At 38.2% G+C, this 144,179-nt stretch overlaps 1 protein-coding gene across 1 annotated transcript; it reads right to left on the bottom strand.

Annotated features, from left to right (window-relative positions):
* Window positions 1-11,492: 11,492 nt before the first annotated feature.
* BCKDHB (branched chain keto acid dehydrogenase E1 subunit beta) lies at window positions 11,493-116,915 on the bottom strand (the record flags this gene model as incomplete). Its single annotated transcript, XM_079550595.1, has 10 exons — window positions 11,493-11,633; window positions 57,422-57,508; window positions 77,968-78,078; window positions 80,818-80,915; window positions 84,897-85,005; window positions 89,048-89,203; window positions 91,721-91,854; window positions 108,989-109,057; window positions 114,779-114,856; window positions 116,759-116,915. The coding sequence occupies 10 exons, from the start codon at window positions 116,913-116,915 to the stop codon at window positions 11,493-11,495; spliced, it is 1,140 nt and encodes a 379-aa protein (XP_079406721.1).
* Window positions 116,916-144,179: the final 27,264 nt, after the last annotated feature.

Raw genomic sequence — 144,179 nt, forward strand, 5'->3', positions numbered from 1 at the left:
AAACAACACTCATCACTTTGTCTCTTAGATTTGTAAGGTTTTTACAGTTTTCATTCTCCCTGGCAGTGTTTCAAGGCCATCCCCACCCCATTGCTCACCTCACCACAAGGGACTGCACAGAGGCTTGGCTGGCAAGCTGCTCAGCACAGCACCAGTTAGTGAAGGAACTGAAGAGCCCCATAAAGAAGCAGTAAGAGAACAATTTATCAGTTCCCACTGGTTGAAAAATAACCAGATAAATCCAAAGAACCTGCTTAGGAAATGGCTCAATTTTTCATACCTTGATGAACGATCATAAGGATTCGTCTATGGATACAGACAGATGTTACAAACACAGAGGAAGGAAATAATTAAAACCCAAGGACTGTTTGTCTTTAAAGATACAAATAATCAAATTCATTTGGGAAAGGACTTTGAACTTCAGTCTCGGGGAGCCAGATTGATTCAAGAGCAGTCTTACTCTGTTCAGTGAGTGTGTACAGACACACAGATACACACACACATGTAAATTCCAGTTTGCTTTTACAGCTATGCTTCACTGAGATTATTTTAACCATACCAACAACTTGAGCACCCCCTTCTCCAAAACAGCAGGCTGAGCACCGGCAGTTCTTGCAGTGATGCAATGAATTGTTTGGTTCAGTGGGGCTGGGACTGAGACCAGCAGACCCTCCATGGAGAAGCAAAGTTTCCCCCATGCTACAGAGAGCATTGGTTGGTTGTGGCAAGGAACAAAGCCAGCAAGGAAAGGACTAAGGGACAGTCAAAGGAAGTAATGGCTGCAGATCATCTCTGCTCTTCAAGTCTCTGATATTTCAACATTCACCATCCTTTGCTGCAGCTACCTTAAGTGAAGCAAACGCCAAATGAGGAACAGCTCGATAACCAAAATAGTGGTTTTTATACAAGAAAATGAGATAGAAATCACTTTAAAAGTATTAAAATGTTGTAGTAGATGAAGTAGCTAGGATGTAAGAAAAAAAGGGAGGGAAAAACCTAGCTGAAGAGGTGGATGGGGGACAAGAAAAGATGACTAAAAGGGAATAACAATTATGATTATTCTAGCCTTATCCTCGTTCCTTTTTACTCTGCAGGTATTAACACCTGCATGGCAGCCTGTTCACACTCTCCTGCCCAAGTTAAATCATGTAAACAAAGCACAGTGCTGGAGGGTTACAACAAGAAATGCATAGAGCCATTCAAAGTGCACTTGAGCAAGGTTGTGTTTTGTTCTTCCACTGCCTCACTGCTCATTGGAGAGGCATCTTTGGGCATCCCTGACGTCATGCCTGTAGACATTAGCGCTTTAGCATCACAGCAGGCACAAGCTTGGTGTTTATTATGGGATAAAAAAATTGAGCCAAACCTCACTAATATGTGACACATACCTCTCAAGTGTCCTGACTTGACTTGAGGCACTGCTCTGCACCAGGCAAGGAAAGCCTATGTTGCTGGCTTGCATTCACGGATCCTGCTGGAAGTACCTTTCCTGCATCTTCTGCACAAACCAGCCAAAATCAACCAAACAAATAAACAAGCAAAAACCATATTTAAGCTGACCCTCTATTACAATGCCCTGGGTTAGCAAATAGAGAGTTTGAGTTAGCTGAGCTATCTGAGCACACAGAAAGCTGTAGTAAAGCACTGTAAATGTGTGCAGGCGTTGAGTCATTCAGTGCCTGCCAAGTCCCAGGTTGCCAGTGAGCAGCAATCTTTCCCTTATGTTTCCTCTGTGCAATCGCATCTCACCTGTCATTGAGACTTACCACCTGGATATGCTGTTCAAGGCCAGCCAGGCCTCATCTCCAAGCTTGCAGAGATGAGCTGGCTCCTCCACCTGTCTCCATCACAGCTTATTCCTGCCTCCCATGTATCAGGCTGCTCTGACTCAGCTGGCTGGATGAAGGCACTGTTGGGCCACTGCCTGCATTGTCGTTATGCGAAGTGCTTCTGTCACCCAATGAAGGTCGCCATCCCTACATCACACATACAGTTTCACTGCCCAGCTCAGACAGAGGAACTGTTTGTGTGAGTGCTCCTTACCTGACCCAGGGTGAAGGAAAAAGGTTTTTAAGGGTTCTAGCGTCACTTCACAGGCTGACGTTATCTTCCATCAGTCATTTGTCAGTAAGGTCCTATGCATGAAGGGAAGAGGGCAATGGCTTTACCATTCATTTGATTTATGCCAGAGTCCTGGCAAGCCAAACTGCTTTTGTGCAGTGGAGGTTCTTGCTGACACCCAGGTGCATGGGTAGAAGCAGCAGTGTTGTCTCTGCTAGCTCCCCCCAAGAGCCGAAGGAAGATCCCAGCACCCCCCGCTGTGCTCCTCCACCGGCACCAGACTCTCTACTGGGACAAGCACAGCAGAGTCAACCCAAAAGTTCTGCCTGGAGAGTAACAGCCATGCTCATCTGCATGGGTGCTGGTAAGGGCCGTGGTGAAATGACTGGAAAGAAGCTGTCCATCTGCAGCCCAGGTCACTTAGCTAAAATCTGCTTGGGATGCACAAAACTGGAGCTAGCAGCAGCTCACACACTTCAGAGCTTGCAAACACTGTAAAAGCAGTGCAACCACAGTCATAACAAATTCAGACAATTTCTGTTTTCAGCAAGTACTCAGCTGCAAGCAAATGGAGAGAGAGTAAATGGTAATGATTTAATTATCATATAAAAGTAATTAACTAGACACGGGAATCAACAGGGAATCCTTTTCAAATACTGATGGCACATTACTGTCAGTTGTGGAATACTTATCCACTGACCTACATGAGCAAGAACAGATTCAAGTTTCTGCCCATAATGTACTATGACTCTTTTGGTGTTTTGTTTTTTTTTTTTTCTCCAAAAGAGAAAATTAGGTTAAAAAAGGCAATAAAAGAACTTACAAACATTTCAAAGCAAATAGCATAAACCCAAAGCTGGAAATGACTCACTGTTGCAGTTGTAATACCAATATATGAAATATATTCAAATGTGATAACCAAATTAATCAGTGTGGCTAATGAGATCATTTAGGCCCCTGGTACAGGAGTGGGGACAACTAGCACAACATTACATACCAGTGGAGCCAGTACCAGGAGGCTGAGGGACAGACCATCTTCTCCCAGCCTCTTGACCCAGCACCCACCTGCTCTCTTGCCCTTCTGCCAAGAGCATGGAATGGACAGTTTCAGCTGAAGCTAAACATCTGAACTCCACCATTCATTTCTGGGCTATGATCCTATTGCAGCCACTTAAGAATTAGATCTTGTCAAGTAGAGATGCTGGGAATGACCGGGATGCAAGACTTGAGCTAGAAGGTGTGACTGAGGAGCTATGGGAGATTCCCCAGAATCCCTCCAGACTTCCAAGTGGAGGCCAGACAGGATACATTACAGCCTCTCATTTGGCACTAGCATGAACAACATGAGGCGGTCAATACAATCAGTTCAGCTCACAGAATGAGTCAGATTACCCTAAAAACTCTTACTAGCAAGCTCAACTGCTCTGCTCAGCCAAAGACATATATTGTTTAGCACTTAAATATAGGTGGCTTAACCCTAAGCTGAATCCCACGCACAAGCTCCTAGAGGAAGCAGTGGGACTGCACCTTCCACATATCCCATTAACTCACCACTGTTCCTCACGGCTTTGCTGAACTTGAACCGGATCCTGCCCACATGCTGTCTTCCGAGATTCAGCAGAAACTTAAAGAGCTGCAGCCAGGGGATGTTTATAGGATTGGAATTTTGCTCTAAATTTTTTTCCTAAAGGAACCAACTCCCAAGCACAGTGTCAGCCCATCACCCAGATAACAACCCTTTCTTTCACATGCACAACATGTCCTGCATCCCATCTTATGCATTTACTGGGGTTTTCAGCAATTTATTTTGAAAATTCAGGCATACACTGATCTCAGCGCTAGCACTTTACATACACTCGCAGGAAAATAGCCAGGTATCAGCTATCCAAGCCCCAGCAAACAAAGGGCTCCATTTATATGCCTGAACAGAAGCACCTAGTGCCATCTGAGATGCCCTAAAGCACCCAAGATACACATGGGGTTGGCAGGTATCACATAGGATATGGAAGCGGTGGTCGGAGACCCTGCAGGATTCCCCAGGGTGTTTCAAATGGTACTTAATGCCAAAACATACGCAAATGAATTAAGTTCTAAAATTCTTGTTTATATTGCAGTCAGATGTATGTCTCCTGAATCTAACAAACACATACCTTGTGGAGCTGCTAGGCAGCAGAAGAGCTACAAAAGAACTGCATCCTTTTTTCGGGTCTACTGAAATCTGGCAGGACTCGCAGATTGTGTCAGCTTATTTTGTTATGAACATAAAATGCTCGCTGAACCCCATGAGTTGCTATGATAACAATCTCTGCCAGCTTGCTGAATGAATGCCTTTCAGTTGCTGCCTCCAAAGGTATGCTGCTAGAACAGAGGTTCAGCAATATACCCGAGCACTGTGAAAACTATTTTTTAGCCACGGAAGCAAGATAGCCGTCTGGAAAGATTCATGAGCACAGAATTGATTATCAGACCATAAGAGTGGAAGGTCATTGCGCCAAGACTCCTGGGTACCACGGTGAAAATATGCTACCATGTAATCCTCTTCTAAAAACACACAGTTACACCAAGAACACTTCAAGTGATTAAAATCATTTTCTTATTACTTGGTGCAATGCTTATTACTGCAAAGTTTTCACGGCACTGCAGTCTTAGCTGCATGAATGGAGACAAGTGTACATGTCTTTGTAGTTAGTAAATCTGTGGTCCTATGAAGGCTCTGTATGTCTTTCTTGAATTTCAGCCTGCTGTCTCAGGACCCAACACTGAACTACATACAGAAATTATTTATTTCTAGCAATTAATATTGAATGAGCAGGACTTGATAGATTTCTAAGGTTCTGTATAAAGAGAAAGGAGCAGCAACAAGGTTTTTCTTTAGAAGGAGACAGTCATAGCAAAACCACCAGTAGGGTATTCCAGGGTAAACTGGACAGTATTCCATCTCATATCTTTTGCATGATATAATTAATCTAATTAAGAAACCTTAGCAGCAAAGAAAAAGAAAAAAAAACAACAACCACGAATCGGCTTTGGTTTACTTTAGTGAGGAATTTAATGAGACAGTTATTTGTATGTATCAGCATACACCTTCCTTTCCAATTAGAGCCATAAATTATTTTTCCACAACACTCTTTCAACAGCAGCACCTGTGAGGTTACACGAGTGCACACTGCCATCTAGGCAGGTTTGTGGGAACAGCACAGTACCTTCGAATACGAACCGTCTTTGCCTGGAAAAAAGATTCTGTTATCAAAAGTGGTGGAAAGAGGAACAATTTTTATATGATTAAAAAATGACGCATCACAATTGGCCAAAAATACAAAAAATACTCTTCAAACACTGTAGTGTTCGGCACTGAGAAAATATTTTCTGCGTGTTTATTGAGAAATACATTGTTTCTGCATTTCCATATATGTAAGTTAATTTTAAACTCTGCAATACATTAGAAAATGCTTGTAGTGACAAAAATACAAATACAAGGCATATAGTATTAAGGCTATTACAGAGAGCACATTTTAATTTGGCAGTACTGTATCTATCTTATATGTTTTAAAATGCAGTAACAGCACATTTTAAAAAGACAGTTAATAAAATATCTATTCATTTTCTACAAAGAGAAATTTTAAAATTTGTTTTTCTTCATAAAAATGAAACATTTACCATCACATGGGACAAAATATGAAATGCATAATGCACCCATTGTATTTAAAACAACTAACAAATTCTATGCACAGCATTTACATAAGACTTACAGGCAGAAGACATTTAGAGAAGACTTGACTAATAATGTAATTTTGAGCAGAAATATTAATTAACCAATTACTTTTCGGCTGTGTTATGACAAAATGCCTTCCTCCTCCTTCCCCTCCTGTAAGATAATGTGGGCAACAAACTATGAATGCAGAATCTTAGACAACATGGCAGCAGGACCTGAAGCATTATAATTAAGCACCTTCCATTGGTAAATATCTTTTGAACCTGGATCTTTGAATTGAGTTCTACTGGAAAGCAAGCATCAGCCCATCTCAGAAACAACAAAGTAGACAACAAGGATTGCTCTTGAGGTTTGGGAGAGTGTTATGAAAGTTGCCTGGTAGCCCCATGAAGCTGCTTTGAGATGTGGACACAAGTATAACACTCCTGAGAGTGCTGGTCCAAAAGCCAAGTTTCTCCTGGATTTCAGTGGATCTGCTCCAATCCCCCAGATAATCAGAATGGATGATGGACAGGCAAGGGGAGAGAACATCCACTGACATTCAGAGTGAAGTTACTCTCTTGAGCTTCACCTTTGGTGTGTTTCAACCACCATCCTGGGGATTGCCCTGAACAAATACAAAAGATGTTCCTCTTTCTCCCCAGAGGAACTCCCCTAATTAGAGATGAGATGTTATTTGTGTTATTTGGCTACCGGCAAACTTCTTCCCACCTTCTCACCCCTCTACTCCTTCTCTCCAAAATTAAGAAGCAATATGTTATTACACATAGATTCTTGTGACAGAGAGAATAGATTAGAAAAGTGAGAAAATGTGTTACCAAAGGAATTCACTAACTGGCTGTGAAACTACTGTGCTAGATCTGCTGCCTTTTCAGCAGTCCTGGAATGTAGGACAAGAGAGGACAAGTCTCATAGCAAGCATCTTTGCTCTGTCCTTAGCATGTCATACAGAAAAAAAAGGATACTATCAAAAACTTGGCAAACCTCCACTGATCTCAGAAGCTCTCATCCGGGAAGGTTGGAATTCTTTTTGTACGTTGTGATGTTCAGTGCTGTTTATATTAGTAGGAAAAAAGCATTCTGGTTTAATTTTATTGTATAGTCTTTTTGGTAATTCTGCATTTCTATGCCCTCACCGACAGAAAATGTTACGTGCAGTGTCTCCTCTCCCACCACCAGCATGAATCTTGCAGTGTATCAGCACGTTTTTAAGAAAATCTCTCACATGCAAACACATTCCACTTCCAGAAGAAAAATATCAAAGACAGATATTGCACTGGGGTGAACCAATGGAGCTTCTCAACTAGAGCAATGATGCATCACAATCTCTCCTCCCTACTCAAGAAAAAATGGAGTTCTCATTTCCTTTGTAGGAAGGAAAACTGGTATCTGGGGCCGTTTTACATATGAAGCTGAAAGGCAGCTCACCAAACAGGTTAAAGGGGGTCTTAGTCACACCAGAGGCACCAGCTGGTCTGGCTGTCCAAGGTTTATTTTGTTGAAAATACAGTCAAAATTCCAATAGATTCTTTGAGATTTCCCAAAACAATAACAAAACCAAGAGACCACGTCTGTATAATATGTTTTATTGAATAAAATCCTGCTTCTAATATTTACACAATTAAGTTTAGAGATGTAACCCTGTGAACCACTGCAATGTGTAACATTCATTAAACATCTGGAATATCTTTAAATACATCTGACACTACTTATTATAGGAATCACCTGTCCATCACCAATTTCATAATTAACGAGGATTTGAACTTCCTGAATAACAGCCAAGATAAATACTAATAAGTTGAGTTCAGAGAAAACAGTCTGCTATGTGAATTCCAAAATCATTTTTAGTAAGTGCCAACAGTTTTGAAGACTTCTGTATTTTCCTGCTTTTCCTCTCAGCTCTGCAGAAGAAGATAACAAAATAAATTATTTATCTTAAGGCAGAAAGTAATATCCACAATTTAAACACCTACCATTCTTCAAGGTAATCTTCCTTTTTAAACTTATAATGCTCTCTGCCATATATTAAAAAAAAAATCCTTTATTAGGTGTACATTTGGATTAAATCCACTTCTAACCATTGGTGAAAAGGAAGGTAAAGGTAAGTGAATGGAGATGCTTTGCATCAAGGTGCCTAATTATGCAATGTGATGTAAATACCATCAGAACATCAAGGTGTCTAAACTCCAACAGTGCACTTACTTAATGTTTTAAAAGTTTCATGACATTCTTAATGCTGCCCAAGAAGAGAGCAAAAATTAGAAATGCTATAATTAAGTGCTGATGTCTAGTGAGAAGACAATACTAATTCCTGCCATTTATGCAATAAAGTATCTTCCATCCCACTCTAGTATGTGAATGTTAAGCAGGGAATCATGTGTGTTGTTTTTTGTTAGAGCTCTACTAGATATCCTATTAATCTGTTATTACACTGAAGAGAGGTGCTGTAAAAAACTGCAGTCAATACCTTTACTGTAGTAGATTACACAGATTCTCAGGAAGGCCTGAATGCAAGATTAAGATACGTAGGTACTATCTAGCAAAAAGCCAGCTTAACTCATAGCACTAGTAGACCCATGTTATCTTTTATTTGGATTGATAAATAAGACATGATTTACAGGCCATTTCCATGTGTTTTGTTTGTGGTTTTTTTTTTTTTGGTCATCCAGCATTATTTGGTCATCCAAACATAATCAGTCAGAAATGCTGTGATCTATTCAAGCCTGTGGAGGATGTTTATCCTATGGATTACAGACAGTGTAGTACGAGAGGCAGGCTGTCTAGCCTACAACATTTGGGATTCTGTGTTGAAAAAGAACTGGTTATTAGTCTCAAGTTAATTATGTATGTATGTATTGTCCAGTCTCTTCATTTTATTCAACAAATGGGGATAAGAGTGATATTTTTTCTGTGCTCCAACATTTACGAGGTACTGCCTAATAACGGGTAATAATAATTATCTGCAGAGAACAGGTACTAAACTATCTATCTCACAGGTCTCTTGCTGTTTCCCAGCATAAGTTAGTGGCTAAGGAAGGACAAGTATTGCTGCCACTTGCAAGCCTCTCCCAGCTGTAGCACTGGTTCTCAGCGAAAGACATTTGGTGCTGACAACACCTCAAACACGTGCTCGAAAAGCAAAATAAATGCAAAACACCTTCCTTCATTCATAGCATCTTTAAACCTTTAATAACCATGCTTAAACTTTGTAATACAACAAAACAACAATGAAAAAACCTCCATAATGAAGTTAACAGTGTGATAACTTGATCATTTTAGAGGCTAAATTTGTAATGGAAACATTATCACCTTACATAAGCACACAAACTCTTAGGAAGGTCATCTGTTAACGGCTATAGAATCCATTTAAAAATAAACCAGAACACACAAACATGGTAGATAAAGCTGCAAAGGTAAAAGAAAACCACTTGGCAATTTTCTACAGCTCCCCTCAATATATTTGTGTTCAAGAGTGTGTTTTATACACTTTGTTGTCTGCTTTCCTCTGTTTCTTCTTCTCTTTCTTCTCTTCTTTTTTGCTTTCCCAAATGAGTGGCAGACACCAGTACCCAGAAACAGTACAACCATCTTAATCTCACCGCCTCTTCTCTCTTTATCTTTTTTCCCAGCTACAAAGAGTTGTCTGGAACCTAGATGTCTACCTCGAAGCTATTTGTCTTATACCTAACCTAGCTATAAATCTTAATAACTAAGAGACTGCTGAAAGATACAGATTTTGCTCTTGCCTCTGTCACTGGCAGCTATACAGTATGCACTCTCAAACTCTATCTTTGAGCAAGAAAACAATATGTAATGTATGCAATGTCAACCTCAAGATAAGCAACTATCTGCAAGTGAGGCACTGTCAACACAGGTTAAATACATTAAACTCAGATAAAAGGCAAGAATAAGTGTTCTGAAAAAGACAGCATACTCTACAAAAGGGTTTACAACATTCTACTAAGAAATGCTATAGGATGTCAATAATGGGTGATTTTGGAGACACGTTGTACGGGGAACTATATTATTTTTTGGAGATGCTGCCTATGTAGTAGATTTCCCATTTTGCATACAGAAATTCAATTTTCAGCTACCGTGGGAAACAAAGATGGTGAAATGCAAAAAGTCATCCTGGAAGAAAGTAAATATGCAAACGAGATTAACATTAAGGTACTGACAATTTTCTCCCCTGGCCCTAAATCTAATTCACAGCTAAACTTTTGAGTAAAACTGACACAAGAGGGCGCTCCTAATATAGGGCCTACCTGAGACCCACGGCACTCAGCATCAACAGCAACAAATTCCTTTACCTATTAGAGGATCTCTTTGTTGTAAAAGAAAACCGGCCAGTTAAGGTGTCATCTGCATGCTTTTTTTCTTATTGAGGCTCAATCTCAAAAGCTATTGATTTACTTCACTAAAGAAAGATCAGAACACAACGGACGATTGAACTTTGATTATTAAATACCAAGAGTTCTACAGTAAGAACACCCAATAATTTCTGAAGTTGTGGTTGGCCACTGCACAGCCAACTACTGCTGGTACTGTATTAAAATGAAATCAAAGACAAAGACTATCACTTCTCTATTAAAATACTTCATAGGCCAGGGTGCCTGAAGGCTCTGCAAATAGAAATCTCTCTGTGATCACATTAATCACAGAAGGACAGAATCACAGAATTGTAGGGGTTGGAAGGGACCTCCTGAGATCATCGAGTCCAACCCCCCTGCCAAAGCAGGTTCCCTACAGCAGGTCGCACAGGTAGGCATCCAGGCAGGTCTTGAACATCTCCAGAGAAGGAGACTCCACCACCTCCCTGGGCAGCCTGTTCCAGTGCTCCGTCACCTCACTGTAAAGAAGTTCTTGCGCATGTTTGTGCGGAACTTCCTATGCTGCAGTTTCCAGCCGTTTCCCCTTGTCCTGTCTCCACTCACCACTGAAAACAGTCTGGCCTCGCCATTCTGCCCCCCACACCTTAGATATTTATAGACCTGGATCAGGTCCCCTCTCAGTCTTCTCTTCTCAAGGCTGAACAGACCCAGTTCACTCAGCCTTTCTTCATAGGGGAGATGCTCCAGGCCCTTCACCATCTTTGTGGCCCTCCGCTGGACTCTTTCCAAGAGATCCTTGTCTTTTTTGTACTGGGGAGCCCAGAACTGGACACAGTACTCCAGAGGAGGCCTTACCAGGGCAGAGTTATATAGAAGAATGGTTTTTTTAGAACAAATATTTTAGAACAAAGTATAAGCCTTATGGCCATATTTGGATAGAATAGTAGAACACTACAAATGCTTCCTACACTTTCACTTCCTACACTTTGTCATGCAGTGCCTGTGTCATGTTCAGTGCAAAGGACTTGTACAGGATTACAAGTCCACCCCAAATAGTGAAAAATGTAATTTAACAATATGATTTTCTTGTGAAATAATAGTCTTTAAATATAGGTGAAAATATATCTGATCTTACTTGACAGGATACAATAAATTTAATTTTCTGATTAAGGAAAGCAATTAATTTCAAACACTGACTTCAGTGGCACTACTAAAAAATATTCAGACACTTTTCAGACTAAAGGCCCAAAGCCATTACAAGCAATTCCTGTGAAAGAAAAAATAAATGAAGGAGTGATATTTTATCCTCAAACCTTGCTATCACCCCGTTAAAACAGTTTACAAGCAAACTACCATTGCAGAACAGTATTTCTCACCTGTGTTACTGCTCAGTAGTTAATCATTTTTCGAAGGGCATCATAGCATTTCCATTTGTCTGGGATGTAGAAAGGCTCAAAGATATGAGGGAAAGGAGTGTCATAGCCACAGACTCTTGAAATAGGAGCCTCTAAATTCAAAAAGCATTCCTCCTATTAACAGAAACAGAATAAAAGTTAGTGAGGCCATTATTTGCAGGAGTCTTGCAACACAAATTGAGGTCAAATGAACTTTGCCAGATGGACAGTCCTGGAAACTGAAACCTTCTATTTATATCACAGCATAAGTAGCCCAGACCAGAACATTGCTTCCTTTTGCCCAAAGGTCCATATTAAAATAACTACTTCTATTAATGTTATTTTCATTTGCTACATGTGTGCTGCATTATGTTATACTCAGGTTATACATAGTACATCTGCTATACATCCAGACAAATACTGCCAAAAAACAAATATTTTAGGAACAAAATAGTAAGAGTTTCTTTCCTGCACCACTTTTAAACATATAGAAAATCTATGTAATCTAACAGTACATATTATTTCTTTGACAACGAACTTCACATTTAAATTTCTTTGTACCTTTCTACAATTAAGACTCTGCCTGAGAAGTGCTAAGCACTCGTGGAAATTATGAATTTGAACTGGAATGCATTTCCACATCTCCAACCCCATGAGTAAAACCCATGTTTTAAACAAATAAACACAACTTTTATTCTATTCAGAGATCAGATTTGGCAATAACAGAGTTTCTTTACTCAACCGACCAGGGCACAAAATACTGCACTGCAATAATCCGAAAATAACCTGTGGGAATACATATAAACTGTTACAGTATTTAATAACTGAATATATAATAGGGTTTGAATATTGCTAGTCTCAAGTACAAGAGCAAAGGCATGTAGAAACAAGAGAATGTAGTTAGTCACATCAAACTAATGTTGATGTTAGTTATTATCTCATTTTTCACTATGCCTTAGCATATCAATTTGCTTTCCAGAGCACACAAATGAAGAAACTAAAGACATCCCTATTTCCAATGAATGTTGCCTTGCAATTCATGGTGGCCAAACTCTACTGTACAGTGCTTTATATACATCATGATATATGGCAGCACAGAAAGTATTTGTAAGACACCACGAATATAACAGTTTTTCTCCAGCTACTACTTCTGTGCATTTGAACTGGCATATTTCTTCGAAGGAAATAAAACATTCAGGTGGCTCTGAGAATTAGTTACACTTGTCATATGCTAAGTATCTGGCAAAAAAAGAAATCAGAACTCTTCAATGCGTGCAAACAAGATGATGTGCTTAATCAGTGGCATTACAATCAGAAAAATATATACAGCCAGCAAGTCCTATATGCTAATTCAAAAAATTTATAGTCTTTAGGCAAATTCCTAAACCACCTCCCCTCTTAAGATTGACAAACAAGTGACTGGCCCATCAAATAGCCTAACTTAAATTGATTTTTGTTCACAGCTGCTGCTAAAAGCCAGACTGTATGAGAAACAACTGTTCACCTGATCAAGAACAGGATGCTGCAACATCTGCTGCATAGATTTTTGTGCCAAAATCAAATTTGCACCTTTGCACCTGTGCAACCATATTGTAGAGAAACATAACTGAGAATATTAAATATATCTCACCCAGCTTTGTTTAAGGACAAAGTAGAAGACATCAACTGTACAAGCCTAAAAGCACAAGTATAGTGTAGCATTTAAAAGAGTGATGGAAGAGCACAATTACAAATTTAGTGGATTTACTCCATACCATTTGCACATCTAACAGTTAGTACTGCTCAAAGTGTTCTTGTACTACAGAGGAATGCAAACTGAAAGCCTTCAGTAAATCTCTGCTTATTTAAGAGAGACTACTTTAAAATCTCATGTCATCCAGGGAAAGGAGTTAGGAAAAATCTTAAAAAATTAAATGGTTTTGAAGCAAGATAGGTACGGGTTTTCTGATTCAGTACAAACTTTAAAGTTCAATTTTGAAAATAGCTATGAAAAAAATCACACTTGTTATATTAGTATATATTAGATTCCAAAATTCAAATGAAGCAAAAAATAACTTTCTGTTAGAGAAAAATGGTCAGAAGGAAACAGAATGGTTATTAGTGTAAAACATCCAAATTGTCCTAATTTTAAAGAGATCAGACAGAAGGAAATCATTGCTTCTGAACTGCAGAAGTAAAATTCTGGCCTCAGTTAATTGATACGACTTTTGCCAATTACCTTCATTTCCCTGAATTTCACTCAATGCCTCTGGTAACATACATGGTTATATTCCATAAAATCTTTTTAGTTAGAAACATTCTTTCCTTTTGACCTTCAATGCTTAACATGAATTTAGGAAGAGTTCAAAACTACTCAGGAGTACAGTTCCAACTTCTGAAATTCAGATCAGTCAAATGTATCACACATGACACCACAGAAAAATCTTGTGCCTTGATTTTTAGAATAAATGTTGAAAACAAGGATTTGCAGATGTTGCAGGATTCTACTTAAAACATAGTCTCTGTTACTAGGTACAGACCCACTATTTCTTTAAAGTATTGTATTCTAGCTCATGTGAAAAACTTCACCCAAGTTAATTTTAGCTTCACGCTATCATTCAATAAGGTCCTGAAGTGTGTGCTTTACTCTCATCAGAGAAACAGGCTCTCAGGTTTGACTCTAGTGTTGCTAAATCAGTGCAAAACCATTGAAAACATGTAGAACTTGGAACGGCGGGTATTTATAGAGATATGGAATGGTACAAAAGCGATGAAAAAACAAACTCATTTGGGACATTATTGAAAGAAAGTATTACTCATCTTTCTGCATCTTATAGAGAAATGAAGCAATCTGGAATAGTTCAGAAAAAGAACTTGTAGGCATCTGGCCAGTAAGAAAACACTTAAGAGTTCACTGCTCCAGTTCTTTCTTCTGTAAAAGGGAATCTGCATCATCCTTTACATAAAGCAAACAAAGTTCCATATGCAAACACTCCTATAAGTAACAGTAAATGACGCTATTTAATGTGTAACTAAGTAAGACCGATGATTTGGAAATAATAATAATAATTATATATCTACTTCAGTCTTTTCATTTCCATATGTTTTGGATCTAGTTCATTTTTCCCTGATCATTGACACTGCTTAGGAAACCTTTTTTATTCTTCTCTGTAGACTATTCCTGAAGCTGAGAAAAGTTCTGTTAAAAAATCAGTTATTTCTGCAACATTTTATGTTCCTCTCCCATGCTACTCTTATTTAGCAACACTGCGGATACCCAAAAGAGATGGAGAGCTTAAACAATATCACATGACTACAGAGCTGCTATCTGACAACAGTGAACTCTTTTTTCACGGAATTTAGATGCTGTGACAAATCAAAAGTCAACTTTAGAGACTAACATGATCGGATGCAGTTTCAGTATTCTCTTGGAGTTTAGCTGCTGTGATAGAAATAAGATTACAAATAAAGTTAAGGCCCATTTCGTAAGACAAACGGTAGGAAAACTTCACGAAGGACTGCTTTTCTGCAGAAAGTAATTGCAGAACTTACACCCAAGAACTCAGTGACTGCTTGCAAAGGTTTAATCCAGTTGTGAAATTTCTGTCAACTAGAATTCTGAATTTTGCATCATATCTACAGACTGTACTATAAGAAATACATACATATATAGATGATAAGATGGCAAAATTCAGAATATATACATTCAAAGAACGCTTCAGAGAAAACACTTATTACCTTAGAGATTCACTTTCTTTTCTGTTATTTTTATTTCAGATATGCCATTGTCCTGAACTTAAGTGTGGGTTCAAACAGTTAAGAAAACTTATTCTGTATCATGTTGTAGAGGAATGTTACATTTACATTAGCTATTATTCCCCCTTGCAAATTTTCAACTGTATATTATCTACTACTGTAAGAATGAAATGAATCCTATTCTAGATAAATAATAAGCTCATTTTAATATATATTTATATGTAACAAAATGTAGAGATTTTCAAAAGAAGTAGTCAATAAAATATCTGTTCTTTATGGAGGAAATAAATCCTCCATAGAGGAGGATTTATGGATACAAACTCCAAGTACGGATGAAGCCTTCCTTTGGTTTCTGATTCTAAAAATTCCCTCATTTGCACAGTTTACTTTCAAGAAGGGAAACGTCAAGCAGTGCCAGTTGTTATATGTCTCCATTGTAGCACCAGTAATCGACAGCTGCAAGCACTGAACGCTGCAAATTTTAAACAGAATTTGCTTTGACAAAATATATGTTACATCCTTTTGAACAGCCACTTCCATGAGCTGCGTAAGTGCGGTACATCCAAGGGATATTTTGAAGCTATGTTTTTGTTTCAATTTTTGGAGGACGTTTTTTTTTTCCACTCGTTTAGCCTGACTCGACTTAAAATAATGCTTTTAAGTTATATATAACTTAATAACTCTTCCCGATAGCTTTAATAGTGATAGTTTTTTTTTTCCTCAAAGAGCACTGAGGTTATCCTTTTTATATTTAATTCCACCACAGAGCTTTCTGCTTTTTACGAGAGCACGTCGCAATGATTCTTTTATAACACAGTACAGCTTGCAATGCTTGTTTTTATTTGTTACCAGCTCTTTGAGTTTACATAATTAATATCTTGAAAAACACAGATAAACAGTTCCCTGCTAAAATTATTTATTTTTGGATTTCCAAATAGAAAACATCTTAATTGGAAAACAGATTGGCAATTAGAAATAAAGAAGTCCTTGAGGGAGGGGGATTTGTTTTGTATAATTTATTGGCCTGTTACCATAAAAAAGCAATAAAGCAATTAATGGCAAATACTGCCTTTAGAGGACCGAATCACATAAAACAATATTTATAGATGAAGCCCAATTTTTACTACACAAAAGATAAAGCATTATAATATGAAATGCTTAATTCCAATTAATTCCAATCCCTTATAGCCATCATCATCATACTAACATAAGAATTTACTCCAGCTATTTTTAACGAGAGTGGATCTAATTACAGTGAATATTTACTTATTTCAGAATGTTTAGAATCCAGACATACACCGTAATGAAGCATTTTAACAATCTTGCTTAATCATACTTATCTCAAACTTGGAAAAAAAGGAAATAAAAAAATAGAAAGGAAGCTTTGTAAAAGACTTATTTATATTAAGAACTTTACCGGAAAAGAAAGGGACAGAGCATGTCCATTTTAAATATTGTCTCCATCAAATTATAGGTATGTAATACATCAAATTATATGTATGTAATACATACAATCCAAAAGCAAGAGAAGGGAAGGGGACACAAGAGAGAGGGAAGTGGTTACTGGTAACATATATTTATTTTATATACATAACACACAAACATAAAGTAAATGTATTTCTACGTTTCCCAATAAATGCTGAAGGAATTTGAACAAAAAGTAAAATGAGGTTAATACACGTGGTAGTGACCCAGACATATTAAATGTGAGAATAAAAACATCTGCAGGTAGTAAATACAGTATTTGCAAAACTGCTCCCCTCAGACAGGATGCAAACTGCTGGTGCTACAGACATAACTGCAATACCATAAAATGATATTAGGTCTCTTATAGCAACTATTGGGTTGCGACATGCCAACAGCTATCTTGCAAGTCAATGCTGGGTTCTATAAGTTAAAAAAAAAGAAAAAAAGATTGAAATATTAAACGAATATTTTCTGGAAAGTCACTGTCTAGAGATTCCAATACATTAATTTTCTGTTATCCTTGATACACTGCAGATACATGTTTCCATGCTTTGTTTCTGGCATACTATTAGCTGATGAAACTAATGACACTGAAAGGATGTTTTTTATTCTTTATGTCCCTGAAAAATGTTTCTGTTGCATATTTTTCCAGACCATTTGCAATTTCTTTATATTAAAAAATAACCAATTTACTCTGCTAAGCTCATTACTTCCATTTCACAGAAAAGAATGTGCATAATTAGCCAAGTAAAACAAATAAGGAGAATGTCGTATTCGTTGTCACTTGTACCTTTGGGAACTGTAAATATCCAGAAAGAGGAATTGATCAGAGATACAGGACATACTCCTTATTACGGGCTGAATTTCATCTTTTGAAATAAATCCATGTGCATTTATTTTTGTGGAGTCACACCTTTTGTAGCTCATGTACTGAAATCACAGAATCACTGAGCTCCTTACAGTAAGAAAACAACGCTGCTCATGAAATATTAACTGTGAGTTTTTCAAGTTCTGCAATTTCATCAAGAAAATGTAAACTAATTTCTCCAGCTTCAATAGTTTATGGATGATGGGAGTCACCAATGACACATTTCTTTACCTTTGTTCATTTCCATCACATAGCCCTGTTACACATGGAGGACTTTCATATGGACTCAAGAATATTTCATTTCTTGTTTATCATACCACTTTTTTGACTTTCATTAGCTGCAACATCAGTTATAGAAGAGACGTCTGAAGCAGGTACATTCTCTTGCACACACAATGGTTTGAAGACTGCCTCCAAACTCCAAATTACAGCTGGTTTCACAACTGCACAGCAATAATCCTAACAAACTGTATCAGTCTTGCACTGGGTTGTTAAAGTTCTATTGGTCAAATTTACAACACAGTCACTCCAGGAAATGTTCGTGACAACAGCAGTAACTGGAAGCTGTCGTAACCAAAGACTCAGTCAGTGAATTAGTAGTCCTGGTAGTACAAAACAAAAATCACCATCATAATTCTAAGGTATTTAAAAAACAAAACAACAAAAAATCTGTTTGTATCAATTTATCCTTCCCATAAGTGGAGAGAAAAACTAAAAAGTAATTTTAACTCCTCTCCATCCTATCATGCTTTATCCAAAAAGATTTTCCTTTAAAAATTTTACACAATTTATATCTACTGTGATAGACTCCAAGGCCAGAATTTAAATACATTCAACTCAGAATGACAAATTGACAGAACTGAAGTTTTTCATTGAAAATTCATAACTTTATTGCTAAACAATTTTATTTTTATTTATGAGATGCAGCAACAGACGCGACTCTACGAAATACACAGCACACAACAGAAAAGCTCAGGAGGATGTAACAGTACTTGAAGATTGCTAGAATATGCTCTTGTCTCAAATGAACCCTACTAATGCCTTTTGGCAAGTAGGGGTTTCTATATTTAACTGTACTCCACCAAATGATCACTTCCTGCCTTTTCTCTACAAGTTCTAGAAATACAATTTTTTCCTATTTCTATATTTTTTCATCCTATCTGAAACAATCTACAGTCCTTCCTACAAATTACAGATGCTATTTATACTGCAGAGTAACAAACAACCTTATAGCATGGTTACCACAAATTGTATTTTCTATAATAATTTTCAAGTTTACTATTCAGAGTCTTAAAACTAGTAGTAAATGTGAATATTTTGCAGTGGGACCACATACTTTCTAAGCTTGTCTTTTAGTCCCACAGTTATAACGGTTTTCTAGGCTCAAGGGTATCAGAAGATAATTGCTTTATTTAATTAGTTGACATTACCAACTCATCTGTTCAGTCAATGATCCTGCAAACTGTCATACTGTTAATAATGGAGAAAAATCCAAGTGAAATCAATGGAGTTAAATTATCTACATTAAATTATTTGCACATAAAAATGTTTGCAGATCACAAGTTGTTTCTCTTCATCAACAAGCAACACACTTAACATTTAATATTTTTAAGTAAGGATCATCTGACTTCTAATTGTAACAAATACCTTTTAATCACAAAGCTTGTAATACTTATCAATATAATCCCATTCTGTACTTCTGAATCACTGTCTATCACCTACCATTGTAATCACTTATTTAAATATTTTGAAAAATCTCTTAGCTCAGTGTGCCAGAAGTGACTGAAAGGATTTACTACTTTGAGTTTTAACAGCTAGTGAGTGGTTTTTACAGCTGTTTTACAGCTGTTTAGACAGCACAGACTTACTTGCAAAAAACAGCCTTGTCAATCTACACATTCAGCCCAGCAAAACAGTAAAACAGAAGTACTTCACTCAACGCATTAATTAAATTCTAAGGAAATGTAATTTTATCTGCTGGTATTAAATAATTTAAGACATTTTATATCAAAGCATTTTCATTTTTGTGACAGCATAATTTTAAGCATTGCTGTCATTCTGACTGCCCATCATTGAACACTTCTGTATTGCAAACCAGTGGAGAGGCAAGTAAAGGAAATGATCTCTTCCACTCATGAAGAAGTGGGTTCTAGTGTTTTCCTACAGCATTTTCTAACATACCATCTCTGTAAAATGAGAGAAGGGGGGAGTATTAGATTACTCGAAACAGCTGTATAAGAAATTTTATAGCATATTCCTTAAAACAAACTGCCATTTTACTGGTGTATTTAATTTAATTTATAGGAACCTGCTTGACGACTCAAACCCACAGACAGAAGTATTCTTGTGCAAAGTTTAAACTCATATATTAAATATCCTCCCATATAATGGCTGTAACTGACTGGTACATATATAGAGAAAAACCTCTCAATAGTGAGGTGATTTTTACTTTATATACATATATTTTATTCTATAGAAAAAAAAAGAAAAGGAGAAAAAAATTGTCTGGAGAGAAATGCAACAAGGTTTTACAAAAAGTAAGGATTGCCATAGAAAAGTACTGAGAAACAATGAATGAATCCTACTGAAGATTTAAAAATCATACAACAATGATGTGAACTTTACTTTTACATTAAATCAACTATAAAACACTACATTTCCCTCCACTATTGAACTTTCTGCTGCAGAGAAAACTATAAATGTTTAGGCAACCTAACCTCTCTCTCCTACCAACATTATCTACTGCACAAAGAATGAAGACATAGAGCAAAAAGTGAACTATCTATAATGTTGTCTCAGTTAATATCAAGCACCCGGCAGACTTTTCTTCTTTTCAGCTCCACAAAGCATCACTTCAACTAGAGCTGCCATGAAAGGAAAGTAAAAATAAGCTACCGGTGATATTGCAAAAAGCAAATTGCAACACAGTGAAAGCTCAGGTTTTCTTTTCCCCAAAATGACTGCTAAATGGTAAAAATCAAAACAGTTCCCTCATCTAAGTAATTCAGAAAGTTATTTTTCAATTTCTAAAGTAAGTACAAATTTTGCTGAAATGAATTTATCAACACAAACTGCATGCTAGAGGAACAGGATAACAGAAGGAAGTATAAATCAGAACTGTGATATGAATGAGGATTGTTTTAATGTTCAGAAGGTCTGATTCAGCAAAGGTAATCAGCAAAACAGCAGTCAATCTCTCTCCTCTGAAACAAAATCCACAGTTGTTACATTAAAGCAGGACCACTTAAGAATCAAGGGTCTGTCTCTATGTAACTGATTTCTTCAATATATAACATATTTTTGGAAAAACACTGGGCTTAAACCCAGTAATTTGTAATTACACAGTAGCTGAACCTCCAGCCATTTTCAGTCATAGAGGCTGGGATATATGACATATAATAAGAAGCAACATTAGAGAAACCAAAAAGCAGAATTCTGTGGAAATCAGAGCTTTTCTTTAGGTTCATTTCTTTTGCTGGTGGCCAAACCCGCCATTGCCCTAATCAGAATTCCTGACCCATCACATCATCTCTGATGGCAGAAGTCAGGGATGAAGTACGCTGATATTGATGTTTTCTTCCAGCTGTGCAACCACAAAACCAAAACACATTTTTAAACAGTGACCAACCATTCAGGGAAATTCCTGCTTCTACCACCCTACGTGTCTTAATTCTACTCAATAAATCAGGCCACTGTGGCATGTCTACCTGAACAGCTTTTCTTTTAGGAGTTTCCGAGAAAGCACGAGGTTCCAAGACTTGATGAGGTCACAGAATGGAAGTCAAATCTCTGCCAACACAGACGGCCATGGCTTCTATCATAAACAGATTGTATTATACTGTACTTACCAGATTTTAAAGCCTGCTCTTTCTTTCTAACAGGAAATTTTACAATTCTTCTTCAAATTTTAAACCCAAATTCATTTAGTTGCCCAGTGTTAGTAAAACACTGTCTTTCTGATGGTTATCTAGCCTTTATTTTGAGCTGGGCACTGCAAAGGAGCTCACAAAGCAAGCTCTCCACATTGCCCATCTACCCTCACAGCTCCTCACTCAGACAGTCTGGTTCCAATACTTTTTCTTAAAATTAGACAACCGTGATTCTTACACTGCTCCACAGAAGATCCTACCAATATCTTCTGCAACTAAATAAATACTATTTCTACTGTAAAACTCTCTGGAAAAGCACTTGTCCTTTTATCCAGCTGCCTGGAGTTGGTGGTACGTAACTGAGCAGAGTATAACTGATCCAAGTTCAATCACCTCTTCCTCTTTCGCCCAACTAATAAGCTACATGATTATGTAAAAAATAATAATAATAACTAAATTTTAAAAGTTCATCGTATACCCTGCAGTTCTTTTACCATCAAGATTTTATTATACCAGGATCCTTTAGGTTGATTTTGGCACAATACAGACTTTCTATTTAAGACCTCACAAACTCAGTAACAAATTTAGTTTAAGAAAACATTAGTCTGACAAAAAATTGTATCAGAATACAATAACTGAATAAAACCAGTATTTTATCCCTCTGCAAAGCCATGAAGATGGGAAACCAGTGCAGAAAAAAAAACAAAAAAACAAAACAAACAAACAAAAAAAAACAATAAAAAAAAACCGGTATGCACAAAAATTGTTCTCCTTGCATTTGGTTACTGTATTAATTCTCGGTTTTGTTTCTGTTTGCTTGTTTTTTTTCACATGTCAGCTGTTAGAAATACAGCCCACCAGTTCTGCTAACAACTGTTAGGAAGAATCCTTCAGATACTGCAGATACAAGTTTATATTACTGAAGATCCAGCTTTAAGAGCTTAACATTGTCCTTTGTGTCTTGATCAAGTCAGGAAATGTGTTTCAAATGTCTTCTTTAGTGGTTAGGTTAAAAAAAAAAAAAAAAAAAAAAAAAAAAAACAGGCAAATAAAACTCACATGTAACACATTATTTTCATGGTTTGTATCCCATAGGAATTCAGGGATATTCCAGAAATTATGGGTTTCATTGGTTGCATAGTTTCCTATCCATAGTAAAAAAATTAATATTATCTTGAATGCGCTACAAAAATAAGAGGTTTAAGCAGCTTTCTCTGAACAGCAGATAATTTCTCAAGATGTTTCTACTTATTTTACTGGTCACCACAAATTATAGAGAAAGAAAAGCTTAACTTTTAGTGGTTAATAAACAACTTCAGTCTAGAAGACCCTCTGACCAAGCAAAGCAATGGCTGAGGTTTACTGTAGTGTGGTGAACAAAGCATCCCGAAACTTAAGCTGCTGCTTTGCAGTTTTCTTATGTTATTTCTTAGTATAATAGTTTCCAATAACCAATTATCTTTTAAAAGATTTCATCCTTATTCGCTGTAACTTTTCTAAAGGACTACTGTTTGCTGTCTTAAAACAGATGTTTTCAAGACTTCTTTATTCCTGTTTTGTTTCCCCTCAAAAAATGGGAATATGAAAAATATATCAGAATTTCCCAGCTCTAATCAACTAGTGTTCAGTCTTTTCACTCTGGGCTGTTGCATGTCATGTTAAGTTTGTCAGCATCTTTGGAAACAAACAGTGATTAAGGCTGAGTAATTTTCCTTTATTATAACATTTTGCTTTGTAATGGGTCACTTCAGATAGTGTGAGTGTTTCTAATTATGTAAATTGCAGAACATTACTAAAGTCATAGCTAATAAATCTGAATAACAGTGTAAGAAAAATATAGGCTATTTAGAATGTAAAAGAAATACTTTGGGGAAAAAACATTTATTTTGCTTTAAAACTTTCAAGTTTCTTGACTATGTGCTGGAATTTAAGTTAGTGTAATATTCAGTTTTAAAGGTGATTGATTGCAAGTGATCAAATGCATCACAGAGAAAACATGGCATTTGTGAGGTGATTTGACAAATTCTGAAGATGTTCCTATAAATTCATGTCAGCAGGTTTAAGAGTAACTCGCTTCTCAGATGAAGTGGCTGATGGAAATTATCATTTCCTCACAATAGAATCCAATTAGAATTTCTTAACCTTCTCTAAGTAATGAAATTGAATGAATTGATAAGGCAAATGTTTAACAATATACTGTACCACCATTATAAAACTGCGCTCTTGTAGGTAATATTATATGTATTATTCAAAATCAGATGGTTACTAGCTCAAAAAAACATGAAAATGGGAGAAGTTCAGCTCTCCCTCCTCAGTGCTAAATCAGAGAACTTCTATCATTCTTTATAACTTTTGGAAAGATAAAAACATCCACATTTTAGTCACTTAATCCTGTCATCCTTATTAATACGAGAAAGCCTTTTCTCAGCATTCTAAATACAGACAGTGATTAAATACGTAGAATTAGAGGATTTTGCCTCAAAGGAAATTAGGTTTCTCAATTTTAGTTTAATCAAACAGAATTCCTCTAAAGTAAAGTTGTTAAAACGGACTTTGAAATGCAATGTTGATAAAGTAATCTTATAATAAAATTGGATTGCTTATTCTGTATCAGTTACTAAGCTATTTGCTCATCTGAAGCATTCCCAAAACATGTTCAAGATAAATTGCTTCTCTGAATCATACTGAATAAATAAGGACATTTTGCTTCCTCAGCACAGCAATATATAGTGTTACAATTGACATTTTCAGAGGCATTTTCTGTTCTTTCATTTCTGCCCGTTGGGATTAAATACAGCATAACTCCATCAATGTATTTATCATGAATAATTGCATTAATTCTATCAAAAGATATATATATATATATATATATATATATATAGGTTGATTCAGACACGTGCACATTGCAGGCTTGATCTTGACACCTATAGTGTACACAAGAAAATTCAGTGCTAGATTTTTTTAAAACATTTGGTATTTCTTAGCAAACAGTGATAAATGTAAATTTCATCTGGATGATCACCATAAAACAGAGGATGAAACAAGTTCATAACAAGATATAGCAGCAGCACACAACATATCCAGGCATATATTTCAGGATTCTTGCTATTATTATGGAACTAGAATCCTGCATCGCTATGCAACATTTTTAACTTCTCATTGGTAGTAACTTCACATATAGACTTGGAGACTGAAATTACTGAATGTACAAAATTTTAAACATGGTTAGAAGTTAGAAAGGTATGACAGACATGAAAGCTATTTGTTATTAGAGACTTTTTATCAGATACATTTGCAGCCTTCATTTTCTTGAGGATCATTTTTATTACCAGATATGAGGAAGACATGCTGTAGCTAAGAACTAGTGAACTTTGCAAGCACGAACACCCAAAGCGAGACTCAGCTTTGATCAGCTTAAGAACTGCTTAATGTTTTGGGAAGTCAAATTGAAATAAGTCTTGGGGCAGCTCTCATTGAGTTTTTCATATAATTGTTACTGGAGGTAATCTTGTCCCTCATACACATGGCTGCAGCTAAGCTTCTGGCTTCACACCTGTTTCATCACAGTTATATCTCCATTTCAGTGCAGCTTCCAAACCAGTAAGTAATGTAATCTCATCAGAAGTGAGTTTTGACTACTTTAAAATAAGAATTATAGTTGTGTTATAAACATTCAAAACCCAGTTTGCAAAGCTTAATGGCCAGCTTCTCCAAGCCATGCAGGAGAAAACAGGATGCTCACTTTCGGCGGGGAGGGAGAGAGTAAAGGGCTTTGAATGAATTAACCAGGCTCTAAAAAAGGGCACCCTGAAACCAATGTAAATTGTAGGGGTCAAGAAATGGTTTGCCCCTATCCAATCTCATTCTTTTCTTGTCAGTCAAAAAATTTCACTCCCTTTCACATAACTTTTTTTTTTTAATCTCTGAGGAAACAAATAAACAAAAAAACATATCCATTTTTCCATCTAGAAAAATTAACTGCAATTCTGTTACAATAGAACAACAGATATGCTGTAAATTCAACTTAGAGCTGAAGAAATGACGTAGTTGGTCCTGATGATCTGAATATCAAAGAGAACTCTCTGAAGCAAAAACTGCTCTTCAGACAAAAAGTAGACTAGGAAACAAGGCAACATCCTATGCAGTATACAAAAACAGTGCTTAATTTCTCACCCCAGAAGCAGTGTCACTGAACAGCAAGCAAACAAGCATGAATACAGCACTTTTGCTCCATGGCCAAGGTGCTCACCTTGGGGACTGGAGCTCCTGTGTTCCTTTGTATTCCTCCTCGTACATATATTTTATCCAATGGTCATGAATGCAAAAATGTGGAAACAGACCAGGGAAATGATTCAGATTTTCAATCAAGCATGTCAGAAGAAGTTCCATCTGGAAAGACAAAACTGCTGCCTGACAAAACAGTCTGGCAAAAAGATGGCAAAAATGGCAAAAAGATCTAACGATGGCATTTTCTGACAGAAAGGCATTTTGTCAAAAAATCCACACTAGTCAAAATACAAGGGAGCTTTGCCTTTTTCTTGTTTAAAGGATGAAAAAGATGTATGTAGTTACCTACCTTCCTGACTGCAATAATAGGTTTACAGGGACTAAGTACTAGGGTGATTCCGAAAGTAACGCCTCCTATTTTGTTGGCCCACAACGTAAGAGGTAGTATGGCAGTGGAACCATCCCACAAATATTCCATGACATTCTACTGCCATGCAACAAGTAGCAGCAGAGAAGCACTCTGACATGGAAGGGCATATGAAGCAAAGGTATGGAATAGAATTCCACCATGCAGAAAAAATGCCAGCCATTGACATTCATCAATGTTATGGAATCTTTATGGAGACCAAACAGTGGCTATGAGCACAGTGAGGCAGTGAGTGGTGTATTCCAGCAGTGGTGAGAGTGAGTCACCTCCACTGTTGCAGATTTTTATGAGCTTGGTGTGCCTACCCCTATTCATTGCTGGTGACAATGCAGAACTACTCTAAGTGACTATGTTGAAAAAAAAAAAAAAAAAAGTTTCATAGCTAAGACTTTGCTCTATAAAACAGTGTTACTGTGCTCTTTGTATCTGTTGCAGTTTCTATGGAAATAAATAGAATGCATTACTTTTGGAACAACGAATGTACAGGCAGCCCTGGTGGTACTAGGTGACCATTTATTCTCCAAGTCTTCACTGATATTCACTTCTCTGCTTTCCCTACAACTTCCTTGGACCTATCCATGCCTTACAAACGCATTCAAACACAAGAATCTGCACATCTTCCTCACTTCATCTTAGAGAAAAACACTGAAACTATATTAGGTAAAGAGGCAGATGCATTATTTTTCTATTTGAGTATTTCGTAAATGAAATGCAATGCTTCTTTCTCTTGAATAACACCAGTCAATGCTAGCCACCCAAGGGGCCTTCCAGGATTTAATTACAGAAACTTGGGCTTGCAGATAACTTATTTTCTGTGACAATGTTGCACAGTATAAGTTTAACTGTACTCAGAGCAGCAGCCAATCTTAAAATACTTTAGGATTCATCCATTTCAGCTGTCCAACAAAAGCACGGAGCTTTCACATTATGATGTGGGATTTAAGCAGTGGGTTTTCGTTGTTTTTTTTTTTCTCCTTAAGTTTTTGCAGGAACACCACGTGAGTTGTCTTTGGACTCATAAACCCAAAAGCTGTTTCTTGTACGCTTTTTGGATTTCACTGTTACTAGCATTTCTGCCTCCCTGATGGAATATCTTTGGTCTGAGGTTTCACGATTCAAGGCATTTATATTATGAGAATTGAAAGTTAAAACAATTCATTTACACAAACATTTATATTGCTCCAAAGATTTTATATGCTGGGATCAGATTATAAAGCATGTGGAGCTAGACCTGTGTTTCAGCGTCAACTGACAGATGATTCACGTTCAGTAAACTGTTTAAAAATACGATGACTGCAGTTTGCATATTTTAATTATTGTAAGGTTAGCCTCTGAGGTATTTTTTTTTACACTTAATTAATTACATTTGGCAAGAGTACAAATGTAGCCCTTGAAATTTCCGCCGTATTACTCAAAACTGTTCTTGACTGTGAAACCTATGAACAGCTGTAAAAAGGAAATTTTTCACCTTGATTAAAAAAAAAGCTTGAACATACTGAGTTTCAGATACAATACCATAATTAATACCATGATTTCTACACGTGGAAAACTGAAGTTTCAGATTTACAGTGTGCTGTTTTTCAGATTTCTCAGATTTTTCTTAATTTAAAAAAAAAATTCTCAACAGATAACATGGTTTCTAATAACACATTTTTTTTTTTATCTTTAGAACGTTGATAATCTGCAGAGAATGGCAAAAGATAAATAGATCATTTTAGTGAAGAAAGACTGTTTTAAGTTACTGTTCTGTATTTCAGTTCTGTATTTATACTCTGCAATGTACTGTAAAAAAAGATCTCATGCTATGAAATAGGCAGAATAGCTTTTAAATATCAAAGCTGTAGACCTACTACAAACTAGAGCACATGCAAGCAATTAACTCAAACTGCAATCAACTTAGGCTGTGTTTAGAGAAAATAAAGATTTTTAAAAACTGATTTGAAATGGTGATACTTTGTAAATACGCTGGTTTACTTAAAGAGAATTAGGGATAATTTGTTATCTTTTAGTATCAAGCTATGTATAAAGAAAGATAGAAAGAAAGAAAGAATATACTACAAGGTAATACCAAAAATATGCTTTTTTTTCTCTGAAAGATTGATTTGGAAATGGGATTAATATTTAAATAGAAAGACATGCTAAATTCGTTCATTCTAATATTCATTAGTTACCATTCCTCTCTATTATGCAAACAAAGAGGGTGGTTTAAATTGTCAGAAGAGCTTAAAGTTACATTGAGATTAAAAACACCAGTACTGTAAGCTGCAAAATGCTTTCAGTTTTACTTAAAACTCTTATACTTCAGTGGGAGATGACAGAAGCAAACTGCACAAGGAATGCTATCTCCAAAGGTTAGAGTAACTGAAAACTGCACAAAGTAAATCAGAGATTGGTATTCATAGTTTCATAAGGAAATGATCTCACTGTGCTACAGCATTGACAGTACTATTGGGTACAAGTATTGTAGCAATCTGAAACTGTAAACATAGGTAATGTTTGGGTTGGTTTTGTTGTTGGCTTGGGTTTTTTTGTATTTTTTTTTTGTTTTTGTTTTTGTTTTTTTGTGAAAGAAACAATGCTGAACAAGCTAAAAAACACTAAATTTCCTTGGTTGTATTTACTTTACTGAGCAAACTACTTGCAGCCCACTGAACTGTGGACTTAAACCAAAACAGTTCCCCACTCTGTTTTTCATCGGTTCAGCCCTACTGTACTCAGGCCACACAGAATGACAGGCATATGCATTATCAAATATTACTATTTCAAAATTCGTAAAAGACAAACTGATTTTCCTTTATACTTATAGCAACTCAACTGGATTGAATCATAGAATCATAGAATTACTCATGTTGGAAGGGACCTCAAGGATCATCCAGTCCAACCGCAGCCTAACCATAGTACCCTAACTCTGACAACCCTCTGCTAAATCATATCTCCGAGCACCACATCCAAAAGGCTCTTAAACACACCCAGGGACGGGGACTCAACCACCTCCCTGGGGAGCCTATTCCAATGTTTAACCACCCTTTCTGTAAAGAAGTGTTTCTTAATGTCCATTCTAAACTTACCTGCTTGTGTGGAAGTGAGCACCTGAGAAAGCGATGAGAACTTGCTCTATTCACTACAAGTCTGTTTTGATAAAATCAATTCAGTGTGCACTCTTCCATATGTACTTTTAACTTCAAGTGGCAGACACGTTCTACAAACTCTTGACACAAGCAGCACTACCAACTGCACTGTGGTCAGAATAAATGGCAATAACGAAGTGCACTGTGGTGGTGGCAAAACTCCCCAGTTTGGCTTCTAGATTTGTTTATGCTTTATTTCTGCTTGTACTTCTGTACAAACTAGGAAGGAAAATGTCCAGCTAGCAAAAAGTGACACACGGTAGTGTCTGCACGCAACACCGTGCTCCCTTTTCTGAAAAGTGAGGCCTTACCACTTTACAGGCACATGGACCCAACTTAAGTTCAAGTTTTGGTGTTCAGGAGGGCCTGTTCAGCATCTGGGGGCTGCACAGCTACCATGCTCCAATTTTTGGCAGCGCAGGTGAGCCCCTCAGGTGATGAAATGATAATGGCAGCCCCCAGTCTGGTCGTTTTACAAAGCTAAAGGCAGCTTCTGTTACTCAGAAGCCACTGTATAAATATGGACTGTGTATTAATTTGCTGTGAACATTACCCAATGGGAAACGACAGCAGCTGCAGCTGAATGTTACCTCAAAGAACTTAAAAATGCACTTTGGACGGTGAAATATTTAATGTAAAACTCTTCTCCCAACAAAGTATTCAAGACCAGGCCACTCCAGTGGGCTATTTCTACTCTCATCTGGCTGTTGGAGAGTCAGGAGCTGGCTTAAGCTGTTTGTCTGAGATCTCCATACAACATGATAGAGTGGGAGCCCACCTGCACACATTCCTCAAGCCCTGGGACATTGCTGCTGCCAAGATTTCTGCCTTTCAATCAGAGGCAGAGCTTAAAGCAGCAAAACTTCTTGGCCCCTTCACTTAACTTGACCGAGGCAACTATCAAAAGAAGAAATAATTGCATCAAAAATCAACTGCTATTAAAAAAAAAAAAAAAATCAACTGAAAATTTCAGCTATTAAAGCCATAAAGAACTGTAGGAAGCTGGAAAATTAGAAGTGTTGTTTGGTTTCTTTTTCCTATGCTCAGACTCAGTTATCCCAATGGCTCCATACCTAATGAAGTGATATCTTTATTTTTCATTCAGTGCAATAAATCAATACATGCTGGTAGATGTCACTGAAAAGCATGTCTTAAATCAAAAGAGCCACTTTGGAATAGAAAAAAAAAAAAAGGATCCAGCCAAAAGACTGTGAAACATCAATACTAAAAACTACCATATGCCAAAAAAGCTCACTAGTGTAAACAAAAGTAAAAAAATACTTACATGGTATTGCAACGTCCAAGCGTTTATTTCTCTGTCACATACTTACTACAGCATACTTATCTGCAGAGCTGTGTCTTTAATAAATTTGTTTTCTATTAAAGATCACATCTTCCCCTGCTTCACTAGTGCCAGGCTCTGGCTCCAGCACTTCCCCATTTCATGACCTTGCCCTGTGCCTAAATAAGGTGAGCATATCTTGGATTAAGAGCATCAATTAATTTAAAATACAAATACCCAACTTTTACAGCTGCAAACCTTAGTTTTTCAACTCTCTTACCATAAATATGTAACAGCTCTGAGCTGACATGAAATTTCCTTTCCTTAATATTCCAGGGTGAAGACTCACACGAGATATATGAGTAATTGGTAGCTCAACATTTCCCAGCTACATAATCGAAACTGTCAGTGGTTCCAACGAGCTCGAGCATATTGCTCTGCAAAGTCTGCAATAGCATTTCCAACAAGTGGAGCATTTATTTACGGTGCATGAACAAATCAAATCACCAAACCCACATGCAGTGCATGTATTTCACATACACTGATTTTCAAAATTTCACATACAAAAGCTCACTCTCAAAAACCTGCAGAACGCTGCCCACTTGAAAATCAAGCACACACTTCGCAATTTGGAACTTATGAGTAATGATTCCAGAGGAAAAAAAATTATTAACAGCCTTTATACCTAATCTTATCTTCTGGAATAATATGTTTCAATGTATGTTTTCCCCAGACATGAAAATATTGTTAAAAATTCCAATTTCTAATGAAGAAAAAGGAATTGAAAGTCCAGAAAAGCGTCCACTTAATTCAGTAATTGTAAGCCTATTAAAAAACTCTCCGTACCAAAATATTTCTGTGAAAAAGCTTGGCTGATGTGAAAGAATATCTAACAACAGCATAGATTTTGTCAATATAGTCCTGCTCGAATTTTTATTATGATCTGTGAATATTTTTGTGCACATAATACACACAAAGTCTAGGGTATTCCCAAAGCTAGTAAGCCAAGGGCAAAGCCAGTTTTATATCATAGTTTCAACTGCATTTATTTATTCATTCAGCACCATTTTTGTTGTTCTTCATATGCTTGTCATCCAGAATTAATTTTATTTGACCTTTACAAGGCTAGCATTTTGATACTGCACCCTCCCCACTTTTTCTTATGAGCTCTCAATTTCGCAAGCACTACTGGGTTCCTCTTAAGCCAGTTTTGTTTGACTCCCTTCTCAATTCCAGTAGTATTTTTTTCCAATAATATTAGCAAATTTTAAGTATTGAACTAATACTAATTTTCTCTTTTTTTTTTCTTTTCACTGAAGCTGACACTACTTAGAAGTAATTGCATTGCACAAAAAAAAAAAAATATATATATATATATATATAATAGTCAGATTTCTGTGTTAGTTTCAGGATTTTCGTGATATCTGAAAACCAGGGAATCTGCTGAACGTAGCAGGCTGATCAAGCTCACGTTCTTTAGCATATTCTTAACTGGTGACTAAAGAATTCAAGCAGAAGCTTAATTTCATTTAGTAACGTGTCATTTCGGTTATAGCATTACATTAAACCGGTCCGATTCCTGACAGATCCATTTCAGTTCTCAGAAACTTAAACACAAGAAATTATCTTTTAACTCATTTCCAAAAACATTTAATCCCCACATTTCCCTGCTGCACACTGCTAAAAACTACAGCTCATTCTTCATGAATGATTTCAAAGTCTGCCGTTCATTAAGAGAGTAATGATTGAAAAGGTACAGTATTGCTTCTGTGAGAATAATTTAAGGATGGGAAATGTGGTTTGGTTTAGTTTATAAACTTTGAAAGCATTTTTACCCAAGATTTATAACTGCAAATGATTGTTTTATACAAATCTGGATGTATATAGATATATTCAAAGGTACATATATGTTGCAAAGGGTAGCTGCTCCCATCTGATTGCATTTTATTAATGTTTCTCATGTTGTAGCTCACTTCACGCTAGACACTAGATAGCACTTTCAATGTAAAATTCTTAATTCCCTCTGCAGTTCAAAGCGGATCTCCATATCATCATACATAAATACGTGTTAATCTCACTTATAAATGCCTTCCTCACCTTATTCAAAATATTGAGAGTATTCAAAGTACAAAAATGCCCTTTGAAATAGCCCAATATTTGTCAACAAATGCCTGCTCCGAAGATAGTTTGACTCTAAACTGACATATCTGGCAAAACAACAGCTAATTGCAAGGAATTTACTACTTCCATGTTTCCTATCACCAATAAAACTGACAAAAATATTTTTGAACACAACGTGCTGCCTTTTAAAAGTTTATTAATTGTCTGAGCAGATGACATTATCACCTCTCACTCAAAATGAGAACAGTTTCAGAATTTAATTGTTGTCAGCTATAGAATTTATAAGTCCTCATTTGTGAGTAATGTGATCTGGGTTGTGCTGTTTATTTAGCTGCCTGTTATTTTTTGTCTCTGAGATGGAACTTCTCTCCTAACTTTAGCCTAAATTGGACATCTTCACAAACCAGAGTATATTCTATGCTAGAAAATAAGAGACAACAGAGATCATATGCCCCCTCAATGTGCCAATTTTTTTTTTTAATAATAAAAAAATAAAAAAATAATAATAAAAAAATAATAAAAATTAATAAAAAGATAAGAAGAAATAAAGATAGCTTTTATGTTAATTGATTAAATCTCTGACAAAGCAAATTGTATTAAGAAACTGGCAGCCTGCAGTACAACTTTAAACTACAATTTGCCTTTGGAGAACATTCACTTACAAGCACTGATATTGTTGCTTTTGAATATAAAATGTTCCCAGATGTAATCAATTCAATGTTGTTTTGAATGTTTCTTAAGCAATTTAATTTTCTAAGTAATGCATAATGAGCAAATACACCAATCACATCCACACATCTCTGATCTGAATTATAATGGTCACACGCTGTTATAATTTGTAAGTGAAGTTAGCAAGTTTCGTACAAATTTGAAGATTTAAAGATTTCATTTCCAACTGTTAACACTGTATTGATCACATTGATGCAGTCAGTAGCATGGAGCAGTTATACAGTAATTCAATACAATAACACAGTAATTGTTGATGAGCACCACCTCAAAGCAGCAGTCTCAGCAAGATCAGTTAGCTACTTGCCAATACTACCTTAGTTTGCAGACCTAAACCACTGCACTTCTGTAACTTAGACATATATTTTATGCTTCATTCTGCAAAATCCCTCACAGAGCACACTTGCTTGCTCTGCAATTCATCTTAAAATAATAACAGGTTTATTTGCAAATTCGTAACAGTTCTCTCATTGTTTTTATGGTCCAAATTAAAAACAAGTCAGTTTACCACAAAAAGTTTTCATTAGATCAATTTAAATATTTCCTCTGAAACAGGACCATATGATTGCACTCCTTCAAAACATGTTTTAGAAAACTGCTCAAGTTTGTGCATAAATAGTACAATAATAAAAATAAGCAAGGTACGTTCAAAACCGGGAAAAAAAAATTAAAATGTTTAATTAAATAATGTGACAGTTTAACTTGATAATGTGGAGATCTGAAGGGCTCTTCAGAACACTGTCCCATAAATGATAAGCAATTAGGCTTCACTCAGATATCTTCCAGCAATCCCAAATATAAATGGATTCAAGCACTAAAACCCTACAGAAACGATTCAACTCAGAAAAGTAAGAGTAGAAGTCAGCTAAGGCTCATCCAGCAGCAGGGAACTGGTCTGGAGAGATATGCACCAGATAATGGATGAACACCCAGGCTGCAACACTGCACTTCTGATGTTAATTGTTCCCACACAAACACAGCACGGGCTTCCAAACTTTCCAAACCGAAGTTTAGCTTTCTCTAAATCAGCCAACAGTATGCAAAACAGGAACCTAGGAGATAAAGTTTTCCAAATTTTTCTCAGATAACTGTTCCATTTGTCCATTTTCTCAGGCCAATTCCAGATGCTGAGAAGGAATACATTGCCAAAAACCTGCAGAGAAATCTGATGCTGAGGACCATGCATCCCTTTGGGATATGAAGCTTACCAGATTTCCAAAATAAATATCTTTCTTCTCTCAAAAACAATAAATTATTCACTTAGCTTATGTTTTGCAAATATCTCAAACCATCATTGCTTAAATTTTAAAGACAAGTACATCAGGTGAATGTTTAAACAAAAATCTAATTGACCTGTCTGATTGCAACTGAACTTGACAGACCAGATGAGAGGTAATTTAGGTAGTGAGATATGTTAACACAATATGGAGCAAAACATCCAGGTCTCATACGGGCACTGCAGCTTTGCAAATTTACATAATAACTGGCAGGCACTTGCTTTTTGCAGAATGTTACAATTAGTTTCACTTTCTCCTGTAAAATTCTAAATTAATTAGAAAAATTAGTTATATAAGAACAGACCGAAGCCACTACACTCGTGCCAATCCATTCCATTCAAGCCACTGGGTGCAGCAGTTAAATCAGATGGCTGATACAGGATTGATTTACTTATTTTGCTTAGAAGGAATCTCTGGCATCAGAGGATGATTTATAGTAGCTGATTTCTTCCTCATAGCTAGTATGACTGAAAGAACAAGAAGGAGTATGAGCTGCACAGCAACATATTTGTGTTTTCAGGAAGGGTGAGGAAAGAACATCTACTAAACCATAAGTCAGTCAGCATAATCCCAAGTTCCTAGAAAGATAATGGAGCGAGGCACCCGAGATGTTGTGCCTAAGAACATCAAGGACCATAAGCTATTTGGGAATGGCCAACACAAATTTAACAAGGGCAAAGCTTGCCTGACTAACCTGAATGCTGGGAAGCACTGGGCTGTATCAGCAAGGCCAAAATCAGTCTGGTTTCAAGGACCTTGCTTTTAATGCTTGTCTTTCATAGTTTCACAAATTATATCCATTACATGGCTTGAATGTAATCCTTGGGGGTCAATGTATAACTTCCCTGCCCTGAAGAACCCTTCAGTTTTCAGCTAATGACATTTTCCTCAGGTCTCACAGTCATTTCTGACATATATCTAAACTTCTTATGGATTTTCCTTACAAAACAAAAAAGATAGCAAAAAGTTACATTTCCGTGCATTGCAGAGTTTTTGTTGTTGGTTTGTTTTTTTTTGCTTTCAATGAACACTCTTGTGCTAGAAGAATCATAGCACATTACCTTCATTCATACTATATTAGTTCAAAAGAATAAAAGCCAAAAATAATTAGCATCAATGATTTCAGATTTAAAAAGAGTGAGCACAGTGCATTCCTTGTGTTATTCCTCTGTACTGTACTAGGAACTCTGTAATATTCCATCATTACAAAATGTGCTTGTGAAAGAATATAAAAATAGGCAAACAAAATAAAGACCAAAACACTCAAGCTCAGAACACACAGTGCACAAAGTACATTCCCATTGTATTTACCCAGTCATTAGCTATCTGTTTGCATTGTATACGGGGAAGTGCAAAGTAAACTAGAAAGCTTGCTTGCGTAGTCACTGACATCAGTATTGTATGCTTATTAGGCACTGGACAGCCTTTTGCAAAAAGCTTTTATGATTTGAAACCTTTCTAAAATAACAGGCATGGATTAACTGTGAGAACTGAGACAGTTCCAGCCCCTGTTGTCCTGCTTTCCCTAATTAATGCTGCTTGGTGTGGCAGGCACAGGTACAGGTGTCGAGTGACAGAGATAACAAATGCTCACATCTTCTGCTAAAATAATATTCTTGAATTTCAGTGCGTGACAATTTGATACCAAAAAACACAGAGCACAACATGACGCATTTTTTTCTTAGTAAAGAGCTACTATTTGCCTCCCATATCCATTCCCAAGGTATGCAGAAATGGAAGAAAAAGTGGCTATGGCTGTAAAGCCTAGATAAGTTTGTGATCTCATGATCATGCAGTTCACGCTGCGTGGTGCAGATGAGAAAGTGGGGAAAAGGATTCAACCAGGCCAGAAGAAACAGTAGCATGAACACAACTCATTTGGCCCTCAAAGAAACCATATAGGAATGATTCAATATTATCTTTAGCACAGAACGCAGACACGACACTGCAGCAGAACAGTTACACCAAACATTTTTGCAAGCCCTAGAAAACAGTATGAAGGGAGCATGCTTGCACACATCTTCCGAAAATTCGTTTTCCTGCTATTTCTTATCTAAAAAATGTTCAGTCAATAAAAATCACCTACATGTGAAGCTAATGACTGTCATCATCTTCTGTGATCAAACGATACCAGCGGTTCAGCACCACTCACATAATTAATTCCAGCTTGAAATCTTGGGAAGAACAAGACTCTTCCATCCCCTTTCCTCACCCCACCCCAAAGGAAAAAGTAATCTTTACACAGTCAAAAAAATAAATCTTATTCCATCTTGGAAGCGCATTAAAACCATATTTATTCACTGCTTATTTTCAAACTTCAAAACTGCAGCCGTGTTTCTCCATTGTTTTTCCTTCCGATTTATGTATCCCTAAGGTTCCAGAATGCACACGTGTTGCCACTTCATTCAGGAGAGAAAAAAGGCATGTTGCAATAGGATTGCTTTTAGTCACAACAGCTGTAAAGGCAAAATTCTAACAACTTCGAAAACTCTTTACATAACCCACATTTCTCAACTGCTTTGCCTTTTTAATATGCTAAGAATTTTGGCAAAATAAAAAGTGAACACAGATTAGAAAATTTTGCAACTGTCTGGGGAAAGCAATGATGAATGTGTACAATGCTTCTAAGTGCTGGAGCTGCCCAGAATGTAGCAAGGAATTTGCCTGTATACCTTTGCATAATCTGTCAGTGTTATAAGGACTAAAGCTATTGCACAATATAGCCTTGTGCAAGCAAGTTTGTATGACTCCAGCACTTGAAGTGGATCTAAATGACAATTCTTAAAACAAGGGCCTTCCTTTATCCCTCAAAAGATATCAAAGCTAGGGGGAAGATGGTCTTTGTTTTTTTGTCCAAAACAATGCCCAATTACACTGTATTCAAGTTAAATATTTGTAAGCTTAATGTCCCCTGGGACTCCATTTTCATCAGTGGATTTATACCGGAGGTGACTTTACTTCTGATACACAAAGGATTTGGGTTGGGTTTTTGTTTTGGTTTGTTGTTCTTGTTTCTTTAGGGGTTAATACTTGGAATGACTTCTCTTGTTCTGTCATTGCTGCTGGTAAAGATAAACTTTCCTTCACAGGAAGTACATGCTTCATATCATTCTGTATGGACAGATTACGCTTTCACTACATAAATTTAGAACAATCTGAAAAGGCCTCCCTCCCTTTGCTTGTGCTGAGTGTGAATGTAATGGAAACATATGCCTGCTTAACTCAGCTACCGCAGCTCCATAGCTTGTCACCAGCAAGACAATATGCACAACCAATAAGCAATAAAGCAGCAGCCTTTCCTAATGCTATTCCTAAGCTTTTAGGGCTTTTCAGCTTTTCTTCCTGATTATTTCAGAGCTGCATTTTAAGTGCTTTCACTGTGCTGCTGCCTGAAATATGGTTCTCATTACTGTCCATGAGGAACAGAACAAACCTATACGTTGGCCCTTCTGTCTGAGAATTTATTTCAGCCTTGTTTTGAAATACTTCAATCACCGACAATATTTATATAGAGAGATACATATGTATATAAATTCATGCTCCACAAAATCTGTGCTATAAATACCCACCTGAGCCACTCAATAACTACTGCAGAACTAAGACCAGATTAAGACTTGCATTATGCAGACTGAAAATTAGCACTCATACCTCAGACTTTCTGAAGTGCCAAACAGCCATCAAGGCACATAGCACAGGAATACTAACCAAGGTCAGCACAAACCTATTAGCACATAAATAGACAGGAATAAATTTTCAATACCACAAATATTTTTCAGGTCTGATAAAACCAAATTACTTCCATGGGTATAAGTGACCCTTGTCATGTTTTCCAGCAGTGCTCCAGTCTGATGAATTAGAGTAGGAGTAACAGCATGCAGAACTAAAGCCCACAGTAAAGCAGTGGAACATTTGCAAGCTAGCAGACTTTCTTCTAGAACATGTTTTAAAATACCAGTGAAAAGGACTTACTTCTTTATGCTGAAAATGTTAATAATGATCCTTGTCTTTTTATGAGCAAATTAAAGCAGAGCTACCAATTATGACACTGTACAGCCTATAAATCTCAACAGGAAACCAAACCACCATTTTATGTAACACTGTAAAAATGTTTTATTTAAGACATTCTGAAATTTTAACTACTTGGCAGCAGTCAGATGAGTAAACAGATTTTCTTTGGCAACGCATACTTGTACAGTTAGAAATATGCTTCACTGTGATCTCAGCATCTCTTACAAACACTGATGTGCACATTTCAATAGCAGTTTTTTCTTCCTCCTGTCATTCAGACAGCAGTGTGTACTACCACCACACTCATCAGAAATTCACTTTTGCAGTATCAAGTTGCATGTCTGTAAATGTTTCAGCAGTTTTCACTGTACAGCTCTAGCATGCATCACTGCAATTCTCTACTGTATCTGCTCAAAAGCAGATGTGTATTATCTTCACAGAAATTTCTAGCAGTTGATATTACTATGCCATCTTGAGTTACCTAACTGTGGTGCTTGGAAGAAGCAATAATGAGGAATATCATCAACATGGGATTACAGTGGAGCTTTAATTATTCCTGCATTTGTTTTTGTTGGAATGTCTGAATATACTCAATACAAAATATTTGATCAGTTTAACAGAAAAAGCATTATTATATTGCTCAACTTCATGACTTTGTCATGGCAGTTATTCCACTGTCTAACCAACACTTTGTGCATGGTACAGAATATTACATCTGCATCTTTTAACTAAATCAATTCCTGAACAAGCTATGTTTTTAACCACAGGAGGCCAACATTATAAGCTTACACAATCACAGAAGCCAGACAACTTTCTGTGAGTTACAACTGTAAATCCCTGACATACGAAAACACTGAATTTAGTAAAAAGATGACTGAAGCGTGGTTTATGCTAATTCTGAGCTCTCTTTTCTAGCAAGCCATCCCATCCATTAACAATGCTTGTTCTTGGACAAGTTCAGCTCATGGAAGGGGAAAAAAAGAATCAAAGGAAAGGAAAAAAAATTTCATTCCAAATGTTAACTTGATTATATTTCAAAATAAATTAATTTTATTGTATTTCAAAATAAATTATCCACATATTAATAGATTTATATATATAAATAGTGTAATGTACGTGCAAGTCAAGTATCAATTTCTTTCTCTAAAAAGTTGAATTTGACCATTTAATGTTGAAACAATGAAACATATCACTGCTAACCATGAAAGCACTGCAATCTTGGAAAAAATAAAATAATCCCAAAGTTACAGCCCATATTAACAAAATCTTTTAAACACCAGCTTTAATTTCTCATTTCCATAGCAACTCACTTTAAAGATGTTCTCAAATCAACACATGGATAGATGAGCATAAAACCTTTTCAGTTACATGGTTACGCAGTGCTGCTAAAGAACTTCTGCATAAAAACCTGATCTCTCTTGCCTTCAAAAGTAGCTTGCTGATTATTTTAGTTAGTCTAGAACAGCTTCTTTGAGGAATTTTAAAATGCCTGCCCTTCCAAAGTGAACTAAATAGCTTGATGATCTCAATGGTTCAATTACTCTTCACCCAGGAAATTTCAGAACAGATTAATACCAGTTACTAATGTCACTGGCACTATGATGATTCTTTTTCTTTCAGCACTTTACTTTACTTTTGAAAAAGTATCACTGTGATTATGTACTTTCCCTCACTTCTTAAGCAGACAATCTATCAAGTATGAATGTTAGAAGGAAAATCTGGAAGATATTTCAATTACCTTTTACAATTAGCTTATAATCCTTCTTTCTCACTAATGAAACATTTGAAAGAGAAAGAAGCCTGCATTACTGTTAGAATAAGTCTTATGAAACATGAACATTTTTGTAACTCAGGACATATATTGAAGTGATCAAATACAGACTTCTTGGAATGATAAAATATACACAACAGATATAGAATACTTTTTTTATAAAAAAAAAAAAGATCCTTTTTAAGGAAAGCTATCTAGGAGAATGAATGAAAAAAGATAAATACATATAACTACATAGTCATACAAATGACATTTAAGATTTAAGGTTAAAAAAAAATAAAATGACCTTTTTTGATCCTCTGTAACAGACCCACCACAACTGTGGCTTATTTTCCTGAGAGTTGTACAATGCATTTTCCTGAGGCCTGTAAATGCATTGCCTTGTACAACTTACAGTAAGGCAAGACACATAATAATTTGCATTTCTGAAGTACTAATGGACAGTGAATATCTCACTTTCTGCTTATAATTCAAAAATGAGATTCCTTCTTTACTGTAGCTTTTACCTTTTGATGTGACGTGGGTACAATTTTGAAATGAATCACTGTGCCCTAAAACGTAGCAATATGTTAAGACACAATTATCTTAAGCTGCATTAGTCAAAGTTACAACTTTAATAGCTGAATGCTAAATGACTTCGGTTACCTCTCATATGCAATAAGCTCTGATTATTCTTATTATATAAAGTACAAAGCCATACAAGATTCTGAAAACCATGCTGAAAAAAACAAAAACAATGAAACCAGAGGAAGAGCACAAAATTGGATAAGTCTCCTTTCTAGAAGACCTTGAAACATTTGTTTTTTAAAGTATATTGGTTTTATTCACAATACTGTAATTAGAGTACATTCTTGGCATTTTCTTTGCCCAAAGCCATTGTACTTTTCAGGGATTTATTTATTGTGGGTTATTCATTGGCATGCAGCACAACTGGTGAACCAAGGAAGGTGCAGAAAAGCAAACCACCGTAGTTTCTGCTGTAAAGACCTCTAGCTTTCCATGCCATACATGTGCAGTCATTTAAAGAAAGAAATTAACAGAGGTGACAACTGCGGCCAACCATCCCGAGGCACTAACTTATAAAATATTTAATACAAAAGAAAAGTATTCAAATTGAAATCATAGTTCCACTGACTTCACCAGCAGGGCTTAGGCTTTCACCCTTGGTGAATTTGAGCCAAGTCTGTAGTGCCAGAGGCACAGAGAGGAGGAAGAGGATGCAGTGTCCATGTAATGGCTCTGAAAGCTCAGCAATTTGCATTTCCTACCACCTCACTGCCTAGGAGTGTTTCTGAATGTTTTGAATGTCTAGTAAAGGGCTATATTTTATCCAAATTCCTTTATCTTCAGCAATTCCCTTAATATAGGATTGTCATTTCTTTTAAAAGAAAGGAGAAATTGTAGTTTTTCACCAAATGGTGGGAGAGAGGGAAATGCCCCCTGCTTCTGACTCCTGTTCAAGTCAATACGTACACTTGGACACCAAAGGGACTGCACAGTCATCTGTTCATACTTAGTGCTTCCTCAAAAAGCAGTCACTGATCAGAACTCCACAAAAGGCTCTCCACTCAGTGAGTGTGCTCATTCACAGTGAGCACAGTATTATTTGCAAGCTCACATACCTCAGGAACAATTCCAGATGCGTGCATCCACTTTTCCAAACTCAGATCTTCCATACAGAAGGAAAATACGTGTTTGGCTCTTTACAGAGCAACTTTTCCAGTTTCAAACTATTTCACACTGTGCGTTTTATAAAATATGCATTTAAATATTTGGTACCTACTTTCCTTCCTGACTCAGTCGTGTCTAACACCCATCAATTTTTGTTCCTTGTGAGAAATGTGCAAGCAGAACAATCCATGCTGTATGTGCCTGCAACCTTATTTTGTGCTTATATGTCCCCTATTAAGCACTGTAACAGTAACAAACACTGTTTACAATAAAGCTGCCTTACAAGATCCTACTTCCATAGCAAACAGCACAACTACAAAAAGCATCACAGGCACCACCTAGACATAGCACGTGAATCATGCTTACCTCTGGGATAGTAACTCACATTCATTTGTTCATGCTGGTATTACACTGAGTATATAATGGATATCTTTCAAGCCGTCTACAGGATTGCTACAAATAAGGTGACAGGAACAGAGGGGTATGCAGGTCTATTTCCCAGTGATGTTATTCTCATGCAACTGAAATTGGTTAATTTGTTTCTCTCGGGAACTAATTGTTGGCTTACATTTGCTATTCAGGAATTTTTAATTGCTTTTATTGCTTTTTAATTGCTACATCCCTACACAATGGTGAAGAATGCATGCCTGCACTCAGAAACCCTACTGGACTAAAAAGACATTCCATATGTTCTTTCTTATTTAAGCTTCTATATGAAAATTAAGCCCTACCATCACTTACCCTACAATCATACGTCCCTACTTGAGACTTGAAGCTGGGGGAACATCTGCGCACTAACTTGAGCAGTGGCTGGATAGTGTTACACAAGGATGAAGCTGAAGCTGCCAGTCTAGGTTTTAAAGATAGTATTGCAGCTTCTGTTTTTCCCTCTACATTAAAGACATTAAACCTAGCAAGAGTATAATATTGACAGCACTTTAGAAAGGTACCAAAGTGCCAAAAAGCTCAAGAGGATCTTTTTACACCCTTTCCTATTAATATATTCAGTACAGAACTGAAATTTACATGGTGGAAGGAACGGATGCCATTCAGAGGGACCTCAACAGGCTGGAAAGGTGGGACCGGTGAGGTTCAACCTGATGAGGTTCAACACGCAAAGTGCAGAGTTTTGCACTTGGGCCGGAGGAATCCCAGGCATCCATACTGACTGGAAAGAGCGGTCCTTGAGAGCAGCCCTGCAGAGAACAACCTGGGGGTCTTGACAGATGAAAAGCTTAACGTGAGCCAGCAGTGTGCCCTTGTAGCTCAGAAAGCAAATGGTATCCTGGGCTCCATCAGAAGAGGGATGGACTCTTTTGATGAGTAGAGGGAGGTGATTGTCCTCCTCTAATCTGCTCTTGTGAGGCATCATCTGGAACACTGTGTCCAGGTCTGGAGCCCCTAGTACAAGAAAGACAAGGAGCTGTTGGAGAGGGTCCAGAGGAGAGCCACGAAGATGATCAGGGGACTGGAGCACCTCCCCTATGAAGACAGGCTGAGGGAGTTGGGCTTGTTCAGCCTGGAGAAAAGAAGGTTGCGGAGTGACCTCACTGCAGCATTTCAGTACCTAAAGGGAGCCTACAAACAGGAGGGGAGTCAACTCTTTGAAAGGGTAGATAACTGCAGGACAAGGGGAAATGGTTTTAAGTTGAGGGGGGGGAGATTTAGGTTGGATGTCAGGGGGAAATTCTTTACTATGAGAGTGGTGAGGTGCTGGAACAGGCTGCCCAGAGAGCTTGTGGATGCCCCATCCCTGAAGGTGTTCAAGGCCAGGTTGGATGGAGCTCTGGGCAGCCTGATCTGGTATTAAATGTGGAGGTTGGTGGCCCTGCATGTGGCAGGGGAGTTGGAGATTCATGATGCTTGAGGTCCCTTCCAACTTTGGCCACTCTGTGATCCTGTGATTCTGTGAAATAATTTGATCTTGTGAGCATACATAAAACGCCAATAATTACATGCTGTTTTAAAGGCCTTTTGTGTATTAATTACAGTAAACCCCTACGATCAGGAAAAATATATATATATATATTGCTTATATATAGTATTTTTAAACCTTTCATGAGTCATTAACATGGAAGTACAGATTTTTCTTCATTTTGTTGAACATTTTTCCTCTCAATCCTGCACGGATTTTTGTATGCCACAGACCACTCTATTTCAGTTGTGCTACCCTGAGCTATGACCATTGCTGTAAACTCATCACTATCTAGTTAGGTCATTTCTAATGACCATATGAATGGTCAATGAATGGAAAGTACAAAAGAGTGCACTTATGAATCAACCCTCAATAACCCCAAACCTACCCATTACAATCCCATACACACTCATTAAAGTATATAAACGCAGAATATCCCACACTGGAAGAGAACCACAAAGATCACCAAGGTTCCACAAATGACCATCCAAAAATCAGAATCTATTCCTGAGAGCATTATGCAAACACTCTTTGAACTCCAGCAGCATGGGGCTGTGTCCACTGCCCTGGGGAGCCTGTTCCAGGGCCTGACCATCCTCTGGTCAAGAACCTTTTCCTAATGCCCAACCTGACTCACCCTGACACAGCTCTATGCTGTTCCCTGAGGTCCTGCTGTTGCCCCGAGAGAGCAGAAATCAGTACCTGCCCCTCTGTTCACCTCACGAGGAGTTGTAGGCCAAAATGAGGTCTCCTCTCAAACACTAAAATGACCGAACTCCACATTATTCTCCACCATGTCTTACCAGGGTGCCTTAGTACTGATGCTGCAATAACCTGTGGCTGATAAAGAATTTTAGCATCCACAGAAGTGTTTTGAGAGCTGATGACGAAGGGAAGAGACTTCAAGCACCCAAGAAGACTCTTATAGCTATCAACACACTGGCAAATGGAAGAATATACATTATTGTGCTGTTTCTGCGGACTGCTAGGTATGGCATTATAAACTGCTGTTAAGAGCAATTCATAACTCATTCTTAAGAAAAGATAATGCCAAACACAATAATACAAGTTATACATAGCACTGTTAGCTTTTTAAGCAGAGAAGTTAAATATCCTCTAAGTTATTAATTACTTTGCAAATCTGCCTTAATCATACAATTGTTTTGGTTGGAAGGGACCTTAAAGATCATCTTCTTTCACCTCCCCTGTTGTGGGCAGGACTGCCACCCACCAAATCAGGTTGCCCAGGGCAACATCCAACCTGGCCTTGAACGCATCCAAGCATAGGACATCCACAGCTTCTCTGGGTGGCCTGCTCCAGTACCTCACCACTCCCTGAGTACAGAACTTCAGCCCAACAACTTACCTAAATTTCTCCTCTTTTAGTTCGAAGTCATTCCCCTTTCCTATCGCTATTAGACTATGCAAACAGTCCTTCCCCTTCCTGCTTATAAGCTCCCTTAAAGTACTGGAAGGCTGCAAAGAGGTCTCTCTGGAGACTTCTCCAAGCTAACCAAGCCCAACTCACTCAACCTGGACACCCTCAATTCCCTCCATTAAGAATCTTGCCACAGATTGTCTTTATCAGTCTAGAGTCACAGTTTCAAAGCACTGTGAAGTCCATTAAATGACAGAGATTTTCTTTTTATTAATTTGAATTAAACAATGAATCAGCAGTTTGACATAGTATAATACAAAGGTCTGCTCAGTAATAGCTTTAACATTTATCTAAAAATACTATAGAAGGTCTCATGGCTTTGATGTGCTCCTAAAACACCATTAGTTATGTTTACATACTAGTTAAAAAGGCTGATGTAACTGAACTCTAATACACTATTAGAGGGAAAAAAATGGAAAAAGTACCACCACATCACAGAAGAGAAAACACAAGATATGCAGTCATGGAAGGTTTTTTGCCCTCCTCGCTGCTTGGAGGGAAACCCCCTCATTATAATCACTCTGTGGGTTATCTGAAGTGTATGGTTAGTATCACAACATGGTTCTAATCAAAGCAGTTTGAATTAAATTTGTATTTTTGCAAGTGCAAACTGTACCTTAGAGTTAGCATAAAAACAAAATATTTCCTTTCCCCTGAGTGGCAGTGTCTAACAGCTAGAGAGTGACATGCAAACTGGGGTTAGTGCACAGCAAAGAGAATTTCAATTCTGCCTCGGTGGCCAGATTTGGGGCTCTTTTCAATGTTAGCATATGGAAGGCCAAACACATTGTTCAAATATATAAATCACAATGGGTGAACACAGATCCATCAGCAAGACAATCCTGGAGTTCAGCCTCAGGCATATGAATGATTGCATGCCAAATTAAATATCAGATCATGGGAAAAGTGCCCTCAATAAAAACACTAAGAGAATACTTAACATTATACATTCTACTGATTAAGGTGAATCCAACACTTGATCAGTAGCCAAAACCAAACCTTCCATTTGCCTGAACAACTACTACTCCTGATGTATTATAGCACTATATATCGTCCTGGGGTAAACGCCTTGTGCCTGTCCAATAATTTGTGTGAGGACTGAACAAGTATGCAGCTCCACTCTTGCATAGACATGCAATGCAGGAAAACCAGCTCATACAGAAGACTATCAAATAGGTTTCCGTTCCATCTGGAAGAAATGCTGCCCCCTGCCTAACAGACAGAACAGATGAAAGCAGGACAGCAGCAGTGATGTGACAGGAGGCTGTTGAGCATCAGTAACAAAAGCATCTATTTGAAAACAAATTTCATGCTATTCAAAAATAAATAAAAAATAAATAACTCTACAGCATGCATTCAAGATAAAACTAAATTGTAAAATCATTCTTCTCAGTTTAATGCTTTCCTAAAAACTAACAGGTCTTGTTGGGTAATGCACACCATGAGTGTTTGCCAGGAGAGACGGGCTGTCTAAATTAGCACATGTCTGTCATCCTCAGCCACTGTGTCATTCAGTGAACATTGATCACATATCAACAAAGCCATTTCCTCCCTGGAGAGTACCTTCATTTAAAAGTACAAGGATAGTAACAGTTTCTCCGGATTTCCTGCAAAATGCTATAAAGCTCAAACATCTTGAAAGCTTAGAAAATGATGTTACTACTGTTATTTGCAGAAAAGTAAAAGCATCAGTGAAAAAGATGAGATTTAAATAAGTTATTAAAACGGTCCCAATATGTTCAGCTATTTTAGTGCTAAGAACTGATTTAATAAGATTTTTCTATGATCTCTTCCACAATACAAATTCGAATGTAACTGCTAAGTCCAAACTTAGCCATTTTGTCTCTCTTCCAGAATTACAAGCTACTAACTGCATGACTTAATTGATATTTACTGCTGAATCCCATACTGCAGCACACTTTATTATACCGTGGCAATACTGAATCAAAACGGTTATAAGAGTTCATATGGCACACGGTGCTGGACTAGAGAAAAGAAAATGACAGAATTATCCTGACTTCTAAATTTGTATCTCACCTGGAAGCCATAGAACGTCAAGGATGTACACCTAATATCACTAACAGATCAATATTTACCTGAAATTACTTTCACCTGCAAAATACAATGGGCACATTAATACATTTGATTATTTTGTAAGAATTGGTTGCACTCATACAGCAATGTTTGATTTTGGAGTGGAAAGAAGAGCAGTAGAGCAGAACACTTATGGGAGAAATGTGAAGCCGGTGTGTGAGCTCCACAAAGGCAGATTTATTCACAAGCACTGGGAAAAATCATTCAAAGCTCTACTGGTAGCTTTGCTCCCTCACTTACTCAGTACTTGTAACGAGGCAGATCTTATTGCCTTTCAGTGCCTATGGAAACTGCCAAGCCTATTCTTGCCTCCATCTCTCTAGACAAAAAAAAAAAGGAACTGCTTTAACCTCCATCAGCAGTTAGGATATTCACAGTGTGTGGGAAAAGCTTGGTCCAAACCACAGCTTTTAGACAGCATGAACCCAAAACCACCTGGTTAGTAATGCACACTTTTACAGGATGGGAATCATTGTCCAAATGACTGTGAATGAGATTCAGGCTTGGGTTACTCATTTGCAGTAAGTGCGTGGGGAATGGTAGAGTCACTTTGTGCTGTCTCGTGCGGTAAATTAGGCTGTCCCCTAAAAACAAGAGGAATGCATACAAATAAGAATAAGAAAAACACCAACATCTCTTAAAACGTGTCCAGTCTTGCAGAGATATTTTCATGAAATGTTCTACGGAATTTTAAGGAGCTTCAAGTCAAATTGCAGATTAATAAGGTATTTGATTTTTACCGTGCTTAAAAACTGAACTACTTGGACATACCTACCCTGCATTTACAATTATAATGACCATGTTTGGAGGTGGATTTTATAAAAATGCACCCCACTATTTAAGTACTTTATTTTGCATGTTATTTGAGAATTTGGGATTTGTTTATGTTTAAGGATTTGGGCGTTTCACAAAATACAAATAGATTACTGTGTCTGCAGTTCACTATTTGGCTATATTCAATTCATTATACCACTGCTTTCTGTACTGAATTTATTCCTGCTTAGAAAAACAAAACACTCCCTTGTAGACTTAGCAGACAACAGATGTCATTAACACTTTTTCTGCTTGTGTTTGAGAAGAAAATCACTTATTTTCTATATTATCAAAATCTGCTGAAGACATACAAAACATTCCAAGAATTCAGTCTTGCATAACAACAATTGCTTCTAGTTCACAGTGCAACATAAGCAGGGGGCTCACTGAACTGCCTATATTCATAAACACAATGAGCAATGAGGTCGTACACCTGCCACATACACTTTTCACTCAAGACACTGAATAAGAACTTTAATATGGGAACTGTCATAAAAACAAGCTCAATGCCTTACTAAGAAAAAATATTAGTTTTCCAATATTATGGATCATTTCTATATGTTCTGATTTTCTTTTCCATGAAGTCACTGCTCTTCTTCTATTGCATTATAAAGTATTTTCTTCTTATCTTCAATTTACTTACATGTGTTTATTCCAGCTTTTCTTTATGTTTTATGCCAATATTTCCTAGATCACACTCCTCATGACAGAAATTGATGTTTTAACCTATAAAACCAGGCTTTTATAGCTTGTGATTTCTGATGCACAGACTAAAAGCATGGAAGTGGCAAATAAAATTTAATAGGATATAACTGAAATACTGACATAGTGTTTTATTTGCTTTCTTACTGCCTATTGTGACTATGGCAAAGCAAGGTTAAAAACATAAATTATTAAATCTGAATTTATATGTATGCAAGCTGAATGACCACATTCCTGTACCTACATGTTTCAGTGTGCTGTTTTCTTAAGCCTCCATGTTATATTTAGTCCAGGACCTCTTCATTTAGCTCACTCTGTCAAATGGCCCTCAACAGCAAAAAAGCCTGCACATTATGAAAGCTGTCCAGGCTGGCTTGTCCTGAGTCATCTTTGAAGTCTACTTGGAAAACAGAGTTTGAGTCATCTTCTATTATATCGCAGAATGAATAGAGAATTCTTCCAAATCCTTCACTTCCACAATTAAGTAGTGCTAACATTTTGTACCTCAAGCTTTTCCAAATTCTTAAGACTTACCCATTCCACTATATCCCAATGATCAGTTTGGTAGGTAATTTGTTTTAATACGTATTGTGAAAATGAAATAATTTAAATACAAATGAATTTCAATTACATCAGAAAAATCGCTTTCAACACAGACAGACTTTAAGAGAGGTTTACAACCTGTTCATTAAAACTAGATTTTAAGTGGCACCAGTTCAAGATTCAATGCTATTTATCACAATTACAAAATAAACCCCCACAGACCACCTCAAGTTATTAATTAGCTCCAACTGCAGTACGTAAATCCCTAATGCAGACATAAATGCGTGATTTGAAACTCGAATTTGGCCTCTCAAATATTTTTGGAGTACTGAATTGCAATCATTTATTCTAAGAACCAAAAAGAGCCATGGAAAGCTGTTATCGCTTCACCGAGAAAAACTAGTTTAGCTTCAGCTTATGAGAAGAATGAAGTAATGGAACTGTTTAGAATACGGATTTAGATATTCCAAAGACATACCATGCAATGGTATTCAGTTCAAAGAATCTGAAAGTATAATTTGGGATGGTGATTTTTTCTTTTGCTCTGAAGCTGCTACATCTTTGAAAGGCATTCCTGGACATATCAACTTCTCTTTTTTACTGAAGTATTTCTCACAAAAATAGCTCACCTAATAGTTTCTCCTAGTGTTACACAGTAGCGGGAAATTACCCCACTTACTACAGATTAAGCCTTATTTTGCAGAGGGAAAAGGAAATCAAAAGCACCACCAATCCAAACAGAGAAAGATTACTATATCCAATTTTACATACAGAACTGAACAACTGAAAAAATAAGATCATGTAATTCAATCCTCTGATACGTGTTATTTCATTGAATTTGCTGGGACCATGCCCCTGATTAATGTCAATCTTTGTAAGACAAACCATGGTACAACTTGGAGAAGCCTTGATGCCTTCTGGAAGAGCTCCAGAGGAGCGAGCTCTGTTCTCCTGTAATCAGATGCCCAAGGTCAGAGTGGCTGCCAGGCAAAAAGGAAAGAAGCCGCACTACTAAAACTGAAACCCACAATTAAACCAGAATCTCCTCTGTTCTTACAGGACTGAATACTTTCCCTTTCATATTTGTGCAAGTCTCCTACAAAATAAAACACATTGCGCCATCTTGTTATTCTATAGAGAGCAATGAGCCATCTTTGTTATCCACACGCACACCAAAAATGTAATTTTTTAATGTGATGTACACAACAATTTTCCTAAATGAAATTTCAAAAACCTTAAATCACTCAAAATGTAGTATTTTCCATTTTTTTCAGTAAATTAAATAATGTCTATAAAGAATGGGGGATAAACCACAAAGAATCACATGTCACAGACTTTCTGTGATTGCAAGATCAATGACAGATGGTTTCTGCTAATTTCCTATGTTTATTTTTAGTCCTAAAAGAAAACAGTAACTACCATTATTGTAACCATAACACAATCTTCCCACATCTAGTCCCACTGAAAGCAGGAATCAACTATGCATTGGACGAACAAGTCGTAAAAACAAGGAAATAAAAAAAATCAAGCCATTATTCAGCACTCATGCCATAACCTTACCCAGCCCAAACATTTCCTACACCACCTATAAATTTCTCTGGCAATTTTAACTCTGTTCTCCCCAACTTTCCAATTTCTAAATACATTCTCTGACAAATTGCTATCACTACTCAGAACAGTAGTAGTACAGCTCTTCTAAAAGAGTTTCAATAAAGAAGGACAAGAAGAAAGGTGACTTGAACAAAAAAAGAACATCACACACTGTATTATGTCAATTCAGTGCTGATTAAGTTCTGCGGTGAAGCAGCTTATATTTACCCAAGTGCATCAGAAATTAAGCAGAATAGTCTCCAGTGTTCAAAATAGTGTGCACATCCTATCGTACACAGAAGCTACATAAAAACAGCAAAATGCAACAACTGCAAGTTGTACCAGCGCCAAATCAGAATTCAATTCAAAACAAACGCTACTTTTTTTTTTTTAGATTTACATGACATCTTTCTCAAAACTGTATCATTCAAAAGGCTTTTAAGGAAATATTCTTCAGATTGTCATGACATTTTCAACCACATCCACATTTCAAACACTCTCTTCTAACACGTCATGAACAATTAGAAATAAATGCCTGAGATTTCATACTAAAATGGCACCTGTTGTTAGAGAAGGGAATTAAATGTAAGCATTCCCTAAAAACAGAATCCTTGCATTCTCTGACAATTCTGAAATGTTGCATAGAGCACAATAAGATTTAAGGCCTTCAGTGTTAACACTGCTCTGTAATATGTTACATCCCAAAGTGAAAGACAAATTTGGAGTAAAACAAAGAGATGATGCCAACATCTTAAAGAAAAGACCACTTTTGCATTAGTTTTAGATGAGCCTTTCAGTAACATCTTACAGTTGAAATCAAAACCTTTATTAACTTCATCCCTCTTTCAAGTGATGGTGATCAGTTACAGCAGGTTTACTACTTTGGGTTTGGATTTCTCCCCGATACACTGCATGCTCAGCAGAACTCTCCATTTGTAGGGACCTCAGCTTTTTACAAGAGATCAATACAGCTGCTCTCAAAAGCAATCTTGAATAATAAACCATTTTCAAGAAAAAGCAATTTAAATTGGAACACAGATGGCAGCTACAAATACAGAGATCTGACAACAGGATTATCAACTATTTTTGCAAGAATGAAAGCTTTCTAACATCAAGGATCAGTTTTTCCTGCAAGTGAGTTCAATTTCTCTTGTACAATTGTTTGTTTCATAGTCTTCTATTAAGCCTCCATTTCCTTCTGACAGTATATCCACTATCTTTATTTTGTCAGTAAGGCAGCAATTATGAGGAAAAAGTGGGACTGCAACCTGCCTCTGTAAGGCAGTTTCTATCACAGACACACTATACAAAGACAGCCGTGAATTAAGAGCATGGGTGTCCAGCCTTTTAGCTTGCCTGGGCCATACTGAGTAAAGAGGAATTGCCTTGGACTGACAAAGGTCGCTCCAAAAGTATTTATTTCCATGGAAACTACAAAGAGCACAACACCACAGAGCAAAGTCTCAGCTCCAAAACAAGATAGTCTCCAAGACAACACAGTCACCACCATTAGCTCTGCACTTTTGCCAGTGATGAACAAGAGTTGCATGCAACAGTAATAAAAATTTTGCACCTGCAGTGGTGACTTGCTGTCATTGTCACCACTACCGCAAGCACCACCCACAGCCTTACTGTGCTCCTATCCACTGCTTGGTCTCCATCAGTGCTCAGCAAGCATCAGTGAGTGTCAATGGGTGCCATTTATTTCTGAGTGGAGGAATTCAATTTGCTCCATACACACTTCTATGTAGGACAATATTGTGTCAGACTGCCCCACTGCTGCCATTTGTGACACAGCAACAAAATGTAACAGCATACTGGTGGGAAGCATCAACTTGTACTGCCATACCACCAATGTCTGCCTCTGACACTGTGGGCCAATATAATAAAACAGGAGACATTACTTTTGGAGTAGCCTTCATAAAATACATAATATAGTTCATTTATACAAATAACAAAACTTTTTTTTTTTTTTAAATTAAAAAAAGAAAGCAACAGAACTACAAAACTAGTGGGAGATGTGACTCTGTTTTTGCGAAACCAATGCATCAGTGTTTGCTCTGATGTCAGTGGCAGCAATTTTTACTGAGTTCTCAGTGTTCATCAGAGATTACTGATGAAATTTTGCTCTTCCTGTGCTTCATCCCCGAAAAGTTATTCACAAATGTGTGTATTGCCAAAAAGCGATGACATGAATAAGGTATGATTGAGAAGTGAGGAATGTTTTTCTCTGCAAAGATAGGACTTATAAAAGTGAAAAGACATGGTCAAATTTTTGAGTTGAATACCTGATTGCAACTCTATACACTCCATTTGAGAATTCTCAAGTATTTATGTTAAACGAAAATGGAGTTGCAAGTACACCAAAAAAAGGATGAATTCTTATTGCAATCTTGAAACCTGTACTCAAATTCCTTTATCAGAATGGAAAGCAGGGCTGCACATTTTTTGCTGTTCACAGGACTGCACTTAACCAATGAATTAAAACACATCCAATTATTTGCTATAGCTTGAGCTGGCACTGCACTGTGTTCTCCTTTTGCCCTGGTTTCAGCTCAGACTGCATTAATAGAGTACCAGTTGGCTGTTGGTGAGCAGTGTGTGCACTGCTGGGGCTGTGCTGAGCCATTCGGCCAGGCAGAGTCAGAGTGGCAGTGGGGCAGATGGTGTGGGGCAGGGGCTGGGCCAAAGTGCCAGCTGTGACAGGCTGCACGTGGGCCACAGGTTGGAGATGCCCGAATTAGAGCTTAACCCAATTTCAGAAACATTCAGAAGGCTTCCTGATTGTTTTAATTGGAGAAACACCGTTCATTGAGCTTGGTCAGCCTCACCTAAAGCTCTGGAATGGTAGACATTTAGAAACTGAAGCATTACAAGTTAATTAAAATAAAATGATTACAAGATTAGCAAAAATGAAAAGGCAAACTAACACAGCAGGTACTCGCATTACTCTGACATAAATCCCCTTCTGTCATTTTAACATGCCCAAAGGCTGCAAAGCCAGTAGCTGGCTTAGATCTCGCAGTTCCTCCAGCAGCCAACTCCTCCAGTTGACTCTCATCCAGAGGTGCAGACAAATATTCCTGGCTCCCAGGTCACTTAACCTAATCCCAGCTTGTCCAGCCCAATGTTGGTTGGTGAAAGTCACTGACATGCTACCACTGGGCACACTCAGCCCTTTTCACTCAGCCTTCCCCGATTCCTGATGCTGGCTTGTCCTCTCACAGCCCACAGAGACAGCCCGATCAGAGCTCCATCTCCAAGGATGGACTACAGTGGCTCCCTTGCCTGAGCTGTGACTGGGCTTCTTGGCATGTGTAAGTGGAAACCAGTGCTTTGTCATGCAACCTAACATAACCCACTTCTGCATCCACTCACAAGGGAGCCTTTCACTCTTCGAAAACAACCCATTTATCTCATTTTATTTTTTAATGGGGAAGCAAACATTACATTACTTTATAGTACAAGTTAATAATGTAATGATCATTTCTACACACAGTGTTGGAGCTGACATCTCAGTCGTCCTTTCTCCAAGGCTCCTCCAACAACACTCCAATTGTGTCCCTTAAGGAATTTTAGTGCCCTTACTGCTGAACTCTTCTGAAAGCTTTTACACAGAATATAATCAACAAGTAGTATTAACAGTACCTGTATTGAGTGTATCTTATTATCTTTTATTCATTTCAAAATATCCATAGAGCACACACAAAAACTTCAATACTGAGGGCAAAGTTACAGTACATGGAGTTTTAACTACAGTGATTTGTCCCATTCTTAGCTTTATGTGTTTAAGAAATCAGTGAATAACTATTTAATGCAATAATACACCCCCTTTAAATATTCTGCATTTGACAGAGAACTCGGTTAATATGCTCTCCAAACACTGATTTTAATCCCTCAAACACCAAAAATGAAACTATTCAATACAGTTTTGCCCGTAACTCATGAGTGAAAGCTATCATTGCCATTCATAATCATTTCCTTGAAGTCTACATCATCATGAAATGTTTATGACAGTTAACTGTTTTGAAACAATCTATGTACTTTTATTCACCTTATTTCAATGATGAGAGACCTCACAGCAAGGATGGAATAACAATATGGAAACTAACCATCCAATTCAACTGAACACAATTGATTGAAGTCTTATTACTTCCATATGCAAGAGGAAAGTAAAGCCAACTGCACTCCTCCATTTTTGGCATTCTCAGTATGCATCGCATCCAGAAAAAAATGAATTTCACTTTTCATTTTTATTTATACTGCAAACTGGTATCAGACACACAGACTTTATTTGACTATTTAGGAAATATGTTTAACTACATTTTAAAAAACAAGGTCTTTATTATGCCTAAAGTGATACTCCTCTTGAAAAATCTGTTGTGTTTTGCAAATTTTATTCTAGTCTCTTTTTCAAAATAGATTTTCTTAACAGTTATCAAAAATTGTGGCCAGGATATTAAAATCTTCAAGAATGGGTACAAAGAGTAATGATAACATAGTTGTATGACAGATTCAAGTCAGCCAATTTATATAAAAGAAACTCGCTACAGATAAACTCAATATAAAGTTATATTTCAACTTATTCTGCAGTAGTATGTGTGATAAATTAACTAATATTTCTCAAGAAGAAAATCTTCACTTTCTAGAAAACATGAATATAAGATTATTAGTTACTATCATTAAAATAATATACGCTTTCAGTATGGACCAAAAGAAACAGCAATGTATTAAGGATTTAGAACTTCATTTTCTAAGAAAGTCATAGTTGCCAAGATATGTCCGTTGCATGAAAAACAACCCTAGGTGGATCAATTAGGTGAGTACCGCTCTTAGTGGAGAACTGAGGAGATAAAATACTCATTTTGTAGTTCCAGCAGTACATTGACTATCCCAGGCAATTAATCTTCCAGTAGTATTTAGTTTTCATCTCAACTTCTTTTTCCTCTCCCACACACATGCTTTCCTCTTCTATTCTACTAAGTTATGAGATTTCTGCCTGAATTAAAATGATTTTCTCCAGAACTGTTGATAATAACACACAAGACACTAAAAGACATGCTCCATTGATTTTGTTTCACATTTTCATATCAATGTAAGAGAAATCACCACTTTCAAGACTCATGGTTGGCAGTGCTTTATGACTCTACTAGTCCTATTTTAACCAGCAAGGTCACCTATAAAAGGGAGATGGAACAGTGGTCAAATACTAACTATTTTGAAAGATTATAAATATTTAGTTGCTCATGGAAAGAAAATTTTCATAGAAGAAGAAAAGTGAATTACCTTCACAGTAATGTTAAAATTAATAAAATTACTCTTAAAAAAAAAAATTGTTTCACATATTGTAAGAAATTTAAATTTTCTGACACCTGTTACATTTTGAGACCAATTAACTCCAGTCTTTTCTGTGAAAGGGGAAAAGGGAAAGAAAAAAAAGCGAATTCCTAAGCTTCAACTACTGTCCATATGGATTATTATTTGTGTGAACTTTAGAATCACCTTTCTCTCTAATCACTGTGATTTTACTTCTTTGAGAACAGAGTAATCAGAAAATAGTAATCTGACAGCGATGGACACAATTCATTTAGGTTTTTCTAGAAACCTGTATCACTGATACACACAGGAAGGAAATTTAGTTAATGGGAAAACCTACATGCAATTTCAGATACATAACATGGTAGAAAACTCAAAAGGACTTCTGTTAAAGCCTGGTGCTCTAGACAGTTGATACTGATGCATGCCTCAAACTTTCAAAGGCATTCTGTGCAGACAAGCTCAACAGATGTATGGAAATCACCAAATCTCTACCAGAACCACTTTTGTAGACTGCATTCCCAATAAGGTCTCCAAACACTACATTTAACACCATACTGTACTTTACTGGATTTTGACACTTTTTCTGTTTCTAATTTCCACATTCCTAGAATGAATTTTAAGAAGTTATAAGGACAAGACATGAGAAAGGTGAGAAAAGCATCATAGAAAATATTTTTCCTTTGCATCCAACAGTACATATTCCCTGCTATTCACTGAAAGCTAAGTTTTCTAGTTTAGCAGCTGCAAAGCACAATGCATGGTAACTATATGGCTTATCATCTTCTAGATAAAGTAATGCAAGCAACCACAAAACTGAAATTAAAATATTACAGAAACTAATTTAAAAAATATGAAAACCTCAATTTTTAATATAGTAACAAATGTATAGGTGAACATATTCAGACACTTAATAAAGAAATTAATCTGTTTACCTGAACTGTGGAACTGATTTCAGACGCAAATCCTCCTGTCAAGGGAGCCTCATGGCTAATCAGCAACCGCCCGGTCTTCACTACTGACTGAAAAGGAAAAACAAACCCCAAAATGCAATCAAATTACAGCTCTAGTGATTTCTTTCATGTGTTGTGTGTTAAATATACGAATTGTGTGATATAATAAGCAGTATTTGGATGTAGCTACTTTTTCTCTCTTGAAATTTCAATAAAACAGTGAATCACCCCAGAGATCTAAACTAAATAACGAATAGACACATTTTTACATTTATTACAGTATTGTCATTCACTACAGAAGTGGTAATAGCATCTATTCTATTTAAAACAAATATGAAGAATAGTTTCCGTTGAATTTATCCTATCAATGTAAACTGTAACAGGAAAACAAGATTTCAGTTAGAGCTCGGATTCAGATAGAGCTCAGCTCGGATTCTGAAAACACTGAGAAGCTTACATGCAAAGAAATCCTTCAGTGATATATAAATCTGCCTCATCAGAGCCAATCTAAACCCATAAATCACAACTATTCAATAAGTACAGCTATTAAATATATATATAAATGTGTACGTTTAGCATGAAAACAATTGTGTGGTGCTTCTTATTCAAGTTTTACTCGGCAATTAAAAGCAACATTTTTTACTTTCAAATCTCAATGCTTGTGCAGTTTTTGTGTGTCTCATTTCAGAAACAGCTACATAGTACAATATATACAGAATGTGACATAAACTACTTTTAATCAAAAAGAAATTGTATTTATGCTGAAACATAACAATTAAAGCAGAACACTTTAATCTGATTAGAGTATAAAACTTCAATACACTCAAATACCTTGAAGTTTATTGCAACTACATAAATAGGTAAAATGCCTAGGGTTCAAAAAAAATATTAGAAATACAGCAGCAAGCCTCATTTTTCATAATAAACGCTTTACCATTTATAAGGTGCATAAAAAAAAATCTAAGAGATTCTGGAGAGGCAGATTAGGGAAAAAAGTCATCAGAAGAACGTGTATGTAATTATTTCAGTGTCAGTTACAGTGAGATTGTAAAGACGATTATCCAGCGTACTGTCGATGTATCATTAGTCATTAAGTGGGAAAGCCCAGAACAGTGCTAGCTATCAGGTCAATCTTTCTTAATGCTGTGATCTTCAGTCTACACCAGTACATTGTCCTGTGGGGTACCTCCATGCCCCACAAACAGAATATTCAGAATACATTCTATTCTATTAAATATTCCAGAATTTAATAGGATATTCAATAGAATACATAAATGCTGTATCTTAGTAACACAATTTTCATTCTAATGACAGTACTTTCCAAACCCTTTCACTTTCCTAAAATGTCAGACTGGCCCTCTGTAGCTCTTCCACAGAGCTGCCAGCAGGTGACAGGCCCATATGCAATCCAAAATGTATCATGCACTGTGTCTGAAACCTCCACTAGATTCAGATCGAAGCAAGACAGGAAAAGGCAGCTCAAAAGCTGGAAAGAAATCTATAGCTTGGTAAGCTGTTTTCTTGTATTTCTGAGACCTGCACTGGAAACTCATATCTAAAGACCAAAGATATTAACTGCACTACAAATCTGCCAATATACAAAAACAACAGCTCAACAAACAAAATTTACTCTCCAGATTAAATCTTACATGATAAAACTGATAGGATTAGTCAATTTAAGATAGTCTCTTTTTTGGAGAATCCTCTTATTTTAAACAGTGGTATTTATTCTTCTGCATATATTTTTTATGAGAAATACACAGCTTGAAACATTACAAGCTATTATTAAAATTACAGGTTTCATCTTTCAGAACATATTAATGTGAAACATAGACACTGTTGGAAAACATGTAAGAAAATCTGCATGGGACCAAACCAGTATTCCAGCAGTTTATTATCACGAGTCCAAAACTGAGATCATTGGATGTTTAGAAAAGGATAAGAATAGGGAATTTCTCAGCCTTCAACTATTTTTACATTCTGGGTTCAGTATCGTCTCTTTTATTAACAACTCTTCTCTCATGAAAGAGTCTGCTCTCAAATAGAACTTCTGAAAACAAACAACAGCACATTTTTTAAAATCCCCTTCTCCTTTGAAAAGAACTGTATTTTTACATATTTTCCCAAGGGCTTCAAACATTTGTTGCCTTTGTTAATTTGTTAACAGTGAACACACAGACATGATCACCAAGCTTCTCAGCCCAACTAAAAAGTACCCAGATGGCAACCAGGCTAGCAAGGCATGAGTGCACTTGGTACCCAACTCAGCTTGTTCCTGGCAGGCATGGATATCTGCACCATATTGTGCCATGCAGAAATACCTTAAAAATTCTTCTAAATATTAAAAAAGAAACAAAATGAGCACAGTATTGACCACAAATTAGCCCTGAATTTTAAAGAAGGATGCAAGTACTGCAATTCATGAATCTTACGGGCTCTACTGTATTAATTTTTGCAGGAAGTTTAGCACTTGTTCCGAAACTACAGTGTGTCTTTCAGAAAGACGTGCAATGTTAATTATGGCATTTTCAGTGTTTGCAAATGCATCACAGCTATTGCTAAGTTGTTCCAGCGGCTCTCATCGCTAAAATTTTGCACTATATTTCTAAACTAATTTGGCTGACTTAACTTAAAGCTGCAGGTTCTTATTTTTCTTCTGTTTCCTAGATTGAGAAGTTATCTGTTATCAGATCTCCGCTCCCCACATGAATATGTTCAGACTGGGATCAAATCATCTCCTGACCACCCTTTTGCTAAACTAAGCAGACAGAAATTTAAATCTTTCATCATGCAGCACATTTCCAATTCATCACTTCATCATTCTTACAATCCTTTCCTGAACCAGCTCCAGTTTACAGTGTCCTACACCCATCTAGAATCAGCATTCCATCCTTTTTCAGAACACTGCCAAATGCAGAGATAAATGTAACCTTGATCCTGTAGTTCTTGGATGCAGAAGGTCTTTGGGTCAAAGCACAACTGCACAAATCCAGATTCAACTGACTGTGATTCCCTGTTCCTGGGAAAGAGGTGGGTTTTTTGGGAGTTGTGCTATTTTTTGGTTGTTGGTTTTTTTTTTTTTGTTATGCTTTGATTTGTTTGTTTTTTGTTGGTGGTGGGATTTTTTTTGCTTGTTTCTCTTTAACAAATGATTGCTGGCTGCAAGAAGGATGGAATATAGTCTGCACTCATTATTTCAAGATGTAAAATAATATTGGAATATTTTGAAAAATACAATGTATGTCTGCATTCAGCTCTGTCAGTAAACACAACTCTTCACTGGTAACTGAGTTTCTATTCCTCTGACTGTTTCCTAGCTCTACATTCTTTTTTTTTTTTTTTTTTTTTTTTTTTTTTTTAAATCAGTAATAGTTTTAAAGTGTTTAAAATGTTTTGCATATCTTTGATAGAAATTTTAAACAGGTTACACAGTCCACTCTGCAAGTACTCAGTGACTTTGCTATTCTCTCTGATTAAACTGTATGGCAGGCAAAGGCAGCGTTCAGTCAGGGCACTACTAACGTCTTACTTCTCAACTAAATAAATTATTTTTGAGCACCTATTAAAGATCTCAACTTTTAACTGTTGATCATACATTTTTAAGCTAGTTTTCCCTACTTGCTTTATTCATAGCTAATTTATTCATAGTTTTATAGATCATTCCTTTTAATTGATTTAGTACATGATTTGTTTGTGAAGGGTGGGGTTTCTTTGTTTGTTTAGTTGGTTGGTTTTATTTTTTGTTCTGTCTTCTTACTTTGTTTTAAATGAAGAAGTTCCATAAGATATCAGTAATTAATAAACTACTGGTTGAAAGGTACAACAAACAATATGGGTTTCTGTATGCCTTCTTCATTTTTATTATGACATTGTTTTCTCTATCAAAGATGATAGTGCTACATAGTAATAATTGCAACAGGTGTAATTTTTTCTTACATTACCATATAAAAACTTTTTTCAACTATATAGTTTAGAAGAAAGCTGTAATCTATGATTTTTATTAAAAAAAATAAATAAATAAAAATAAAGCTTTTCCTTTTTCCTGCATTGATTATGTTCTGGAATGGCTAAGTTAAATAATTTCTACATTTTCTACATTTTCATACAGAATTTTAATCCTATTTCCTAGAAGCAAGGTAGCTAAGAAGTTAAAGGGAAAACTTTCAAACTAATAGCAAGCTACAGAACACAGAGGACATGAATTGTTAATATTGTTTGCAGATATCAATGTTCTTCTATAAAGTATTAATTTCATTTTAAAATTAAACTACAAAATGTTACTGCCTGTCACATCATGAGTCAAGCATTCAATCTCTAAGGTAACCAAAACCCAACATGTGCAGTCCAAATATTTTATCAGACTGCCACTAGCAGCTCTGTCTGCAGCACAGTAGACATGACTAATGGGGTCCTCACTCTTCAAACTGAATCCAAAATAACAATGGCATTAAAAACGATAAAAATCGCTGAAGAAAACAGTGGTTAAATTGGCACAATGTAATAAATTAACTACCATAGAATTTTGTCACCTTTTAAAGAGGCAGGCACTTGGAGTGCTGGTTTGTTTGTTTTTTTTTTTGTTTTTTTTTTTTTCATTTGGATTAGCTAGAGAAATAGATGATTTTTCTAGGAATGAAGTATTTTGTCCCCTTAAACCCAGACACTTTTTGTATTCACAGGAAGGCCTGACTCAATTTCCCCAGCAGATCTCTATCTTTCAAAAAACCCAGCCGTTACCCTCAGTCCTACCTCAGCAGGAGATCCAAATATTTTAATTGCAGCTCATGTAAAGGACATTAAAAAAACACATCTCCAAAGAATATGATGTGGCTTTGGAGACTGACACTGATACAAAATGCTTCTTCTTTACATCTATAACCATAAGTTGTTGCTGGCTGATCTCTAAAATAAAAAGACATACTTCTGAAGGTGCTAAGCGTATCTGTAGCCATTTCCTGTCTTAAATTAAATGGAACTGGGAGCTTTTGTTTATTAGCTTTAGTAGCAGTTCACTGAAGAAAGTGAGAAGCAGCATCTGGTTATTCAGAGAGCAGGGGCCTCAGCCATTCCACATTTTCACAGCCAAGCTGATGTAAGCCTGGCTGCACTCAGATGGGGGGGCTTCTACTCGGCGTTCTACCCTGGCATTTCCTGAAGCACCTATAGGGCCGTGAAGCAAGCCAGTTTCAGGAGATAATCTGCTTTACCCTGCAGCATTGTACAGTCAGCAGAAATAGCAAGCATTGGCACAGAGATAGGGCAGATCCAGGTCACCTCCTTCAGAAGCTTCCAGCACACTTCAGTAGCGCTTCCTCCACCGAGGCCGTCAGCAATAGCCATGCATGAGCTGCCACTCCACTGTTACCTGTGCTGTACTTGGACAATGGAGGATAGGGCTTTCAATGGAGAAGAGGGCTTTTAAGAGTTCAAGGCTTTCAACTACTAAATTAACTCCAAAACAACTAATATCGAATACAGTTTTTTCATCCCAATTTGCTTGTCAGATCTGTTTCACATTGGTGTAGGACACAGCAATGACAAGTGAGGTTTTGTCAGAGATGGCAGTGCGATTCCCCAACCACCCTCTGTGCCTTTGCCAGACTCGGACTTTTAGGTTGCAGCTGAAGCTTTACTGAACAGTTGCCCAATGTTTTTGCAGTGAAGCAGCTTTGTGAATTATTTTCAAGCTCCCTCACTGCACTCTTTATCCAAGAGTTTCCATAATCATTTTTCTGCTCAATTCCCAATTCGTCATTTTGATTACTTTCTCCTCTTTCACAGGTTCTTATAACAGAATAAAATAATACACATCTGGTGTTTCCAAATGCTTTGAAATCTAAGTGCTGACATTACCAGCAATGTTCTGGGCCCTTACTTATGGGAAAGCAGACTTAAATCAAAATGAGTTTGATAGCCAACACTATTACCCCTATACATGGTAACAGCACTATTTTCACTGTAGTCAGCTGCTTTCTTTACATGGCAACTGCCCTTAGAGAAATTATTAAAGCTAGAATTATGTTATAAATGTCTGTTATTGCAACACACTGGCATGTTGCCTATTCCTGTGAAAAGAAAATCTTCCATCTCTTAGAGAAATTATTTTGGAGGTCACCTTCCCCTTTGAAGTTCTGCATACTTTTGATCTTACTCCTCACAAACTATAAAGAATTCCTGCATAATTAGAAAATTAGCTTTCCAAAATAGTTTTCAATGAAGCTGGCAAAAGTATCAAAATATTCTATTGTTGATGAACATGTATGCAAACTACGATAAAACCAACATAAAAATCCCATTAATAGATATGCCTTTACTGAAAACTAGTCAGAACATGGAAGCTTAAAATAAATTAATAAATCTGTGAAAAAGTTTCCATAAATGCCTTGAAAAATATTTTTCCATTTTAGACCAGCTTTAATGAATATGTGTCTAGAAAACCTGAGGGAGGCCACATTCCCCAGATCCAATTAGTTCTACTTTCCTTTCTATGTTTCAATAACAAATGAAATTGCATAGCTTTATTTGTGGTGCTGAATATGGTAAGCATCATAGGCATAGAAATAAGATCTCAGATTTCTATTTAGCATTTCCCAGAGAGAAACGTGCCACATAACCTGCCAGATGAATCACTGTGGATTATATTTATTATGCATGTGCAGATTGGTAGCATGACACTAAGACCAGTGCATCCCTGATTCAAGGAACTGTCACTGCATGTGATATATTAACAATCTTAACAAATGCAGTAATTATGTTCCCAATTCCCAAAGCCATACCTAAAGAAGGAATGAAAGGGAATAGGAAATGCCCTAGAAAACCTGGACGTATAAGAGCCCTCTAACTTACTGATGGTCACGATTCAGTTTGTAAATCTGCACTGCTACAAGCTGCACTAATGAACTACCTGCTCCCAGAAGTATTTAAAGCTAAAAATTGTATACATTTTTTTAATAGCTCCAAAAATAACTATTATCATTAAATGACAGGAAATTCAGAGAATGACAGAATGCCTTGTGTTGGAAGGGACATTAAAGATCATTTAGTTACAACCCCATGAGATCAGGCTTTTCAGGGCCCTATCCAACCTGGTATTGAATGTCTCCAGGGCTGGGGCATCCACAGTTTCTCTGGGCAGCTGTGCCAGTGCTTCACTGCACTCTGAGTAAAGATTTTTCTTCCTAACATCTGATCTAAATTTCCCCTATTAATCTAAAAGAAAATAACAAATGGTCCAGTTTTGAATGGTACTAAATTTCCAGAGATCAAAATAAGATCTACTACATTATGATATTTATATTACATTACAAAGTTAATTGAAACTCATTTATCAGTAAACCTGAAGATGCAAAGACAAATAAATTATGTGAAAAAATACTATTTTGTCAAATACAGCAACCCAAAGTATGAATAAGATTTCTTAACTGTTGGTAATGAGACAGTTGAGCATACGTGCAAGTGGTTAAGATTTGTAAGGCTGGTGTAAGCATGTGGCAGAATAATAAAGCAGAGAATTCTAGCTGAGCACAGGTAGCAGTGCTGGTAGATCAAATGATAAAACTACTTGGAAAAGGAAAAATGAAATTCATATTTCATCATTAAGAAAGGTGATTGGAGAGAAATTTTTAAGTCTTTTCAAACAATAAAATGAAAAAAAGAAAAACCACAAAATTCTGTAATAGGTGAGTATGCAGATTAACAGCCAGTGAGCACAAAAGAAAATCCGATTCCTTTTTTTTTTTTTTTTTTTTAACTTCAAACAGATTGCTAAAACATTATCAGTCATTTTAAATGAGCCACAACAGCAGAGTAGAAATCCTTCTCTTCCTGCTAATACTTAAACAACACAGAGGCTTTTAATCCATTACCACCTGCTCGTGTGGTTCATTCAGCAGCTTTCCAACCCAGGGGGCTGGCAGCCACATGCTGCAGGTACCACAGCAACTGCTGCTGTCATCAGCCAGGACCAGGCAGAGCTCAGAGACACTGCCAGCCACCCCAGAATGGAAGGAAACGCAGTAAGAAATTTATGTGGCAAAGACACATTGCTCCAACAGGCAATTTATACGTTAAGGGGAAGCAGTCCATTAGCTTCCCAGACTGAAAAGAATGTGAAGATGAATGGATATGGATCCTGATTTGCAACAGGAAAAAAAAAAACCAAACAACAAAAAAAACAGAATATGGTCCTTAAAAGCATAGAATATTAGCAAGAAACAAGAGTGCAGGAGAGGAAGGAACTGAGAACAGCCCTGTGCCACTGTTAATCACTGAATGCAGCCTGATATTGCTTAGTGTCTTCTTTCAGGAGACAGGTAAGAAAAATGTAAAATCCACAATGTTCAAATAATTACTTTTAAAAATCCAAGCATCCTCAAACTGTTATATTGAGATGCTATGACCAATCACCACACCAACATATGAAGACAAAAAGGAAACAATGTCAGGTGATAAGATGGGCATGAATACCATCTGAAATATAATAAAGTGTATCTTTAAGTTAATCATGCCAGTTAGAACGTACTAATATATATAATCCAACTAATCAAGTGTGAAGATTCAGAACTAGGCAAAGGGAGGTCTTTTTTTTTTTTTCCAATCAAAAACCAGAACAAGAAACACTGCTTTGCTTTTCACCAGAAACTTGGCATCCCATGAAAATGACTCTTCTTCATCAAGGAAGCAGACTCTGTGCAAGTTCTTAAGTTGATTCCCACCCACACAATCTGTCTAACAAAGGCTCCTAAGGTTCTTGCAAACAACCCACACATCTTATCAATTACTCCTGTGATGGAATAAATAGCCGGAATAACTGGAATAAATAACTGAAAGTTGAAATGATGTTTCTCATCCCAAGACTAAAGACATTTTTAAAAGGTTGTTCTAGGTATTCGAACTTCCTTAGATCCAGAGTTTGGCTGAAATAATGAAGCCAGTCCTGAGTCAGAGTTCTGTAGTTGCCATACCTTCACAAAACATCTTTGATGCAGAAAAACAAAACAATGCATTTCTAGCCAGCAATAAACATCTGTGAAGATGTCTTCCAAGTGTTGTGAAAAAACAAAAAATAAACCAAAAAACAAAACAAAACAAAAAAATCACTGATATTCCTCAGACAGATCAGCAGCAGTGTCTTTCAAGTAATAAAAAAAGAATCACATAAGACTACAGCCTGTATACTAAGTCTGAAAGCTAGTGCATTTTACAATGTGAATAACTATTCTGGAAAGCTACGTTACAATTCTAAAGATGTAAAATTCCATGAGAAGCAGAAGCTCCAGCACCTGCCTCATCTCAATTCCTGAAATTAACCCAGTTCTGATTCACATAAATTCACACAACTCATCACAGGACAAACCAATCTGTTTCATGGCAGCTGCTGAACCCACTCACAGCTAGGAATCATTGGATTTAGCATCTGAATTACTAATATGGACTACATGGGAAGCATGAGGTAATAAAATGGAAAAATCTGAGCTAAGTAATTACTAAAAAATATACAAAATATGTTAAGTAGACCAAGATGGCAAGTAGATGTCTGAAAATTCACCTGCACTATCTTTGACCCCTTTCAAAAGTAATAATAGAGTCTAGTCTAATAGATGTGATTACTATTTGAAAGACACACCGTCTAAGAATGTTGTGCCAAATATCCTGCAAAACTGGTTTTAAAAATCACTATTACTGTTGATAATATTCTTCTCAATATTTTTTTCCTGTATTACCTCCTCTTTAAATTTATTTTTCTAAAGCAACAACACACTCCTTTTCCCTTTTTATTCTTGCAGTGCTCTTTTTTTTCCCCATTATCTTTTCTGTTCATTGTGCCCTCTCAATCAAAGCTGTCTAAGCAACCCTCATTTCATCAGTCTCCTTTCTTTATCAGTCACAAACTCTGACCTAGTTCAACTAATGGAAAAATGAATAGTCATTTTCAAAGTATAGTTATATTCATTTTCAGCCTGTTAGCCAAGGAAATGATGGTTCTGTGAGCTTCCAAGCAAGCAGGATTCCTTCTTGGAGAGTAATAATTAGCTGCATTGTAGATGTTCTCTCCATATTCCTGTTCCAAATGATTGCACTTTCTTACAGTGTCGATAAGCAAAGACTTTCTTAAAAATGGCACAAATGTTCCAAAATCCCAATGAGCTTCACAGAAGCTCATTTAACTTCTGCTCAATAGTAACATGTTTGTTCTTTGAAGCTCCAATATTGCAGAAAGTTTTTGACATGCAAGCATATCACGAGTTTCTATATTTCTCAGGTATAGTCTCTGTATACAATATCAATTTTAGATACAGCTGCTTAGCCTTTGTTGACACCTTTTTTTTTTTTCACAGAGGAATCAGTTAAGTAGATGTTAAACAGCTAGCATGCAGCATCCAGAAAAAGAGGTTTGAGGTACTAAGTGGTTATATTGTAATGTCTTGAAAAAGTTTTAAAGATCTAAATCTTTAAAAGCTACTTAAAGCACAAGGATAGGAATTTGCATTTGCATTAACGACACACAAAAAAGCACAGATGAATAGATATTTTATAAAAAGTAAAACCACAGCACAATTAAATGACTTGCCAAATATACTTAGTGTGTAGCATAAGGACTTCTCACTAAGGCACTTGACTGATGCAAATCCATCCCCTCTCCTCTATATCCCTTCATTTCTAACAATAATAATTTATAAAAGCTTTGAGTCTCTCAACATACATAAATTTAGATTGTTCAGAGTGTTTTCTTCATTTAAAGAATGTATATTGTGAAAGCTTCAACACTTCCCCACAACAGCAATTACCACACTTGGTGCTTTGTTGAGTAAATGGTTTGCTCAATCACGTTGCTTCTGGAATAAATTTAGGTAATGAAGTAAAGATGAAAGTAATAAAGAATATGGGAGGGAGAGGAAATGTGAGTCTTGCCTTCAACTTCTGCCTCACCGAAAAAAATATCTCTTGGTATTTTATTACAGTGCATTAAAAATACAAGTCAGTAAGCTACTTAACACTGATGCTTTAAAGAAAGAAAAGATATATTTTTAAACAAGGAACAATGATCAAACAAACAAAAATACAGCACACAGATAAATTTATCTTATGTAAAAAGTAAATTTCAACATGAAAATAAGTCGGTGTCTGAAACGAAAAAGATTCCATGTATTATCGTTGCAATTACTTTTCTGAGTTTAATTTCAGTTACCAAATAATTGCCCTGATAAAATCTCTAAATTTCAACATTTTAGTAGTGTAAACAAATGTAATTAGGTAAAGCAAACAAGATCTTTAAAGTTTAACTACAAAAAAAGCTTTATCAACCACAATGATCCATTTTAAATCTGGATTTCTATATCCCCTTCATATATATTAACAACTTCAATATATATTTTGATCTTTAAGGTTCCTTTCAACTCAAACCACTAAGACCTTTCAGAAGAAAGGACAGTTTACACTAGATGTATTACTCTGATGGATTTGTTTTCTTTTATAGAAAAACGAAACACTCTCAATGTCAACAAAACATTGAAGTAGGTAACTAGAAATTAATTGTTCTTAAAGACCAACATTTGTCGCCATCATATTGCAGACAATTCAACACTTACAAAAAGAAAGTTAAAAGTCAGGACTGCCCAACTGATTTCTTTATTTATTTACTAGACTTCTCAACTCTACCTCTATATTCCCTGCAGGGAGGAGCAGATGAGAATCTCACCTTCTACATTTATTGTTATTTATTAAAGAGGAATCTTTTTTAAAAAAAAAGAATTAAAAAAAAAAATAATATCCCAAACTTTGGCTTTCAGTGCTAAAATAATGAACCAGTTTATTGGCAAGTGGGAAATAGAAAGTCACTTACTCTTTAAATTCAAAGTAACTTCAAATTTTCAGTAAAGCCATTTATAAGCCCTTTTTCTGTAAATCTTCCAAACACAGCACTATGGGGAACTTTAGAATATAGGTAACATGTCAGTAAGTGCACCACAAATGTTGGAGATAATAATACAGTATAGACTGGTACTCTGTGGTAATCTTTGACCACACGTAAAAAGAGTGGTTTTACAGTTTTGTCATTTGCAGACCATGTAACTTTTACTAAAAATAGATGTGGCTTTTTTTTTTTCTTTTAGTTGGACGTAGAAATCATAATGCAAACAGCAAGAGCATTATTTATACTGTAATCAATTCATAATTATAACTTACTTATACTGTATTTATATTGGTTATAAATTGCCACTTACTGTTTTTCTCATCTGGAAAGTTTGATTAGCAGTCCCTGTAAACAATAACTTTTAAGGTAGGAGACATCAACCGAAGTATTGTTTTGACTGATGTCATGCTGCATTGCTGGTCTAAGTAATGTGACTATTATGTAGACAGTATATTGTTCCGACATTTGAGTACTCACATATGGTTCAAGTGGAAAAAAATAGACTGAATCACAAAATCTGAAAATGACATTATTGCAAGTATTCTGTAATGCTGGCACTCTTTCCTCTTGATGATTTTAGGCCAAATAAATGAAATCCCCGCATATCGCCTGTTTTTAAGAAGCAATAAGGATTACTGTATAACAGGTGAGTTACAGACCAATGTGCTGCATAGCAATGACACCTATCAATGCTATGCTGTCACACAGGCAAAATATTTCAAAAGTAAAAAGGGAGCGAGTTCATTGGTGTATTGTTAAACGTGCTACTATGTATGAAAATTTCAGTTAAATATTCTCCTTACTGTAGCTACTGAAATGTCCGCTAAACCATTTAAATAGTGCAATTATACATTTCTGAAACATATACTTCAGTTTACGGTTATTTAAATTTATGCTAGTAGAAACAGGTTTAAGTATCAAAAAGACTATGTTCCAAGCACAATGAGCTAGAAAAAAAAATCAGTCACAATTGTTTAAGAGAAGAAAAAAAGATTTCCAATGGCACCTTTTCCATTCATTAAATCACTGCATAAACACGTAGTGATTACAATTCACAAAATTCATTTTACAATATTTTTCATGACCAGCCAGTAACTTCTTTTGATTGTTTTCATAAGTTCACAGGCATAGTGAAGGTAATTTCTGTTCCACACCATCATATTAAGTGAAATAATTCCTAACAACATATTTGAGGACAATGTAAGTTACATGCAATGAAAAGCAAATCACATCTACATAAAAGATACAAAAAATAACTTATTAACATATTAAATTCTTACAGCGTGTCAGAGCCTTCCAGCCTTCCGAAGATCCATAACAAGACAATTTGATACAGTCAAGTACATAGGGCAACAATTGTTTTCTATCATCATGAGGAAGTTTGATAGTCAAACATTTGGGATTTGACGCATAAAGATTGATGCTTATGAGTTCTGCAAGAAAATAGTTAAGTAAGCTCAAAAAAGTCACAAAAAACTCCAGGGCTTTTAGTAGTAACAGGGATTTTTAGTTCTTCTTGAAGGCATATGACAACAAGTGCATTAAATGAGCATTTTTACGGAGATCTGAACTGGTTTTTGTTTTTGTTTTTGTTTTTTCTACTACAGACATGGTAACTTCCATGAAATACACCTTAAGTTATGAGACCTGGAATTTTTTAATTGTACTGGTAGTAATTTCTTAGAAGAACAAGTTACCATAAAATATACCGAATTTATTTAGAAGAAATCTTTTGATTTTGGTATGTGAAGTTGGGTAGCACACCAAAATTGAAAGCAGTCCAAAAATGCAGGCTCTTCAGCTCAAAACAAAGGCATAAGAGAAGGAAAAATGCTTCTCCAGCCCAACATTATCAGCAGTGGAAACTAACAGCATAATGACAAGTGTAATCAATACATCTCTCCAACCAGAGTTTAGCCTGTCATCCTACCAGCTAGAACTCTAAGAGCTTTAGTAAATCTTAACAGTTAACAGTTATCTTAATATAAAATCAAAGATATTTTCATTTGGAAATCTCTGCAGTCTATCTAGTACAATTATGATCAGTGCTGATTGCCTTCATAGAAAGCTAATCAATATTGACTGTCAAAAGAAAAATACTTACAGTAAACCAAATATAATGCATTATGCTATTACACTGTAATTTCTGTAAAAAGCAGACTGAATCATCAAATTACCTTAAAAGTTCCAGAAGTATTGCAGAAATACTTTATCCCAGATAGTTCAGCTTTATGTTTAATAATGCACAAATAGTAAGAATGTGTAATATCCGAATCCTCAAAAAGTAGTTTAGAAAAAGTAGCTGGCTCAACTGAGTGATAATAACAGGATAAATAGCTGCAGACATTTAAAGGAAGGCAATACTGTAGAGAAGTAATAATTATCTCCATGGAAGAATGATTCATATATGATTACTATTGTGGAACTTAATCCCAACATCCATTAGAATTCAATCAGCATCTATAGAAAAAACACACACACACAGGAGCTATAAAATACCTTCTAACTATACACTAAGCATCATTACTCATTTACTTGCTAAGCCCTTTTAAATTTGAAGCTTGTAATACAGAACGTGGGCAAAAGTGAAAAGGTCTCACAAGCAATTCATGGACCACATTATCAACGCAATGCTCAATGTTAACAGTCACAACATGCCTCAATCCTTTTCTCTATTTATTCAAGGGGGTTATGCAGTTTGTTTTTTTGCTTGTTTGTTTTTAAATAAGTTGATTCCTATTCTAGTACCATTTGTCAATACATATATGAAAGTTAGACATCAATTTTATATTGGAAGGGAGAAAAGAGTAGAGCTATACAAGTATCTCAACTTCGAGGCTCTTGAAACAGTAACTACAAGGTTTCCATATTAAGCTTTCCTGAAATACAGAAGAGCAAAAAATGTGAATAATTCATTTATAAATGGCTCTATATATTCTCACTATTCAGAAATGACTCCTTGAAGGCATGGTTCCAGAGTTCATCTTTTCTCAGCCAAACGATAGCCTACAATGTGCTCTCAATCAAAGTACAAGTCAACCAAAAGAAACAAGTTTCTCATGGAAACAGTGACAAAGTCAACCGTCATCACGTAAATAATACAATTTTAATCACACTTTATAGGCATGAGCATCCATTCAGTAAGAAATCTGAGGAGCAACAAGTAAAATGGTAAAATACCAAGAATAGATGGCCAAGAAATACAAATTCGATCCCAGGATACCTGCATTATAATTATGCAGTTCAGTGCCTGGAGCATGTAGTTTAAATAAATAACTAAATAAATAAATCAGGCTTGCTGATCCTGATTTTCCTTTATTCACAATCCAGTTTGATGAAGTAAACATAAAGGGATGTGAAGAACTAGCTAGAGGACCAGCAGATCATTAAATCGGCTGGGCCGATAAGATAAAAAGAACTGGGAATCCACTGTTAGCAATTATTCAATCACTTTGATGACAGTGACTGACAAAAATGCTACCTGAACACCAAGGTGAAAGCTTAAATGAATACTGTAGCAAGTCACTCCCATCAAATACTCCTGGTGGAAAGCATGCTCACAGTTTCCTCCAATCCACTCCATGGTGCTGGATTATCCCAAGCTCCCACTGCTGCTGCTTTCACTTTTGCTCAAATTTCTCTTTCCAGTGAGTACAGATGTCTTTTTTCAGACTGCTAAGCATTTATGTTGACCTGATGGGAGGTCGGCAAAAACTTTTCAATAAAATAGCAAAGCAACCCCAAGTGCCCAGAAGAACATAAAGCCCTTCTCTTTTCTGTAGAATTCTGTCCTATGAAAATCAATTTCACAGTTGCCATCCGTTGATAATGTCAATCCATAAACTAATTTTCTGCAAAGACAACATATTTTTTCTGCAAAATGCACAAAGTTGTATCGCTTTACACAAGCTCTCAACAACCACAAGTCTTTTAAACTGCAGTTCAGTCTACAGTGCCTTCATTACTAAGTCATAAAGGAATAACTCAGCATTTCCTCCCATTACAGTAGGAATGGTTCAGAGACCGTTAGGATATGACTAACTTGGAAATAAATGCAAATCTTCATTGCTATGCATAAGAAATGCTTGCCTTCTAAATAATACATAAGTACAAAAAAGTGCAGTTAAAAATTTGCACTTCAAAAGTGAAATTTACCGAACAATTCAGTTCTAATCTATTCAAAGTTTAAATAACATTCTCAGTTCAATACAGGGTGAATAAAATATAGAAACTCTTACAGTCCCTTAGGAGTATTTAACTCTGAGCTAGATTTCCTACTTCCAGTAACACAAGCATTCCAGTACCAAAAAAAAAACAACACTACCACCACAGAATTTTACCCCAAGTGTGACCAGTGAAGCAGTGGGAGGTGTGCCATTGCCTCTTTAATCAATACCACACCATCCAACAGTTCCAAGACAAAAATCCACACAGTCTAATTTCTCTAAAGCTTCAAAGCAAATCTGTTAAGCATAATGAAGAAAAAAAATGTCTGAAAGTACAATTTCTGCAAGGAAGCAAAGTATCTTTAAACAGTTTTGTAGGTTGTAAAGAAACAAATCTCATAGACATTTTATAGATATTTCATATACATTTCGTATTTTGGTTTCTGGAACAGCACTCTTCATGGCAGATTGCTCTTCCAAAAATAATAAGGCAGCTGCTCAGTCAAGCAGTAGTAAAGCATTACCAATCTGTAGAGCAACCAGCCTCTTTGTTTTAGCTTCGCTGAGTCTGGAAGCCTACATGCCATGCAACAGCTGGGGAGGCAGCAGAGCAGAGTCAAGGCAGAGTTGTGGTTAGCAGCAGCATGTGCTGAGAAGCACCCTGACTTCATGAGTTTGCATTTCCAGTTGAATGTATAAAGGGGAGAGATCACTGCTGACCCCAGCTCCTTCATACACAAGTTAAAGACACAAAAGTAGGACTCTGATGTTAGAATAAGCACAGGGAACACCCAGTACAGTAAGAAAGAAAGCAAAAAGAATGTGATCACTCCTGTAAGGACAACATTAAAAGGAATAGATCCCTCTCGTCTTCATTTCAGAACACTATTCATTATTAAAAGGGTGCAAAGGCATACAAATTTATCTGGCAGATTCAACTAGTGACATTTCCACTGTGATTTGAATTTTCTGAGAAGCTAAGTCTGTGTTTATGTGATCATGTCATCCAAGCATGCTAGCTCAAACCTATTTCTAAACCAGAAAATAAAAGTGACACATTAAGAAATACCACTGTCATCAAAGGCAAGTGAAAAGTCAAAGTCATTAAAAAAAAAATAATAATAATAATAATAATAATAAAAAAGTTTATCTGGAACTAAATTCAAAAAATTCAGAAAATATAGCACTTCAGGAATTAGTTTTCTAAGCACATGAGAACTTAGAAGTGAAGTTTAGAAAAGGCATCACACCAGCCTTTCATGGCACTGAACATCTCAAACAACAGAGCCACGGAAGTCATAACTTCAGCTGTTTGAAATTTGTTCAAAATGACAAATTCTGATTACACACAGACAACTATGGGACATACTGCATTTTATGCAGTTTGACTTTGTTTCACCTGTTTGCATTTCTGTGAAAAGCAATAGAGAAAGTATTTCCTGCATCTCTTTTAAGTTGCCAAAATGTAAAAATCAATTATTTCTCTTGATCTAGAGAGAGAATGTTACTCCTCAAGAATGCTATGGAATCTTGGAACAAGCTACATCAGTTTTCAAGGGCTAGGAACTCTATCCATTGCCTTTATGTAAAAAAGCACCATCACTTCTCAAGAATCTTTCCCAAGTTAAACAGCAATGAAGCCTTATATAAAGAAATTGTATTTATACACATGCACATAGATTCTTTATCTTAGCAAGGAGATCATTTTAAACCGGCCAAAAACCTGAATCCCTTCTGTCAGCAGTAAGTATCATCTCTCAGATTAATAATGAAGGTAGGATTTATCCTTCCTGACTTCAAACTTCATCGAGACCTCCTTGATTTTTTATTTTTTCTTAAACCCAAGACATTTCTAGAGGACACTATTTCACCCCACAATAGGCTGCTGAAATAGCTGAGATGAATGACTCTCAGGAGATATCTTTCTTGATTAACTCTATAAGCTATTGTCACTAGTTCAGATTTCAATATTCTCACCTCCTTCTCACACAGATGACAAATGTTAACCTATTTCAAAATTAAAAATAATATCAGAACCTTGAAAATGCAAAGAAAATATCAGCAAAAAAATTGGCTTAAATTCTTATTTATGTTTCCTTATACTTATCCATGTTGTATTTATGTTTCACTCAGGGCTATATGTTTATAAACATGCTCAGAGGAGCAGTGTAAAGTATAAACAGCAGTTTAACTTGGCTAAAAAGAGACCTCTGGTGGCAGTTGCAAAGTATAGCTACTCAAAGTTTCAAGAAATACGTATTTTGGTAACAAAACTTTCAGTTTTTTATATAGAAAGTATACAAAGCTGTTATATTCCCAGTAAAAATTTTGGTACATTCCTGCTCATCTCCAAAGCAGTAACCACCTCAGTCCATCCATGCTCATTCCAATGCTACGGTTGTCGAATCAGTCTTAAAAATGCATCTATTTTCAGTTAAGTAAAGCATTTCATTCCTGCTTATTCCCTGAGACACACCATGAAGGCTCCTTAATTTTGTTTAAGAAAATTACATAGATTAGGAAAATCCAGTAAAATATTTCAATATAAAAACATAACATTTCTTGGATATGCATAAGAATAAAATAAACCTGCAGATTAAAACATGTTAGACAAGCAAATGCATAACACTTATACAAAATTCAGTTCCTTTATTATAGCCTAGTGACTCTGACCCAGAGAAAACACTGGTCCCTTAGAAGTCTGTGCCAAAATTTTGGCTCATGATTAGTAATAAGAATATAGCCTACAAGAAGTTACATAAGCTTCCTGCCTTCTAGAAAGAGGCAGCAGAAAGGACAATATGGAAATGTTAAGGGCTGTATGAACAAAGTGCGAGTGGAAATATGCACATAGGAACTGGAAGCAGCAAACCAGGGACTGAATTAACAACCTGTATTGAGAACAAAGTACACCACTCCTCACAATAAAACAGAGATTTGTTTTTACACCAAAGCACAAAGTCTGATAAGCCCCCAGTGCAGACCACTCATCAGCAAAAGATTCTGCATGCCAGCATAGCAGAATGGCACCCAGGTTGCAGCTTATCACACACACCATCCTTTTCCTCAGCATCCACCATGAGAAAGATCATAAATAAATTTCAAACACATACATAATGTGAGAAAAAACAAAAACTATGATTTATAGAGGCTGACACAAGTCAGACTCAAACAAAAGACAGATGTGTAGCTACCAATTATTTGATTGTTGGTTGGACAGGAGCAAGACCAATTTTGTTATGAGTCCCCAAACAGGACTTAAGCAGTCCTATGAGCAGCTGAGGACTTACTCTAGCATCACCGAATTTTCTGCTGCTCTCTCATCCTTGGTGATGGCATCTCAGGAAGGGAATAACTGAAGTACAGCAAGTCCTGATCCTGGAAATGACCTTGAAAGCCACTGCCATTTACAACTGCACTAAGGGGTTTCTCTTGGAATGAAGCAACAGCAAGCAGCTACAGCTATCATTTCCATCTTTCTGCTTTATGTTAGATATTACCTACCTTAAAGGCTGCACAGGGTACAATTGAAGTTTAAAACTTACAGCATTGCATAGTTCCAAATACAAACTACTGATTATTTCCAGCTGAACAAGCAGACAAGACAGATAGAAAGAGATAATTTAACATTTCTCTCACTAGACAGGCCAGCCTGCACACATACTAACATAAAAGCAATGCTGAAAACATTTACTATTAGACATTTGTTATAATGTAGGAACTACCCAACCAACATGCACTATACCTCAAGAAAAAACTCACTTTAAATTCTTAACAGTAAACTTGTTAAAAAATCTAAAGCAACATTTGTCTGTTCCATCTTTTTTATTTATGCAACAATTACTTTAAAAGATCATTAGGATGGAAAACAAGCTGAAGATCTTCACAGGGTATCTATTTCTGAAACACAGATTTGCAAACAGTTGTAGAACTACAGCTCTGTGCTTCCTGTGCACAACCAGATTTCTTTTCTGACTGCATTTCAGCGCAGATCCAATCCAATGAAACAGAACTTAACTGCTCTTTCAGAGAGATGCTTTGATTTCACAGCATGACAACTCAAGTTTTTTAAAAAGGGAAAAAACACTAAACATTTTGGGTTTGATTTATCCACAAGGGCTTCCAAAGGATTTAGTAGAAATAACTGAAATAGTGGTAGAAGTTTCTCTTCATATTGGTCATGACAACTCATTTCATTTTTTACACATAGAAAGTACATCCAAGTAATATAAAGTACATTGGAAACAAACACTGGAAACACTTCAACTGAAAATCAAACTTTTAAGAAGCAAGATATAAATCCATGTTTAAATACGCAACAATTTAGACCTTTAAAAAAAAAACAAACCATAAAATACAAAGTCACTAATATTTAAATTGCTTTTACCAATAGGTTTTAGGGTTCTTTTTTGTTTTTTTCTTTTAATTAACATACATCATTGCCTTACCTTGCAAATAGTCTCTGTATCCCAGGGTAAGATGGTCCTCAGATCAATAACTTCACAGGACACTCCTAGCTTTTCCTGAGCCATCACTGCAACTTCTTTGATCACGTGTACCTGAAAAAGCAATGTATTATTACAAGTATTATTACAAGTAAACATTTCATTTCTGTTCAAAATGTTCTAAATTACACATACTAAATACATACAATGATTTAACGTTACCTGTTTTTTTTTACCAGAAAATGTTTTATTTAGTAACTTCATCAGTATTTATTTCTCACTTCATTCTTCTAATTTACTCCTTACACTATTCTTTGCATTTCAGCGTTATTTCAAGAAAGGAAAAACAAATTTCAGTGAAGGATCACTGAAAACAAAAACGCTACTTGCTAGAAAAGTATCATTCACTGAGCAGTATCAGGCCTCAATATTTTATAATTCCAGTCAGTTTGGGTTTTAGGATAAGATTTTTCTCAATGCTGTATCAAAACCAAGACCCAAATATCAGTGATGCATTTTAATACAGAATTTCCTGACATGATGTTGTCAATAAATTCTGGTGTAGCCCTCATTGTCAGAGGGTTGGAATGTTTCATAATGCAGGTTTGGACTGAGGTATCTCCCTTGAGCAACTGCTAGGCACAGTTCAGGAGATGGAAGCCAAGGACCACCCCCAACAAGAAGTTTTGATGAGGTCACCTCGGTCAGAGAGACAACAGCATTTAATAATATGGACACGGTGAGATGGCGTTAACTACCAGGGATCAAAGGGCCATAGTCAGTGTTACACAGAGCAAAAATCTACACTGAAACAAGATGATTAAAGATTTAACATGAATCTGCATTACACAAATAGGAATAGCTAAACATCAGAGGACTGCTTAAAAGACAAATCACAATACAACTATTGTAACAGTAAAAAGAAATAACTTGCAGTATTTTTGTTTAAACTTCTAATGCATCAGCAGCTGCAATGGTTAGAGATTTCATTGTAACACATGGGATGTTTTTGCCATTTCTATGATGCATAAGTGAAAATATTTGCCTAGTTCACAAGGCATAAAGATTAGTTAATGACCGTAAAACATTGAGTACAACTGGAGGGGAACTAAAAGCCATTACTGCCCTTCATTAGTATAACTCAGGAAAGCACACATCATGTAACCTCACTAGGGCAGCAGCTGCCAAGCAACTATCTAGCATACAAAATTCATGAGAAGAAACCTCTTAGTATGTGTGACCACTCTCTGCCTATTGAAATGGATTTGCTGGTTCCACTGTACATGTAGCTATCAAGTTCCAAGTTATGCACAAGCTCACAACAAAAACTCACTTGCAGAATTGATACAAAACATGCCGTACTTTCTGCTTACATGCTAAGTATGTACCTCTATCTCTACACAGAGATATACTCAACAGTTCTTGTATAAAGCAACACTGCACATCCTTCATGTGATGCACATGCCCAGAAATCCTGAAAGAGGGAGAAGTTCTATGTAACAGTCCCTCATTCTGCATTACACAGCCACACCCATGGTTAAGTCAGATCCTAAATCCACATTAGGGCTGTACATCAAAACAGCTGCCTGTCTCAACACTCGGCTTACATTTCGCAAGCTCTAAAGCACAGTTCTTTGAAAAGATGTCATTCCTAGTCCACTCCATGCAACTGTAGGATGTTATTTTAATTGCTTTTGACAGCTTTACCAATAGTCAATACTTTAGTGATCTTTAAAGTATAACATCTTTATGGTTATTTATCATCTCAGTTTTTGGAGAGCCTAATGAATATTAAGATTCCATCCAAATGGAGCAGGCATTATCTAGGAAAAATGTGCACTCACTTTCAAAAGGGAACAAGGATAAAAGTCTAAATTGCTTTCTGCTGGAGAAATAAACACAAGTAAAGATATCGAAGTAGTCTATAATAATAACTAGTAGGAATAAAGAAGTTTTCTTGTCCTCTGGCTGCTTGACCTATCACAGGAAAGCAAAGAGGACAACAGATTCCAAACAAAAAGCAAAAAATAACCAGCTCCACAGATCAACACTGTCGTGATGAAATTTACAACACTCCCTCCCTCTAACAGCTACCCGGATACGTAATTAAGCCAGGAAAATTGCAGTTTACTAAATTACAGGTTAAAGGCAATTTAAAGATTTTACTGCTAATTCCACTCTAGACTAAAATTTGTTTTCTATCATTCTTCAACATGAATGTGTTTGGGTTCTTTGTATGGTTTTGCTCTTACTACTTCTTTTTTTTAATAGTTGAACATCTTAACTGGAGACAGGGGGAGCTGAATCATATTCTTGATCAGCTTTGAAAATAAACCATCAGAAACAAATATCTTTCTTTGTATTAATGGTTTTAAATTACCTAAATTTTCTGTATATTTCAATTCTCTGCATAAAGGCAACCCCAGACTGCACTATTTTTAAATTGTGCAGTAAAGACCTATACTTCTCTTTCAACATACTTTCAACTGTCCTTCCCACTGCCTTCCTCAAGAGTCACATCCCACTGCCACATTCTTAAAAGTGTAACTTTCATAACCATACATAAATCATCAACCTCCAGCAGAGGTTCCACACTTCTTCCACATTTTCAGTGTCAGCTTCAACAAAAAATGAGTGAAATCTTACACATTAAAAAGCAGGTTTCATATAAACAGAAATAAAGAGAATCATTCATTCAACTATGTACTGATGGAAATACAAAGTTACATACATATATAAAAACAAACATACAAAGTTTATTGGATGGCACTCGAGACTGAGAACGAAGTTCAGCTCCTGGCCCTTAATCTGGGCTCTGTTGGACAACAACAAGTTTCAAAGAATCTTACTGACCTGTGTGCCCCAAGCAACCAGTGTCACATCACTGCCTTGCCGCAGCACCTCAGCTTGAGACAGAGGAATGTTGTAGGGCTCCACAGGAACTTGCTCCACTGAAAAAATAAAAAACTAAACACTGAAAAATAAGCATTAGATTCTTTTTGTAGTCAGTACTAACCCATAAAAACATACACTAAACTTTTTTCTTATCAGTAATGCTATTTAAAGCAATAGACCAAATCACGTTAAGAATTATCCTTTATTTCAGAGGTTTTGCTACAATTAAAAATATTTTAATTATAATGTATTGAATGCATTCACTGTAATGTTTCATTTATCTTGTGTAGCATACAAAAAGGTACACAAATACACCATTGTAGCAGTAGATCCTGCTGCTCACCAAGTCAGTGATATTAACATGAGATTTGGAAATGGACTTTGCCTTAATGGTTTAAATGGTTTAAAATCTCAAGTAAAGACTGCAGTTGATTTGAGTAAACACCAACATAGCCTTGAAACCATACTTCAATATTCAATGCACTCTCCTGCTATCTACCAAGAATGACACTTCACAATTTACCAGTGAAGTGGTGGTATGAAAACAGCTTTCAGAATCTGCACAGAAAATTGTCAAAGGAACTTCTGATGATAGCAGTTAAGTGACTCAAATATTCAATTCACCAAAAATACATTATCATTAAAGTAACTAGGGAAAAACAAACGAAAAACAAAAAACCCAATAGAATCATAGAATTGCTTAGGTTGGAAATGACCTTCAAGATCATCAAGTGCAACAGCAACCTAAACCCTACTACCCTAAATCTAACAACCCTCCACTAAATCATGTCCCTGAGCACCACATCTAAACAGTCTTTAAACACATCCATGGATGGTGACTCAACCACCTCCCTGGGGAAAAAAGCATTTTGCCTTCACTGTAACTCTGAAGATGGTTCCACTCAAATTAGTACCCAATTAACAATTTTTAGATGGAAACATCTTAGGAAAAATTAAGCATCTTCAGTTTTCTTTCATTCATACAGCAGATCTGATGCAAGCAGTTCTTTCCTGACTTGTACATTAGGAACATATCTATTTTTAATAAATCAAGTAGTGAACACCTGAATAGTTTTCTAAAATATACCTTTTTTTTTTTTTCCCAGACCAGAGATGGTATACAAACACCAAGTGCTACAGAATCTCATAAGGGCTGAGGTAGGAAGAAAGCTCCGAGGATCACTTAGTCCAAGCCCTGTGCTCACAGTCCTCTCTCAACACAAGTGTGTGGTTCAGGCTCAGTAGGGCTTCCAGCACCTCCACAACTTCTCTGGGCAACCTGTCCCAATCTGTTTGGCCACACTTGCAGTAAAGATGTTTTTTCTTAGTTTTATGTCACATATATCTCAGTGCGAACAGGGGCAGTGTAGAAATAGATTCAATACATCCAAATGTAAGCTCTGGCAACTGGCATGAATACAGTTTGGAAAACAGGTGGATGTACCAGCAGAAGACCTGGATAGCACGTATGATACATAGAGCTCCTCTGTGTAATGGTTTCAGCCATTTAGAAAAATTAAATGCGGCATACAATTACAAATTACAATCACCTAATTGCTTATTATGGCTAAACCATTCTTGATACTTAAATGCTTGTCAAAAAAAAACTATAATGGAAGTCTAGATTTGACAGGATTTTATTCAAATGCCTTTACAAATCTCCCTCCTCCACTAACAGTGATATAAAACAGCACATGAAATTATCCTGTGCATTTTCTTGCACAACAATTAACCAAACCAGGACAACAATGTTTATATGCAGAGCACTCCATTCATCTATTACTGAATTTATAAATATTTTAAATCAAGTATTTCAAAACCAGATTTCAAGTAAAGCAATTAACAAAAAGCAGTAATCAGACAAAAAGGACCATCACAGTCTTAAAAGGCTGCACCATCTGTTGCTTTTTTTTTTTAAAGAGCAGTCTGAAGCACAGAAAGAAAACATATGTTTTCTAATCTTACTGTCTTGTCTCTATAACAACCACTGATGCAAGTCGTATTTATTTCTACAGCACCAGTGTCATATATGGTACAATGAAATGAAACTGAAAAGGTCAAAAAACATCAGAGTAGGTTCTCCACAAGATGTCTAAACCTGATAATGTCAAGGTGACTCATCTCCTTTGATTCATAATCATTATGTGCTCTCGACACTACACACACAGTCTGATAACCACTTATTTATAAATCAGAGCCTCCTTTTTCTTTTTTTTTCTTTTTTTTTTTTTAATTCAGATATTTTCTCAGCATCTCTGACATTTAGGGGGACATCACCATGGCACTTGTAATAATGTTATAACTTCGTAAGTTAACCAGCAACAGAATTCTCTCTGCAGATGTTTATTTCTGTATTTAACTTTGGTCTTTTTCTCAGAAATGTTTGCATCTATTTGCTTCTAATTTTATAAAATGCACATGACTATACATAAATACTCCTGTTCCCATTAAGAATAGCTGGATAAAGACTTTTCCAATGCAAAAGGAAGTAAACCAAGACTAGGAGGAAAGCCATAAGAAGCAATATCCAAGGGCACAAATGTGATCAACAAGAAAATGAAAGAAGTTAATCACAACTGGTCTTGTCACATGGTGGCACTACAAATTTCAGCCTACATCACTAAACTGATGTTCTTAAAAATCTAAGGTAATTTCTCTGGAAATCAGCCCATGAGATAACACAGCAACATCATCAGTAAGTTCTTTCAGAAATTACTGAAGTCTTGTAACAACACTGCAGTTGGTTACAGACCAACTTACAAACCCAACTAACCACTATTTCAGCACATTTTCACTCAAGATTTCAATCACGTGACTCAACTGAACTCACCAAAAGATCCAGTGATTGTTTCATAGATCAATTCCTCATACATGAAAAGCCTTCAATAAGCCCTGTGCTCTCAATAGCTGTGTGACATTTTTAATGTGCAGTCATTCATTCCATTATGAAAGCAAATATTTTATTAAAGCTGTGGTCTGCAGCTGAGAATTTTAAATACTAAAAACAGTGAAAGAAATTGCTGTTTTGAAGACGTTTGTTTCACTATTCACAAATAGCTGGTAGACAAAATTATACAACATAGGAATGATGAATGACAATGCCTACTGCCATAAGTTGCTCACCCAGACACTCCACCTATCTCTCCATATGCAATTTTCTTTTCCTACACTCAGTCGTCCAATACAGCTTCACCTGTCCTCAGTAAATAACAACTGCATTGTTACAATTAACACTGATGATACAACATGCACTACCATCTTCAACTTACTGTGTTATTATGTCATGCATAATGATGTCTGCTAAAACTGAACAAAAAGGTCACTATGACCGAAGCAAAGAAAAATAGTAAAGGCAATCGCACTTCCTACCAAACAAAACCAGAATTTAAAGGAGCAGATTTTCTACACTTTTAGAAATGAAGCATTCAAAAGAAATTTAAAATTTGTAACAACTGTGACTGCAGAAAATCACCTCCTCTGGAAAAATAAAAACAATTCTAGCAATTAATTTTAATATTTAGAATTACCAAAAGAACAGCACTTTCACTTCTGTCAGACTTACACTGCCCTATCCCAATAAAGTCTGTGAGAAACTCCATAAATCAGCCTGCTAACTACAGTCAGTTTATCCTTAAATGATTTAAAGTTTTGTTATTCTAACTACCAAATTCTCACTGTTAACTATACAGTCTACACACCACTTAAACAGACTCAGTCTTGTTTGTATTTCACCATACAATTTCATGAGACAATGCCTTTTAGCTCTATTTCTTTTTTTTTTTTTCTAAACTCAAGACTATACAAAGCATTCCAACACTCACTGAACATGAATCTGACTGTAAATATTCATGTTTGTATGCAAATTTTGAAGTTTTACCTAGTTTTCAGATTTTCTCAACAAACACAAACCCAAACACAGCTGAAGACAAAATGAGTGCAAATCAAGATTTTTGCTACACTATCAATTTAGCTGTAACTAAGGAAGTACATGGGCAAAAATAAATATTGCTTTACTGGAAAATACAGTACATCCTTACCTGCAGCTCTATATAGTATTTTAGGTTCAAAGAATATGCATGGATTTTTATCCTCTATGCATGACAGCAGCAATCCTTTGGCCTGAAGAGGACTCCTTGGAATAACAATCTGTAAAAATATTTTTAAATAGTTTATTTTGAGTACAAAATTCCTCAACAATACACTGACTGCAAAAACTAAGCAATTATTTGCTTTAAATAAAACTCCATAGCTACTGAGTCGTTACAGAGTTCATTAATATCAGTGCTGCGTCACTAACACACACACCAAGTTTTGAATTTTATTTCATATTTTATTTAATTCATTCTTGAGACTTGAATAGTTTCCTCTTACATCATGTTACAAATACTAATTTATTCTCCTCAGGTAATACTAACCAAAGCTAACATTTTAAGAAGAGCATTTTCAGGTTGAAAGAATAGAAAAAAAAGTCCAATTCAACAAACTATCAAAATGCTACTTTTTTAAAATTAATGTAGATGGATGACAAAAAAAGCAGCTGATATCAAGTTGTGTAGTTGAACTCCTCATAGGAGGATGGAAGAACTTCAGACTTGGTGCAGTAAAGACTGGAAAAGGAACTTTACTTATGGCAGAAGTTTGAAATCTTGTCATTTTGGAGGCCTGAATAAAGTCTCTAGATGTAATCTGAGCACTCAGAAGGATAAAAAATATATAACTGCTTTGCCAACAGAAGAGTTAATTACAGATGGTCTAAGAGAATATTAATAACAAACATAAAGTCGCCAAAATGTCACAGCTTAAATGAAAACAGAAGCCAAGAGAGCTCAATTTCCTCAGAAATTGAGGAATCAGAACCAGATAAATTACATCCCATGGAATTCAAATCAGACATACACTGGGGGTCAAGAAAACTAGTAAACATTTTGTAGCTGTGAAGCTATTCAGAACTTCATTTTATAGCTGTGAAGATTCAAAACACAACCTAAATCATCTATCTCATCCAATTAACTCAGTAAGTGAATTTTCTAGGCAAGGGAGAAGCAATCTATTTAAATTTCAACAAAACATTTGAAAACAGACATGAGAAATTTTCAGACTGATGAATGCTGGCAGTGCAGCTCCTTCAGGACCACTTTTACGACAGACTTTTACCTTACTCATTTATGATGCAAACTCAGAATGCAGAAATGAAAGCTATTCAAAAGCTGAGTCACTACCAGTAGAGAGGACGATACAAAAAAGATCAGTTCACATTAAAGATGCGACAGACAAAATCAAAGGAAAACTGAATGATACACAGTGGTAAGTCAGCATTTAGAAAGTAAATTTTTGTTACAAATTTAGAACTCATCAGTAGACATTCAGAGAAAGATCTGAATGCATTATTTGCTCAACAGATAACTAGGACACTAGCTTTAAAAGACATCATCGTGTAGTGAAGGAAATATTAGTGTTAGTGAAAAAAATCACTGCTAGAAATTCAGTTGGAATACTTCATGAGTACATTGTTTTGACAGAAAATGAATCAAAACAGATGCCAAAAAATATCTCCTTGATAGTTTGTTTAGTCTAAGAAGAAACAATGACTAAAGGGAAAACAATTACTCTCTGTACATGAAAGGAAAGATGAATTGAAGATTCAAGTTAGAAAGAAATTTCGGCTGGAAATGGAAAGAAAATTTCTATCTGCAATGGCAAAGATCCTGGCACACTCTTGCAATTGAATAAAGAGAGTCAATACTTAAGACAGAGGAATGCACTAAGACATCTCCTCACAATGGTAGACGAAAGAAACAATAATCCAACAGTGTCCTCCTCACTTCAACAAACTTAAATCTTAAGCGTAACGATTACAGTTTCTCCCCTCAACAACCAAGGTTACACAAACCTTCTTCTGCCACTGAAATCTGAATCTCACCTTTCACTTACCAAAACCAGTGTTAAAACCTTCAGTCAGAAACCAACTACACAGCTTAGTAAGAGGGTAGTTCTGCAAACCATTCTCCCGTGGGACGTTTCCTGTCCTCGCCAACCTGTAAATCATGGCCTTACTTCCCATGCAAAATATGCACAGATGACAAAGCCTTCACTGAGTTACATTAAATATTCTACTACTAACATATTCATGAGAGTTTCAATTTCAGTAAAGCAGCAATAACTGCTTTAAACATTAACTGCGTTAACAGCTTTGCAGAAAAAAAATCAAAGATGCAACACTGTTTTCACAAAGATACAAAATTCAAACGAGCACTCCTCCGTGCATCCAAAATTAATATATGGTTCCACCAATTCCATAGAATTTCATGTGTTCTTTAACTGAGATGGCAGCAATTAACTGTAACAATGTATTTTAGCACATTATCCAAGGAATGTCTGCTTTGGGTTCCTTTAAGCTCTTCACCAACTTATAATTCCGTGCAGTCCCTAAGGCCTCTTCCAAACCCCATGCCCACCACCCACTTTTTCTCAGTAGTACCTGCAAGCCATAAACCAACATATCTGCCCCCATTAATGCATCCTTGTGTCTCATCCTTGGTATAGCTAAGATACACACTTTAAGATATTGACCTGGAATGGTATTTTCCATACACACATTTATACTGAAAAGAAAAAAAAAGAAAAAGGAAAAAACAAAAAGAAGAAGAAACAAAGACAAAAGAAAATGAAATCATCGGGCACAATAAAATAAAATTTTGACTAACTTATTCAGAAGACTAAACTCAGTAGTATTAGACTGCACTGAATTAGAATGGGTTTTAATCAACACAAAATCTCAGCACTTAGTTAGCTAGTTCAATATGAAGATTTGAGATTGACAAACAAGGCCAGCAGATAGACCTGGTGTCAATATCTTAATCATAAAACTATTTTATTCTTCTACATCATAATAAACTACTCACATTTTTTTCAAAAAGCTCAAGAAACCTTCAGAATCAATTACCTGGCAAGAGACTCTGTAGTTTACTTGTCTATATCTCTGAATATTTTCCAGTTTAGTATAAGAACACCTCACAGTCCATAAAGAATATCCAAAGATAAAAGATGTATTCCCCTTTTTCAAGGATCATGAAATACAATGCAAATAACATACAATAAAATGTGAATAAAGGAAGCTCCTATTTACAAGTAGGATAAATGCTTATGGCCTCCCTGTACAAGAGTAATATCTGACATTTCAGTACACCAATACCATATTAAGGAGTAGTTTAAACAAAAGATAAACAATGAACATGTGTCTTCCACATACAAATACTGTTTTTATTCAAGTCCATCCCATTAATCAAGCTATGATTCATTCCTTAATGGGTTGGATGTCAGTTAATCCAAATGTACAAGTCCATGGACATTAAGTTTACTCAGAAAGAATGGACTTTATTCAGAATTTACTCAGGAAGCTGGCAAAGAGTGTTTTCTTAATCTCAGTTGATCAGATCCCCCCACTCCATCTTCACTAAGAACCATATCCATCTAAATACTAAGAATCTTTACTTTCAAGAAATGCCACTTGCTTACACAGAAAGCTTTCCCCAAGGTCTCATTAACATAATCATAGAATAATCATAGAACAGTTGAGGTTAGAAGGGCCCTTTGGATCCACCTGGCACAGTCCCTGCTCAAACACCAAGTAGGTTGTCCAGGATCACTTTAATATGGCTTTCGAATATCCTCAAGGAAGGAGACTCTACAACCTTTCCAGGCAACCAGGGCTCAGTCTCCTGCACAGTTAAATAAGTACTTCCTGGTGTTTCAGACTGAACCTCCTGCGTTTGAGTGTGCAACTAACAGCTCTTGTTTATTCACTGTCATTTATATACGTGAATTTTATAAATCACTTAAGGACACATGTAGGGAAAAAAAAAAAAAAAAGGAAAGCACTATTCATTAGTTTTTAATTTCTGTAGTATGTTGGGGCATACTGAGCAAACATAAAACGTATGCTTTTAGTGCAAAAAGCAAACACAGTGCTATACCTGCTAAAAGTTGTTTCAATTATGACTATAAATTCTCCAACACAGTTTAAGCTTTATTAATGGAAAGCTTCTAACAGAGTTCTTAATTAGCACATTCAGATGTTCTGCTGTGTACACTGACTTCCATCCTCCCTTCCCTGCCTGCACTCAGATTTATTAGTCTGATTAGTCAGGTTCACTCACAATCAATCTTTGTAACATAAGAATTACTGTACCTTTATTCCTGGGCAATGAGCAAAAAAAGCTTCTGGACTTTGAGAGTGATACAGCGCACCATGTCCCACACAACCCCAGGGGGCTCTGATGGTGAGGTTTCCACAGTTAAACAGATCTCCAGAGCGGTAACGATACTTTGCTGCTTCATTAACGATCTGGGGAAAAAAGAGAAAGTAATATCCAGTCCAATACCTCTAGTTACATATCATTAAACCTCTACAGTACACAAGATGCATCTGTATCATCTACTCCATGCATAGAATTCAGAGGACTAAACTAGCTCCAAAAGACTCCTTTAAGTCTATTGAAAGGTAAACATTTTCCAAGGCAAGTGAGTTGGTAATTTAGTGGATTCAAGTTAAATACTCAGTTTCTATGAGCAGCTTGCAGAAGTCGTGCAAACGCCAGCACTCATTTTCATGGGAGACTTCAATTTTCCTCATATATGTTGGAAATACAACACAGCACAGAATAAGCAGTCTAAGAGGTTTCTAGAGTGTGTGGAAGATAGCTTCCTTAAGCAGCTAGCAGGAGAGCCCATCAGGGGTGACGTCCTGCTAGACCTCCTCTTCACTAACAGAGAAGGACTGGTGGGAGATGTGAAGGTTGGGGACTGTCTTGGGCAGAGCAACAATGAAATTGTTGAATTCTCTATTCTTGGAGATGTCAGAAGGGTGACTAGCAAAACTGCAATCCTGGACTTCAAGAGGGCAGACTTTGACCTGTTCAGGATGCTTGTAGCACGGGTCCCTTGGGAGTCACTCCTTAAGGGTAAAGGGGTCCAGGAAGCCTGGATGCTTCTCATGATGGAAATCTTAAAGGCACAAGAACAGGGAGCTGGTGGGGGTGATTGCCAAGCTGCTATTGACCATCTACCAGCGCTCCTGCTTATCTGGAGAGGTCCCAGAGGATTGGAGGCTTGGCGACGTGACTCTCATCTACAAGAAGGGCTATAAGGAGGATCCAGGGAACTACAGGCAGACCTGTACCTCAGTATTGGGGAAAGTTATGGAACAAATCATCTTGGGTGAGATCACACAACATGTGCGTGACATCCAGGGGATCAGGCCCAGCCAGCACGGGTTCATGAAAGGCAGGTCATGCTTAACCAACCTCATCTCCTTCTACAACTGGGTGACGAAACTGGTAGACGAGGGAAAAGCTGTTGATGTAGTCTACCTAGACTTCATCAAAGCCTTTGACACGGTCTCTCACAGTATTCTTCTGGGGAAACTGGCTGCCTGCGGCCTGCACCGGTATGTTCTCCTTTGGGTAAGGAACTGGCTAGAGGGCCGTGCCCAACAGGTAGTGATTAAGGGAGCTAAGTCCAGCTGGTGACCCATTACAAGTGGGTCGCTATCTTGTTTAATATCTTTATTGATGACCTAGATGAAGGGATTGAGTGTATCCTCAGTAAGTTTGCAGATGACACCAAGCTGGGAGGTGGTGTCAATCTGCCTGAGGGTAAGGAGGCCCTTAAGAGGCATCTAGATTTGCTGGATCACTGGACTGAGGTGAATGGGATGAGGTTCAACAAGGCCAATAGCCAGGTCCCGCACTTTGGCCACAACAACCTCATGCAGCGTTATAGGCTTAAGGATGAGTGGCTGGATGAGTGTGAAGAGGAAAGGGACCTGGAAGTGTTGGTTGATGCTCGGCTGAACATGAGCTGACAGTGTGCCCACATGGCCAGGAGGGCCAACGGCATCCTAGCCTGCATTAGAAATAGTGTGGCCAGCAGGAGCAGGGAGGTGATCATCCCCCCCTACTCAGCACTGGTGAGGCCACAGCTTGAGTACTGTGTTCAGTTTTGGGTTCCTCACTACAAGAAAGACATTGATGCCCTGGAATGTGTCCAGAGAAGGGCAACGAAACTGGTGAGGGGTCTGAAGCACAAGTTTTATGAGGAGCGGCTGAGGGAGCTGGGATTATTTAGTCTGGAGAAGAGGAGGCTCAGAGGAGACCTCACTGCACTCTACAACTTCCTGAAGGAAGGCTGTGATGAGGAGGGGCTTGGCCTCTTCTCCCAGGCAACAAACAGGACCTGAGGAAATGGCCGCAAGTTGTACCAGAGGAGGTTTAGGTTAGACATAAGGAAGAACTTTTTCCCTCATAGAGTGGTCAGGCACTGGAATGGCTGCCCAGGGAGATGGCAGAGTCGCCATCCCTGGCAGTGTTCAAGAAATGTCTGGATGAAGAGCTATGAGATATGGTTTAGAGGCTTGTGATAGCAGTGGTAATGGGAGGACAGTTGGTCTAGATGATCTTGCAGGTCGTTTGCAACCTCCTATGATTTTATGAACCTATGATTCTATCAAGAGTTGTCATATAGCCCAGTTGTTTCCCCATTCCCAGAAGACAGTCAGCTCAGTTCAAATTCACAGTTTATCCTGTTGACAAATGGTTGGCCTGCAATCACACAAAGAAGTAAGAGATGGTGTTGGAATAACACAGATGGGGATTTCAAGGCATTTTAAACTAATTTAAATTATTTAATCAGCATTCAACTTGGAACTGGTACCTTCCTGTTTACATAGTGCATGCATAAATATTAGTATTACAGCCGTGGCTATTTTTGCATAAAGTATTACCAAGCATTAATGCTAACAAAAAAATATTTAAAACAAATTCATAAAACTTTTTTTACTTCATTCAAAATTATTGGTACTAACCTGATCAAATGCAGGAAAAATGTAATCTGCAAACTGAATTTCTGCAATGGCTGTAGCACCTGCAACAGCAACTCCAATACCAAATCCAACAATTCCTTGCTCACACAAGGGGGTATTAAAAACTCTGTCTTTGCCTGTAAAAAAAGAACAATTCCTTTAATGCATCAGTTGTAAGTGGAAAACCTAGCACCAGAAATATTCAAGTTAAATTGTCTGCAATTAAGCATATTGCTCTTTAGATAGGCTTTTTATGTGTATCAATCATAAACATCCATTACAGATATGGGTATCTGCAGTCATTCAGAGGAAAATAAGGGTTAGGGTTAGATGTAAGATAAGAACAGTTTAAGTAATTTACAATATTCTTATTAGCACTTCAAGGAAAATAAGTTGTTTCGATGACATGCAAATGAACACATGTAGTCATGTTTACACAGGAGGAATAAATACTTGCAAATATTAATAAAGTTACAACAAAAAAAAAAATTGTTACTTCAACTGTTTTTTTTTCCAGACAATCAAAATTATCTGTCCACCCTCAAACATACATGGCCCTGCAAGCGCCATCTGTCTCCAGTATGCTGTCTTTTCCCACCACTCCCCATAAGCAGATCCCAGTCTAACCAGCTTTTTTTGCCCCCCCCCCCCTTTTTTTTTTTTTTTTTTTTTTTTATTTAAAAGAAAGACTGCATTTCCTAAAGAATTTGGTTCATCACTAGAAATCATAGAACCATAAAATTATGGAATCATAGAATTGCTGCTCAGGTAGGAAAAGACCTTAAGGATCATCAAGTTCAACCACAACCTAACCATACTACCCTAACTAACAACCTTGTGCTAAATCATAGCCCTGAGCACCACATCGAAATGGTCTTTAAACACATCCAAAGATGGTGACTCAACCACCTCCCTGGGGACCCTATTCCAGTGCTTAACAACCCTTTCTGTAAAGAAGCTTCTCCCGATATCCAACCTAAACTTGCCCTGGCACAACTTGAGGCCATTTCCCCTCGTCCTGCCACCTGTCATCAGTGAAAAGAGACCAACTCCGCACTCACTGTAAGCATCTTTCAAATACTGCAATAACGTCTTGCCTCAGCCTCCTCTTCCCCAGACTAAACAGCCCCAGTTCCTTCAGTCGCTCCTTGTAGGGTACATTCTCCAAGCCCTTCGCAAGCCTTGTTGCCCTTCTTTAGACCTACCTACTCCAGCACCTCAGTGTCCTTTCTGTACTGAGATGCCCAAAACTGAACACAGTACCTGAGGTGAGGCCTCACCAGTGCTGAGTACAGGGGCAGGACGTCTTCCCTAGTCCTGCTCACCACACCATTCCTGATACAAGCCAGGATTTCACTGGCCTTCTTGGCCACCTGGGCACACTGCTGGCTCATATTCAGCCGACTGTCCATCAGTACACCAAGGTCCCTTTGCATCAGGCAGCTTTCCAGCCACTCAAACAAACAAACTCATTTAAGGCAAGTAAAAAAAAATGCCATCCAACAATACTAAAATTGTTAGTAGTGTCAGTGAGGCTATGTAAGTCATCACAAGTCTGAATGCCTAGCACAATTGCAGGAGATGTTACAGTTTCACAGGCAAGACGAGAAATATTTTCAAGCACCTTATTTTTTTTATTATTATTTTTTCTGGAAGGAAGCATTGTTTTCTGAACTTCCATGACTTCTACTCATTCTTTAAAAATGAGTGTGGGTATCAAATCCTGGTGACCTACAGTACTTTTAAGATATGAGCACATTGGGCCACTTTTTGTTTAGAAATTGATTTCCAAGAAACTTCGAGATTTAATTTCTTAGAACTTAGAAGAATTGCCATTTGTGGGAGACATGTTACCATAGCTAAATCAGCAAGTAAGACTGAATTCCAGATTAACAAAATCATTTTGAGATAAGTTCCTTGTTGTCAATATGCCAAATATTCACTGAATATTATCGTGATCAACTCCTGAATCACATCACCCTGCAGATTTCAGAACATTTTACAAGTAGGAAGATCAAACAGCTCTCATTTCCAAAATATACGAGCAAACTAACCAAAGTAATTTCCAGATGTGGGTTAATTGTACTTCATTTCACATGTCCTGAATAAAAAATAATCCTTACAGGTACCATGTTTAAAAGTTCTTCAGACCAAAAGTGATGCAGAAAGTCACAATGGCAGTAACTTCATAGCACTGACATTTACTGTTGCTGGGCATTTATCTTACCAGTGTGCCTCAGTAAAACACCAAGCCTGCATATTTCTATTCTTCCTTTACATGTACTACCAGCATCACTGCATAAAAATAGCCCCAAACCAAAAAGATTCCCATAAAAAGACTAGGAAATCCACACACGGAATAGATCTTTATAAAAATGTTGTTTGTTTTTATTGTCCTTGCAATTAAATTATACTAATTTCAGACAGATGTCAATCATTGGCTTTATTGCCAAGAAATTTATCAAGAAGAAAAAATGGTTTGAAAAGCTTCAAAAGGGAATTATGCCTACCCTTAGAAATTGACTAATGGGGACAGTTTAAGTCACATCACTACTTTCCTTTCCACGTGCAGAAAAAGGAATTTTGGCTCTAAGAGCAGTGTAGCAGAATGCAGAATCAGTAGATCAGTGAACTAACCCGTAAGACAGAGAAAGAAAGAAATGCCATGGAAAGACAAAAGAAACCCAATAACACAGCCATAGAATGATTTTTAAATTAGAGCAACCACATGCTGCTGCCCCTGACCCCAGAGGACATGCTGTATGCATCTCCCTTAGTCTCCCTCTGCTGAGGGGCACCACAGCCTTCCCCTCTGCTAATGTGCAACAGGCCTCCGCTGCAGGTGCCTGTACCACTGGTAGCGGCCTGAGCAATCCAAGTCTCCATTTAGCACCTGTATTTTTATTTTTCAGGGCCTCTAGCCAGTAAAATCCAATGAACAGCCAGCTTTCTTCAGCCAAAAGAATTTTTAGCCAGGAAAAAGGAGCATAAAGCACCCATGAACTTGTGTACCTGCCCCAGGCTTCACCACCACCTGGGCCTGTCAGGAAGCCCTTCTCTTCAATGACAAATGTAATGTTTGCTTTTCTTAATTATTTTTTTTTAATCAATTTGTCTCAAACTTACAACGTGGTAACATCATATTACATGTGCCTGCTTCATAGACATTTACAGGCAGTTCAAAGCATTTCACCTCATTTGCTCACATGGTATTCTGATCATATACAAGCAAATGTATTTTTTAAATTCACCACACTTCTAAAGGCCTGAAAACCAGCAGCAGCATAAGTGAAGGGTTAGGGCATAGTTTGCATTTTAATTTGGTTCTCTTAGATGTGCTGTTCCATTTGGTCACAATTCTTCCCTCTCAGGCAGAGCACTGGAAGCCATCTCATGGATGTACTATAGATGGAAAGGTAAAACAAGCCTGCAATGCTTACTGTCACATAAGAAAACAAATGGATTGCCCAGAAACAATCAAATAATACTAAGCTCACCTGATCTTACTCTTTTAAGAACAGATTTTTCAGAGTAAGCTGAAATAGTTTTGTGCATTGGTCCTATAAGTAATTGTAATATCATCAATGAACAACAACAAAAAAAAAATTAAATGGACTTAAACATTCACAGAATTAGTTTTTGAGTAGTCATTTATAAGAACTTCAAAAATAATTGTTTAATATCATTTTGGGATTAAGTTAGAGGCAGCATGATGCTATAAATGGGTACAATAAGATAAATGATAAGAGAATCAGTGAAAGAAAACATAAAATATACCACAACAGTTATAGTATAATTTGTTTGAAGCACCTAATTACAACTTTCAGAAGTAAAGGTGTAACCCTGAGGTATTACAGCTTGAAACAGTAAAGACATTCAGGTAATTCTCAGTATATGAGATTCATAACTTAGGAATTAATTTTAGATGTATAACAATTATAAGGACCCTCTTTCAACCAAAGTCTAAAGTATGCCTTTTCTATTCATTAGATGGGAAAACAAGTCTTGGATACAGCTTCATTATGATCCTGTTTTACATAAAAGCTAGCCTTTCAGAACAAAAGACATACACGTCATCAGATAAAGCAAATTTCCTGAACACTAGAAATGTTAGGGTATGTTTTTAGCCTCTTATTTGTATTTACACAATCTGAAAACCATTAATAAAAGGAATACCAAATATTAAACACTGAAAACTAAAAGCTTATGTATGTTTACATACTTTTCAAAATGCGGAAAGGAAGTCTGTTTTGATGGAGTTATTCATATCAGCCTTTGGAAACCATTCAGTCAGCTGAACTTTAACTCAAGACTAATAATCCAGAGATATTTTATCTTTCCATACTCACTTCGTATGAACGAAGAAACATTGCCTAAAACATGGCTTTCACATCAGCAAAGCAGCTCAAAACAAGCAAGTAAAAACTCAGATTTCCACTACAGATGGAAGGAAGTGACACCTCTACCTTATCTGAACCCTCATACATCATCCTCTGAGGAGACATTCCACTTTCATTCAGCCTGCCCAGCTTTCTCAGCATCCCTACTTTCAGCTATCTGAACACACTGGTGTTCTTCTCCATGCAGTGAGTTAAACAAGTGACATACAGAGCTATGTGGAAAGTGGAAGATTCTCATTATGTCTCCACCTCAGGAATTCAGAAGGAGGGTTAGATGCACATTAACAAAGTGAATAAATACATCACCTACAAAGGTAAATCTGAAAAGATTAATAATTGAGAAAAAAAAGTAGCAGCTGATTGATTTTTTTTTTTTTAATTCACTTCTTTCATCCACCTGTGAACTGCTTTTATTTGAATAAAACAAGATTGGTCTCTGACATTTTCTGAACAAAAAGAACCTCAACCAGTGCTCAAACTGTCACTGACACTCTGCCTAAGGGGCAATGGATTTAACTCAGCCTTACAACCATTTCCTGCTCCAAAAGGAAAAGCTGCATAGCAACCTAACAGAACACATGTCTACAGGCATATGTAGTCGATTATTACGCATTAATGTTTTGGCCTGCTTCTTCTTTATTTATTCCAAGCTGTCAGGAAAAAACTATTTCAGCTTTCAATATCTACAATGAGTGAAACATGTTTCTGTTTTAATTTATCTCTAAAAATGAGTTGTTCAAACAATATGAAATCTCCTATATACTAACACATGACCCAAAGCTCCAACTCTGGAGCATTTTGCTCTGTAAGAGCATATGTTCAAATATTTGAGTAGTTTGTGTAGTACTGGTTAGTTTCTTAAGGACACTTTTCTTTTGGGTATTTCTACATCACTCTTGTTAAAAAACGCATCTAAAAAAAAAAAAAAACATTAATACTGGGTTGTTTCAATAATAAAATTATTGGCAATTTATCTAGGCAACATTTTATTTGCCCTGTGATCTCAGTAGCTTCAACTAAAAATCTCCATTACAAGTCAGAAGAGTCCAACAAGCTAAATACATTCTAAAGCTAAACATATATCCCACAGCTCAGGATGAATGTAAAATCCATTTGAATTTCGGTTAATTAGCAGGTAATCCCATAACAGTATTCCAGCTCTTCCCTTAAACCAACAAGTCATGACATGGTATCCAGACATAACTAAGTCAAAAAAAAAAAAAAAAAAAAAAGAAAGAAAAAAGAAAAATTAAGAAAACTGCAAGTGACAGAAATCCAGGTCAGAAAGGAGACCTGCATGCACTGAACTACATTTTCTGCTCCCTCTTCTATTGCTGCAGAATCTGCTATAACACTACTCTGCAACAAAGGATCCTGACGTCTTCCATATGAAAGCTTCACAGCAATCAAATGACTGCTTGGTTTCACTTGTTTCACAGGATTCTCAGAAAAGCTTCAATGAGGAAATAAATAAATAAATAAATCTATACTTCTGAAGCACTGATCACCAGAGTGTTGCTCAAAGGAAAGGACACCTATCCTGACAGGTAGCTATGAAGAACAGGAATTCCTCACAGGTTTATCCAGATTTCTTTTGTTCCATTCAGAAGAGTAGTTCAGGTAAACCGGAAATTATAAGAAGAAAAAATACCCCTCCAGCTGCTAAGTCTTCCCTGATTACAATTTCTGAAGCATTCATACATATAAACAGATCTGAATATGTGAAGTAGCAACAGCTCAAAGCATTCTCAGCATGATGCTCCCTTGCTCAATGCAGTACGTGTTATTCCCAAGTGCTCCATATACTCAAATTGTAATTCTACCTCTCCCCTAACAGTCCCTTAGGAGAAAAGAGTATTCAATTTCCATTTAATCATCATTCACAAAGAATCTCAATATCAGGAGAACTACTGGAGCACAAAAAAAATCGTTAGCATGGATGAAGAGCAACCCTCTCCATGACCTTATTCTTATAACCTTACTCAATTCTTAAAGTCTGCGCAGTTATTGAGTTGCAGGTGTGGAAGGAAAGGATACTTACTTTCTAGTAAAAGCTTGAAGTTGTTTCTAACATGAAGTAGCATTAAGCATTTACTTAACTGACAGGCTTGTGGCTCTCTGGGTGAGGGAAGACCCAGGAAATTTGCTTATTTACAGCTCTGCTGACTGACAGAACATAAGTTAAACTTACTTTTCTTGCCCTCTCCTCCATGCTAGATTTCCTATCATCTACAAAAAACTGGCATCCCCACAAAAGCTAAAGAGTAAAGCATAAATGATAAAATGTGTTACCTAATTTTCTCCATTTCTCAGCAGGCAGGTGGGAACAGAAGAGGTCAGAAGAGGCTAATGCAAAGCTTTTGCATTAACTTGAAACGGCCAGTAAATTTGCACGTCATTTAATTCTTCCATACTAGAAAAGCAGACAAGCAACTGCATAGAAGTTCTCTTCAGGAGCACGGTGATATGTGAAACAGATGCAAAATGGAAAAATAATTACTTAAGGAAAACAATTCACTCTGATGTTAGACAAATGTTTAAACAAGCTACCTAGAGCAGTTATTCAAGCTCCTTCCTTGGACATATTCAAAACTCTCCTGGATAAGACCACAAGCAACCCAAACTGACTCTTACTGTGAAAATTGGTTTGGAGCAGATGACCTTCAAGGCCTCTTCCTTCCAACCTTTATTATTCTATGGCTCATTAACAGCCCCATGCAAGGCTATGTGCTGGATGTCCTAACATCTTTTCTGCGCCTACCCTGCTGATTCAGCTCCAAATTGTTAGAAAAACATTTTATCAACAGTTCACACCAAAGCTGCAGATTTACTCACCAGAATTTCTTTCTGCTGCTGACTATGCAGGCAGCCCACTCAGCGATGAATTCATTCTGATCACCTGGCTCATACACCATGTTATACCAGACTCAAGAAAAAAGCATTCTGCCTAACCACACCACAGCATTCACGTGTTCCTAGAGCAATGATTCATCCTATCCCTTGCCCACCCACCACAAACTTTTGCTACACAAGAAGCACATCTGCAGAAAAGCATAACTGACTATGGAGACTAGGAAAGCTGTATCAGGTGATAGAATATTCACTTGAAAAAACAAGCTCTAAACTCAGCACTCACCAAACACTTACACGTGGGATAATATACCAACTTTGATCAGTTCCACACATTTTCTGACTATGTGAGATATTACATAGCACTACAAGATATCCAACAGGAAAATGCACAACAGTTACCAAAGCTAAGTATTAAATCATAGCCTCTCTGCTACGAGAGGCTGGGTAGACTATCTGAGTGACAAACTGCGGAAGAAACAGAGGCAGCTTCTCTTTACTCATTAGAATCAGTAGCGTAGAAATACTTTATGACAGTCTGAAAGCAAGCTGGCTCTAGTCTATATTGTGAAGCAACCACGCTCAACACAACAGCATGGATTTAATGCCGCTAAAAAAAATAAAGTACTGAATTACCAAGAATCTGCAGTAATGAAAAACATGTATCTCAGATAATGCAAAGTACATGAAAAAAATGATCTATATGCAGTGCTCCCATAGAATAGGGAAAAATCCCTGCCAGATTATAAGGATATAGTGTTTCAACAAAGTAACATAAAGGAGACTTTCAGTAATTGCCAGTCTGTTATGTCATGCTAGTCACCAGAAGACAATACTGAATTAAGATTAACGTTCTCCTCAAAGTGCTTCCGTTGCAAAATGGCTCAGATATTTGACCCATTCTGTTCAATATCCTTATTGACAATCTGGATGAGGGCATTGAGTTCACCCTCAGTAAGTTTGCAGATGACAGCAAGCAGGGAGGAAGCATCAATCTCTCTGGGGATAGGAAGGCCCTACAGAGAGATCTGGATAGGTTGGATTTCTGGGCTTAGGCCAATGGGATGAAGTTCAGCAAGACCACGTGCCTAGTCCAGCACTGTGGCCACAACAACACCAAGCAACAGTACAGGCTCGGGGCACAGTGGTTGGAAGACTGTGTGGAGGAAATGGATCTGAAGGTGCTGGTTGACGCTCTGCTAAACATGAGGCAGCAGGTATCCCAGATAGCCAAGAAGGCCAATGGCATCCTGGCTGATATCAGAAAGAGTGTTGCCAGGAGGAGAAGGAAGGTGATTGTCCTCCTGTATGCCTCAAGTACTGTTTTCAGTTTTTGGCCCTTCACTACAAAAAAAGACATCAAGGCCCTGGAGTAGGTCCACAGAAGGGTAACAAAGCTGGTGAGAGGTCTGGAGGAGAAGTCTTATAAGGAGCAGCTTAGGGAACTAGAATTGCTGAGTCTAGAGAAAAGGAGGTGCAGGGTAGACCTTACTGTCTCTACAACTACCTGAAAAGAGGATCTGGAAGGTGGGAGTCAGCCTCTTCTCCCATGTATCTAGCAATAGGACTAGAGGGAATGCCCTCAAGTTGCACAAGCAGAGATTCAACTTGGATGTTAGGAAAAATTTCTCCTCTGAAAGGGTGGTCAAGTACAGGAATGGACTGCCCAGGGAGCTCATGGAGCTCCAAAGGCATTCAATCCCCAAAGGCATTCAAGAAACATTCACATGTTGTACTGAGGGACAAGGTTTAGTAGGAAAATATAGGACATTTAGACTGGATGATCTTGGAGGTCTTTTCCAACCTTGGTGATTCTATGACTTGAGCAGTTTGATACTTCTAACAAATTATTCCCATGAAAACTCAATGTTGTACCCCTGCAATAAAGTCTGCAACATCATCTTAAACTGAAGTAGAGATAATTATCACATACTCATCACCAACTTCAGAGGCAGAAAAAATAGTGGACATGCTAAATTAGTCCCATGCAATGAATACAAATGAAACAGAGAGCAGGCTGATCACGGGTCTAACCAAGGCAATTGAGAATGTTCTAATTCCATTTAAGGAATAGTAAAGGCTTGAGGACTGACATCTAAAACAAGGCATACAAATTATGCAGCTGAACTTTGTATTGACACAGACTGTAGATATAGCTAATATTCATAAATTCCATCTTGCATTCTTAATACTTGATGTTTCATCCTTGTTGATGCTTATTACTACAATATTATTTTTTAAACACTTCAGAGCAAGGATTTTCTCAAATGGAAAATTCCATTTTGATGGAGTTCAGCAGCAAACACTTTATGCTCAGAAAAATATCTTTAATTACCTTTAAAATGTATTGCAGTAGCTTTTGAAAGCTCTGGACAGAGTCTCTAAGGTTTCTGGACTCTACTTTGCGCTGATGAGGCCTCGTCCAGAGTACTGAGCCCAGATGTAGAACCCAATACAGGAGAGACATAGACCTGTTAGAGTGTGTCCAAAGGAGGGCTACAAAAATGATCCAAGGAATGGCACATACCTAGGACAAGGAGAAATGGTTTCAAGCTGAAAGAGGGGAAATTTAGACTGGATATTAGCAAAGTCTTTGTTTGTTTGTTTTTAATAAGGGTGGTTTGACACTGCAACAGGCTGCCCAGAGAGGTGGTAGATGCCCCATCCCTGAAGACTCTCAAGGTCAGGCTGAATCAGGCCCTGGGAAACCCTATGGATGTTCATTGCAAGGGAGTTGGACTACATGACCTTTATAGGTCCCCTCCAACTCCAAGGATTCTATGATCCTACGATACTAAGTTCCATATTACAGCATCAGTCCTTTATTTCTCCTCAAACAGATTTACAATCTATAAGAAGAAACAATTAAAACCAGTAAGTCCCAAACAAAATACGCATTGCTTTCAAAACAGACACACTAAAAACAAAGCGAAAACATTGACTTTATGTCAATATCCCATTGATACAGATTGTAGAAGTACATACTATGCCATTATCAAATTCTCAAATAACTTTTTTTTTTAGCTGAAAATCCTAAGAAAAGAATTGGCTATTAAGATGAAAATGAACAAAATGTACAATTGTGTAATGAGCAAGGAACACGTTCTCCAGATGTTCCTATTCAAAGGCATTTATATAAATCAGAACAAAATCACAGTCTTGCCAGACTGCTCTGGAAGAATCAGGAAAAAAAAAAAAAAAAAAAAAAAACCTGCAGAATTATCTGCTAAAATCTATTCACAAAGATACAAGGATAACCAAACTCCAGGCTTCTTAAATTTTACCCCATCTAGATACATAAACTACTTTCAACTCAGTGAAATTTTCCAACCCCAACTGAAGTCTGACAAATCAAAAAATATTGCGCTACTTCATTCAAGCACACGCACTGTGTGCGTAAGGACGAGCATATCCATAAAAGGGGTAGCAGGGTGCTTCTCCAATAAGCTTGCAGACTACTTCTCAAGCAACGTTTATAAAATAAACCCCCTAATCACTCATTTCTCATGCTACTTTAGGATGAATTTTTCTCCTCAGCTTATTGCTGTGTTTCATACAGCCTGCAAAAGACCCAAGATTATTGATTAAAAAAATACTCGGAAGAAAAAAAAAAAAAAAAAAAAAAAAAAAGGAACATGTCACACCTACTAAAGTAATCCCCAATTAGTAGTAGGCTTCTGGAAGGCACTACAAGACCCAGACAGCCTATCCAAACTATATTCAGCTACTTGGTGACCTTGCAGTGCAATGCTTGGCACTACAAGTGCAGACACTGAACTTCCATTGATTGATCTCTACTTCCTTCGCAGTAAAATGCTTTGAAGTCTCCACAATAACTAATTTGCCTGAAAAAAAAAATAACAAAAACAATTCCACAATATAAACATTTTAAAGTATTTTATAAATTTTAGAGGAAAATATTTAGAATTTAAAAAAAAAAAAAAATAACAAAAACTCTTTATCTACTTCTATTTGCCTAGCTTCAAAAAGTTCTACTATTTCACAATGCTCAGCATTTTTTTCTTTTTAAGCATATCCATTCCTTAGTCAAGAACTTCAGCAAATACAATAACAACTTGGGGACATCTATATCTCATCGTGTACATTTTCCCCCATACGCATTTCACTTAAACAGTCTGCCTTCAGTGGTTTTCTGCAGCTCATAAACACAGTATATTTTGTGTGTTTAAGTAAACACTTTTCTCCAAAGTTGACTACCTCAATTTTACAAAGGCAGGCATCTCCTGGATAGATAAACAAAATCTCCTGAATTATGTTGCTGGACTATATACAAACCAGTCATTGACTGAGAATGAAGTGTTCTCTGAAAACTCACACACAAGCTTACACCTTAGACACAGAATCTGCAAAATAACATTCAGAGATTACAGCGGATCAGACATTGGAAATAAACACCAGGGCTGCATGACAAGCTAGCATTACGATGAGATATATCAGCAGAAAGCTGTAAGCAATCATGTTTTACTCAGTAAGATCCAAGTAGAGTAATGTACTCAGCTTTGGATGGCCCATAATCTTCAGCTGCAGTAAGCAGAGTCCAGAGAGGATTGATCAATAAGAAAGAGCTTTGAAAACATAATCCTGCACTGGGACAGTGCGCGTAGGGAAGCCACAGAATTTCCATATCTGAAGGCTAAGAACAGCCTTGGCAGTTATCTGTCCCAAAACATACCCTGTCCTTCAGAGATCCAAATCTGTAAGGCAGGCAGAAAGAAGAGCAAAACAAATATGGAAGTGATAAATAAAATCATTTTTAAAGCATCCAGCTGATTGCGAATGATGTGGCTAGGTCATCCTCACATAAGGATGTTATTTTCTTGCTCTGTGGCTTCATATGCAGTTAAATCACTTGCTTTTTGATGTGATTGAAATTTTCCACAGGGAGAAATCTTTAATTCAACTCCCCCTGCACCCACAGGGTTCTATACAAGTGCTATTTCTTCAGTGACTTTCCAGCTTGCAAAAAAATATCTTGTATGCTGGAGAGACTGAACAGATTCTAATTTTTACTCACAATCTTTTTCCCCATCCACCTCACACCCTGGTGTGGCACCCTGGGCCTGGTGCGTCCCAGGGGACAGTTAGCCCCTCTGGCTGCCAGGACACACTGCTGGCTCAGATGCAGCTTCCCATCAGCTAGAGCCTCCAGACTCCTTTCCAGAGGGCTAGAATCATAGCATGTCACCGTATCTCCCCACCAACATTTCGGGGAGCACTTTAACCTTCCAATACTTGCATAAAACATAACTTCACCAAAACAAGGTATCCAGATACATACATACACACATATAAGTGCATTTTTGTGAAAGGCATCTGTGTGTAAGTGATAAGACCTATGAACAGGTGTGGTCTTGAAAACCATTCTATGATTCTGCAAAAGAGTTAATACTAATTATTCCATGCTACAATTTTATTTCACATTCCACGCAGAGAAACCAGCCACAATTATCTACCCTCCAGCATCCTTTTAAATCCATCCATAGGCTTGAAGACAAATGTGTACAGATATTTTAGCCAATTCTTTTCTCCAAAGTCTAAAATAATACGTATCCTTTAAAAAGGAAAATAGACTACCTAGGCTACAAAAATAAAGTAGGCAAAAGAACCAGATACAAAATATTTGTTTTACATCTTTGCTCTGGAGACAAGGAACAAGAAACCTTTCCAAGATAGCAGGAGTATGGAGCAGCAGGCATTTGTTCCTTTTTCAATAAAGATATTCTGCAGGTTAGAGTATACAACCTCTGCAAAATGGTGACCTGGCAGGAGGTAATGGGGAAGGAGAAAAGAAGTAAGATAAGAGTACACCATCCAGTGTGTAAGACCTAAGGGAGAGGCAAAAAAGGGAACAAAAAAAACAAGACTTCCTTTCCCTTATTCAAAAGGAACTTTCCACATAAAAATAAAGTAGTAACAATCAGGAATCTACATGTTTTCAGGAAGGAGGATTATAGAGCAACTGACTTCTAAGCATTCAGTTAATGCAGAAGTTACTAATATCCATGGAAGAATAATGATTTGCTAAGGCTGAATCCAGCTTTGACGTCACTGAGATGTTAACAGAAGACGCACAGGAAGAAACATGATATCCTAGGTACAGCTCTCATAGCAAAGAAAATTCTACATACTGCCATGCTTACATACATTTCCTCAATTAAACAATTTCAAAACATACTCATCAACAACTAAGATTTTTTTTTTTTTTTATATGAAATCTAAAAGCTGGGCTTTTGCTTATTAGTATACATCTCTATCTGTGTTTTAATAAAAACACAGGGCTTCAGTAGCTCTTCTGGCAAAAAAAAGTCTTAGATTTGATTATGATTTATTCTAAAAGTATTTTTTTTCTCCTCACTACCTGTCCAGAGAGACTTGAGTAACAGTACAGATAGCAACCACAATCTGCATAGAGTTACTGCTGAATATTAGTGCAGAGTTCTCACTGCTATAACATTAGATAATTAGATCTCAATCTCTTTAATACACTTTAAAGGAGGATAATACATAGCAAAATAATTACTTACAGGCATAGACTGCCACCTAGTGATTTTGATTAGCTACAAAACTGGAAAACCAGTTCCAGAATATGGGAAAAAAAATCAATTTCATCAAATTTTATATCAACATAATGTGCTACTTGCATTCCCTGTTACTATGCCAACGATAATTGCAGGACTGAAGTGTGGAAAGAAAGGCCAGTAAGTATGTAATCTTTATTGTACAAGCAAGATCAACGAGGCTGGTTGCCTGCTCATCAGCTTTGTCTGGAATTGCTCATTTAAAATAGACTACATACAGCCTCTGCATAAGACAAGTGCTGCAACTGGAACTTATCTCCTGTCTCAGACAACACTGATCTAAGACAGATGCATCCTAATTGAAATTTTGGATTCCTTCAATTTTTGTGCTTCCAGGTTTTCCTAGTTCTCCTAAGCACTGTAACACCTTCAGTTTGTCATGAGGTTCCTCTTTGCTGTTTTCACTCAAGCTACTGCATGCTTTCTATAAGACTTCATTGTTAGTGAAGAAACCAAAAGTTACTTGTGTCACCGTGCCTGTCTTACCAAGCTGAATTATCATTTTATGGACAACTCCTTCGTATTTCACCTTCTCTCCAAATGTGAGATCAGATATTGTCACCATGTACTCACAGGGACCTCGTCAACAGCATAATTATAAAAACTCATTTATTTTTCCTGTCACGTCTTCTCTACTACCACCTTCCATCTCAATCACTATCAGCATCTTCAGTTCACTTTTCAACAACACCTAAATCTTAGAATTTGCAAGACAGAAAGGGAACTTGAGATCTTTCTATAATGTAAGAAAATAAGAGATTATATTTCTTTTAAGGCACAAACACATCAGAAAACCTTTCTGAATTTCTTTTTCAACTAACATCATTTGCAGTCAAAACAATTCTTGCGGTGGTCAGAACTGACATGAAGAGTCAGTTTCCCACCTTGCCAATTTGGTTTCACCAGCACTTTATGTACCCATTTACTTTATTTTAATCACAAGAAATATGAGCTTAATTTTTCCTCATAAAAATCTATCATCTTTTTCACTAGAAAAAGGTCAGAATCAATATTAACTTTCATTGGCCATTATTGAATATATTAATATAAGTACTGTTACAATTCCTCATCCATCTTCCTCCTCAAGCTTTAAAGGAGTTCCACTCAAATATTCCCGAAGTCATGCCGTATCTTCCTCAAAAATTTTCACCAAAAATTCACCAAAATTTTTTATTGCACACTCATAAAATAAATTCAATTCTAGCTGAAGTTGCTACTGCACTGAGACTGCTGTTTGTCGCACCAACCAAGTTACTCTGCAGATGTTCCCTGCATTACTTCAGCATCTCTACAGCACCCCTGCACCCTGGGGCAGGAGCTGTCACAGTCTTCGAACAGCACCAGGACATCTGACCATGTAGTATCTGTCCTTCAGTATTGCAAGGCTTTCATACCTCAGAAGAGATGAACAAATTATCCTCAAAGCAACACCCTAATGGTAAAAAGTTTATTCTTTTTTCATTTTAAAGTGGAGATGCTGACTAAAAAACAAGGTTGATAATGAAGCCATCTGTTTCTCTTGCTTACTTCCCAAATGAATTCTTGTGCTGCTCATTTTTACAGCAGCTAGCTGTCTCTGAGACTTCATTTTCACATGAAATCTGATGAGCAGAGAACATGTTCCACCAGACTTACAGAACCAACTCAATCCCAACATGCAACTATAATGACTATTACTAATAGTTTCAACCAGACTTTATGTAAACACATATTAATATATAAGCAGTAGAATGAGAAAACAGCTTCATAATCAAGGAGGGAAGATTTAGATTGGATGTCAGGGGGAAGAGTGGTGAGGTGCTGGAACAGGCTGCCCAGAGAGGCTGTGGATGCCCCGTCCCTGGAGGTGTTCAAGGCCAGGTTGGATGGGGCCCTGGGCAGCCTGGTCTAGTATTAAATGGGGAGGTTGGTGGCTCTGCATGTGGCAGGGGGGTTGGAGCCTCATGATCCTTGAGGTGTCTTCCAATCCAAGCCATTCTATGGTTCTATGATAATCACTGAAGCAGAGAATTAAGACAAAACAGACTTATCTTTCTAAATTGTCTTAAAAGCACAGCCTTCCTCCACTCCCTTTTTCTGCCCAGTTTTCTTGTAACGTCCAAGTCAGCAATAACTCATCTCCTCCAGATAAAACAGTGAAATAGATGTAATCTGCAGCAAGTGTTTCCAGTCATTTTTGTGCCTTGAATTTGTAATGCTCTACTTGGACGGTTGGATAGCCCAGCAGGGGACACAAAAAAGCCGCCACGTTACTGTAGCCACAACCAGTTTCCAAGAGGGTAAACCACTACTTATCACATTGCATGCCATAGATTAAAAAGTGATTTTTTGTAGCATTCCACAGCACTTCTTGGGGCAAAAAGCACACAGAAGGGAATCACACCTAAGTTAAAAACAGTGATGACAAGAATTCCTCCAAATTTGCCAACAAGATATCACTGAGTACACACTTTATCCAACAAAAACTGTGAACATGGCACTTATTTGCTTTCAGACTATTCACTTTAACAAAGTCTACACCTTTATCTCCACTGATGTGAAGCAGAAGATCACAGAAAGAGCATTTCCTTCTTAAATGAACATAATATAAAGATTAATTTAAACCACGGATAATGCAAGAAATTATTGAAAATTCCTGCAAGCTTTTAAAATTCAGATTACATCACCTTTGAAGGTTTCTTCCAATTCAATTATTCTTTCTAGAAAGTTCCTCATTTTAAATTCACTTAAAAAAATTAAGGTGGCCTTCTAAATTAAAAGATCCTGTAAGTAACTACATTTTTCTTCCCTTGAACCCACCTCAACTGTCTGAGATAACTGTGTCACATTTTTCACATATTGTTGCATGTATATTTTTCCCTATGTAGATGGCAATGTCATTATTTCTCTCAATGCCTGCACACAAATCTCCCAAACAAGTAAACCAGTTCCATTCTAGATGAAGAACAAGCTTAAAACATTTCTATGTTGTGTTTTCTTTCTATATTTCCAGGGCATGTCAGAAAATATTACATTTAACAAAGTACTCAAACCTATTTCAAGTTAAGTCCTTTCCAGTTTGTGGCAGATTAGACCAAAAAGCATCACTATGTATCATTGATAAGAGGCTATAATTTGATGACAAATAAAATGGGGCCCAAATGACGAACATTTAGTCCAAGTATAGTTAAAAATGTGAAGTTATATTGATAAAGTTATTTGAAGAAGCAGAAGACAATTGAAATGCCAGTAAATTCAGTAATTTTGAAAGCTTACACTGATAGCGTATTCAAAACTTCTACTTTCAAAGACAAATAGAATAAAGAAGTACTCCAGTTATAAGATTTCTCTCATACATATTCTTCTCTTCTCCCACAAACCATATAGGGTAGGAAAAACAAATGTTGATACGAAGGTAACACCAGATATAAACAGTGGCTTACCATACTTGTCTCGCAAGCCAACTGTACACCTGAAGACTCCACCAAAGGCCACATCTTCACCAAATATTACTAAAAAAAAAGTAAAGGAAGATTAATGTAATCCCAGTGCGTTTGATTTTTCCATGAAGGCCGAAGCAATTTTTCTGTTAAGCACTTAACACTTCATTCTAGTTCAAGATTTATCTAGACATCTAAGTGTTTCCTTTACACAACCTAACTGTAGAAGAAGCAAGGCTAACAAAGAATCAGTGAAGTAACACATCTATGCCTTGAAATAGTATTAATCTAACTGACTCAGTTATGGCTTCATTAGCCCATTTATTTTTCTGAAGTATTCTATAACATCAAGACATCAAAACAAATAAAATAACAATTCCAATAAGCAATTATGAAAGAGTTACTGAAGTTGTATATTGTGCTTCAACTCAAACACTCATTTTTCATCCACAGATTCCAGTATATTCAGTGTTTTGGAAAGTGTCAAATTGAAGTGTTCTACAAAATAAGTATCTAATGTGAAATTTAAAGCCTTCTTCAAACATACTCACCAGATCCCCCAAGAGCCTCTTCAAAGGAAATCTATACAGAAAAGATGGCAATCTAATAGCCAGGACAACTATTAGTATTCAACGTAATATTCAACACTACCATTCTCATACAGCACCTGGACAATTAAAGTCTTTTCCCCCCACCAAACTAATTATCTTCAGCTGATTTATGGCTAAATTTTCATCTGATCTTCTTTTCTTTAGACTTACCAAATGCTGAAATTTGACTTTCATTAAAAAAGTTTTATTTAAACTGTTAAAATAGAGATTGGAAAAAAGCTATGCCATCATAGTGTTCATGACAGAAATCTCAAATCATTGCTCCAATTCATTTTTACTAATTTGCTTTTTTTTTTTTTTTAATGTGTTAAAAACATTGTAGTGTTTTCCTACTACCATGTGATTACACACTTGGGAATCATTTGGTATTAAGAACAGCCTCATTTGACAATGATGTCAGCAAGCTTCCATGAACCTACTCATTCTCCTCATCCACTGAAATGCTTTCCTGGCCAGATTCTAGTTCTCATCTACCCAAGCATGAGTTTCCCCACCACTTAAACGACAGTTGCTCAACTTCCACACAACTGAAAACACACAAAGAATACGCTTCCTACTGCAAGAATTACTAAGTAATTCATTAAGTAGAGTGATACTGACAAAACACAGATCTGGATTGCAGAATTCCAGTATAGTCTTGCAAAGGGTTTTACACAGATACAGACCTGCAAGCTGAGGAGAAAGACTAGAACGTTAGAGCAAGTCAAAGGCTGAAGATCACATACACGTTTAAGCTCCTCTCAGAATTACACTGCACTTGCTTTTATATTGTTAGTACTGCAGAAATATCACTAAAAGCTGTTCTTGTCTAAATCAAGCTTACTAAAGCTGATTGTAACACAGCTTTAGATTGAGAGGGAATGCATACAAGCATACTACTGGATACAGAACATGGAATTTATCCTGACAGATTAGACAATTAGTCAGACTTCAAACTAAGCAGTGGTTAAAACAGTGCCAAAAATGATGTAGTTAACAAAATACGCAAGTTAGAGATGTAGTCAACGAAATACGTAAAGTGGGGGCTGTCAAGGTCATCAGGCGTAACCAGGCGTAATCTGTGTGGGCCCCCTTGCGTGGTTAGCGAATACGTGAAAGGGGGGGCTGTAACAGTCATCAGGCTCTGCGGGGGCTCCTTGACTCATGAGAAACCATGATGAGACATGGCAAGACAAGACATGCCACACGTCTATTGGGCACAGATAACCGTAGCAAGGGTGATTGGTAGCACAGTGATATAAGGGACAACTATAAGAAGAGTGTGTTGCTTGCAGTAAGTGCCATTTTACCATACACCACATTGGTGTGCACCGAGGTAGATGGACAGACCGTTGAGTCCCTAACGATTGCGAACACCTGTATGAGGTCTTCCGCAGGCGGAAGGCTTCATTTGGTGACCCCGACGTGATCGTTAGGGAATAGTGGTCGGCCACAGGCGGCGTGGCGATCCTACTCTCATCCGTCTCCCTTGGGGAAGGAGACGATGACCCTAGAAGAGGGGGCTGCGGCTTAGGAGAGTGGAAGCTGGGTAGCGTCGGAGGGGGCTCTGCGCGCGAGTCCGTTTGACCTGCCGAGGACCCAGGAGACCATCGGAAGAGGAGCCCGGTGGTTGTGCGATCCGCGGGAAAAGAAACGTCCGGCGGAGTGAATATGGAGGCCGTCATAAAGGTGATTTCGTCCGCGTGTAAGACCCATTGCGGGAAAACTTCTCCTTCTAAGAAGGAAATAGGGGCAATGTTGTCCCTTTTACAAAAGGAGGGACTGCTTACATCTCCCTCAGATTTATATACCCCGGGGTCCTGGGATCCCATCACCGCAGCGCTTTCCCAGCGGGCGATGGTACTCGGGAAGTCAGGAGAGTTGAAAATCTGGGGGTTGGTCCTCGGCGCTCTCCGAGCCGCGAGAGAAGAAGATAGAATTCCTGAAGCTACGCGCGTTATGATGGGTTTGGAATTTAATAACACCGTGAGAAACGGCGCGGGAAGCGTACTTTCTTGCAGGTCCCCTGAGGAAGAGAACACCGCAAATATGCTCTCAGCTATGGCGACTAACATCTCGTCCGCACCATCGGCACCCCCTTCTGCTCCCCCCTCGGCTCGAGCTTCGCATAAACAAGTAGAAGACTGCGCTGAACTGTCTGCACTTTTATCTTGCAAAACGGCTCAAGTGCAGGAATCCAAGGTCGCCGAAACTCCCCAGCTGTTTCCAGGACAACCGCTGTATCCTTCTCTGTGTAACCTAACACCACCTGTGGGGGCAGGGGGAATAGTGAGCTGGGATGGCACACTTGCTGTCTCCTCTCAGGAGGTGGAATGCAGTAACACCCAGGGGGGTGGGGACTGCTGGCAAGGCCTGGGTACGGATTGGTCAAAAGTTAGGGAGGTAGTAGAAGAAAAAACAGCAGAGAGAAAGGGAAGCGATGTAAGTTACAGGCGCTGGGATGATAGTGTCCGGCCAGCACTGTCCACCCTGACTGCGTCTGAAGGAGTAGGTGGCGTCCGGCCGGCGCCCTCTGCTCAGGTTGCACCCGACGGAGAAAGAAATAACGATAGTCTCCGGACCCACTCTCTGCCACAGTGTTCAGACCCATTGACTCGACCCACACATCCTTTTACAAGATTGAGTGCGCATGCAACCAATCAGAAGCCTCTACAACAGTCAGTGCATGATCAAAGGGAGATGGGCACAGTGGGAACGGTGCGGAGCCCGCAGCTTCCAGCTGTGACTGAAAAGGATAGCGAAAGGAGAGAGGTGAATTTGCATTTGGGATTTAAGAGAGACACACTAACAGATTGTGGGAAGTTTAGATCTAGCCTGATAAAGGAAGGAAGAGTACTAGAGACCTTCCTGATAGTAGGGAATGATAACAGAGGCCCGGAAGAGGTATCCCTTGATCTGAAAGGCATCACACGCCTGATAGATTGTGCAGAGAAATGGGGATTGAAATCACCCCTCACTTTAAATGCATTAGAAGTCCTGACAGCATCAGGCCTTCTCTTTCAGCATGTAACAAATCTGATGTGCATGGTGCTTAAGCCAGTGCAGTATGCACTGTGGGCATCAGAATGGGTTCCCTTCATGGACAGGTGGCCAGATTGAGGCCTGGAGAACAAGCAATTTCATACGGTTGGTTTGTGAGAGCAATGCTCTCAAAGCCTGAGACATCTGCCTTGTTATTGAACAAATGTTTTTCATTTTGAGGTACACTCCAACAGGTACCTGAGACAATGTTGGTATATACTGGGAAAGGTTATGTTTGTATAAGGATCTTTGTAATTTCACACTCATAGATAGTGCCACTGAAGCTATCAGCAATCACTCTAATCTCTAATCTCTCTGTCTATAACTTTATTAGTATTGTAGGATGTGGCTTTAATTATTAAGTGTCAGTGACATCACATCAGTTCTTGCAGGATAATTACACGGTGATTAAAGACCTATCACCTGTTCCAAGTGGGATGAATCTCGTTTTGGCTTACCAAGGAAGGAACTTGGTAAGGAAGCTTTTGCAACATGACGACCTGCACCAGTTGCTGAAACATGTAAGAGATAATGGACAGAAAACCTTGATCACCGTTCACCATGACACAGAAGAGATACATCGTGTCCTAGAGAGAGTAAAGAAGGACGGAGAACATCACTGATGGCAAGTGCTCATGGGATGGTCCACCAAAGCGACGGGAATGTTTAACTCTGTTTAACTCTATTCTGTATTCAGTTATAGTTGTATTAGGTCTAATATTAATATGCTTTACGCTTATAGTCATATTATATATAGGCATATAGGTATATTACATTTATAAGTATGGTTTAAGACATTAGGGTAGGATTATTTGGCAAATCGCGATGTAACGGGGCAAGGCTTAACCGAGAGGACAATGGCATGTATAGGCGCAATGCGGGGATTTCGGGTTGTACGCGGTTAGGGTCCTCTCGAGTTGTAGTAGATTTGCTTGAGCTTAGGGAGGGGGAGATGTAGTTAACAAAATACGCAAGTTAGAGATGTAGTCAACGAAATACGTAAAGTGGGGGCTGTCAAGGTCATCAGGCGTAACCAGGCGTAATCTGTGTGGGCCCCCTTGCGTGGTTAGCGAATACGTGAAAGGGGGGGCTGTAACAGTCATCAGGCTCTGCGGGGGCTCCTTGACTCATGAGAAACCATGATGAGACATGGCAAGACAAGACATGCCACACGTCTATTGGGCACAGATAACCGTAGCAAGGGTGATTGGTAGCACAGTGATATAAGGGACAACTATAAGAAGAGTGTGTTGCTTGCAGTAAGTGCCATTTTACCATACACCACATTGGTGTGCACCGAGGTAGATGGACAGACCGTTGAGTCCCTAACGATTGCGAACACCTGTATGAGGTCTTCCGCAGGCGGAAGGCTTCAGAGTTACTAATGCATTAAGTGGAAAAAAACAAACTTACACAACAGGATCATACAGCTTTTCCAGCTGTGTTCATTCCATTAAAAAATAACATTTTGAATATCTGGCCTTCATCACACCTTTGTTGATGACAGAAGCAACTGATCTCTTGTTATCTCTATATGAATTAAGTCATTTTGTGCAAAATAAAGTTTAGGATAATTCATTTTTAACTGATCTGTGTTGAACTAGTTTCTTCAAAGCTATCAGTTCTCCAGTCTTTTGCAGTCTGGAAAAATCTTACATCACCTACATACAGTGACGTACAATGATGACCCAAAATCAGTAAAGCTGAAAAGGAGCATGAGAGAACATGGAAGAAGAGAAAGGAGAATGACAGAACAAGAAACATGCAGTCTTTCAAAAGTGCCACTTTTTGAGTATGGAGAGTTGAGTGAACTAAAAGTGAGACAAAAAAAAAAAATCCTCCTTTACTTTTTTCTGGGACTCAGGCCACCCTAAAATAGCAGAAATGTATTAATAAACGTATATTTCTGTCCCAACTTTCAATCAAAATACAAGCTGATAGAGAAGACAACTACAGGTTAGAATACATAATCCATTAATAATCTGTTAATATTCCATTTATATGTTTTAAATCCCAGTGCATTTTTAAGCCTTTTTTAATATCAAAATGTAGAAAATAACATAATAGAAAGCTTAAAGGCAATGAGAAATGCATTCACTATTGCGCACAAATACAAAATGCAACTGATGGAAAGCAAAACATGCTAACAAGTAGAGCATACCTGCAGTTGGATCTTTGGCTAAAGCATTATCCAAGGCACTTGTTATGGACTGGAAGAGATTCATCTTCTGAGTTTGCCCTGTGAGAAAGGGAATATTTTGATATTTAATTCAGTTCAAAATACGCAATATGTTAGAAAACACTAGTGCAAAACATTGCTAAAAGCTTAGTCAATAGTCATAAGCACAATCCCTCAAAGATTCATTTATTGAGCAAACTTAAATTTATGGGATAGATGGGACCAAGTACAGCATACTTGGCAATTCCAAGGACTATAACTCAGCCTTTTTGAAAGAAGTACAGTCGTGGCTGCAAACGCAGATTTGCAAAGCTTATTCAAATACTAGGAACAAAAGTCAACTCCATTTTTCAAAGGAAAAAGAACCCATAGTCAAGCATTATTACCTTGAGGACAGGGATACCTTCTGCTGCGGTTTACCAGATCTCAGCAAGTTTCCTTTATTGTGTCTCAATCATTACTTTTTAACCTCTTGCCTTCACTATTTACAGACATCTGCTGCTATCAGGAGTTTTCTATGCCTCCTGCCCACTCTCTGGATTGCAATTAGAAAGCGTTAGAAGCAACAAAAAATAAGAGGGGGAAGTTAGATATGGAACAGCTTAAAAAAAAACTTTAAAAAAAGGATTTAATTAAGATCTAATGCAGGTCACTTTTTGTACTGCAAGGAAAGAAGTGGCAGAAAATAAAAGTGGTAGCCATATGTGAGGAATAAGAGTAACCAAAAGAACTGACTTCTGTTTAAACAGTATCTCTCAACAATCACTCAGCCAATTATCCCTTGGAAATTAGCATTTCTTGGTCAAGATAATGGTTCAAGTCATAACAGAGCTAGAGAGTTGTGTTCCTATATTTTTTCATGCTCAATAGCTTTTCTTGTTATAGTTTACAGAAGCCTTTAAGAGAAAGCTGTAAGAAACCATTATGGGAACCATTCAAATTGTATTAAATCTATCAGCAACCAACATTTGCAAAGTGGAAGTTGGGGAAAAGCAGCTGTTTCTCTTTTCTCAGTCACCCACACAAGGTTATCTGTTCAGCAGGACACATTCATTTCACTATTTGCTATAAGGAAATGCCTATTCCTTCAGCAACTGTCAAATTGCTAGCACTGACTGTCCCAACCTGCTGGCCCCGCTTCTAATGAAAGGCTGTTACAGAAGCAGGGGAATAGAAAGTAATTGTGCCCTTCAGGTGTGAACTGTGAAGCCAGGATTAATATCAAGACCAGACCAGTACTATCATTTATTTTCTTTCATTATTTCTCACAGAACTCCAAGAGTTATTTTTCACTAGTTTTGTTTAAGTCAGGGACCTAGCTTTCCACTTAGCATTAGGGCTGACTGCCCCACAAGGGCTTCTTCGCTGCACTCTCCAGCAGAGGCCGGCAGCACACAGACACTGCTCCGGGACGCCCTGCATGCCTGTGCCTCCTCAAAGCACGTGGGAACGGCTGAGAGCTGTCTCAGACTTAACTACAAAGTCAGAACACCTCACAGAACATCCTGAATTGGAATTGGAAGAGCCCCACAGGAATCATCGAGCCCAACTCCCGGCTCCACACAGCACCACCCAAAATTCAAACCCTACGTCTAAAAGTAGCATCCAAACACTCCTCGAACTCCAGCAGCTCAGGGCTGTGCCCACTGCTCTGGGCAGCCCATTCCATGCCCTGTCCCCAACCCCCAGCTGCCCCTCGGGCCCCGTTGCTGTCACACAGAGCAGAGCTCAGCGCTGCCCCCCGCTGCCTGTGAGGAGCTGCAGCCGCCACCAGGCCTCCCCTCAGCTCCTCTGCTCTACGCTGAGCAAAAGCAGGGACCTCAGCCACGCGGCCGGGCCAAGGCCGAGCCACCCGGGATTGCGGAGGCCCCGCCCGCCCTTCCCCTCCACCGCAGAGAGGCGGCGGGGGCGGGACCCACAGCAGAGCCCTGCCCGCAGGGAGGACCCCGGCCCTTCTCTCACCGTAAGCGCTGGGTGCCGGGTCAGGCTCGAAAGCGAAGTGCGCAGCGGCCCGGCGGGGCTCGGCCGGCAGGGGGGTCGGGCGGCTCCGGAGCGCTCCGCAACATCGCGCTCTGCCCCCAGACCGGCGCAGGACCCGCGCCAGCCCCGCCGCCGCCATCGCCGCCGCTATCGGGGGGCGCCGCGGCCGCCGCGCGCTCTAAAGAGGCGGGGTTCCGGGTGGGCGCCCTCATTGGCCAGCGACGGCAGGGGGCGGACCAATCAGAGAACGCTCCGTGGTGGGTGGGGAGGATTGAGAGGGCAGTGAGGAGAGGGTGAAATGTTTATACGCGGAGGCACGCGGGAAGGAGGGACCTGAAGGGTGCGGCCATGACGGAGGGGCGGGGCCAGGGCTGTGAGACAGCACGTCGTGCGCCGTAGCGGGCGGGCGGCGGTGTCTGGGGAGCGGAGCGTGGTGTTGTGAGGCGGGCGGTGTGTGAGTGAATCTTAATGAGAAATATAATAAACAAGAGGAAAAATAAGAGTGTTGGGGTTGAACTGGGAGAGTGAAATGTCTGAAAAAGTATAATACATCAAAGATATAACAACCGAAGGTATATATAAGCTTTTACCTTATGCCTGTGTGCCTGATGATGGGGTAGGTTATTCCAGTCTGGTTTACTATTCAGGCAGTTGTTTCCTTCAGAAAATAGTGTATTCTAGTAAGAGCAATTTTACCTGTATTTGCACACTGCAACACTTGCAAATGGAGAACGGCGCATAAAAACACTACAAGGAGTCATCTGTTAATATGTCATTGCTGGACCTGCAAATAGCTGAATTCAAACCACGAGCTGTAACAATCAGTAGGTCTACATGCAGCAGTGGATAACACAGAGCAACGGCCTTGGTTACACAGCCCAGGAGATGCCTCCATTTTTAGCACCGGCCGATAAAGGATGCTCCTTGCTGCTTTCCTTCAGAGGCCGTTGTCTCCCACAGCTGCTGTACACAGAACTTGAAAAGGAATGCAGCCCCGTGTAATAGAGGAAATTCTGGCATCTCTTGTGGAAGGACACAAAGAGGAAATGCCTGCAGCAGGACCTGTGTACTGCCATTCGTACCTGCATGAAGGAGAAAATAGTGCCTGGAGATGAGGCTTGTCACCTGAAGTATTGCCGCCTTTTGAATGCAAAGGATAGTTTGTACTCACACGGCCTTGGAAAGTTACACTGGACTGAAAATAGAAATGGACGATCAAAGGGGTTTATCCAAATCTACTTTGGCTGACCAGCATGTTAGTGGAGATAAGTCCCAGATTCCTGACTTTCAGCTCTGATAGGGTAATAAGATCCACATCATTTCTGATATATTCCAGCAACTCCGATCAGCTCTCTTAATTGCAAGTCATTCACTCACATCGGACCACTTCTGCTAAATGTATACTCCAGAATTTAGGAGCTGAAATCAACTGTGCTCTCCATCTGTGCATTTATGTCGTTATGAGCATCATTTGTGTTGTTGACAACCATTAAAAGAACTCTGGTAGTCATTACTACTATTTCCGAATATGCACTTAATGAGGTTCTGGTGGTGACTGCTTGCTCTGCTGGCATTGACCAGATTATCAGATGTAACACCTTTGAAGTCCACAATATTACTTAAGATCTACATTAATCTAATTGTGAACTAATTGCAAGTATTGGACTCCAACATGAGCGTATGGCCCCAGGACTGTTATTCTACTGCAAAATCTCCCAAATTTGGACATAGCCTGTAGCTGAATCTTAGACTCCTTACGAGCTTCCTACATTTCCCAGTATGTATTGCTTTGTTTACACTGTGCCTCTGTAAATGGTGCAAGAGAAATCCAGGATTTCTCTTACATTCCTTTGATCATAGTTTCACTGTTTTTATCTTGTACAGTCTTTCATGCTATAGTCTTGCTGTAAGCTTTTCTCTCTGCTTTGTGGGTCATAGAAGGAATTTTGTAACATGTTTTCCACCCCAGTGAACTGATCCACCCCCTCTTACAGGAGTTGCTGGTGAGCATTTCTGTCACCCTATTGCTATGTCCTGGCAACACTGCTGTTCTCTTGTTTTCTTTGCTGTTTTCTCCCTTCCTCCTACCCTAATTATAATCGGCAATTCCATTTTTAAATGACATGAGTATTTCTTAATGTTAAGTGAAGCAATACTACAAACAACAGGGGCTACCTGCAGAGATATTATTCAGCTTTTTTCCTTATAAAAGATTGCAGTGTTTCATAATTATCAGAGGAGAACCCCACTCTCCTTGTTTAGTTGAATCAGTTTAAATGGTTTTGAAAACACAGAGAATATTTAGCTCTACATGCTACTGTGGCTCAGTCTAGAAGTACTTGCATAGGGAAATGATTTCTAGTAGTTGACACCTTATAATTCTAGTGCATAAACACACACACACACACACAAAAGGAAAAAAGAAAAAGATAATGCAGTCCAATTTGTATTAAAAATAAAGAGAACACTTTTATCTTGAGAATAATGAAATGTAGGAACAGTTTACCAGAGAACATGCTAGACTGTCATCGCTTCTGTTCTTCAAATAATAATGAGGTTTCCTTGTAGAATACATATTGTAGATCTGGCTGAACATACACAAACACACTAGAATGCCTCTTTAATATTGTTGATTATATGTAACCACATATTGGCCAGTTCATGCACCTGCTTATAATATGGTTTGTTGGAGTTAAAAAGGAGAGCATAAGAGAATGTGATGGATCCACTGGTGCCTGGAATCCACTGAGCCAAAGCTTCCCTGTTTCCCTTCCCTATTGTCATTCCCATGCACAATTCCTATGCCTGTTTAAATGTGCTGCCTTTGTGGAGCATTTTGTCCCCTATGGATATCTTAACTTTGTTCAGCATTTTTTTGCTATTGTTAGTATTAATGGCTTATTTCATTCAGATCGCTAGTGTTCATTTTGATTTAAATAAAAACAGTAAACTTTATATCATCTACGTATAAAAAGTAAGAGAGCATTACAAAAATGGAATAGAAGGGGAAATCCACAGCCCATGAATTGTCTTTTGTCAGCAGACAAAAGTTGGCATTAAAAAACAGTAAAGTGGTCTGAAGAAGTCTCCTTTGGATCGCATGATTTTCCTGCAGTTTTCTTCTGCATTGCTGTCTGCCATCAGCAGGTACTGCACTGGAGATAGCAGTGTACAAAGCAATGTGTTCCAGAAGGTTAAATAAATGTTTGAGATTCCGTTCACCTTGTCACAGAGTGACCTTGCATTGCTGATTAGAGCAGGAGCTGCTATCAGTTACAGAAATAATCAACTTTACCCCATGATGCTAATAGCAATTTCTGTAAACTGAACGTATAGAATTTGTACTCCGCTGGAGACATCAGTTTCTGAATATCAGTTACCCACTTCTTCAACCAGTATCAGTAGCCAGGTAGGCAGTACTGCATGAGTCAGTGTGGTATTCAGGCTGACACTCCATGAGAAGCCAGAAAAGTACTCAGAGTGTGAGTAATCAAAGCTACCCAAGCATAGATCTTACTCTAGGGATGCCTAGAGTAAGATCAAGCTGCCCAGAGAGGTTGTGGATGCCCCGTCCCTGAAGGTGTTCAAGGCCAGATTGGATGGGGTCCTGGGCAGCTTGGTCTAGTATTAAATTTGGAGGTTGGTGGCCCTGCATGTGGCAGGCAGTTGGAGATTCTTGATCCTTGAGGTCCCTCCCAACCCTGGCCATTCTGTGATCCTATGATGCCTGTGCTACTGGCTTTATGAAGACAGACAATTCTCCAACATCTAATCTAAATGCCTTTTTTGTTGATGTTTTTGATGTTGATGTTTTTACCTTTCTGTGTACCAGTCACTCTTGCTTTGATGAGCTTTGCCATTACATGATGGTCTAGGTGTTTTCTTCCTAGGTTGATTTACAGAGAGTTGAGGTTTTGGATCACAGACAGATTTCACTGTTGTGGTCATTGCTGTGTAGGTGTCTGCACAGTGCAGTCACCTGCATGCAGACACAAAGTTAACTGTGCTACTTATCATTAATTCTTCCCCTTTGCACTCAATCCATTTCCTTTATCCCATAAAATAAAATAATAATAAAATAAAAATAAATAACTGTAGATGAATTTATGTTTAACATAAAAAGAATGTGTCTTCCTATGTGCTCTTTTGGCTTGTGGATTTCATCATTTCTGAATAAATCAAAGTTTGGTTTAACATTTTTGAGTCAACCGTTGCTGCACAGTAATGCTTCCTAACCTTTTTATAAAGATTTTTTTAATGACATATGATAAAATTCTGCTTAAGCTTGTACCTTATAAATGAAATCTCGTAGAAGGCATCATTGCCTCGGTGTGTGAGTCCTTAGGCAGCACAGGCATTTAGTTTAGGCTTACCTCTTCACCAACACGCAGAGTTCAGAGTATATTAGGCAGTCTGGACCTCACTGAAAGATTGTGGCAATTCAGACTTTTATCTATACCCTTGTTCTTTCTTCATACTCAGATAAATTCCTTAAAATCTATTAGGAAGAGCAGAACCTGAGAATTGTCTTACTGATTTGTAATTTTTCACTAACGCCATTAGGTGGCAGAGAACAATAATGCTTTTACTTGGTGAAATTTAATACATGTCTTGAAATAAAGACGTCAGTCCATTCTCTCCACCCTTTTTGTATTAGAATTATTTCCCACTGTGAACTGTCAAGAGCTTTGTGTAGTTAGTTATTAAATTACTTACAAACAGAGAGCACTGCTTTCATCGAGACTGTTTCAGATTTAATTTCTGTGCAACCCTTTTGTCAAGAGGAAAAAAAAAAAAAAAAAGGAAAAAAAAAAAGGAACAAAAAGATATATTCACCCTAATGGGAGTTCTTCAAAAGTGATCTCTCACTGTAACTGCATCTGTACTTCTATCTCTATTCTAAAACAAGTCAAGCTAGATCTAACCGCTGGAGGTAGATCCTAGGCCAGGATAATTCCACCAGGGAGACAAGAAATGTAATTACTCTTTTGGGAGCCTTGATTCTAAACTGTCTGAAAGGAATATGCTTTTTTCTAGATACAACTAGGGGACTTTTACAGCATAGATAGGGTGCGGTTGGTATGGTGGTGCTAACCAGGCTGACGGATAGATGAGTGGATGTAAAAAGATAGGGAATTTGTATTGCCAGCAGCCATTGTTTCTCCAAATCTAATGCTGATTCAAGAATTCTAGTGGATGTCAGGGTATGAGGGTAGGTAGCAGGAATTACAGAACAAGGCATGGCTGCTTGATATTTCACTCAATAATTGTTGCATAGGAGACTAATTCCACTGCTGGTGACTCAGTAGGAGTTAAGGATGCCTACAGTCAGCATTTCCCAGAGATGCAGATTTGAGACCCCAAGAGATTTATCCTTATGTCCTAAAATTCTTCCAGTGCCGCTGAGAGGAACAGTGCCATATTCCAATGCCAGATTGTCATATGTGCTTAACCGGAAAATCTCAGTGCAGATTTTTCCATGTGTTTATGTTTTAAACTCATTACCAGAGTAAGAAGTAACAATTCCAGAAAACATAATACAGCTGCAGTTTGCCATAACAGCTTGTTAAGCTTACACTGGAAAGAAGCAAAAACATCGGAGCGGTATTTTGTTGACTTATTATTAACTCATCTGATCTACAGAAAAGTTTGAGCTCAATGCATTTTTAACTTGACTAAGAGACGGCGCAGAGAGTGAAACCCATAATTCACAGAACAATATGTGGTGGCAATGCTCAGAAGGCCTACAGGGTGACTTCTGATACAGGAATCACGGCCAAGCTAGGAGTTCTTTGTTCCCTCAGTTCAGCCAGAGGAAAATGACAGTAAGCACGCAAGCTGTTATCTCAGTATTTGTGAGATCTACAGCCTGTCTGGTTCGGTTGGTGCTTAGGATTTTCCATCTTAGTGGCTGAACACCTAGGCAAGATGAGTTTCAGTCACTAGGTGTCAGCTCAGGTGGGCTGTAGGCAATCCTGTGGGCAACTTTGTATCCAAACCTCAATAGGTAAAAACTGCAAAGCCAATAATAATGATGATGCAGTGAGATGACTTTGGCAACAGTTTCTATTAATGTGGCATGCGTAGAATCAGCTTCCTTCCAGACAGAAGTACTCTCTGTCTGCACGTATCATAGCCACAGGGCCAGCATGGCTGCCAGGGAGAAAAGCAGGCCATCTTCAACAACCATTCACTTTCTCTGCAATTAACTCTCACAGATACAGATTTTGGGAAGCAGCTAAGCAGGATTCGACTCAATTCAGCTCGATTCTACCAGCCTTAGCATCTGATGGTAGTCTTGCTACTTCAAACAGATTAGCTTTACAATCAATCCATAAACTGCTCTATTCTGTAGATCATGGATATCGCAGGAAAGATGTAGTTTAGCCTTGGAGGTCACAGGAGAGGAACTGCAATATGTTAGGAGACTGAACTCTGAGCCTATGAAAAACCAAACAAGTGGGGTTTTTTGTTTTTTGTTTTTGTTTTTTTTTCTGATGTACTGTAGACAGTTCCCTAGGCAAAAAATAATAATAATATTAAAAAATTTAAAAAAAAATTACAACTTTTTAAAGACTTCATAAAAAAAAAAAAAAAAAAAGGAGTCATTAATCAAATATGTTTCTCTGATGAGGTTTTTGTTCAGTGCTGTTATCTCTGAAGGACTGGCTGCTGGAGGACAGGTAGGTCATACAATTCAATATGCAGTGCAAGCATCCTGATTTGCCTCTGCGGTCTGCAGCATGCTGTGACCTCTGGCTTCCATTTCACATTAAGTGATCTGTGCTTGGAAATAATGATGATGTTGCCCTGATCTTACAGTATGTTGGTTACGGTTATTGACTGGGTCTGGGACAGAATTAATCTGTGTGGAAAGGGGAAAGAGAAGCAGCCATAAAATACAAGTTGATCGCTTACCATGCCTTATGTTTTAAAACTGTGCAGTACAAAATACTTGGATCTCCAGAAAGCAATGGTCTTCTCAATGTGAATGGTCCACAGGAAGAACAGGTTGCCCCCTCCCTGAAGGCATTCAAGGCCAGGCTGGGTGGGGCTTTGAGCAACCTGGTCTAGTGGGAGATGCCCCTGCCTCTAGGAGGAGGTTGGAATTAGATGATCTTAAAGGTCCCTTCCAACCAAAACCATTCCATAATTCTATGATTAGTTGTTAATAACTCCGAATTGGAATTGAAAACTTCATACCCACCAAAACAGAATGTTCTGGGTGCCATCCCTCTAGAAATAGAGCATGTAAACAGATCCTAGATAATTTTCAGATAATTATCAGAGCTTGATAAATTTGAGGAAGTCATCATGTAAAAGATTGATAGCCACAATAAGAGCTCAGATTGAGTACTGTAGGAGGACCTTCCTGATCCCTAATCTTAAACCCTAATCTTATTTTCCTAATAATGATGCTGTTGACTCATATATATTGACCAGGACAGGTGCAGACAGACACATATTTGCCTCACTTGCTTTTCAAGCCAACTGGATGCCACCCACCTCTGGAATCTGTGTAGCTGGAGTGGCCAAGGGCAGTGCCCAAGTTAGTGAAATACGTACAAATACATGACTTTCAGATCTGAACTGGCTTGCTTTTGCCTAACTTGGAGTGTGGGTGAGGGAATCCACACCTATCCATACTGATGTGCCCTCAGAAGGCTGTACAGCACTCACATGTTCAGTGCCTCAGAGGAGTGCGAAAACCACTTAAAATTGACAGTGCAGAAACTGTAAAAGCTGGATGTAGCAGGGCTGAACAGACTGGGATTCAAGAATAAAGGTTGTAACAATGCTTACCAATCCAGGGTATCATGGCTATATGCTGGGGAGCCACATGTAACATCCCCCTGGTCACTTCTGCATGCAGGTGTGAAGTTCAGTGGCTTATTCTGCAGAGGTCCCTTCCAGCATCTACGATTCTGTGATTCTATCAGTCTGATCCACCAGCATTGTGTACGACATGTCACCAGGAAAAAAGAGAGCTCTCCCAGTTGTGCTGAGTTCCCAGACAGTGTTGAACAATGAAGATGATGCCACTGTTACTTTTTTCCACAGAAGTACAATCCTTGTTTGCGCTGCAATGCACCACATCCATCTACTACATCATCGTGTTCCAGTGCACTGACTGATATTTATGTAGTTGGAAGCAAATATTGGCAGGTATTGGCAAGTGGCAGATGATTCCTAACTGCCAGATCCTGGTGGAAAAAGGCTGCTAGATCTTTCACTGCATCTGCATAAACAATAACTTTCTTTTGCAAACTCCCCTCCTGCTGTCCTCACTGCTGTTTCAGCCACAGTGGATTTCTAACCGGCCCTCCTAGTAAGTATCTGTCTTTGTGTGAGTGTGCATTGCTCACACCATTTCCTCTGTCACTGAAATGGGATCTTTCCCACGCTACTTGAAACCCAATGTTTTCTCAGCTCCCTGATATTACCTGCTAGCAGAAAGCTGTGACCATACCTTTCTTTAGTGAAGAAGTCCTTATCTTATCTGACATGCACAGTGCTTCATCTTGCAACATTTCTGCTACCCCCAGGCAATGTGTGTGTGTGTGTTTGTGGAAAGGAGGTTAGCAGGAAGAATGACAACTTGTACTTTCAAAATCAACCTCACCTAGGACAACAGTTGATAACAAGCCCAAGCAAAACTGAACAACAGCCTCACCCTCTCCTGTCCTAGCTCACTGGAAAAGAGTGAGGATTTCAGTTCAATTAGCAATGCTGTCTTCAGTGAGATCTTTTTAGTCATTAAAAAATCTGAGGCTCTTTTGGCCTCTGTCAGTATCATAGCAACTTATCTCCATGGCTTTTTCCCCTGAGTTAGCCCACTTTGTAAGCAGAGCCACAATAGAATATGTGGCGTATGTTTCCTTGTGTGATTTTAATATAAAATACAGCACCATATTTTTCACATCATCATACCCTGTAATAACTGACTCAGGTGCAAAGAAAACAATATTTAAGACTGAGATTGAATGTGACTCATAACAGTTTTCTAGCAAAAGTGAAACGTTACTTTTAACAAAGCACTTTCATTCCTACAAAAGATCCAACTGAGAAGTCATTGAAGTGTTGACATATCTCTATATATAGGATAGAGATACGAAAGTGGGATGTCCCCTGTGACTTTGAAGCCTGGTATTATTAAACTAAATAGATAATTATTCTCAGAGAACTGTGGGTCTTCTTATTCCTTTCTGGGAAGGTGAACAAAATCACTGAAATATTAGCGATCTGTTCTTTATTGCAAATACAACTTTAGCTGGAAACGTAAATCTAGAAACAACTGCTTGAAGGAAATAAAGACTGCACAGCCAAGCTATGCTAACAATAGAAGAGATTAAAATTAACATTGCACATGCAGACTGGATCCATATCACCTCTGCATATATCACAAAGGTGGGATTAATGTCACCTTTAACATCTGAAAGTTAAGCACTGAATCTCAAATGGTCAGGTAGGCTCCACAGCTGTGTCACTAGGCAGAGAGAAAACACCTCAGAGTGTGATTCACCCAACCTGAAACAGGTGTCTCAGACAAGTGAGGCACAAATCCCTCTGAGCATGCTCAGCTTTCCATACTCCAGAGACTTGCTTGCAAGCTGGATCACACCATAACTAATGGCACATTATTTTTCCCATGGAATCACTGCCTCACTCGGTGCTTCCTAAATCATCTTTTGCATTATCTTGTCTTTTTATCTTCTTCCTGCAATGTGTAGATCTCTGCCTTGTTTTACTGTGTGCTATAGAGCATGGCACAGAACACAGAATTACTCATTTTTGGAGCGGCATTTTAAGGCGCTCAGGTGCATCATTCACCACAAATTTGGTTAATACCTCTACAGATCTGTCACAAAAAGGGCAGTGTGATTACAGCTGCTTTACAAAGGAGTAATAAAGGCAGCAAAGTGAGAGACGTCAAAAGTTTTCCTGCATATTGGTAGCATGGGGACTGACTTTTCAGTGCTTACAACACCATATGGCATTTTGGAAGTGTGACACAGATTATTGTGACTACTATTGCTACTATGGGAGCCCAGTGACTTCTGCAAATCACACCTCCCCTCATATTTGCCACTAGCAAAAGTTAACTCCTTTTTTTTTCTTTTTCCTCCACATAACTCTCTCAATAGCAGCATTATGGGACATTCACCACTCTAAAATGACAAATAAAGCCAATTACCTTTATGTGGTTGCCCCACTCTGTAAGATGCTCTTCATCCCACTTAACTGTAAGAGCACTGTGGCTGCAGACCTGTTGTAATCCAGGTTCTGCACTGTGGATTCTGCAAGGAAAGCAAGGAGAGACTTAACAGCAGATTAGCCTGTTGCTCAGTCAAAACTAATTCCCAGAACACAGGCCATTCTTTGCCCCAAGTAAGGCAGGTACCCTTGAGGCAAAACCATTAAAGTTTGTAATCAAGTCATTAAAAGAGCTTATGATAATATTCAAAAGGAGAATGGAGTAAAGTTTCACTAACAAATTAAATTTACTTTTTCATTCCTGATTTTGCAAGTGTATGTTTCTTCTAGCTGTTTGAAAGGGTCATCATGCAACGTTTTTTAAAAGTCATCAACTAGAAAAGGAGAGGTTTTTCTGAGTGAAAATTCCCCCTGGGTCATCAGCCTGCTACTTTATTTGGTAGGATACCACCAGAACAGCTCGTGAAGCACGGGGGTAATGTCATCATCTGTGGGCACCAGAGGAGTATGAATGCATATACTCTGCTACTGGATTGCATAGCTGGGGAATGCATGTTTCTGTTTCTGACATCAGTTCCAGAAGCTAAGGAAATAGTCACAAATCTTATTCTCCTCAGAGTTTGGGGGTTTTTTTGTTTTTTTTTTTTTTGTTTGTTTGTTTGTTTTTTCTTTTTGAGTGGTTCAGGGTAGGAGAATGGTTTTTTATCTTCCCTCTACTGTCTGCTAATTTCCAGCTTTGCTTTTCTATTCCAATGCTTTTTTTTCCCTTGACTTTTAAAGCTGCACCTTCCCTCCTTCTTCACCTATCCTATGCTCTCAATCCTTGCCTTTCTGCTTCTGCTTGCATCTCGCACATTCACAGCTTCCACCCTTATATGAAACTAAAGAAGATGTGTTTTAAGAGCTGTTGAAGGACTGAATCTTGAATTCAGAACAGGATAAGGTTCATGAGTACTAACCAGATCTTGAGGGAGTTCCCTTTGAAGCCCAGTGTCTGCCTGCATGGTGGAAAATTATATCTTGAAAGTCAGAGTTGTTCACTGTGGAGCATGAAGCATCATTTCAGACAGCTGTTTACATAGCAAATGCAGTGTTGTCTTCCAGTGAGTCAAGTGATGGGAGGTGATTGGCACTGTGCCTTCCAATTCAGAGTAAGCTGAATTGAAGCCATTGTGTACCTTCAAGTCGAAGTCAAAAACCTGTAAGGTGATTTCCATAAGAGGCGAAGCTAAAACCAGAGACTGTCTGATGTGCTCCCAGCATCTGGAGGAAATGGGGACCTAATGCCTGTAGTGACTGTTATCAATCTCTCTCCAAAGGGATTTGTTTGTTTAGGGCACAGAGAAAGCTCTGCCATGCCTATTTTTTTCATGTTTCTTGCTCACCACTAGCCTAGCTGTGTGGCTACATCTGCATTTCTGGGAACCTTACTGATCTCATAACCCAGATCTGGACTGCTCTGTATCTGATCCTATCCCTTTGCCAGTTTTAGTGGTCCTAACAAGAAATAAACCATGTGAGCATGTGAGGTATCCCACGATCCAGAAAGGATTTAGCACTGTTGCTTCAGCAGCTCCCCGAAATCCTCTTGGAGCTGAGGCCTGCAAATATTAAGGTTTGGTCAACCCAAACCTAAGAGGTCAACTGAAAATGTTCTGCATGTATGTAGAAGACATTTCCTGAGTCTAATGGAAGATATTTTCAACTAGTAAGAATGACCATAAAACAACAGCTGTGAAAATTCATTTGCTGCAAAGCAGGTAAAGAAGGGGTAACCTGGGCCATATGTAAACCTCAGGTAGCTGCTGTAGCCTGGAGTCATCCAGATGAGAGCAAGGCTTCGTGAAGCTCTCAGCTGTCTCTGGGCCGGCAGCAGAAGGCACAGATCCAGAACGTAACACTGCTTTTGCTGCTTCTTTTTGCCTTGTAAGTGAAAATCGTATTTTATCCACTGAGATAATAAAAATGCCTGCTAGTTAAACTGTGTAAGCAAATTTCAGATGATGGATTTATCCTCCTCTTATCACAATGAATAAAGCTGGTGATTGCTTTCAGCCTAATTCTATTGTGATATACTGAAAAAATAACTTACACTGAAAAGAATTCCACCGGTTTGATGCTGCAATACAGACACGCAGTGCAATACAGACCATCTGGATGACATTAAACATTAAGAATCAGAATCAGTTTGAATTCTGTTGGAAATAAATACAAAGACACTACAGCCTTTGAGCAGCTTATAAACCACTCACAGCAAGAAATATCATGGAACAACTGAATTCTTCAAGCATCCATTTGGCGCAGTCCCACGTATAGCACACTGCTGACAGCACAGCCAGCAGCAGGCATAGCTGTGGAAGGAGTCAGGACCTGAGCCAGAGTGAGCTGGAGTCAGTAAGTATTTCCATTTACTTTAGAGGACTCATAACTCACCTAATGACTCACTGCCACTGTAGTGCTGATCTGGGCCACCTTTTCCACCAAAAAGAGGCTCAAGTTGGCACCAGGTGTGAAAGGATGCAACTGCTTGTGTGAGTCTGTTCTGCAACTACTGTCCCAGGTTTTACATGTAGAAATACCAAAAGTATCAAGAAAGAAAGAATAGAAAGGTATGCACTCTTGGCATAGTATATGATTGCCTTCTTAATGACACTCAGATGATGTAGATTGACTTACCTTCTCCAGTGTTCTTGCTCTGGAGGGAGCTCTGTTCACACACTTGGGACATTCCTATCACATAACCACACACCATCCCTCTTACCCTCTACAGAGGGTGAGGCTGCTGTGTTACTTTTTAACTGAAAATGAGTGACTTCTTCAATTCTTGATGAATTCTTCATGACTTAAGATTTGCCTAATAAAATCTATATTAGCTTACAGTGGGTGACCTACTGACAGCACCTAAGGAACCAACTTCGCTTTGGGAAGAAAATCGTTAAATTTTGGGATATAGATTTTGAGAATATTTAGCAATATACGTAGAAAAGAATAAAATTAAATGCTTGTCTATACACAGAGGAAAATGCCATACATTCTGCTAGGTGCTTTATCAGCTGTGTGATTTCCAGGAGAAATTATCAGAATGACAAAGAATTACTTCTTTGAGACAAGCATTTTCTTTTGCACTTATGTTTGGGTCCCAGAATTTCTACAATGAATTTTTCATCTTCTGAGCTTCCACTAAAGGTGCTCCCAGTGGCAAGATGCCCAACTCACTACTAGCTGCCAAATCTTGTTTGAGGAGGAATTTTTCAGTAAACTAGTATTTTTGTAGTATTTTTGGCCCTCAACCCACAGCCTTAATTTGCCTAGCAGAATATCTGGAAGGCTGAAGAGAGTTTGTCTGATAATAGGGAAGCTTAAGGGTCATCTCGCCCAGATTTTTTAGCTTGGTAGCTGCCAAACTTGAGTGCTTCAGGAAGAAAGACAAATACCACACTAATCGGGAGTGTTTTCCTTATCCTTGTTCTTGTGCAGCTTAGGAACTTACTGAACAAGAATGTTTCAAATCAGAATGCTTATCTGTGTCATCTAGATCTATATCCAAAACTGAGACTACTGTGTAAGTACAGGTCAGTGATCCTCCTCTCCCAAAAGATGAAGCAACACAGGAAGATTATTCTTAACTCTTCACCCTATTATAAATTTTAAGTGCATTCCCATGTATGCAAATATATAAATAAACCCAAGGGAGACTCTTGGCTATATAGAACAAGCTAACAATTCCAGCTAGATTAATAAGATTTTCTATGATGAGCAACCTGGTGAGATATGGGACAGTTTTATCCTGCCCCTTGGTAATACAGCGCCTGAACCTTCTTCTGTAAAACATCAATCATAGAATTGCTCAGGTTGGAAAAGACCTTCAAGATCACTAAGTCCAACTTCAACCTAACCATACCACCCTAACAACCCACCACTAAATCATGTCCCTGAGCACCATATTCCACATGGTTCTGGCCCCACACGGCAGAAATGGCCTCATAGCAGATAGTGTCAGACACTTTGCTGCAGCTCTTCCACCAGAGAAACAGTTTGTACAGTTCCCCTTATCAGCACCAGAACAATAACCACCTATCTTCTTAAATATGAGAAGATAGACAACTTATTTGCTCATCAAATGCAAAATGCTGGAAAGTAAAGTAGAGAATGAGTACAATTTTTAAAAAGCAAAGTTAGAAAATGCTCCTGGCTAGTAATGCTGTCTTCAGAGTGGCACTGAAAAGGTGACTTTTCCCAGTAGCTCTCTCCTGCTGGAAAGCTGGCTCATGAGCTGAAAATAGCGGTTGAGAGAAGTGTTTAAACAGAGTATGAAGCCTGCTATCACATTAAACTGAAATCTATCTTATATTCTTGATGATAAGTGTCAAATCTAGTGATTAGCATCTCTATATATACCACAGGTCAGCTAGCTGATGGCACATTAGATACGTGGTGTATATATATTTGAGTTTTCACATTTTACGTCTGATAAAATAAGTAAGGTCTTAACAAGCAGACTGTGGTCCAACAAAATAAATTCTTAGTATTTTCATTTCATTTTTAAATAAATGAGGTGGGAGTTTCTCACAGAAACAAAAGTGCCCTCAAGATATAGGCACTTCCATGCCATTGACTTGATGGTTTAGAAGACATTCTGGTCTTCTTCTGGAACTATTTGTACATCCACAAATGAATGCTTTGTTCATTTAATATTGAGATTTTTGCATTGTGAAATTGACTGCTGCTCATCCTGCCACATATGTTATTCTTGTCACTCTGAAAAATTCCTCTGAGGGTTGTTGCAACAATCATATTTTTTTAAACAGAATCCTGCATCCTTTTGCCTCATGAAAGTCTGCACTTAACCACTTTTTAAGGAATACTTTAAAATTAAACTGACTTTAAAGTCAGTGGAAACTGTTAAAATCTTTCAGGAAATCTTCAGGTAATTAGAGATAAAAAATAGAATTAGGTAATTAGAAATGAAAACATATGCAATGTACCAGTGTCAAAGCCATTATAAACCAGTGGACAAGAAATCAAGCATGTGCCCTAGTCTTAGCACACAGTTCTCCTCTGGGACCCACCTTTGAAAATAATTGGATGTATGACTCTTTGTCCTTCCACCACCATGGGAAATGTGTTATAGGAGAACTGTCATTGAGAAAGCATCTGATGTCTACAGCTACCTCTCTTTGAGGAAGAATGCCTCAATGTTCAACCATTTACTTGAAACCGTGTTCAGTAAGGCAAGTTTCATATAAAACATGCCGAAGGGATTACAGAATCTAAATCAATCAGCTCAGCTGCAACACAAAGACAGAACACAAAGACACAATGAAAAAGAAAGACGTTTGTCTGCAGAGTGCTTAGATCAGTGTCAAAGATCCCTTTCAACCCCTGATTGCTACGATAAAATGCTAAAATCTTTGTGGCAGTGTCACAGGAGGATACATTTAAGCTTGTGTGTGGTGAGGTGTTTGTACCTACAGCAATGGTCATTCTGGTCCAAATCTCTCCTCCTCTTCCTACTTTCTCCTGCCTCACATACTTATTGTTCACCAGATGAAGCAGAAAAGGCAGAGCTTGAAACCGCCTGTTGTGAAAATGGGAATATGCTTTGGACAGTGTGAGGGTTTGTTCTCTCAGGAAAGTCACAGCCTTTCCCATGATTGGCCAAGACTTCAAATAAACTCTCATCTTGCTGTGAAGTAGAGCTGAGCTGAGGAAAGCTCAGATTCTGGGATACAAATGTTTCATATTAAACCTTTTATTCTGTACATCCACATAACTTGCTAATCATTGCTCTCTCATGTTTTATGCAAAATCATAATCATGGACAACTAACGTAGCTTGATCTCACTTAAGACTGAAGCTGATGGCAACCACACACACAGGGATGAAAATATTTTGAGGGTTACCTCAAATCATTTCCCAGCTCGGTCCTTGGAGAGGCTGCTGGACAAGACATGCTATGGCAGGACACATCCTGCAGGAGGCCTGCTCAGAGGTCTGTGCTCCTACTGAGTCCTGGGCTCATTTACACCCACCAGACTCCACAGAGTGTCTTTGCAGCTTCATAAAACGTGAGAGAAATTACCTGTGGAGAGAGGAAAATGACCTTGAGATGGTTCACTGATGGGAGAGGACAACAGTGTGCTCTGGCTCTGGCTCAGCAGAGGGACACCAGCTCAAACAAGAATCTCTGCAGGAGCCTTGAGGTTAGGCTCCCTTCATCACTTCAGGTCATGCAGATTGGTAACTGAGCCCAACACAAGTACTTCAGCAAAGATTACCCCTTTTACTGCATTTTTCCAAATACGAGATGATTTCCAGCAGAAGTACAGTCATGGCAGTAGTAATTATTTTTGTTGCATTTAACTTGACCAATAACACCCTACCATTACCTTTATGTATGCCAAAACCTGAAGGAGGATCCTGGGAGGAGAGATCTTCCTGGAGCTCCCCTATCTGCTTCATCTCCACACAGGTGACAGCAGAAATGTATGAAGTGCCACGAACATCAGCTAAATATATCCATTGAAAGAACTTCTTTTCTAAATTCATTTTTCTACAGTAAACTCTGGTTTAACAAAAGCCCCAGAAGAAGTTTGGGAGTTTTGTTAAACCAGAGTTTACCGTAGAAAAAGAAGTTTAGCATTTCATTAGCCAGCATTATTCACTTGCTGCTTGAAATTATGTTTCAGGGTGCACAGGTGATTAGACAATTGCTAATATGTCTGCACCTAGAAAGTCTTTTGAGGCACCAGAAGAACAGAAAAACAAGTAGAAGACAGGAAATCCCACTCTATTAAATAATAGCAATAGAGAAAGAGGAAGAGGATCAAAGGGGTGGAGTATCTTTTCTACGAGGACAGCCTGAGAGAGCTGGGACTCTTCAACCTGGAGAAGGCTACAAGGAGCAGCCCTCCAGTACCTGAAAGGGGACTACAGAAAAGTTTGGTAGGGACCTTTGATAAGGGCAGGTAATGACAGGACAAGGGGAAATGGTTTTAAACTGCAAGAGGGTGGATTTAAACTAGATATTAGGAAGGTGAGGATGGTGAGACACTGGAGCAGGTTGCCCAGTGATTTTGTGGATGCCCCTCCATGGAGGCATTCAAGGCCAGGCTGGATGGGGCACCAGGCAACTAGAAGGGGGGTGTACCTGCCTATAGCAGGGGGTTGGAACTAGGTGATCTTAAAGGTCTCTTCCAACCCCAACCATTCTATGATTCTATGATTTTAAGAGGTCTTTGGAAGATCAGACTGTTCTCATGCTGAAAACTGAGCGCGTTTTGATGGAAGTATATGTGCACAAATCCTGATGTGTTCAAAGTAAATGACTTACATGGTGCAGTAGCAGCATAGTGTTACAGTTTCCTTTTTATTGAACTTCTGCCCTTTGTAGTACGCACATGAAAATTATTGGCACAGGTTGCCAAGGGAGGTGGTGGAGTCACCATCCCTAGAGGAGTTCAAGAAGTGTGTAGAAGTAGCACTGACAGATACGGTTAGTGGGCATGGTGGGAATGGGTTGGTGGTTGAACTAGATGATCTTAATGGTCTTTCCAATCTTAATGATTCTATGATTCAGCTGCCACATGGTTACACAGCTGCTTCAGTATCAAGAAAGATAAGGGTGAAAGACAGAGGTCTCTTTGCACTCTGTTACATGTTAAGTTCAAACACTGAAGTCTACACAAGTGAAGAAATTAGGAAGAACTAAGGGAGCAAAGAGAGCAAAAAGATAAATATCTTGAAAAAAGCATTATGATTGGTTATTGTTGCTCTTTATTACAAGTTATCACATCACTGTCTGAGCTAAGAGTTCACTATGAAACCTTTGATATGAATGATAGAAAAAATAAGAACATAGGAGAGTCCTTGGGGATTTTTTTTTGTTTGTTTTAATCTTTTTTCTTATGTCTTCTTCTCTTCTTCTAATAAAGCATTTCTAGCACCGATGTCCATAAGAAACTGCGCAACAAGTGCTTGGTTTTGGATGTGCTTTCCATCAGCAGGGTGTAATCCACAGACCTGCCACATTCATTAACCCAGTCACTCTTGATATGATAATGATCTCTTTTCACTCTGACCACCTAAAAGGTAAATAAAGCAAGCTACCTAGACATTACAGCAACGTGCAAGGACAGAGAACTCCATGCAGGTTGACTTCACAGATAGAAAACAGCTGATAACAGACAATATTTCAACTGGCTGTAGTTAACCTTTAATTTGGGTCCAACAACAGCACATGCATGCTAAATGTGTTATTTCAAAAGCAAGCACACAATCCCATCCCACACAACAAGTAAAATTAATGAAAAATGCTAATCTTCAATCTGACATGATCACATTCACATTATACAGCTGCTGTGCAGTCGGTACCATTTGACATCAAACCTCAAATAGGATTCCTATGATCTTGTCTTTACTTCACCTTCCATGAAACCAGGCCTTTACATTTGCAAAAACACTAAATAAATAAATAAATAAAAAATAATTAATTACTCACACTTGTATTTAAGCACAAGCTGCCCTTTTTAATTAGGTCATAGCATGTGCGTTGTTGTGCTTTTGTCCAGTCCAAGAGAAACCCAGGGGTAGCTTTCCCCAGCTATCATCACCTATGACTGATCCCCTCTTGCTGCACCTCTCCATGATGTAATTTTGATTTACTAGCTTATATTCATAACAGACAAAGGACCTGAGAGCTTTTTATCTTCATCTAAATTTATTGATAATTCCTTCACATCTTTATCCCTATCTTCCATCCTATATAAGGATTTCAGACAGATTGAATGAACAGGATTTCTATAGGAAAAACGAAACAGGGAGCCAAGTTTGTTTCAGGCAGTGCTTCCATACAAGATACTGCTAGAAGTACAAAATAGGTTTGAAAAATTGCCCTGCAGCAACTAAAATGGGGTCTGTATCTCACAGCATCAGAAGTGGCAGCTGCAGCAGCTGACCAGGAGGACCATGTATGATAAAGTAAGAACTCATCTGCAGTACACACAATGGAGAATGAGGCATTGAGATTCAAGGCAGGTAGAGGTTGCTAAGCCAATGGGTCCACGCAAAAAAAACAAGGAGTGAGAGGGATTTTGTGGCATGAATGAAGAAACTGGGCAGGAAGGGAAAGGAGCTGAAGGCTGAGAAGCAGAGCTAAGCCAGAGCCTCCAAGAGACAGCATGGAGTTCTCATACAGCCAGGAGAGAGCTTAAGAGATTCTCAATGTGGTAGAAACACCCCACAAAAACAGTCAACTGTATTTCACAGTGTCTTTTTCAACAGTTTAATAGTCCTTTCTTAGATACTGATGAACAGGAACACATTTACTACTGTGAAACAAGTGGCTAACTGTATTAAAAGTGTCTCACATAGATGCTCCAGTATGTATTCACAGCCCATAATTGTGACTTCTTTGCAGAACATAAGCTGGCCTGACAGGGGAATGGGATAACGGGCACAACAACCTGCAGAGCTGACACCTGAGCTAGGGAGTTGTTTCTATCAGTATTCCTTCTTCAAACATTTAATGAAAAGGAGCTTTCATTCCATGTATTTCCAGAGGTTATGAGGCAGCGAGTTACTCCTCACCCCAACTCACACAACTGAGACTTTCAGGCTGCTACTTCAGTTCTCTGGACTCATCCGCATGACTGGCAGCACCGACCCTCACAGCCTGGTCTCTGGCCTTGCTGGTGAAGCTAAAATCACCAAGAATTGAGACACAACAGCAAATAAGCAGGGAGCAAGCAGCTGGCCCAATGACAACAGGCATTCATTTCTTCCCCAACCCATTAGACTTACGTCATGCAGTCAAAACGGCTAAAGCCTTTTATCCACGAGGTCAACTAAAAAAACATAAGTCAGCTTTGCGCATATTGAACATAAGCACAAGCAGCCCCATTGGCTCAGGGTAGCTCATACTGACTTGGCTACAGCCAAAGTAGCCATCAGTGCGAAATTACATCTGCGCTGGAAGAGATGAGTCACTGAGGAAGACAAGGCCCACAGAACGGGGCCACCAATAACAAGAGCAGATCTGGAATCGATGTCACCCTTGCATTTCAGACCACCGCATTTGCATGCAATTAAATGCAGCACACAGAGAAGCAGAGGACTCTCAGCACGGCTGTGGCACAGCTCTGGGCCGTGCAGTATTCACCAGAGAAGCACACACCTCTTCCGTGCTCCCCCTAAGCAAGAAGCTCAAACGGCGATCTCCCCCGATCTGAAACAGGTGATCTCACAACACGGAGGAGTTTGGTTTGTTTTTCAGTTTGTTTAAATAAAGCAGTCGTTTGTGAAAGGTTTCCCTACGAACGCAGGGAACACTCCATGCGCGCCGTTAGCTGTATCTCAGCCCTCAGCGAGGCGATGGTGCCCTCAGGTGGATGCAAAGCGCTCAGAAACTCGCCGCAGTGCCCGCAGCGTCTCCCTGCGGCTGCGGGATTCGCCGCCCTGCGGAGCGCCGGCAGCGCCGGACCCACAGCCTGACAGACGGGCACACAAGCTTGGAAGCGGCACAGGAGAAAGTATAAGAATAAGAAAATAAGAGATTAACAAACGCACTGAAAAAGACACAGATCCCATTTATGGCTTCTTCCTTTCCATTTCTTAGGTTGGAAATGCGCTATGATCTTTGTTGTATCAGAAAGATAGAGAAGAGCAGCATGGGCTCTAACAGAAACCTGTAAAGATCTTGGAAGAGCGGGATAAAAGAGATTTATGCCCAGTTCACATCATTTCAAAACGAATCCCTCGTTTTTAAGACAAAACTGGCACAGTGGACCCAATTGAGCTCACTGTTCAGAGGCCACAGGGTACACCGCTATTGTAGAGTGGTGGGCAATGTAGAACTTAAATCAGCTGTTCAATTAGCTCAGCTAAATACTGCACGGCAGGGCTCTGCTAGAACCATGTCATTCATGCCTGTGCTCAGCTCCCTGCCCATCGTGGCCTTGTCTTGGGGGAGCCCCAGCCTGTCCTGATGCCCAGGGCTCTCCCTCCACAGGGGTAGGGTTGGCATTAGAGCTCTCTGGATTTCACAGAATTCCCACTGGCCTGTTCCTCCAGCCTGCATTTGAAAGGCAGCTCTACTCTTAAGACCTCATCATCTCTAGCCTAGCGAGAGTGCGTTGCATGGCCTCCTCCTGACAACTGATAAAGATGTTGGATTCACCCCAAAACTTGGAGGCAAGCAAACAGCACAGAACTGCGGGAGTCTGTGAAGTACAACTTAGCAGCCCCTGCCCCTTGAGCCAGTCAGCCAACCTGTGTTTCAGCCATCTGGGTGTCCATACAGTCCCTAGCATCCAGATCTGGATTTTGGATAGCAATGCCTAAAGTTGTGCTAAAACTGAGGTAGATGTTCTTCCCTTGCTCCCAGATTCAGTCATTTCCTCATAGAAGGCAATCGGGTTGCTCTATCATGATTTAATCTGCTGAGCAGCTTTGGGGAGAGTTGATAACACAAGACCAGAACTACAACAAGTTGTGTGTATTAGAAGGAGAGTTCTTAGTTACACAGAGAAACATTGGTAAGTAGGAATCAAAACTACAGCCATCTAGCACAACAGGAAGAAATACAGCATTCCTTACAAGAATAAACTAAGTTCAGAAATGGATTCTTAATTTAGCTGTCAAAATTATCTATTTCAGAGTATTTTTGCCTGAAAGCTTCCAATACACTGATACAAATATTAGTAAAGATGGAGGGGAAATCGAAGCAGTTAAAGAACTTCATTAAAATAAATGTGAGGCCTTAGAAAGAGTACGTAGACACTGCACTCCTACAACACCTGCACATACTTCAGTACTCAGAGAGAAAAACCGTAGTACTGATAACCTGAGAGCTGGAAAAATTTCTCTTTGCTAAATTGCCCCCAAATCTGTTAAAGCAGAAGCCAGTTGGGGTTCCTTTCAGGGAAGGACAGAAGAGTTGCAAGATTTTCTTTGAGAAACGGCAAGTGATCGAAAACTAAAATAAAACAGCAGGCAAAAAAAAAAAAAAAAAAAAAATGTTGTAAAAGTCTTTGATTTTTAAAATCTGAAAGAGCATGAACTGCAGCCATAAAAAGAATGAAAACCTCTTATAATGGCAAGAACTTTTCAAAACCAAATAGTTCTCATCTAAAATGTAAGACTGACTTTGCAAAGACTATTAAAATAAATTGGATATTCTGTCATACAAAAAAGATAACTGAGAAAAAATTACAGATCACTAAACTTACGTGTAACTTCACGTTAGAAGTTCCAAGAAGGTGATTCTTTGTCTTGGTTTTCAGCGAGGATTAGGATGTCTTCAAGGAGCAGAAATAGGATGGCTGCTGACATTGAGCATAGCATTGCACAACTCCATCCCTTCTGACTTATGTAGCTTCCCATGTACTCAAAGGAAGCTGCTGATCATCATCTCCACAGCATCACTGCACACTGGCCCCAGGGCATTTCTTCCTTGGCATCCAGTGTTGGTCAGAGACCAAGATATTAGGCTACATGGACCTTGGTTCTGACCTCACATCTGCTCTTTCGTAGTTGTGAAAGGATTGACAGATGAGGCCATCTCATTTTGAGGTGAAAGTAACATGTCAAAAAAGTATGCCCAGATTTAGAAGAAAAATATGTAATGACAGAGATGCATGTGGAAAGTGATGCAAAATACAGCTCGAGTATATTTAAATCAGCGCATCCTAAATAATTTATTTCCTCTTGACAATCAGGAAATCAGGATAAATCACACATATATTGACAGACATCCACTTGCACAACAGCCTCTTACTGGTTGAAATGGGAAAAGGTGGGGGTGGCTACATGAGCCACTGAGACAGATTGCAACACGCAGCATTAACAGTGGTCTCATTGAGAAGACTCAGAAGTGAGAGTAGCTCTGTGCAAAGGCCAAGTCCAGCCAAGTCCAGTGTGAAGGATCACAGCTAATATTTTTCCTAGTGACAGAAACAGCATTCTAAGGAAATTTATTGCTAACCTCTGCTTCACATCAGCCTCAGTTCAAGAGCAGTAATTCACATCCGGGTGGTAATCTTCTCAGATGTAAATGACTTGCAATAAACCCAACAGTAAAAAGAGCAGGTCAAGCACCCAGAACCAAAGCCAAGGATTTCAACTGTGTGCTGGGAGCTCAGCAACGAATGTGAAGAAGGAGAGAAATAATTTTCTGTCAGACATTTTTGATTGGTCATCAGTGATAATTGCTTAAGGCAACAGAAGTGAGTGGTCCAGGGATCGTGCTCAGAAAAACCTTCTCTGAAAGTACCAAATAGTAATAACATTTTCTTCTGAATGGTATCTGGTATGACCTCTGAAATACAGTTCCATTTTCCATTCACCTTTCCAGGCTGTGGCTATCGAGGATGTGCAAAAGGGCCAAGGCAAGTGGCTGGGCAGGGTAGGAAAACCCTCTACAAAGAGCATGACAGGGATCTCTTGGAAAGAGTCCAGCGGAGGGCCACGAAGATGGTGAAGGGCCTGGAGCAGCTCCCCTATGAGGAAAGGCTGAGTGAACTGGGTCTGTTCAGCCTTGAGAAAAGGAGACTGAGAGGGGACCTGATCCAGGTCTATAAATATCTGAGGTGTGGGGGGCAGAATGGCGAGGCCAGACTGTTTTCAGTGGTGAGTGGAGACAGGACAAGGGGAAATGGCCAGAAACTGGAGCATAGGAAGTTCCGCACAAACATGCGCAAGAACTTCTTTACAGTGAGGGTGACGGAGCACTGGAACAGGCTGCCCAGGGAGGTGGTGGAGTCTCCTTCTCTGGAGATGTTCAAGACCTGCCTGGATGCCTACCTGTGCGACCTGCTGTAGGGAACCCCTTTGGCAGGGGGGTTGGACTCGATGATCTCAGGAGGTCCCTTCCAACCCCTACAGTTCTGTGATTCTGTGACTCATGCGGCCAGGCATTTGAAAAGCTGGGAAAAAGCAGGCAAGGAGCAGGCTATATCTCACATTGGAACAAGCCTCATAGTAGCAGAAAGGCAGAACTTTCCTGTTCATTTCATTTCTCTTCTTTTAAACATGGGAGTCATCCACAGCAGAATATTTAGTGGTTGGCAATCCTGCCCATGGTAGAGGATTGGAACTAGATGCTCCTTTAGGTCCCAACCCAATCAATTTCACGATTATATATTTTTTCTGCAGAGCTAGCCCTTGTTAATACGTTCCTTTTGTATATGCTCGGCCCATCTTGAGGGAAGGAGATTTCTTGACTGGGCTACGATGCTCTAGAAGATACTGAAGATGAAAAGTTAACCTGTGCCATACCTCATCTCAACACAGACTTCAAGCTATGATTCTAAGTACAAAATTAGGAGAAAGAGACGATATTTTGGTTAAGCAGAATGAACAAGACTGAACTCTAGTTTACTGCAAGAAGATAAAAGATGAATAAGCTGTTATAGAAAGTGTTTGGATGTACTTCCTTTGGATACTCAACTTCAGTGTTAGTAGTATTTACGGATTAAGCTTGCAGATTCTTACCCCGGTGGGGGATTTCAACCACACAGATATCTGCTGGGGAAACAACACGGCAAGCTGCAAACAGTTCAGGAGACTCCCAGAGTCCACAGATTACAAATTTCCAGTTCAGATATTAGACAGACCCACTGGAGGTAAAGTATTGCTGGATCTGGTGCTCTCCAATGTGAAGCAGATTGTTAAAAATTGTTAACAGCAGGCTGCAGCAGCTATACCCTGGGACAATGCCCAAGCCCTGGTTGAGTTTGTGATCTCAAGGAGCACAGGCCTTGCAAAGAGTGGAGTCAGGACCCTGAACTTCAGGAGCAAACTTCTGGCTGTTTCAATAATTGTTGGAAGAGATGCCCTGGAAAGGAAACTTTTGGAAAAAAACTTTTGGAAACTTTCCTTAGAGTCAAAGGAATGGAACAGAGCTGGCAGCACTTTAAGAACATATTTGTAAAGCACAAGAGCTCTCCATCACCCAGAGTAAGAAATCAGGCAGAGGAGGCAGGAAACTAACATGGCTAAGCAAGAACCTGCTGGTCAGACTAAGGGAAAAAAGAGAAAGTATAAGCAGTAGAAGCAGAGATGTGTGGCCTGGGAAGAATATAGAGATGTCAGGTGCACAGGGATGGGATCATGAATGACAAGACACTGATGGAATTGAATTTGGCAAGGGATGTAAAAAACAAGGGTTTCTTGAGATAACACTGGGCAGAAGAGACAGGCAAAGGAGAATGTACTCCCTCTGATAAATGAAAAGGGAGAGTTTGCTCCTTCTGATATGGAGAAGGCTGAGGTTTTTATAAGGTTTTTGCCTTGGTCTTCCTTGCGAGTCAGGCTTCTTACACCTCCTGGCGTCCCTAAACTTCCAAGCAAGAGTCTGGGCAGCAAAATCCCTCCCAGCATAAATGTGAAACAAGTCTGAAACCACCTCATGAGGCTGAATGTATACATGTTTATGGGCTGGACACCATACATCCCACATGTAGGAGGAGCTGGAACAGTTTGTCTAGAGAAGCTGTAGACCATCCCATCCCTGGAAGTATTCAGGGCTGGGTTATATGGGACACTGGGCAGCCTGATCTGATAGGTAACAACCTTGACCATGCTGGGGTGGGGGGGTGTAGAACTAGACCATGTTTAAGGTTCCCTCTAAGCTAAGCAATTCCACAGTTCTGTGAACTGGCATTTCCCCCATGAAACCATCACTGGAAAGCTTCCAGTTATTGCCATACAACAGGGACTAAGAACATTCATATAGTAAGCCATGAGGCAATGGGCTGTGGGAAGGCTGAGCATGGGGGAACTGTGAAAGGAAGGGCCAGTTAAACAGGTTTTGCAGGACTGGTGGGAGACCTGCCCATGCATGATGACAAACTGTGTGCCAAAGTAGTTAGTGGAACACAGCCAGGTGTAGTGACCAAAGCTGCTGGCAGGAGCTGCTGCCAGCCTACAAAAAGGGTATGTGCAAAACACTACCTGGTGCCTACTATGGCAGCATGTAATTACAAAACAAGCTGGGGAAGTTATAGTGTATTCACAGGACCTGAAGTTGAACTTCTATTCACCAGATCAAACCTGTAACCTACTATATAGTTCTAAGCACTATACTTGATTTCTGCAGCCTTGCTCTCATCTTGCATCAGGGCTAAGATCTTCACCCTGTTCCTAGCTTCCAGATGCCCTACTGGAGGCATGGTGGATGATCTCAGCAGAGAAGTTACAAAACTGGCATAATTACTTGAAGTACTGACTCAGAAGTCGAAGGTGGGATGTGAGATAACAGTGAGATACAGTCAAGACGATGTTGCTGGTATACAGGCTGCCTGCTATAACATGATTGCTTTTCAGATGATACTAATGCATCTTAATCAAACATTTGAATGCTGCTTACGAAAATTATCATGTTGACAGGCATGGAGATTGAAATCAAGTATCTAGTACCCAAAACACCCCAACCACAGGGCTGCTGTTAAGGAGCCGAAATGTCGCTGAAACAGATCAGAGCAAGAGTCCATACTGTCCAATATCCTCCTTCCAAAAGCAAAACCTTACAAGGTAAGAGATTCCATCTCTGGCAAAACATTCCAAGTGCTGGGGATCAGAGGTTTAAAGGGAAATCCTAAGCCAGAGGTTGCAAGCATACCATTTGCACTCAGTGCCAAGGATCATCCTAACTTCCTTCAACATGCCTAATCTTTTTGAATCTACTTAAAATTTTCAGCTTCCACAATAGCCTTATTTTAAATGTAATTATATTTTACATGCAAAACACTTTATCTTCCTTTCAACTGCTACAAATTCTGGCTGATCATTTCATCAAATGACTCCCAGTATATCTTAATCCTATACAATGCTGACCTTTCTCTTCCACCATCTTGTCAACAATCAGTCTGCTATTAAACCCTTGAGATCACTTGTGTATGTGGATTACCACAGCTCCACCTTATTGCCATCTTCTTTAGGTGAGAATGACCAACTACTTATCTGATACTTTTCTCCTCCCTGTTTCTCTGTTGGATGGGGCTTTGAGCAACCTAATCTATTGGAAGTGTCCCTGGTGGAGCCAAATGTTCTCTGGAAGTCTCCTCAATCCATCCTTGAGCAGATCTTCATAGAGAGAATCATAGAATTGCTCAGGTTGGAAAAGACCTTAAAGATCATCAAGTCCAACCACAACCTAACCATACTACCCTAACAACCTCCACAAAATTAT

Source organism: Tetrao urogallus (assembly GCF_951394365.1).
Source record: "Tetrao urogallus genome assembly, chromosome: 2".
Classification (NCBI taxonomy): Eukaryota; Metazoa; Chordata; class Aves; order Galliformes; family Phasianidae; genus Tetrao; species Tetrao urogallus.